This window comes from Lichenostomus cassidix, chromosome 23 (genome assembly GCF_008360975.1).
Source record: "Lichenostomus cassidix isolate B80296 chromosome 23, HeHo_3.0, whole genome shotgun sequence".
Classification (NCBI taxonomy): Eukaryota; Metazoa; Chordata; class Aves; order Passeriformes; family Meliphagidae; genus Lichenostomus; species Lichenostomus cassidix.
The window spans coordinates 2,668,817-2,805,112 of NC_139503.1; the positions used below are offsets into that span (position 1 = coordinate 2,668,817).

Sequence of the window (136,296 nt, forward strand, 5' to 3'; positions counted from 1 at the left end):
AATCATGAGCACTGTTTCTAATCTCTTCACCAATATTTCAAATCAAACAGATTGCACAGGGACCCAGCTTTGTGCTGCCATCCTGAGTGGGGAAAAGGCGAATTCATCCCATCCCTGCAGGATGGTGATGCCTGATGATTTTTTGTCTTTTCTTTTTATACCCTTTTTATACATTTTTATACCCTTTCCCTCTCCTTGCACCCTTCACAAACACTCTTTTTTCCTCAACCCCACGTGTTTATAACTCTTGTAGTGTGATATTTAGCTTAGTTTGGGGGGTTTGCAGGGGGGAAGACCAAATATTCATAATACCTCAAAACTAGAGGCTCCAATCTTGGATGGAGCCTCCTCTCTGGAACATATTTTTGTAAACTAGGCTGTAGTCTCATAGGAGGGGAATAATTAGAACAGGGGGACAATTGCTTCATTCGTTAAGTTTCTTATTGGGAAATCTTAGGTAGATATGCTAATTTGTGAAGTCCATACATTTGCATACACGTTGTACACAGTGAGCTTCTCAGCATGTTTCCCACCTTTGACGAGTTGAGCACCTAGGATCCTATTAAAACCAAGGTAACACCCTTTTTCCCTATACTGCCATGTCTGCCTCATATTTTACCAGCTTTTAAGGCATCAGTGGAAGCTGGGAAGGGCTCTCTGTGTCCCTGCCTGGCCGTGCTGGTAGCAGATGGCTGCCTGAGTGTTCTTGGCCAGCGTCACCAACCATGTCCCACTGTCAGGGACGTGCCTGAGTCGCGTGCCTGTGCTCCTGGGAGCAGAGAGAGGGTGGTGGCCACGCTGGGCACTGCTCCAGGATCGTGCCAGAGATCCTGGTTTAACCCTGGACCCACTCAGTCTCCACCCCTGCCCAGTTTGGGGTGATGACCACAGCCAGGTGAGGGTAAAGGGATGAGGATTTGCAAATGGCTGTTTGGGAGATGATTTGGTGAAAAAGCTGCCTGAGATCCTCCCTTCCCCACCCAGCACAGAGAAATGAATTTCACATTCTCCCTCTCGCCCCAGAGAGGGAAACAATAAAGCTTTCTGGGGCATAGCTTTAGCTGGAGGCCTGGGAATTCGATTTAAACCAGTTGATTTCGTAAATCTTCCCAGTTTGCATGCTTTATTTTCCTCCCATCAGGCTTCTTCCTTTCCCCCATAAAGCCACATCTAATAAACGACTTAAGAAAAGTAACAGATCGGCTTTAAAAAAGGACTAAAATTTACATTTGGGGATTAAGAGATGAGGGTTTTTTGAGCAGATATGGGTGTGATGGATCAGGAGAGGAGCATGCTGGGGAGATGAATCCCTCATGTCCCCATGTCCAGCATGGAGCCACCTCTGCTGGGAAGGGTCTGGGGTCTCCCTGCTGACCCCAAATCCAGCTCTCCCAGCACATGGAGCAGAGCCAGGGTGTCCTCCCAGCCCTTCCCAGCACCGCTGCTCTTGCTGCAGGTTGCACATTTGCTTTGCCACGAGCTGGCAGTGATTTAAAATCATCCTGCGCTAATCCATATAAATTCTTTTAATCGTGGATTTAATCTTCTAAGCGTGCGGTAATTAAATTACACACCAGTCAGAGGCACATCAACCAAAGGTGTGAGTTTACAGGCCTGGGGGCAGAGCTTCAGGACAGCCCCTGGCCAGGACAAATAGGTATTTGATTCCTCCACTCTTCCCTTGTCATTGGTTTTTCCCTTTCTGTCTCTTTTTCCCAGCAGAGTGATTCCGGTTGGAAAAGCTCTCCAAGACCATTGAGTCCAAGCTGTGCCCTGTGGTGTTTTTTAAGAGCACACAGGGATTCTACCATGGTGTGGCAAACACACTTTATTGTAAAAATCCAGGGTTCTTAAACTGTTAGTTTGTTCTGAGTTTCCATCCTTGTGAGGCACAACAAATGTGTTTAACCAACACCACAGAGCAGACAGGAACAGCATCAGGTGTGACCAACCACAGCCCCACTGTGAGCACTGATTGGTTCTAATCATTGTTTTACAATTATATAATTTTGTTTTTCACCTCTGGTTTAGCTGAGTCATTCCCAGAATGCTTTTCTAGTTAGCCAAAGTCCCAGAAGTGAGCAAGGATTTCACAAGGGCAGCAAGACCCTGACTCTGCAAGGCCTTTCTGCTCCCCAGCATACTCATCTTGTCCCCAGCCCAGAACACTGAGAGCCACATCCAGGAATTCCTTGGACACCTCCAGGGATGGGGATTCCAAACCTCCCTGGGCACTTCCAGTGCCTGACCAGCCTTTCCATGGAGAAATTCCTGCTGATGTCCAACCTGAACCTCCCCTGGTGCAGCTTGAGGATGTTTTCCCTTGTCCTGTGTGACAAGGAGAAACAGGAGAGGACAAGATCCAGCCCCAGAAGGAGCTGATGGCCAGGACAGAGCCTGGAGCAACCCTGGAGGAATATTCCTGGAGAGCAGGAGGAGACCTGGAGGACAGCACTCCCGAGCTCCCTGAGCAGAACACTTTGATGGGTTGGTGTTAATGGAGGGAAACACCGTGACACCGGCAGCACATTAACAAATTAAACTTTGGTGCTGGGAAGGGGAAAATTCTCGGTGAACTGCGAGGTAGAGCGATGACTGACTTCGGGAATGTGACAATTACTGTACTTAACATTTTTTTTTAACATTAAGAGCCAAATAGGAGCATATATTTAATTCATTAAACCGGTCTGAAGTGGCTCCCTCCATCCCAGAGCAGTTAATCGGTGCTCAGTGTCTCCTAATGAAGGGGTCCCTGTAAGGTCAGCCCGACGCTCGTTAGCTAATCGGAGAGACTTATTTGTTTTGCAAATTGCTCTCCCATTTTGAACCACCGCGCAGTAATTTCCATGGCGGGGAAGCAGGAGAGAGTTCACGGCGCTGGGTTTTGAAGCCCTCGATCTGTCACTGGGAGCAGGATAAAAATAGCCTGGGAAAGAAGAGCAGGATGCTGGGTTTGTTCCCAGCTCCATCTTCCAAATCGGGACTGAGAGGTGGCTGGAGGGCTGTGTGGGCAGTGGCACCATCCTGTGCATGCCAGGGGCTTGGGGACATCGTGTGACCCTGGAAACTCCTCACCATGCCTGGCTGGGCGCTGCTGTCCTGCCCTGTCCTGCCCTTTCCATCCTCCTCTGAAGCCCATGGTGGTCCTGCTGCCCTGCCCATGTCCTCTGCCCCAACATCTGTGTCCTTAGATGCCCAGAAATAAGGGGGATGTGCACAGAAAGTGTTTTCCAGGGATAGCAGTGTCCCTGGTTGGTCTGGCAGAGGTGGCTCCGTGGGAATGGGGCTGTTCCAGGCAGGGACAGAGCAGTGTGGGAATTTCTGGACGGAGGGTGAGCAGTGAGGACATCCCTTTCTCCTCAGAGAGCTTGAGGGGAACACAAAGCCTGAATTAGCTGTTTAAACCCTTTTCCTTCTCTCCCTGGGGCAGCTGGAGGTCTGGCTGCTGTCCTGGAGCATAACAGATCCACTTTGATGGGTGTTTTTGTTAATCTCCAACAGAGGAAGCATCTCCCATCCTTTCCATGGATGAAGACCTTCCTCCCTTGTCCACTCAGCTGTTTGTTTCACAGATGTGCCCATGGGAATGAAGGTGTCCCTTTGCATCCCAATCCAGCTCCATTCCTGCAGCACTCAGGGCACAACTCCTCATCCCCACCTCACCCTCCAGGGCCAGAGGGGGCGAGGAGGGACTGGGCTTTGCTTTCAGAAAACAGAGAAGCAGAAGAAGGCCTGCATTTTGTGTTTTAAGTCCAAAAAGCAGAGCGATGTGTAAACTGGGGCTGTCAGCCTTTCCTTCCCAATCCATCAGCCGGCAGCAGGGGTTGGGATCCCCTGTCCTGTGGCAGGAGATTGAGAGCCCGCTGGCCACAGCTCCAAATTTCCCTCTTATCCTGAGAAATCAGCTGCAAGAGCAGGAGGCAGGAGCTCCCTGTGCTCGTGCTGGGGTTGCTGCCCTGGCTCTCCGGTGTTCAACCTTTGGCCATGAACTCTGAGCAGGGATTTTCCCCCTGGTTTCTGAGCAGGAGCTCTGGGAGCTCTGGGAGCACACCCTGGCTGTCCTGGCTGCTCTGCTCGTTCCGCTTGGCTGTCGCTTGAACTTACAGCAGTGCAGGGGGAGAAAGAACCTTTATTTTCCAATATCACAGCTGAAAAAAAGGAAAAAAACCCACCACCTTTACTTTAATTTCCCCTTAAAGTAATAATGTCTATAGTGTAAAGAAAGCATTCCACTGAGGCACAATTTTTTCCCAAATGTCATGGAAATGGAGGAATTTCAGCAACTGTATTTGTGTGCAAAAGAGGAGAGAAAGTAGATTAATTTTAAAAGGTTACATTGATTGCAGTCAGGCATGGTCCTGCGGCAAGCAGCCCGGTGCAAGGAGGTGTGGGAATGAGCTGCTCTCCTCGCCGTGGGGCTGTTCCACCTCAACATCTGCCCAGGATGCTGAGGCACCCCAGTGCCACACTCCAAAAATCCTTAACTCCAAGAAGATTGAGGACATGTGACCCTGGAGCCTGGGAGAGAGCAGCCCTGGCTCCTGGAACACGAGGCTTCATCCATCAGCACGAGTCCTCATCAGGCTTGGGGGTGGTGGTGAGTTCCTCAAAAAGGGTGAATTTTCACAGGACTTTTATTTCTCTGCAGGATCCCTGCCATCTGGGAAGAGCTCCTGATCCTTCAAGGTAATGGAGCTGATTTCCTGCAGCTCTGTTGACACAGAGAACGTGCTCAGAGGCCTCTGTTTCCAGACAGGCTGGGGGAGAGGTGGGAGCTTGACATGGTGGAGGAGAAGGTTGAGTTTGGGGAGTCTCTCCAGCCCAGCCTGGAGATTCTGGGGGCTGCAGTCCTGGCTTGGCTCTGCTCTGAGGTCTCTGCCTTTTGGAGACCTGCCTGGTGCTCCCTGGTGTATTCTTCCAGCACCTCCAGGAACTTTGAATTTGGTTAATTCCTGGAGCAGCTTTAAGAACCAGGGAGAGGCAAAGGCAGCCTGGAAGCATCAGCAACACCCATCTGCTGCACAAGGGAAGTTTTCCTGTAGCAGAGGAGAGCTGTGAGCATCACCAGGGCAGTGTGATTGTCCTGTTCAAGAGACTCCTGGTACCTGGGATAGCTCTGCTGATTTGGCTTCAGTTTAGCAGAGATGGGTCTGGTTAACCTCTTCAAGCACTGGCTGAACTCATGTTACACCATCTGGCCTCAGCCATGGAGACACAGGCTCTTGGAGAGGTGTTTTTCCTTGCCACTGAGAAAGTAGTAGTCAAATAGAAAACCCAAATCTATTTGCACTTCAACCATTCTTGTTTCTTTGAGCTTTTAGCCCTTCCACCAGCATGGCACCCATCACTTCTGGCCTTGTGGATTCCCTTACTCTTATCAAGATAAAAGGGGGCAAAAGGAATCCTTTTGCCATTGAGCACAAAAAATCGCTAATAATATTAATAACTTATGAGAAGTAATTTGTATAACCACTCCTATCCTGAAGAATGTAATGAATATTCATGATTTTACCTATAACTCTGTGTCTTTGGGGGTACTGAGGTATGTGTGTTTGGTGGAAACAATTCCCACACATCCACTGCACCGAATAAAGCAAATAGCCACTTCTCTGACTTGGTCTCTGAAGTGTCTCTGAGCTCGATTGGGGCAAATCACCACCAAGGAAATGCCACCATGGCTGGTGCTAGAAGCAACTCCCATCCTCTTCCAGGGCAGCAGGGCATAACCCTGAGCGGCTGTTTGGCATCATAACTCATGGATCTTCTCTTCCTCACAAGAACTAGAGCTGGGGGCAAAGTTACCCAAGCAGAAAACAAGAGCCCGAGAATCAAAGCACGAGGGAATTTTTAAACCCCAATGGCCAGATTTCCCTCGCAGAGGAAGGGGAGGGAAATTTCCTCCTCTTCCCTGAGGAACAACCTCCACGTGGCACCAACAGGAGCACAAACCATCCCTCCACGGCCGCCTGAGCTCCGGCATTCCCCACATCAAGCGCAAACCAAGGCTGACCTTCCTCGGCGGGCGGGAATCGCCGGAGCTGCACCTGCATCCCACATCAATCCCCAAACCCCACCAGGCGCTCTCTGAGCTCCAAAGCCATCCCGGCGGGGTCGTGCCCCGCAGCGTGGGGTTCCCCGCGCTGCCCCAGCCATGTCGGGGCTCCGGGCTTCAATGGCAGGAGGAGGAAACGCTTCGCCTTGATCAGGAGGGATAAGAATAGCGAGCGGCAGGCGGCGGCCGGTGGGGTGCGGATGAAAGGCTCTCGTTCTTCCCCCGCCCGGGGCGATCTGCCCCTTTCCTTTCCCGAGCCATAATTGCGTGGCACGCCGCAGATGAGTGTCGCACTCCACCAAAGCCCGAGGCCAGGGCTCCGGGCTCGCCGGCAATGAGCGGGGAGGAGGCGAGGAGGCTTTTGATGCCGCTCTTCTTCTTCCTCTGACGTGCTGAAGAATTATCAGGCTCTGCGGAAGGGATTGCTGTAGCGTGGAGATTTGCCGAGCTCTGTAAAGATCAACGCTGCTCTGCCATGCCGAGAGGGCAGCGGGACAGCACTGGGTGATGCCCCAGGAGGTGCTCAATGGGTCTCCAGCCAAGGCCAGACCCAAATCCAACACCCTGAGCCCTCCACAGCACCCAGCCATGGCCATGGTGGACACAGCTGTGACCCTTCCTGCCGTGGTCGCTGGGTTTTGGTGGCTTCTGCTCTTTGGAGACAGCCTGGTGTGGAGAGCAGAGCCTTTTGAGGTGTTGTGATACCTCAGCACCACAATTTCCAAGCCCAGCAGCTGCCGTGGGTTATCGTGGCCTCCCACTTCCCTGTGTTTTTTCAGGTGTTTCCTCTGGCTTTGCTTTCATTAATTTATCACAGGTGCACAGGGCACAAGTGGGCTCGAACCTCCACATCCAGCAGCTGAAATGGAATAATTACCCAGCATATCCCAAAAGGAGAACCATTCCCAGGTGGTCAGCAAATGGTGAAGAAGTTCACTGTATCCTTTAGAGCAAGAAATTATCCTGGACTGTAAGTTGTGGCTCCAGCAGCTACACAGGTACAAAAAAATAAAATGAAAAGGGTGGGTGAGATGGAGATTTCACTGATGATGTAGAAAACACTGACCAGGAAACACCCTGATTGGAAAAAACTGGGGAGTTCCCTTTGGAAGAAGGGGGCCTGGCAGCAGTGTCTGAAGGAGATAAAAGGGAAAAACCTGACACAAGAACCTGGGAACATCCCCTGAGCTCTCCCAGGACAGGCATCTTGCAGCTGAAGTCCTTTTCCCTGCATTGGCATGATGCTGCACAACATCATCCCTACAGCTGGCTGGTATTTTTGGGGGGCTATTTTGTCCTATTTTTAGGAAATGCCAGCGTGGATTGGGAACTTTTTTTGGGTCTGGGAGGGAAAAGGTCAGCCTGGGCAAATTTCTCAACCTGAACTGAAAGCAGAGAGGGGTGACAAACCCACTCCAGCTTCAGATGGAGCTAATTAAACTGCTGACATTTTAAGACATGATGATGTGAAATCTCTTGCTTTAAGCCAAGTCTGGGCCCTTTTCAGAGTTCAGTTCTGCTGCCTAGAGTTTCCAGGAGAGGTGCAAGCCAGCTGAGAGCGGTGATGGGTTGTTTTTAATGGAGTGTTCTCCCTACAGTGAGAGCAAGTTTTCAGCCTTTGGAAGAATTCTGTAATGTCAGGCTGCCTGGGCAGAGATCCCAAAAAAGGCTGAGCTCTCCAGCTCAGGTGCCTGAGAGAGGGTTTGAGTTTTGGCCCTGTTGTGTTTTATCCTGCAGGGAGAACAGGGAAGGGCAGTCCCAGCCCCATGGGATGGAGGTAGGGTGGGAAAAAACCCTGCAGCATCACCCCGACATCTCTGCCCTGCACAAACAGGGACAGAAAGCCCAGCTGTGCTGTTTTCCAGAGGATTCAGGGTTTTGGGGTCCCCCTGGGAGGGTGGCTGTGGCAGTGCCCTGTGCCATGTGCTGCCAGCAGGTCCGACAAGCAATTCCGGGGCTCACAGGGAGGGAGGGAGCAGCAATCAGGAGCTCTATTGTGGCTCTCGGGCTGCCGGCACAATGCAGCATTAAGAGACAAAGTCAGCTCGGCTCCGTGGGGTGCAGGAGGTGATTTGGGGCAAGGAGAGACAGGCTCTGACAGGTGGAATGAGACTGGAGTGATGGAGGAAGGGAAAATGATCCCAGCACCTGCAAACTGCTTCTGGCTCCAAGCCGGGTTGCAGGTCTGGGAGGGTGAATGAGCTGTGCTGCTCCACGGAGAATATTCCTGGGGTTGTTCCCAGCAGGGACCTGTCTGCACCAGCCCTGGGGACAGGGATGCACCCAGGCATGAGTGAGACACAGAGGGATGGATGGACAGACAGACAAACGGGCTGATCTGCAGGGAGAGATTGATCAGGGCCAGGGAAGCACAAGCCCAGGCTGCAGGAGGAAAACATTCCCATGTGAAGGGAGCTGGCAGGATGCTGGGGTCAGCAGGGAATGGACAGCAGTATTTGGGGCTTGGGACTCACTTCAAAGCCCCACTCCTCATCACCATCCCTTGCCCAGGTGCCCAGGTGCCCCTACCCCAGCCAGGTAGTGACCCACCCAGCCACCCATCTCCCCCCAGGCCCCAGCAACTTGCTGAGAACAAAATAATAATTTGGGGACAAAATATTTTATTAGCTCAGAGAAGGGGTGAAGCGCCCTGAACTTTGCCCCAGCACTTTGGTCTCAAGGCAGGTGAGATGCTGGAGGTGATCTGGAGGGTTGAGGATGGAGGTGATCTGGAGGGTTGAGGATGGAGGTGAGCTGGTGGGTGTGAGGATGGAGGTGAACTGGTGGGTGTGAGGATGGAGGTGAGCTGGTGGGTGTGAGGATGGAGGTGAGCTGGTGGCCTCTCCCCGGCTGAGACATTTTCTGCTCCGTCATCCTGAGTTTTCTGCTCTGTTTTGCCAGACTCTTCCGGGGAAGGCGGCAGTGTGTTCTCCCAATGCCATCTAGTGTCAGCTCCGGCCGCCCCGGACAGTTATTTTAAGGCATCAGGGCTGATTTATTGCAGAAGGATCTTTGAGGGCCAACAGGCTGCCCGGGCTGGTTATTAACAGCAGCACGGATAACTAACGGGTGGGTGCGCAGGCTGCGCTGGATTATTTTTATTATCGCTCCCGTTAAAACCCACCCTGGCAGGATGGAGCGCGAGGATGCAATGCCATGTCCGAGGTGATTAAAGTCTTTCATCCTTCAGCCACTTGTCTTGTAGCCCCGACATCACCTGAGGCTTAATCACTCAGAAAAGTGCTGTCATGTCCTATTGTCGCCGTATTGGGAGCGCGACCTCTTTCGCGTTTAGCTGCCATCAGAAAAGAATGTAACTTGCCAGGAGACAGGCGTGACTCAGGAGAGTGGTAATGGGATATAAAGACTTTGACCTGCGGGTCGCCCATTTGGAGGCTGCCAAGGTCAGTGGCAAGGGCGACGATGTCCCCTGCACTGTGATTATTTGGCCAAACAGCCCAAAACAGGCAGTGATGTGTCCATCCGTGACTGTCAGCAGGGCTGAGGGCTGGGCTGGGCTCTGATCCTGTGAGAGCATCAAGGCCCCCAACTCCTCCCCGTCAGGGTTTTGGGGCTGTGACTGCCCACGGTCCCCTCCTGCTTCGAGGTTTGTCCTCCACATCCTTCCCCTGCCACCATCGCAGGGACACGGTCTGCACAGGCTGAGAAAACTCTCATCTCTGCCTTTTTAGGGGCAAAGAGCCACAGCAGCATCTCCCCTGCGTCCCACTCATCTGCCTCCCGGTGCAGAGAAAGGTTTCACAGGACGGGTGTGCGCTGTCCCCAGCTCGCCCTGTCCCCTGCTCGCCCTGTCCCCTGCTCGCCCTGTCCCCAGCTCGCCCTGTCCCCTGCTCGCCCTGTCCCCTGCTCGCCCTGTCCCCAGCTCTGCTCGCCCTGTCCCCAGCTCTGCTCGCCCTGTCCCCTGCTCTCCCTGTCCCCTGCTCGCCCTGTCCCCTCCTCTCCCTGTCCCCAGCTCTGCTCTCCACCATCAGCTGCCGTGATTTAAGTCCCTGCTAACCCCATCCTCATCCTCAGCCACTGCTGACCATGTGAATTTATCCCCTCGGCTGCAAACCACCTCATCGAGGCAGTTTGAGTCGGTGATTAATTAAGGTCTCCCTAGCAATGAGGTTACTCCCTGCAAACTCACGTATAAATATAAGATTAATGGGTGCTGGCCGCTCTAGATGGCCACGGCCAGGCTGGGATGGGGAGGGTTTGCCTCTCATCCAGACAGTCCTTGGACACGGATTTTCCACGGGAGAGCTTCTGAACATTCCCGTGGGATGGGGAAAGCAGCTGGAAGTGCAGTGGGGAGCCACAGGGCTGGGGAAAGGGGGTCTCGGTGCTGAGCCAGGACAGAGCAGTGGGTTTGGTTTGGAAGCAACAGCCAGCGACGCTCTCACGACTCTCCTGCTGGCTGAGCCAACATCCAGCCTGCTCCGTGTGTTTAATTTTCACTAATCTGTTTGGGGTTTTTTAATTATCTGCAAACAAGGTGCCTCCTTCACGGAATAACAATGGTGCTGGGGACGGCGAGCGGTGGGCGGCCGGGCTGTGCCCACACCTCTTCCCTGCCGCTCAGCACCCTCCGGAACTTTGCCCAGGACCTGTCTGCCTGTCCTTATCCAGCATCAATCTTGGGATTCCGCCCTGCTAACCAACATCTGCATGCAGCATCTCCGGCAGCAGGAGCGAGTCCTGCTGAGCTGGTGTGTAAAAGCATTCGCAATCGCGGAGCTGGAGGAGGGTTTAAATACCAGGCTCTTTAATGCGATGAAAAGAGCCCTCGCTTTCCCCATTGGTTTTCTGCTTGCTCTTTCATGCTGCCGGAGCCCTCGGGTTGTGTCAGGGCCTGGCTCTCCGTGGGCTGACAGGTTTCCTAACTCCCCTCCCTGCACTGTCAGCACAGTATCAGGAACAGCAAAATACCAGTCGCGGCAGCTGGAGGAGCAGGAAGCCCAGGTCGGAGCAGCCCCTGGCCACTTGTGTTTGGGTTTTGTCCTCCAAAACATCCTCAGTGGCATCGGCGACCTGGAGAAAACCCTGTGCCTCAGTGTGCACAGCGGGAAAATGGGTCTAAACCCATTTACCTGTCTCCTCCAGAGCTGGCTGAGGTGTTTGATTCATGTCAGCGGCTTGGCTGGTGACTGCGGGATGAATGACGCTATATAAATGCAAAGTGTTATTAATATTTCATGTTGTAGTGAAAATGTACTAATGGGGCTTGTTCCTGGAAGATAAAGTGCTGCCATTAATACACCTTTGTGTCCCCAGCGCTGGGGACTCACCTGTGGAGGGGTGGAAGGGCTCTACCCAGAGCAGAAGCTGCCCATCACACCTGGCAGCTCCCCAAAAGAGGGGATTTTAACCCAGAAAGACACAAAGAGACACTTTTTAAACCAGAAAGACACAGGGAGCCACTTCTGGCACCCACAAAATTAGGGGTACCCGGGGTAGAAAATCCCCCCACCCACCGTTGGGTGCTGGTGGATGGGTGCTGCTCTGAGCCCTCCCTGCCTGCCCATGGGGACACACAGCCCCCGGGAACCCCATTGCCAGCACTGCCACTACACAGGCGTGTTGAAAAAAATAAAAATGGGCTTGTTTGATTTCAAACTGCAGAACTCTTCCCTGGAGCCATCCGCAAACACTGGTAATTTACTTTACAGCTGTTTAGATTTGTTTCTCTACATTTTTTTTTTTAACCCCAGCAGAATTGCAAATGAAACAAGTGTTTGCTCCTCAAATGACTCCAGCCATACCTGAACTCCTGCACCCCACACCTTCTCCCTGGACCCACTCTCCTCTGCCCCCCATCCCGGCACCCCAGAGCTGGGAGATGGGGGTCAGACCTCCAAGAGGGAGTTCTCCGAGCTGGGGGCTCATCTCGGGTGGGCTCCAGGTTCTGGTATCAAGGAGAGGTGCTGGGGAAGAGACCTGTGCCAGCTTGCAGGCCAGGGGAGCACAGGCAAGCAGTTAATTCTAATGAAATCATCAACTGCCGCCCACTCATCAGAGGGTGGGGAGGGATAAGGGCTCTGCTAAATTATTGCCACGGTGTAAAGTTTGAATAAAAAAGGATTATAAAGGGCGGTGTTTGGCTGAGACTCTCCCATTGCCGTGGGCGGGGGGGTCCCAGGGCTTCGGCCACACGGAGCAAAGGGAGATGGGTGCAGGAAGGCATGGAGAGACCCCAGGTAGTGCTGGGCATCCCTGAGAGCAGCCAGCCCCGAGCTCCCACCCTTCCCCACGGCGGAGCAGCCGCCTCAGCCCTTCCCCGCACGGCCGCGCTGCGGGGCCGCCCTGCGCCTCGGGAAATCTGGCATTCCATGGGACACGTGGGGATCTGCCTGGAGCCTCATCCCTTCCCCCGGGAATCTCCTCCTCGCTCCCAGGAGCCCGGCGATGACTCATGTGCTGTCTCTCGCAGCGGGCGATGCTTGCCTGCCCTGGGCTGGCGCCGACCCGCAGCAGCGCCGCGCAGGGACACCCGCAGGTGAGCGGCTTGGGGACATCGCTCTGCCGCGACCCCCAGCCCTGGGGAGGTGGGGATGGCGATGGGGAAGGGTGGGAGCTCAACCCTAACCCCCAGCCTGACACCAGGGCGATGGGCAAGCCGTGGGAACCGTGCACAGGGAAGGGGGAATCTGGGGTTTGCAGGTCCCTGCAGGGATCCACCCGTGAGAACGGAGCTCCCACGGGAGGGACGAGAACCGGGAGCTCCGTGGTCACTCCTGCGAGCAGAGCGTGGGTCGGGCTGTGCAGGGCAGGGGTTGTGTTCACCCCTGAGAGCTCCTCGCCGAGGGGGAATCTTGTTATTTCACTGATAAGTAAAATATTTAAGACGAGCCAGTGCCAAGCGCAGCCCTGGGAGCTCTGCTCGGCTGCAGCTCCACGGTGCGTGGGGTGTGTTTATCTGGCACGATGCGAGCCGGGGTCAAATCGGCCACGCAGGGGCCTCGGGCTGGTGAAATTTGGTTGTTTTGGCTGCTCGGAGCCACAGCAGCTCCTCGGCATTGCAGGGGCTGTGCAGCCCCCCAGCCCAGCCGCTGTCCCTGCCCTGCCGTGGGCTCCCCGCGGAGAGGGGACAGCGTGGGGACACGGAGCAGTGGCACAGGGCTCTTCCTGCGCTGCTCGGGGGGAGCACGGAGGCGACGGCAGATTCCAGCGCTGGGAGAGGAGCCTGGTGAGTCACGCCCCGGCTGCTGCTATTTGTTGTCTGCCCGGGCTGGGCCTGGCAACCTAAGTGAAATGAATAACAAATACCTGGGCAACGAGGCGGGAGCTGGGCGGGATGGGGGCTGAGCCCTGCGCCGGAGGTGGCGGTGGCTGGAGGATGCTGTGGCAGAAGCCCCAAGCTTTGCTGGGTCCCCGTGTTCCCAGAGTGGGGGGACAGTGCGTGGAGGAGATGTGTCACCTGGACCAGGTATGCACGGGGGCACGTGTCTGTGGTGTCCCCGCACAGGTGAAAGATGGTCCCAGGAGCATGGCTCTGTGTTTCGGGGACATCTTCCCACTTCTTCAGTGTCACAGTGTCCTCTCTCTTCCCAGGCTGGCTAACAGGATCAGGGAGCCATGAACTGGGGGGTGTTCGAGGGGCTCCTCAGCGGCGTCAACAAATACTCCACAGCCTTCGGCCGCATCTGGCTCTCCCTCGTCTTCATCTTCCGCCTGCTGGTCTACGTGGTGGCAGCCGAGCGGGTCTGGAGCGACGACCACAAGGACTTTGATTGCAACACACGGCAGCCAGGCTGCACCAATGTCTGCTTTGACCACTTCTTCCCCGTCTCCCACATCCGCCTGTGGGCCCTGCAGCTCATCCTGGTGACATGTCCGTCCCTCCTGGTCATCATGCACGTGGCCTACCGGGAGGCCAAGGAGCAGAGGCGCCGTGAGGCCGGTGGGGACAATTATCGCTGCCTCTACCCCAATCCTGGCAAGAAGCGGGGTGGGCTGTGGTGGACATACCTGCTCAGCCTCATCTTCAAGGCCGGCGTGGATGTGGTCTTCCTCTACATCTTCTACCGCTTCTACAGGAACTACACCCTGCCGCGGGTGGTGAAGTGCGAGCTGCCGCCCTGCCCCAACGTGGTGGACTGCTTCATCTCCCGGCCCACCGAGAAGAACATCTTCACCCTCTTCATGGTGGTCACTGCCTGTGTCTGCGTGGTGCTGAGCCTCGTCGAGGCTGCCTACCTGATCGGGAAGAGGTGCCGCGAGTGCCTGAAGGGTGGTGGGAGGGACAGCCGGCGGCACAGCCACGACTGCCCCGTGTCCTGCGCTGACCCCACAGCCACGGGTGGGCAGGTTTTCAATGGGCCAGACTTCAAACCCCCCACGGCCACCATCCCAGCCACGGATTCCTGCCCCAGCACGCTGTCTGAGGATGAGGCTCTTTCCTAGAGCTGCCTGGGACAGAGCAGGAGCTGCTCACTTGCCCTGCGACTTCATCCTGCTCTTTCTCCCAGTGCAGGAGTGCTGGGAGCACCCTGGAATTGGGCTGTACCCGGGGAATCTCTGCCCCTCCTGCCACAGGAAAGGCACTTTACATCATCCTGCTGAATTTGGGGTAAAGCAGGTGCTGTAGGACATTGGTGACTGTGAACTGACAGTGTTGCCCAGACTTTGAGCCTGTACCAGCCAGGATGGACATCCTGAACCCCCAGGAAACCCCTATCCTTATCTCTCACCCTACATCAGCCACCCAGTGGGTGTCAGGGCCATCTCAGACTGATGCAATCATCATTAATAACACTCATTAGCTGAGTGGGGACAAGAGCAGGTCCCTGGTGCCACAGCCACTGTGGCAAAGTGCAGGTGTGAAGATCTGGCCGGGCAGGCAGCGCCCGCCGTGGGCTGCTGGATCATCCTGCTGGGCCAGGGGACAACACCTGAGCAAAACAGCTGAATAAGGAAGAGGAAAAACACCCCAACCATTGATTAAACAATGACATTAAATGGCAGAATCTGATCTCGTTTATTGTTGTAACATATCGCGTTCGGCCGTGACACGGGCAGCACTGCCATTTCCGAGGCCATCAGAGGCAGCCGAGCATTAGCTGGCATGAATAATTAACAATAATTTCATGGCAAATGCACTCACAAGTAACATTAACACTGAACATGCAGCTCGATCTGTTACTGGTTTTGCTTTACTTAGAGGGTGTGATAATTATTTTTTCCATGAGCAGCGGCAGTGCTGACGCTCCCTGGCTCTGTCCCAGAGGAAGTGGCACAGGGAGTGAGGGAACACCATCCCTGTGTCCTTTAGGACCGAGGCCATTCTCGGTGACAGATCACTGCAGGGATCCAGCTGAGACCCTCCAAGGGCAAAACTGAGCTCTTTCCCACAGCCCATCCTGGGGAAAGGACCAGCTGGATGTGCTGGCTGTGGCCAGGGGGTGCTGAGGACAGGCAGGGCTGAAGGGAAGCTAAGAGCAGGCAGGGCTGCAGCTCTGCTGGATGGGAGGGCAGGGACTGAACCAGCTACTGAGGAGGGTGAGAATGGTGGAGAAGCCCTGGGGGGATCCCAGCCCCCAGCACAGAGCTCTCTGAGCACACAGCAGCTCCTTGTGCTGACACCAGCGAGTTTGGGGACCTTTGGGATCAGAGAGGCAGATGGTGAAATACACGTAGATTTTTTTTTCCACTTCTTGGGTGAAGCTGTGCTGGCACTGCCTTCCTTCCATCCACTCCTGTTGCTGGATTATCCACCTGAAAGTTTTCTTTAAGAACCCTGTCACGTCAGAGGACACAAGTTGTTCTTTGTGTGCGAGCCATTGCCCCGATTTAAAGAGCATGGGCTGGGCTGTTTGTTTTCCAGCAAGGTTGGCCGCTCCTGCTGCAGGCTGGTGAGTGAAACCCCGAGGTGTTCCCCTCTGCAGGCGTTAATGGGGCAGCGATGAGCCCTAGAAAAACCACCCCGTCCCACTTCCGCACTTCAAAGCACAGCTGGAGCTGCTGCCCGTTGCGAGAGACCTGAAGATCCAGTTGCTGGATGTTGTTGTGCTGTTTTGTTGGCTCAGAGGAAACACTGCAGAGCTCTGGGTGTCTTGCACCATCCAGGCTTGGGATAACCAGCAGTCGGCCAGGAAAACGGGAGCATTCAGCTGCTCCTTTCTGATGTGTTTCCCACCAAGCTGACCCCGTTGGTGCTGCAAAAATAGAGGTCTGGATGCTGGGACACCTCCTGGGACACAGAGACAGGAGCAGTGTCAGCCAGCCAAGGGCTGTGTCACTATAAAAGCTGAATATTTCCCAGATTTTGCGTCATCACACAGGAAATCCCCTGTATAGCTTGTGGGGTGCCAGAAGACCTCCTAAATTTTGAGGAGGATTTTAAAGAAACCCACCACAACTCCAGCCCAGGCAGGGATGTGGAGGAGTTTGCATGCACAGGTCAGGGGTAGCTTGGCCTTCCCAGCTTAGGCTTGTTTCTTCTCTGGCCAAAAGCTGCCTGTTGGCTGGGAATTGAGGAGAAACTCTCTGATTTATGGCCAGCCCTGGCTGCTGGCTCCCAGGATCCCATGACTCCTGCTCCCCAGCCCTTGCGGGGGAGTCTCATCCCTGGGGATGTGGCCCTGGAAGGGGGACAGCTGTTGGCAGGCAGGACCTTGCCATGCCTCATTTAAAACCCTTTTAAAGAGTCTTTGAGGTTTTCCTGCTGGTTTGGCATCGACCTGCTCCACTGTTTGGGTTTTTCCTTCACAGAGGATCCAAGGTTGGGCCTCCCTAAGTCACTGGGTGTTTCAGTGTTCACATCTGGCACTGAGACCTTTCACCTGTCACCCCGCCGTGTCAGAGCAGGGTGGCAGGAGGTGACATCCCCTGGGCATGTCCCCAAAGCTCCCAGCTGCTGAGAGCTGCTGAACCATGCTGTCACCTTGTCCCCATGCCCACAGGGGCAGAGGGGGCGCAGAGATGTGCCCTTTGATGGGATTGGTGATACCCAAACACCCAGCTCAACGCTGCAAAGCACGGGGTGTTTCCGCTCCCCACCCAGCTGCCTGAGGGAATTCTGTCCGTGCCAAAAGCACCTGAACTTTCTCACCGTGGCCGCACGGCCGCTCCTGAAATTCCAAAACTTCAGGCAAGAGGCTGCCCAGGGGTGATCTGGCCCCGCTCTTCACCTGGCCCTTGCAGGGTTTGGCCGTGGGGCAGGGAGCTGCCGCCTCTGCAAGGAATCAGAGCGGCCGCTGCTTCTCGACAACTTCCCTCTCTCCAGGGTTTTTCATCCCAAAGGCCGCAGCCCCCACATTCCTGCCGAGCTCCTGCCACACCGGCTCTCTGCAACAACATAGCTCAAATTCCTGATGCGGGCAGCTCCGGGGAGAGGGAAGGCTCCGGAGCCCCTGCTTGGCTCTCATCCGGGATGGGGTTGCCCTTGTCTGCCCTCTCCTCCAGACTCACCCTGCCCTGCACCCCAGGTCTTTGCTTTGGGTCTCCTGGGCTCCCATTCCTATGTGTTCCCAGCCTCACTTGCTTTATTTGACCTCCTGGAGCCAAAAAGCCTCGGGGCAAGTGGCTCCTTGTCTGCCAGGAGAGTAAGGAGCAACTCTCCCCTGGCACCAAGCACCCCGGCATTCTTCAAGTGTCCCCAAGGGAGGGGTGGCCCTGGCGAGGTGCCCTGTGAGGCTCCAAGCACGGCTGATCGGCCCCAGGGTGTGCCGGAGGATTCCAGGGAAGCCTCGAGGCATTCAAGAGACCAGGTGAGCCGCAGGTGAGGGGAAGTGCATTCCTGCCCAGCTACGTCGGCAGAGGAATCTATGGGGCTGATCTATGGAGCATCCGGTGGGATGGGGCTGGGTCAGCCTCCTGGGAGCCACCGGAGCTCTGGGGAGGGGGACACCCCGTTAGGGACACCTCCCAGGTCCCACGGGGTGCAGCAGCAAAGCAGGGTCCTGCTGCAGGGGGACCCTGCTGCCATCCTGTCCATGGCAAAGGTCCCATGTGGCCACACCGGCCCTGCCAGGGCGGTGCCTGCAAGTTCCTGTAGGTTGGAGATACCGATGAGCTGTTGCAAAACTATTACTAAGGCAAAATCATTTAAAAAGTGGGTTACAGTTGCGTAATTTGGGATTCTCGGCCATGGTTGCTGGTGGCCCCAGAGCTGGGGGACAGTGTGAGGTCTCTGCTGAGTCTGCAGTGCCCAGACCATCCCTGCAGGGGTTGGGACATCACCTGGAAGGAGCTGCTGGTGTCGCCTGGGGAGGAATCAGTCTGAGCTGATCTCCCTGCGGGATTTGACTTGCCTTTGTTGTTCCAGCCGAGCGTGTGTGTGCATGTGCACAGACAAGAACCTCTCTGGGAGCTGCTTGCCAGACTCACCCAGTTCCTGGGAACCGAACCAACCACCCTTCCCCTCCCCTCACACACTCAGACAAACCCTGGGTGTGCAGGAGCGCTGCGGCTGGGAAGGAGCTTCCCTGCTCCGAGAGGCGCCTGGATCTGGACACCTTCCTCCAGCCCTTTCCCACCTGGACAGGTACCTTTGGGGGCACAGAGTGCCACGGGGCTGCTGGGGACCTGCCAGTTGAGGGGGGACAGCCCTGCGGTGTAACGGGGTGCAGGTGGGAGCTGTTTTCAGGTGTAACATGGGCTGGGGTCAAAGCTGGGGATCCCAACATCACACAGTGTCACGCTGGGATCCCACAGGCCATGCCAGGCTCCCTGTCCCATGGGGTGATGCAGGGGCATGGCACAGTGTGGCACCCCAAAGACCAGCAATGGCCACCCCAGGCCTTGCTCCTTTGTTCCACCGCCCTCCCCAGGGACCAAAAGAGGCTGAGACCTCCCAAAAAGTGTCTCTGCTGAGTTTGCAGCCCAGTTGGGAGCCAGGCACTTTTGGGTCCAACGCCCTGCGCCCACACAGGGCAGGACCCAGCGGTGACACAGCGGGTTGGCATCCCGGGGGCTGGCAAGGGTTCTGGGCTCTGCGGGAGGCAAACCAGGACTGCCAGCACTACCGAGCACACCTGAGCGCTGCCCCTGCTCTGTCTGGCTGCCAGCCAGCACTGGGGGGCCTGTGGAGCTCACACCCCCTGGCACAGAGATTGGCATGGAGATCACGTTCCCTTCCTGCCCCACTGAGGGTTCATGACTGGAGCCAGCGCTGGGCTGAACTGGGCACATGGGTGCTGGCCAGGTGGGTTATGGGCAGAGGGGTGCTGGGTGGTCTCACTGGCACCAGGGATGGGGGCATGGGTGAATTATCAGGCTGGCCAGGGAGGCGGCATGCAGAGGCTCTGGATTCCAGACATCACACCAGTTTTTTGGGGGGGAAAAAGCAACTCTGGCAATTTTAAATCCAAAGGTTGGGTGAGAACACGGATTTCTCCCCACCCTGACTCGCAGCCAAGAGTTTGCCGGGGAGAAAGATCTGGTTTCAGGTGGGACAATGAGTGAAGGTGTGTGGGAATGGGCAGAGGCACAGCCCTGGCACTTGGCACACGCTGGCAGGGACCCCAGCCTGGGGCCACTCAGCTCAGCCACACTTCCCTGGGCCAGAAGTGTGGGAGCACAGCCACAGGTTGGGGCTTGCATTGGGGTGGCCCTGGCTCCCAGACAGCTCCATGGGATCCGGGCAGTGCTTCAGATTCTGCTCTGTCCCCACAGCCCTGGGACACCGCAGCGCACCGGATGAGAGGACCCTGATCACCAGTGTGCTATCACACCCCAGCCATGCCCTGTGCAGGACACTTCCCACCCCACAGCCCTCGGTGAGTGGGGAAGGAGCCTGAGCCTCCTCCAGGTATGTCTTGGAAGGTGCTGGGTGGGCAACGGGGCTGTGGCAATTCCTTAAAAGTGAGAGTGACCCAGCGTCCTGTGAATCCCTCTGTCAGGGCAGACACTTTCACAGCCCAGAGGGTTGTAAAAACTACCTGTGTTTGTAAATCCAGGTGCAGTAAACCTCTGAGTTGGGCTTAGCGTGTCACTGTCCTCACACGGGGCAGCCCCAGGCTGAGCTGCGGAGCCGGTTTGGCCATCGGGGCTTCAGCATTGCTGCTGGGAGCGGGAGGGGAGCACTGGCCAGGGTGACTTCCCCGTGATACATGGACTGTGACACACACAGACTGTGACACACACAGACTGTGACACACACGGACTCTCCCTTTCTGCAGCCCCGCTCTCACCTGTGCTTGGGCTGCCTCAGGCATCACCCGTGAGACAGCAGACCAGTCCCTGGCATGTCCCAGCACCCCAGCACTGCAGGAGCAGCCATTTCCCCTTTGGCTGTTGAACCTGGCCTGCTCCAGCAGATCGCACTGCCAGTTTGCACCAACACCCACAATCAGGCTGGCAGCTGGTGGCAGAGACTTGGCTGGGTGTCTCACCCTTTACAGCAAAGGCTCATCAGAAGGAAGTGCAGAGAGATTGGGTCACCTCTGTCACCAGGAGAGTGTGGGGACAAGATTTACTGTCTGCAAGGGTGGTGGTCCCTCCACCCCAGATGAGTGTAATGGGGTGGCAGAGAGGGTTCAGAGGTCAGTGAGATTTAGTGCAGTGAGAGATGTGCGACCTCATTGGTGTCTCCCAGTGCTCCTCACCCACCGCTCCTTCTGCCTCTCCAGGTCGGGTGATTCTGCTCTCCCTCGGCTGCCATGGATTGGAAAACACTGCAGGCACTGCTCAGTGGGGTCAACAAGTACTCCACAGCCTTCAGCCGCATCTGGCTCTCCGTGGTGTTTGTGTTCCGCGTGCTGGTCTATGTGGTGGCAGCCGAGCGGGTCTGGGGTGACGAGCAGAAGGACTTTGATTGCAACACACGGCAGCCAGGCTGCACCAATGTGTGCTATGACCACTTCTTCCCCATCTCCCACATCCGCCTGTGGGCCCTGCAGCTCATCTTTGTCACTTGTCCTTCCCTCCTGGTCATCATGCACGTGGCCTACCGGGAGGACCGTGAGAAGAAGAACCGGGAGAAGAACGGGGAGAATTGCCCCAAGCTCTACAGCAACACAGGCAAGAAGCATGGCGGGCTGTGGTGGACATACCTGCTCAGCCTCTTCTTCAAGCTTATCATAGAGATCCTGTTCCTCTACCTCCTCCACAAGATGTGGGACAGCTTCGATTTGCCACGGCTGGTCAAGTGCTCCAACGTGGATCCCTGTCCCAACACCGTGGACTGCTACATCGCTCGGCCAACCGAGAAAAGGGTCTTCACCTATTTCATGGTTGGAGCTTCCTCCATCTGCATCGTCCTCACCGTCTGTGAGATCTTCTACCTCATCTTCAAGCGAGTTGTCCGGAGGGCAAAGAAGTGGAAGAAATCCACCAAGCGCTCCGTCAGCTACAGCAAGGCCTCCACCTGCCACTGCCACCTCAAGTCAGAGGAGAAGGACAACAAGTCCCAGACTAGGTGTGTAGCAGCCCTGACTGCTGTCTGAGGGGTGCTGGGAAGGGTGGTGGGGGAAAGAAGCGTCCTGGCATGTGCCAGGGATGGTTGGCACCAGAGGTGACCACCAGTGATGCCACCAGCAGATTCTTCAGCCAGGACCTCAATGGCCATAAGGGGAGGGGGACACATCCATGGGAACTCTCCTGCTCATGACCATGGGCACATCCCTAGGTGTCCTACTGGTGTGGACATGCTTGGTGGCAGGTGGGTGCTGGCTGCCCATGGCCATGCCTGAGGGTGTCTGTTCTTCCCACAGAGGAGAAGAGCCGTGAGCTCACCCATCCCAGCTGGTTTATATTCCCCTCGACTCAGCGGCTTTTCCAGCCCCTGCCAAGACCCTGAACCCTCAAGAGTCAACCCATGTGAACAATTACTAAACCCAACCAAGTAATGTCCCCAGAGAGAGACCCAAAGTAATGTCCCTGGGTACCTGAGCAGACACAGGTAAGGCGAGGGCAGCCCTGGAGCTCTGCAGGCAGCACAGATATCACAGCAACACACAAATCCTCCATGTCCAGCAGCTTCTCTTGGATCCTCCAGCTCTGCTGCTCCCCTGTTGGGTGTTGGTGCCCAGCCAGGGCCGGTGTCACCTAGTGCAGTGACAGTCCTCCTGGCTCACTGTGCCTCACACATGCACAGTCCCAAGCACCAAGAAACCAAAGGAATTCTGTGCTCAGCACCGTGACCAGAGCTCTCTTCATGGACACAAAGTTATGACAGAGGAGCAGGGCTCCTCCTCCTGTTCTGCTTGCTGTTCTGCTTGCTCACTTTGCCCAGTTTGCCATTACTGGGTCAGGGCAGATTTCCTCCTTGGCTCACATGAGCACCTTGCCATGTCTTGCCTAAACTCCCTCACTGGCTCTGCTGCTTCCCTCAGTGCCTCTGTGTCCCCTGTCACCTCGGACTCATGTCACACATGGCACGAGCTACAGATCAAAAGGCCAATAAATGTCATGTTTTGAGACATCAGGATCTGCTCTGTACACTGGAAATCAGGGGAACTGCTGAGGGCAGAAGACATGGACTTGCAGAGGTCCCCCAGGAGCCCACAGCCAGGTCATTCTCATCTGCCTGAGCTGGACATCAGTCGAGCCCACGGCCGAGCTCATGGTCGAGCTCACGTCCGCCCGTTCCGCCTCTCCTGGCTTGTCACGCGTCGTTAAACTTTAATTCAGCAGAACCGCACGCTGGCCCCCGAGGAAATCAAGGAGGGATCAGCATCAATTATTTACTAAACCTTGATAAATATTACAATAAATAGAAATGATTTCCATTTAATCTTTCCTTAAGCAGCACCAGCAGAGGGTCCGCTGTTCCCAGCTCCGCTCAGCCCGCCCGTATTTCATAGCCCCAGGAGCGTGTTGGGCTGTGCTGAGACCCCCGACAGCAAAGCTCCGTCTGAAACCCGCGGGAGGATTCCCGGCCGGGCTCCGGTGGGGTTCATCCCGGGAACGTACGGGATGCGGGATTTCGGCCGGGCTCCGGTGGGGTTCATCCCGGGAGCCGGCGGGATGCGGGGTAGCAGCCGGGCTCCGATGGGGCTCCAGCACCACCCAGCGCCCGCCGCGCCGCACGGACCCTCGGGGGCAAACCACGAGCGCCGCAGCCGTGGTCCAGCCGGGGTGGGCAGGGACGGAACATCCCCGGGACACCGGTCAGAGGACGGAGCCTCCCGGGATCTCTGGCTCAGCGGGTTTGTCCGCTGGCGGAGCCGCAGCCGGAGAGGAGAGTGCGGGAGCACCCGAGCTTCCCACCGTCCCCCACCGGCTACACTCCCGACGGGTTCGGCACTCCCCCACCCCACCCGACGGGGCCGCCCCCTGGTGCGGGGGCCGCGGGAGGGGGCGGCCCCGCACACCTGCGGCTCGGCCCGGCCCCCGGTTTCCTGCCCGCGCTCCTCCCCCGGGCAGGCTTCCCCGGGCCCCGCACGACTAGAGCCACCCGGTCCGACCCCTCGCACTCGGCACGGCCCGAGCCCGGCGGGACGTGCCCGGCGCGGCAGAGGTGAGTGCGAGCACCGGGCACCGCCGAGGCACCGCGACCGCTCGGGGCACCGCGACCGCTCGGGACACCGCGCTGGGGACGGGGCGCCACCGCCGCGGGCACCCCCTCGCCCCACCGCCTCCGGGGGTTTCTTTAACGGCACAGCCGGCATTTCTGTGCCTAATTAGCAGCGGTTAATGAGGAGCCGGGGCTGCGGCCGCCCTGACCCTCCCTCACAGCCGAGCTGAGCGCCCGCGGGGTGCAGACTTGGCTCCCCGGGAGTCCCGGAGTGGCAGCAGGGTGGTGAGCGGTGCCGAGGGTCCCCTGGGCGAGGGGAGGGTGCCGGGGCTGGGCGTCCCTCGCCCCGCAGCAAGGGAGCTGCTGGGAGGCTGTCCGTTCAGTTTGGGATGAGCCCTGAATAGTCATCGGGGTGGCAGTTGTACCCCAAGGGGTTGTGCTTCCCCTCTGGACCATCCTGCTCGCTGCTTTTTGGAAAAGCCAGGGCAGCGGCAAATTTGTGAGCCTCTGCCGTGCCCTCACTTCAGGTGCTGTGGCCCTGCCCTCCCTGGGCAACCCCAAAACAGCCCCTGGCTGCGGGCTGTCCCTGGAGCGGTCAGGACAGCCACTGTGGAGCTGTGGGTGCTGCTGGGAGGGGAGAATGCCTGTGCTGCCTCTTCTCTCCCAGCCCCATGTTCCTGCACTGGGCAAGGCCGTGTTGGAGGAGTCCTCTGAGGCTCCTAAATGCTGCCTGGAATCCTCCCTCCCTCAGAAGTGGGATGTTCCTCAGTGGGTTTGCTGGGACACCCTGCAGAGCAGCTATATTCTGAAAAAGCACTGAGTTTAAGTGGTTGAGGTTTAGGTTTTCCCATCTGCCCTGCACTCCCCAGCACGGGGAATTGACGTGGCCACTCTCTTCTCTCTGCTGGCAGAGGCAAAAGGTTCCTAGAAGATGGGTGACTGGGATTTCCTGGAGAAACTGCTGGACCAAGTCCAGGAGCACTCGACCGTGATCGGGAAGATCTGGCTCACCGTGCTCTTCATCTTCCGCATCCTCATCCTGGGCTTGGCCGGGGAGTCTGTGTGGGGGGACGAGCAGTCGGATTTCGTGTGTAACACCAAGCAGCCAGGCTGCACCAACGTCTGCTATGACAAAGCCTTCCCCATCTCCCACATCCGCTACTGGGTGCTCCAGTTCCTCTTTGTCAGCACTCCGACCCTGATTTACCTGGGCCACGTTGTCTATCTCTCCCGGAAGGAGGAGAAGCTGAAGCAGAGGGAGAGTGAGCTTCGGGCTATCCACAGCAAGGACCCAAAGATCGAGCAGGCCCTGGCAGCTGTGGAGAAGAAAATGTCCAAGATCTACGTGGCAGAGGATGGGCGGCTCAAGATCCGAGGGGCACTGATGTGGACATACATCACCAGTGTTATCTGCAAGAGCATCTTCGAGGCCGGTTTCCTCGTGGGCCAGTGGTACCTGTATGGCTTCTCCATGGTGCCCCGCTATGTGTGCAAGAGGGATCCCTGCCCCCATCAGGTGGACTGCTTCATCTCCCGCCCCACCGAGAAGAGCATCTTCATCATCTTCATGCTGGTGATGGGCCTGATCTCCTTAATCCTGAACCTCCTGGAGCTCTTCCACCTCTGCTGCAAGAACCTGCTTAGCAACATCAAGAAGGCGTCGGGGCCAGCCGGACCGAGCCGGGACGCCCTTGTGGACGACATGGTCTCAAGTCCCTATGCACCTAAGCACTATCCCTTCCTGCCCATGGCCGAGAGCCACGTGCCCTCCTACCAGAGCTACAACAAGCTCTCCAGCGAGCAGAACTGGGCCAACTTCCACAACGAGGAGAGCCTGGCGCTGGGCAGCGGCAGCAGACCCCTGTCGGACCCCTACGCCCACCAGGCTGCTGAAGCCTCTGCCCCGGAGGAGAAGCTGGGCAACCGGCCCGGGAGCTCAGCCTCCAAAAAGCAATACGTGTAGTGCCGGGCTGGCCCCGGCTGGCAGGGGGACTTTCCTCTGTCCCTCGTGCCTGCAAAGGTGCTGGCTGTGGGCAGGCAGCTGCCTCCTGCCTGGTGCTGTGCTGTACACATTCCCCTCCGGAGGCTCCAGAGACCTGCCTGCCCTGGGATGGGATGGGATGGGATGGGATGGGATGGGATGCTCAGGAGCACAGCCATGGAGTGCAGCCTCTGCTCTCTCCGGTTTTCCCCACAGACCCTGCAAGGAAGGAAACTGCACTAAAGTTCCCCGGGACGCCGTGTCCTGTGTGCCTTGCCGTGGGAAAGGGAGAAAGCCCTGGAGCCACACCGTGGAACAGGCTGTCCCCAAGGCCATGGCTGGAGGCTGCTGGCCATCGGGAGCTGCGGCTCAGTCAGACCCCAGAGCCTCGGCCAGCATCAGAGCTGGGGCAGTGGCTGTGGGAAGCTGCTCGTCTCCAGCCTCTGCACAGAGCAGGCTGAGCCAGGGACTGCTGGGAAAAGCTGGGCTGGGGCAGTGCTGACAGATCCTGGCCACCAGCCTCATCCCGTTCCAGTGGCCCTGGCACCTGCCCAGGGTTTGCTACAGGATCTGCCCTCTCCCCATGGGACACAGAAGGGTTAAGCCAGCTCTGTTGTGACCAGCAGATCCCAAAGGCTGCAGGGTCACTGTGGGTGACCCAGGAGTGTGAGCTCCCCGCCCCGCCTCCCGGCCCTGGGCCCTTTCCCATGGGATGTGTGCCTTTAAGTTATTTTTAACCTGCTGGCCTGAGCACAGAGCTTTCTGCCTTAAAGGTGCAGTTTGCAGGGGATTTGGGGAGCTGTGTCCAGTCTGGTCATGTGCCTTGGAGCCCTGTGGGGTTTGGGGAGGAATCCCAGCCCAGCATCTGTTGGTTTGGGGGTTATTGGGTTTTTATTACTTTGCACTAGTCATCTCCTGCTGTGGGCTGAGGGGCCAGGGGGGATGGAAGAACCAACTGCTGTCACAGGAGCTGTCACCCTGACTTCCCCAGCCCACTGATGAGAAAGGATTGTCTGGCTGTGACCAAAGGGCTGCAGGTCCTGTGTGACCCAGGTGTGAGCGTGGGATGTGGGCATTGCCCTCAGCACTGTTTCCCTTCCCCTGGCAGACTCTGTGTTGCATCCTGTTGAATAAAGTTGGATGACTGAGAAAAGGTGAAGGTGGTGTGACTGTGCTTCCTGCAGCCTCCAGCTGACTCTGGGAGGGCAGGTGAGGGTTTGGGGCTGAGGGAGGGGGAAATGCTATCTTGTGGGGGTGATGATGCTGGGGTGAAGGGGGAAGTGTGAAGGGGAAACCCCCATTGTGCTGTGGGTGCCACTCACCCACTGAGAGCACAACTCTCCCTGCTGTGGTCTCCTGTCCCCTTGAGCCCAGCCTCAGCTCAGGGTTTTAACAGGGTTGTCACATCCCAGGCTCATGGTGGCCCAAAGCAGAGCTCAGCCCCTCTCCCTCCACTGCAGATAAACCCAGCAGAGGCTGTGGAGCTGCTCGTGGCTGCATAATAGGTGGAAATGAGCCACAGATAAAGGCACACAATGTGGCTGGGGCTGTTTAATATCCCCAGCCAAGCCAAGCCAGGCCAGAGCAGAGCCTGCTCTCTGTCGAGGGCCTCTCCACTGAGGGTGGGACAGGCTAAAAATACCCTGGAGAGAATGAAAAATGGGTGATACGGGGCAGTATCGCTGCCATCGGCCACTGGAGGAAATGAGGAGGGAGGCACCCGGCTGCTCTGCCCTTGGGCTGGCGGCCGAGCCCACCCTTGGCTTCCTCTCTGCTGGGGATGAGGGGGGTGAAACCCCCTAGGAGAGGGGTCTGGGGTGCACAGCACCAGCTCCCAGCTCTTCCCTGTGCTATCCTTGGGGGTGCTGGGGTGGATCCACTGTGGAAGGACCCTGCCCTGCTCCCACTGTCTCCAGAGAGACCCTGTGCTGCTCCCACTGTTGCCCACTTGGGACCTCCCAGGACACCCCAACACAATGGGGGCCACATCCCAGTGCTCCCCAGTATCAGCAGAGCCCTGCAGCTCTGGGGGGAGCAGCCCAGTGTGCTGGGTCAGGAGGAAAAGCCCAAGTGAAAGGGAACAGAGCAGCCCTGCCATGTTTACCCACCAGTGTCCCCAGGTCACCTCCCCTCTCCAGGACTCCTATTTTTGTTGGCACCAGGGGATCATCACGCTTTTCCGAGCGACCCTGCAAGGTGGAAAACAAGACGGCCGAGACCCCCCTTGCCTGGACACGGTGCCCAGGCGCTGCACAAACACAGCTCCGTGTCCCTCTATTGTTCCCATGTTGTGACAAAGTGGCTCGGGGCAGCCGCAGTGACCCCACGCCGCCGGGACTCACTGCCAACAACAACAGCGAGGGGCTCACCTGTGGGCCAGGCTGGGGAGGGGGCAGCAGCAGGGCTGGGGTTGGCAGCAGCCCCCCAGAAGGTGGGCGGGCAGCCCTTAGGCAAATAAAAGTTTGGAGCTGATAAGAGCCCTGGCTGGCCCGGCGGAGCCCTTTGGCACAGCTCGGGGACAGATAGTGGCTGCACAGACACGCATGGCCTTTCTCACACCTCTGCACTCCTCCTGAGTAAACAGGCCCCACCGGTCCCTTTCTGGGAATGACACTCACTCCCCCAACACCCAGCCCTGGATGCTGATGCTGAGCCCTGTGCTAGCACAGCAGGCTGGGAGCTGCAGTGAAGGGCTCCCCATGGGCACCTTCTGAGTTAGGAAACACTTTGAGCAGTTCTGCCAGTCCTGGGGGGAACACACACTTCCCAGAACCCCAATTCCTGCTAGGGATGCTGGTCTAACACCAGTCACAGTCCCTGGAAGCCCTGGGGCTCCCCTGGGGGGAGCTTTCCACCCTCCTCCCAGTTAGGGCCAGTCTGTGCCAGGCTATCCCTGCTCAGCTCTGCCATGGCCAGGGACAGAGGGCTGTCCTGCCTGAAACACTCTGCCTGAGATGCTGGCCAAGCACCAAGGAGTTTATTTTTAAGCTTTCCCAGCATACAGCAAGCAGCAAGTATCTAAATCTGACCCACTCAGGAAGAGCAGAGGTGGGAGCAGAAGCAGAGCTGAGGGGGAGGAAGGGCAGAGAGCTGGACAGGAGGATGCCAGGCAGGGCCACAGTGTGGCCACACTTCCCCACAGGGCCTTGTCCATGCTCAGCTGTGTCCTCAGGGGTGTGGGAGCAGTCAGAGCATCCTCCTGGGCCAAGCACAGAGCCCTGAGCCCAGCACCCTGTGCCTGCAGCATCCACCACTGGGGCAACCCCAAACCAGGAATAATCCTGCCCTTTCCAGTCACTGCCAACAATGCACAGTGAAGGAAAAGCAAACCCCACGGAGCTCCCTTCCTCCCCGGGGTTATATTTAGCCCTCCACGCGCGAGAATGGCAGACAATGGAAGGTCCCCCAGCCCTGTGTGAGAACTGCAGGAGGGAGGAAACACACTCAATAGCCTCACCAGCTTCCCATATCCTGATATTGTCACTCTCCCCCGGCCGTTTCCTCGAGTGGAGGCACCAAGACTGCAGTGCCCAGCACCCTGTGCCACCCTGGGTTGGGTTCTACCCCTGCCAGAAGCTGAGGATATCAGCCTGATGCAACACTGAGCAAGCAGAGGCTGCTGCCTGCACAGCCAAGGGATTTTTGTGGTATGGGAAGGTTGATGGTCTGAAAACAAGGAGCCACAATGGTCCTGGGGTGCTGGGGATGGGGAATCAGCCCTGAGCTGCGCCTGCAGGAAGAGCCAGTGCTGAGTGGGACGGGAACATGTTCCACTGTAGCTGTCCCCAGCCATGGCTTGAGGGACGTGACTTGGTGTGGAGCTGAGCTGCTCCTCTCCCACGGCACTTCAGGGCTTTTGCTGGCCACAGAAGGAGCCACGAGGCGCAGCATGGAGGGAGCCATAGCAGGAGGAAGCAAGATGTGGAGGCTGGGAAAGACTTGGCTGCCCTCAGGAAAAGGGCAAAACCAGAGCCTGGGAAAAGCCTCGGCTGGGAGGGAGCAGAAGTCCCCAGGGGCTGCAGGGGACACGCTGAGGGGACATGCTCTGTTTGCTCTCCAGTGCAGATGGGGTGAGCACCCGCCGAGTCCCGGGGCTGTGGGGACACCGTGCTGTGGGAAGGTCTGGGGTGACCTGGGGTCAACACACTGTGGGCAGGTCCAGGGTGTCCCAGGGTCACTGTACTGCTCCAGGATGGGACACAGGAGTGTGAGTCCCTGCATGGCCCTGCTCTCCCCACCAGCTCCCACCCTGCTCCTCTCCTCCCAAAGCATCATCCCTCCAGGCCTTGCAGGAAGGGCCCAGATGGCTTTGGGCCATCCCCGTGCCAGCACAGGCTCACCTCATCCCGAGCCCTGCACAGCTGGAGCATCCCCGCTCTGATCTAACCAGACATCCACTGCAGCCATCCAGGTGTGCCAGATGGCCAGGGGGGTCTCACTGTCCCCCACACACAGCAGCTGTCCCAGTCCCCTGAGCCACCCCAGTGAGCTGGGGCACAGCTCGCTCTCTGCATCCTGTCTCAGGAAACTGCCACCTGCTCTTCTCACTAGCTGTTCGCAATGGATCCTAGCAGCAAAGCAAGACCTGGGCAGGGCAGAGAGTCCATCGGGAAGCTGCAGCTGCCCTCGGGCCATGCCAATAGCACTGCAGTCAGCCTGACCCCCCACGAGCCTGGGGCACAACCACCACGGGCTAGGCTGGGACAGGGAGTGCTTGTGGCTGCTGGATTCAATCCCTGCTCCGTGGCACCCTGGCCTGGATGCAGGGACATCCCTGAAGCTGGACAAGCCTTCAGGATGCTTTCACACCCAACACTGGCCTCCTGGCCAGGCGTGGGACTCCCTGCCCAGGGACAGGCTTGCTGCAGGCAGGGCTCCCAAGCAGGGCCCAGCTGTGCCATGCTGGGAACAGCTGGATTACAAACCCACTGGACCAGACCGAGGATTTGCACGTGAGTGGCTGAGTGCAGGCTCGGGGGGGCAGGGTTTTACTATAATGGTTTATTCAGCAAAGCTTCCTCTCACTCTTCGTGAGCCGCCGTGGCTGCTCGCCCCAGCCCTGAGAGCTGCCCGCTCCTATTCTTGTCCCGCCGGCGCTTCCCAAGCGGCACATTGTTGGGATTCAATGGGAGGAAGGGTGGGTTTACAGCACTGAGGGCTTAAGAGAAAGGAGAAAGGTCTGGGAAGCAGCTTCACCCCTGTCCCAGCGCCTGCGGGAATCCACAGACCTGCAGCAATGCTGGCGGATGGATGGGAACCCCCAGACACAGGGAAAACAGCTGGAAGTGCGACAGGCAGGGGATGGGAGCAGGGCAGGGGCTGCCAGCCAGGTGCCACCAATGCCCAAGCTGTCACCATCAGGGCTCAGTGCTTCCCGAGGGATCACTGGCTCTGTGCTGGAGCAGCCCCCCTGACCGACACTGCGTGGGCCTGGGGCAGGAAATGGGGCAGTGAGGCCTCCCCAGAGCCCAATTGTGCCCAGTCAGCTCTGGGAACAGGAGGATCAATGGGCTATAAACAGCCGGGGGAGCCACTCCGGCGCGGGGTGAACAAAGAAGGCATTTTGGAGAGTTTCCGACCTGGTCCCAGCTGGGAGAAGGAACTAGGACTATTCCCACCCCAGCACACAATAGGGAATAGCCATCACCCCACAGCCAGGCTGGGAAAGCAGGAGACAAAGGGGAAGGGGCTACTTCAGGGGACAGTGCCAGCCTGCCAGGGGGACAAGGTGGGGGCACTGTGAGTCCCAGTGCAGGAGGTGGCGGTGGGACAGGACTGGGACAGGCTCTAAATCACACCCAGGCTCCTCCCGCACCTTTTCCCCCAGGCTCAGCTCCTCACGCAGCAGAGGTCGGAGCATTCCCGGTGGTGCCGGGCCATGAGCCTGGCCGAGGGCAGCAATCCAGCCCAGGACAGCAGCTCAGGAGCCAAACAGAGCCAGGAGCACGGCAGTAAAGCTGTCAGCAGGGCAGGAATAGCCCTGGCCAGGGTCGCAGGACGGCGCGGTGTGAATGCTGACTGGATGCTGACCTCAGCTCTCGCACCGCGCACGGCAGATTTATCGGCCCCGGGAGGGGAAGGCCAGGCCGGGGCCTTGCTCAGGCACCACGGGAAAAAACAAGCCGGGAGGCAGCGATAACCCCAGCCCTGGCCCTGCTCAGGCAGCTCTGGCTGGGGTTTGTCCCTGCTGTGCCAGCACTGCCTGACCTGGAGGGGACACCAGCCACTGGCCCCAGCGCTTGCTGCCAGCCTCTCTCTGCTCAGCACCCCAGTGGGACCCCTGTCCCCTGGGACCCCGCCCTGTGTGCTCACAGCCCTTCTCCTCGAGTTGAAGAGGTCCAAGGGAAGCAGATGACGCAGCTGGGGGAGCTGGCAGGGAGGCACAACCACGGCTCTGGCTGGGAATTCAGTGCCTCCCCCTCCTTCCTGTCCACCACCCTACTGCCAGGCCTGGAGGTCAGTGCCCAGCCAGGGACAGCAATGGCATTTGTCCCACCACAGGAGTTGCTTCATCAACACACAGGGAGCAGAAACATGCTCTGAGACAGGGCTGGGGCTGTGCTGATGCAGAACACACAGAGGCCCGAGAACTGACAGAAGTTTATTGTGCAGAGGGCAGAGATCTCCCCATTCCCCACACATCAGCACGCTCAGAGCACCACAACGGAGCAGGACCAAGACTTTCAGCTCCTCCTGTCACTGATGCAGGGAGGGGGTTCCCAGAGAGCTCCATGGCTGCTGGAGTAACACTGTGGTGTGGGCTGTGTTGGGGTTCATCAACAGCCACAGGGGATGTGGAAGCAGGGCAGCAGTTCTTCCTGTCACTGACAGTCAGCCTGACCCCATCCTATGGCACTCAGGTCCAAATTTCTTCTACCTTCACACCATGGAAGAAACCAAACCTGAGGAAACACAGGTGGAACCAGGCCGAGAGTGTTTCGTTGCTCCAGGAGCCTGGCCAGGCTGGAGAGCTGAGGAGTTTCAGACTCGTTCCATCTCCAGGCACAGCTCCCTGCCCGCTCTGCCACCGAGCTGTGGGTACCTTGAGTAAATCCATGGAGTGGGCAAACCTGACCCTCCGGAGGGCCCGGGAGGGTGAGGAGCAGCAGGTGCAGGAGGAAGGCTGGTGGAAGCAGTGCAGATGTCAGAGGAGTCCCCAGCAGCCGCTCCAGGGCACCGCCTTTGCCCAAATCCCCCTTTATTAACTCTTTTCGGGGCGGTTCCTGTTGAGCACGGCCCGCGGGGCGAACTCCAGCTTGTCCTTCAGGCTCACCACCTTGGTCAGGTCCTCGCCCACGATCTCCTGCAGCTTGCGGTCCTCCCGCTGCTCCGAGATGCTCTTCTCCTCCTGGGCCGTGGGCGGGGGGTCTCCGCGCAATAACCACTCCAGCTGCGAGCCCACCAGCCCCACCACGAAGGCCACCGGGAAGGTGACGTAGGGGGCCTTGGAGCGCACGGCCGCCCACAGCACGGACCACATGCCGGCCGGGTCACCGGCCGGGCCCGCCCGCACCGGGGCCTCAGCGCTGACCGCACGGAATGCGGACCCGCGTGGGCCGCGCCGGGACCCCCGCCCGGGTCCGCAGGGACCCCCAGCCCTGCTCGGCCCGGCTCGGCCCGGCTCTGGCCCGGCTCCGGCCCGGCTCCGGCCCCGCTCACCGGCCCAGCCCCGCCCGTTCCGGTCACGGCGGCCGTGAGGGCGCGGCGGGGCGGTGCTGCCCTCTGGCGGGGAGTGCGGGGAGCGCAGCGCTGGAGGAGCGACACCGGCGGGGGACACGGGGGGACATGGGGGGACACGGGGGTGACACTGGCAGGGGACACGGGGACGAGGGGGACGACACGGGACACACACAGGCATGGGACACAGGGGAGACATGGGGGGACACTGGAGGGGAAAATAATTGAGGGACACGGAGGGGCACTTGGGGGACATGGGGAGGGGAAGACACGGGGGCGACACGGAGGGGGACACTATGGGGGACATGGGGAGACACGAGGTGGGGGCCATGGGGGGACACAAGCCGGGACCCGATGGGGAGTCATGTGGGGACATTGCGGGGAAAAACGATTGGGGGACACGGGGGGACACGAGGGGTGACATGGGGGAGACACGGGAGGTACACGAGGGGGAGTCAGCACGGAAGAAGGGGGGATCACGGGGGAGGACACAGAGGGAACAGGGAGGGGAATCGTGGGGGGACAAGGGGGTGTCACAGAGGGCTGTCACAGGGGGAGTCACGCGGGAGAAGCCGGGGGAAGTCACAGAGACACCCACAGGGGACTCTGTGACATGGAGAGACATCCACACGGGAATTATGGAGAGCTGTCACGGGGGGAGCCACGGGGAGACACCCGGGAAGGAGAGTCACGGGGTGTCACCCACCAGGGGACACACAGGGAGAGTCACAGGGGAGAACCCAGGGGGGATTCACAAAGAGACACGCACGGGAGAGTGACAGGAGGTGCCTCGGAGGGGACAGCCGTGGGGAGACATCCATGCGGGAGTCACGAGGAGTGTCACAGAGAGACACCCACGGCGGTGTCACAGGGAGTGTCATGATGGGAGACTCACGTGGGGAGTCACAGGGGGAGTCACGGGGGAAGCCATGGGGAGAGATCCACAGAGAGAAACCCACAGGAGGAGATCCGTGGGGAGAGATTCAGAGCCAGAGAGACCCCACTGCAAGAGAACCGTGGGGAGATCCACGAGGAGACCTGAAAAAGCCCCTCTCCCACCCCATGGCCACCAATTTCCCACCCCACGGACACCCATTTCCCACCCCACGGACATAAAAGGATGGGAGACAGGTGAAAGGCGAGCCCGGTGCCGGCCATGTCCCCGCAGGGAAGTGGCCGCTGGCCCGGAGTAACCAAAGTCATCTTTATTAATTGCGGCGGTTCGTTACAATAAAAAGGGAGCCACGTGTCACGGTCACTGCACGGCGCTGGCCGGGGTGGGGGCCGGGAGACCCTTCCCAGGCACATCCCTAAATCCGGGGTGCAGGGGGAGTGGGGTGGGGAAGGGCTTTGGGTGGCTGGGTGGGCGCTGCCGTCACGGAGGTGTTTAGCACCGACGGACCCCCCGGGAGCGAGGGACCCCAGCGAGGCGTCCCCCAGCTGCCTCTGATCCCACCGCCCTGCCTGAGGGCCTGGGCAAAGTTTGGCCCCAGATTTCGGGAGCTCCCTGGCACCCACTGGCCCTGCCCTGGGGGGTGGCTGGTGATGCTGCGTGAGGCTGCTGGCGTGGCGGGGTGAGGGATGGGGGAGGTCCTCCCCCCTCTGGCGCCAAAAGGGACGCTGAGGGGAACAGGATGCTTGGAGAGGGACTGGGAATGAGGATAAGGACAGGGATGAGGCAGATGCAGCCTCCTGCCCCGCCACACTGCTCTGCCCTGGAGGGGACCGCTGGGGACTCTCCACCCTGTTCCTGGCTCTGTGCACAGTGATGGGGGAGCTGGGAACAGCCACATCCCAGGATGTCCCTTGGCCCTGAGAGGCATCAGGTACATGACAGCCCTATCCTGGGGTGTCCCATCCCACTCCAGGCTCCGGGAGCTCGGGGGGAAGGGGTGACCCCCTGAGGGGGTCTCTAGCAGCCCCACAGTCAAGGGGCAGCTGCTGGCCATGTCCACGCTCCCGTCCCACCCGCTGGAGTGGTCCTTGTCACCGCAGGTGGGAACGGGCTCACCGGGGAAGCATCTCCCACCTGCAGCAAGGCAAGGGGGGACTTTCCCTGTCCCTGGCTAGTGCCACATTGCAGCGGTGCTCCCGGACTCCAGGCTGGCAGGAGGGAAGGACGGACAGATGAGGGATGGACTGAGGGGAAGGAGGGCTGAGCGGGAAGGGGAGAAGCGCGTGGCGATGCTCCGTGCGAGGGAAGCGGGGCGGCTCGCCGTGACCGGGGGTCTCTGCTGCTCTGGCCCGTCCCACCAGGCAGGACACAGCGCTGGTCACGTGTAGTTTCTGGTTTATTCCTTGGGTTATATTTATATATGTATATAGGGGAAGGAGCCCTGGGTCCCCACGGCACCTGAGCCGCGGGCGGGGGGAGCAGCGAGGGGACCCTTTTGTCCCCACCGCGCCCCAAAGCCTGGTGGCGGCAGGGCAGGGCTGGGGGGCTGTGGCTGGGCAGGGCTGTCCCCGCCACACACCGGGGGATTGCACTGAGTACAGAGAGGCGGGGGGGCCTGCCTGCAGCCCCCTCCCCTCCAGCCCGGCAGGGCCGCGTGCTGAAGGTCACCTCTCTTTGGGTTGGGATGCAGGGGCGGGTGTGCAGAAGGGCTGGGGAGCGGGAAGGGGACAGAAAGCTGGGACACAGCCCCAGAGAGGGCAGAGGGAAGGAGAGCCCCGGACCCCAGGAGAGGCTGGCAGGGGCATGCGGGCGGCGGGGCAAGGGGACGGGGCAGAACCGGGCTTTGCGTTCGCCCGCCGTCGGATCCACGAAAGGGCTAAGATAGAAAAGAGAGAAGCTGTGAATGGGGCCAAGAGCTGCCCCAGGGTGTCCCCGCGGCCCCCCATCACAGTGAGCTACGGCCGCGCCGTCCAGTCCGGGTAGAAAAGCGGAGGCTGCGGTCACAGCCGGGTCTGTGCCTCGGGGATGTAGATCTCGATGCTGTCCGCGCTCTCGGTGGCCGAGCTCTGGCGGAAGGACGCCGCTCGTTTGGCCGCCAGGAGCCGCTTGCGGGCCTCCTGCCGCTGCCGGTCCACCGAGTCCAGGGAGCGCTCCTTCACCGGGTGCACCTTGGAGCGCGGCGGCTTCTTTGGTATCGGGGGAGGCACCTTCTTCTCCTCCTACAAGGACAACAGGAGCTTCAGGTTGGGACCTCCCGGGAATGGGTATCCCAGTGGCTCGCCACAGCTGCTGCTGGGTGTCAAAGCTGAAGCCATGGTGAGAGACTCCACAAACCCTCCCACATGTGCCCAGTTGCAAGGCAGGACTGCACATCCCTTCATCCATCCCGTGCCAGGACCCTGCCCAGCCCTTAGCAGGCAGCTGGGATACGTCAGTGGGAGAACAGCCCTTCTCTAGCCTCATTTCTTCCCAGCTCTGTTTCCCAAGGGTTTGCTAAAAGCAGTTACCGGTGAGAGCCCAGAGGTGGTTTGGGTGCAGATGTGCTCGGGGAAGAGGAGGGAGGGAGAGATGACAGGGACAAGTGCTGGTGGCAGTGCCCTGCCCTTACCTTGGGCTCCATGATCTTCCACCCATTGGCCTTGAGCTGCTGGAGCTCCCCAAACTTCATGCTGACGTCCTCAATGGAGAGCTGCAGGAGGTCCCAGAAGCCAGCCAGGTCTTGGAAGGTGGGCACAGGGAATGCATTGGGATCCTGTGGGGACAGATGGACAGAGTGTCATCCTTGTCCACCCGTGGGACACCAACTCCCAGTGCTGTGTGGGTCTCCATGTCCAGCTCTCCTCCATGGTGGTACACAGTCACTGGCTGAGGGTATGAGACTCCCCTCCCCACCCCAGCTGACCCCTGGCACCGCTACCCACACTCACCATGTTCTGCTGGCAGAGGCGGTAGAACTGCTGCACTTTCTGGGACATGAGGAGCTGGGCACTGCCCACAGCGCTCCGGATCTTCTCCAGGACTGGGGAGGAGAGCAGACAGTCATGAGGAACTCAGACCCCTCCAACGTATCTTGTCCCTTCCCTCTTTCAGATCCCTCTAGCCGCAGAGGGTTTCCCGGTGTTTCTTGCCCTCACCCAACCTCTTTAACCTTGGCAGGGATGCTCCAAAGTGGGCGCACTGCAGGACCATGACTGTGCCCCCCCAGCTCTCCAGGATCCCCAGCCCCTCTGTTCGCTGCAACATCCCACCCGACTCACTCTCCTCGGGCAGGTCATAATCCTCCGCCTCCCTCTCCATCTGCTGGCACCAGCCCTCCATCTTCTCCACCTCTGCCTGCAGCAGTTTGATGAACCACTCCCCGTCGCGGTGGCACGGGGAGGCGCGGCCGGAGTCGGGGAGGCTGCGGGAGCCCCGCTCTATCCAGGCGTCCCGCCGGGGCACCTCCACCGTGTCGTACTGCAGCTGGTAATCCTCGCGGTACGCCCACTGCCCCTGCGTGTGCACCGTCTTGTACACGGCGTACTGCCGGCCCGACTCGGGCTCCGAGGAGTGCCGCTGGAAGGGCCGCCCGAACTGCAGGGCTTTGTCCTCGGTGGCCACGGCCAGGCCAGTGAAGCCCTCGAGTTCCAGGTCCGCCTGCACGCCCGCAGTTACGCTGTTGGAGCGCTTGAAGCGCGCTCGCCTGCGGAGAGGGACAGCGTGGGGACACTTGTGGCCAGCGGGGATTGCCCTGTCCCCCACCACCCCGTCAGGTACCGCATTGGGAAGGAGCAGGGTGAGGGATGCCCGCAGGCAGGATGGGGCTGGGGATGCCGGGGAGGATCCTGGAGCATTCAGGGCCACAGGGACAACCCTGAGCAGCTGCAATCTGCCAGTCCCTCATCTCCTGTGCTCTTAGCCTGTTTCCATGGCTACCAGCACTGGACCGAGGATGGAGAGGAGCGTGCACCGGGCTGCACGGGCACAATGCCGGAGCTCCCCTCCTGCGGGCCATGCAGGTTCTGGCACACCTGGCATTCCCATCCCAGCCAATATGTCATGCTTAGCTGCAGAAATGCCCAAAGGTTCATCTGCACCTGGCCCAGGATCAACGCTAAGGGCTGAGCACAGCGGAGGAGATCAGCACAGGGCAGGAATAGGGTAGCCCTTTTTCTGGGCAGCAGCGAGGGCAAAGGAAAGGCCACATCCTGCCCCAGGTGGGGGCAGCTGGCCTGGGATGGGGGGGTGCTGAGCTCTGGGGTTTCAGATGGAGAGGAGAGGGAAAAGATGCTGTGGGATGGTGGTGGTGTGTGGAGGTCAGGAAGCCCCTGGAACCCCAAAGCCTCAGTGCAGCAAGTGTGGCAGGTCTCAGCCCTGTCCAGCCATGTGATACCTTTTATCCTCCTCCACCTGCACCCCGATGGAGTGGAACTCCCTCTGGCTCCGGCTCTCCGTATCCGAGTCAGAAACGGCCTCCACCTGCCAAGGGGCAGAGGGAGAGCGCTGGAGGGCAGCCCCGAGACACAGCATGGTGCCTCAGCATCGCCCACACCACTCGGGCAGCCTTGCAGGGACAAGCAGAGCCCACCTGGACACCGATGGAGGGACGCCACTTCCGCTGCCGAGCCAAGCTCCGCAGCTCCTCCCTGCCAGGGATGGCCTTGATGATGAGTGTGGAGGGCTTGGGAGCAGAGCGGGGCTGGACCGGGGGCAGGTCGAGGGCCACAGCCGTCACCTTGGAGCTCTCCAGGCTCTCGGCCGAGTTGCAGCGGGCCGCAGCATCTTTGGACCAGGCGGGGCTGCGGGTGACCTCGCTGGGCAGGTAGCTCTCGTGGGTGGACTCGGTGCTGCTCTGCGCCGTGACGGAGATGAGGGGTTTGGCTTTGGTTCCTGGAGGGATGGGAGGTGGAGCTTTTCTGTAACTGAAGGCTGTTGTGGGAGAGGCGCAGGATGAAAAGGCACGTGAAAACACAGAAACTTGCTCATTTCCCGCCACGAACAGGGGCCCCTGGGAATGGTGCCCATCTCCTCCCACAGGATTTACCCCTCAGCTGGCTGAGATCTGGGCTGGAGCTCAGAGGGGCTGTTTGGCCAGTTTTTGGGATTGGAAGACTCCCCAGACCCACATTGGCCGCATTGCTGCAGCACCCAGCAAGGGGCAGAGATGGGGACAGAAGTAGAGGGAAGGAGGGGATGGCAAATGGGCACTGGGGACACCGAACAGCCCCTTGGCTGGGGCTGAGGCACGAGCAGGATGCTCACACCCTCTGCTGGGGGCTGTAGGGGTCGAGGAACAGGAGGAGGGGCAGCAGCAGCCCTTGGCAGGTGCCCAGGTGAGCAGGCAGGGAGATGTGGGGGTCCCTCACGCGGCTGAGCCCTCGCCACCCCCCGGGACTCACAAGTGCTGGGCTTCAGGATGCTGCTGGTGATGGGCGGCCCGGGAGGGGCCGACATGGAGAAGAGCGAGAGGCAGTCGTCGTCCTGGGAGCAGCCCGCCTGGATGGCCCTCAGGTAGCTGTGGCTCCGCATGCGGAAGCAGCCGGGCAGGTCCAGCGCCTCCACGGCCTGAGACTCCACCTCGCCAAAAACCGACTCACAGACGGCCTCAAACTGGTGGTTGAGCTCGTCGTTGATCTGGGGAGAGCGGTGGGTGAGGCTGAGCCAGGGCAAGGGATGCTCAGAGCGATATCCACCACACCCAACCTGGCCCGTGGCACCTGTGCCGTGGAACGTACCTGGCCGGTGGTGAAGGAACGCCCGTAGCTCTGTCCCCGCGGGAGCATTCGCGGTGGCGTGCAGCAGCTGGGACAGTTACAGATATATGAATCAGAATAGTGCCTACTTGCAAACCTAATGAGAGACAGTGGGAATAGAAGGGATAGCACCAAAAGCAACACATTCCAGCAGAGCATTTGGAAATGCAGCCGCAGCGATGCTCCCGCCGGCCACCACTGCTGTCCCCACTCCTCACTGCCCCCAAAACTGCCACCCGCTGGGACTGAGGCACATCCCAGTCATCTCTTGTTGAACATGCCTCTTCTCCCCATGCCCTGCATGTGGCTGCAGCAGCAGGTCCCCCCCAGTGCCCAGCACAGCCATGTCCCCCCAGTGTCCTGACACAGGACAGGGACAGGGCTCAGTGCTGCTGGACTGGTGAGTGCAGCTGTGAGCAGGGGTGAGTGAGTGGGAACAATGCCATGAGAAGGGACAATGCTGTGAGCAGGGACAGTGCCGTGAGCAGGGACATGCCACTTGTCCTCCCAGGGAGCCCCGCTGCTGCGTGCAGTGCTGGGACAGGGCCAGGAGGCAACTGCCCTTACTTGGTCCTGGCCTGGTCGGCGCTGGAGGAGCGGCGGTAGCTGTCTCGTCGCGTGGCTGCCCTGGGCAGCACTTTGGAGCTGATGTCCGAGTCGGCGCTGTCCTCATCGCCCATGGCCTTGATGTAGCTGCCGCTGCGCATCCGCCGGCACGGGATCTCCCCGTCCTTGCCCGCCGGGTAGCCACTCCACTCGTCCTGTGGCACCTGGAGCAGGAGGCAAGCGTGGGAGGACGCGGTGGCCGTGGTCCCACAGGTGGGATGTGGAGCCATGTGCCAAGCCCAGCCCAAATCCAGCACATGTGCCTGGGTCCCCTGCCCTCCCCACACACCCCAGAGCTGCAGGGACAGACCCTGAGGGCTCTGACCCCTTTGGAAAGCCCAGGAGAGCCAATCCCTCCTAGCAGCCACAGCGCCCCATTCCCACAACGCGGGGCGGCGCAGCAGCTCCCACCTCACAGCCCCCCCGGCAGGAGCGTCTGGGCCAAATCCCACCCATGCCAGCACAGCACCCGCCTGACGTATCAGGCACCAGTCCCACCACGTGCCGCTGACGCCAGCACCACGGGGTCCTTACAGGGCAGTGGCAGGGGGACAGTGTCCCCTGGGGCCCACGGCGAGGGCAGTGGGGCCAGCACCCTGCCCCGGTGTCCCCGCTGCCGGCAGAGATCAGCCCCGGCCACCCCCACCCCTGACCAGCATGGCATTGCTGCTCCCTGTCTCCTTCCCCCGGGAAAGGGAGAGAAGAGTTAATTAGCTTCTAATTGGAAGGGGGGTGACCTAGAAGGGAGCCCTGTGATGAGGCAGGCGGTGGCACCCAGCCAGGCACACAGGCTGGATAAAAGCAGTGAGGAGGGAGCAGGGGCAGGGCTGCTGGTGGCCCTGAGCTGACAGAGCTGGTCTGACCCCAAATCCAGCACAGGGCAGGAGGCAGCAGATGGGCTTCGAGGGGACAGCAGGGACTGGCAGAGGACCATGGAAATGGGGCACAGGCACTGGGGACACAGAGCTGGATCATCCGCACAGCACCCCAGGCTGCCGGATGGAGGGTCCCAGCTCTGGCTCACCCCATGGCACGGTCAGCCTGTCCTCTCACCCTGACCAGCCCCTCACCTGCAGGTACTGATACGCTCGGTCTTTGGCCTTTGCATCCTGAAGCATCAAGGTCTTCTCGGTGCCGCCGGCGCTGGGATAGGCTTCACGGGCCTGGCTGACGGTCATGGTGTGCCAGGCACTCCTCTTGAGCGTCTGGCCATCCAGAGACATGGACATGCCGGCACAGGCCAGGCATTTTCCTTCCCCGCCGCCCTTTAGACTCTTCAAGGTCAAGTCTCTGAAGGCACTTTCGGGAGCGTCCACGCAGTACTGGGTGCCCTGGTCAGCGGCATGCCGGCCGGACACCATGTAACTGCTGTCGCTGTCCAGGTTGTCGTCGGAGCTCCACCAGCCCAACATCTTGGACCGGTGCCGGGAGTCCACCTTACGGTCCTTGCTCTTGCTGCGCTTGCCGTGGCGGGACTGGTGGTGGTGGTGGTGATGGTGGTGGTGGTGGTGGTGGTGGTAGCCGTCCCCGCGGCCGTCCATCTTGGCGCCGTTGTAGTCCCGCTTGGCCGGCGCCTCCAGGGAGTGGGACTTGGCGAAGAGCTTCTGGACGGAGTGGACGAGGTGGCGGATGCGGCTGGGGCTCTCGCTGCGGGGCTCGGCGCCGCCGGCCCGGGGGTACTGCAGCGTGTGGAAGCCGTCGTGGTGCAGCGGCAGCTGCTTCTCGAACTGGTCCAGCAGCGTGGGGGGCAGGCGGTTGATCTTGCTGGAGGGGTGGGCGGTCGCCATGCATTCGTCGCAGGAGTCGTAAGGCTGCTGCGCGTGATGCATCCTCGGGAAGGTGCTGCTGGCGCTGGCGGAGGGCGGCTCGCTCAAGGGCCCGCCCGGGCACTCGCTGGCCGCGCCGGGGCTCCTCGCCGGGCAGTAGGGATGCTCCAGGGAACACGGCTCGCTGGGGCTGAGCAGGTACGGCGGCCGGCCCTCGGGGCCGTGCGGGATGTAGTCGGCGGGATGCTCGCAGTCCTCTGGGATGCAGCGGCAGCGGTGGCCGGAGGAGGGCTGTGTTTGGCTACGCTCCCCATGGTAGCCCTTCATCATTTCAGCACCCACCCCATAGCGTCGGCATCTTGCAGGGATGTCCCTGCAGGCTCATCTGTGGGGACACAGAAAGGCAGTGTGAAGCTCCCCTCTGCACCCCAGCACCAGCAGAATATTGGGGCTACCCCACAGGAACCAGCTGAGGAGGCCGGGAAGCTTCCAGGGCAGGATTCGGCCCTGGGTGAGACCCTGTGAAGCACCAGAATCCTGTTTTTCCATGTGGCGACAGGAGAACAGTGCCTGGGCCAGGCACGAGGGGTCGGAAGGGGCAGTGGGAAGGAGAAGGTGCTGCCAGCAGCGATGCAGGCAGCAGGGCCTGCAGACGGCGAGGGAGGACACGCTGCCATCAGCAGATCCTTGTTTTCTTCTCCAACACCAAATATTGTGAAGTGTTTCTCCGTTAGAAAGCGGCTCTGGCTGAGTTTTTCAGCCGTTGCGATTCACAGCGCCGCTAATGAGCTGCCGCGGGGCGCGGGGGGGCCACGCTCTGATGTCTCCATCCAGCCCCGCGTGGAGCTGTGAATGGAGACCCACTATCCAGGGTTCTCCTGCCCTGCCAGCCCTCTGGATGGGGAGCCAGGAGCAGAGCTGGCTGTGCTGTGCGAGGAGCAGCCCCAGGCCGAAGCGGGAGGACGGACGGCATTGAGCCAGGCTGAGCCCGCGCCAGCCGCCGGAGCCGCCTGCACCCATGGAGGTTTGCATGCCTTACGGTCCCTCAAAGGCTCTGCCTTTGGTTTGACTGTAAATGAGGAAATTACTTATTCTCCAGAGTGTCTCGGCTAATTAACAGGCATAGTTAACGCTCTTGTCATCATATTTGGGCAGGGTGCTGTGGGCAGCACGTCTCCGAGACTGGCTTCAGGGAAAGGTGACCGTGGGATGTTCCCTGCGGCACGTGGGGATTGGACCACGGCGACTGGAAACCAGGGACACTGGGAGGGCCAGGGCTGTGTGGGAGGGGGTTGTGTCCCCGAGCAGCCCTGGAGGGGAGAGCGGCTGGGGGTCCCCAAAGGGTGTGGGGGCGAGCAGCAGTGCCGTTTTGGCCCTGAGCAGCAGACGGGGCTCTGGGAACGCGTCTGCCCCAAGCCACCATCACGTTTATTCCCAGCTTCGAGGCTGGATGGCTCCGTCCTGCTCCACTCCCCACCCTCACATCCCGCTCCTGCTCTAACAAGGCTCTCTAATTGCTGCGTCTTAATCCGAACGGAAGGATGCTGCAGCTGGTTCAGAAGATGCCTCTCCCCTCCCGGGAGAGCTGCTGCGAGGTGCAGGAGCAGCAGCGTGGGATGGAGCTGCCTCCCTGCCCTGGGATCGAGCAGCAGGATGGAAGGACGGACAGACAGACAGGCTCCCAGCCCAGCTCTGCCTCCGCGGGCTGAGCTATCATCTCCTGCTCGGGGAGGGAAGCTCCCAGCTGATCCAAATATTGCTGCCGCGGCGGCAAGAAGGAGTCAAAATATCTGCGGAGCCCGTCAGCACGAGCCCGCCGGGCTTTTGTGCTCGGCAGGTGCAGGAATTCAACAAAGCCGGAACCGCCGGCGAGGCAGCGCCGCAGCTCCCCCGCACCTGCGGAGCGCTGGCAGCGGCTGGGGACGTGCCGTGGTGAGGGATCTCTGTCCCAGCTCACCGAGGCGACTGTGCCCTGCCCAGGGACCAGCCGGGCCCCCTGAGGGCAATCTGGGGATGGAGAAGAGGTTGGGAGTGATCCCGTGGGGCTCAGCACAGGCAGCGCAGCTCAGGGTCCCCATTCCCATGTGCCAGCGGGGTGTAGAGGATGGGAGAAGCCACTGAGCCCACCCCTCTCCCCTGTCCCAGGAGGGCAGTGTGGGCAGGAGGATGGCACATGGTGCTGGGGCAGCCAGCCAGAGCGTGGCTCACGGGCAGATGGCCGAGAGCTGGAGCTCTGTCCTGCCGAAGACCAATCCACTGCGCAGCCCCCGGGATGGAGGGATTTGTGCCACCGAAGCGCAGATTTAAGTCAGGGGGGAAAACCCAGCCCAGCTGAATTTTGTGCCATTTAACACCAGGGTAATTACCACCAGTGGGAACCTACCGCCCACACAATTATGTGCTAGGATAAACTGGAAGAGCATAATTACCATTACAAATAACTCACTCCTTGCCTTTATTGCACCCGGAGCCTGGAGAAACTCCCACCAGCGACTCCCCACCACCCCCTCTGTCTGGCATCTCTCCCCACGATGAGGGTCAGCACAGGGAGGAGAGGGGCTTGTAGTCCCTGTTGCTCCAGGCCATCCTGGAATTCAGCCTCCTGCTTAATTTCCCATAGGAGCATTTGGCAGAGGCAGTTCCACCTCCCCGCAGCTGCCCCATGAGATCCCTGCCTTGGAGACAGCGCCGTGCCAAGGCCCAGGGCTACAGGGATTCAGGGCAAATCCACCAGGAGCCTGAGCTTCCCTGGGACCCCAGAATGTTCCCATCTTTCCTCCAGCTCCAGGAACACCAGCGGGGAGGTGAGAGGACATCGAAATCTCAACACAGTGTCTGGGTCTGGCAAACTGCCCTGGCGCAGGGCAAGACTGGGTTTTCCAACACTTCCAGGTCTAAACCAAACCTGCACTTGGGGTGTCCTGGCCCCTTGCCCTTCCCCAGCAGCCTCACCACGGGCAGCCCACGCCGGGGTCCCAGTGAAGCCTGTTGGTGGCACTCACCGCCCGGCGCTCAGGGGGATGCTGTCCTCATGGCCCCACCAGCAGCAGCTCCTCCACGCTGGGAATTCCGGGGGCAGCAGGCTCTGGGGGAGGAACAGGAGGGGGATGAAGCCAGAGCAAGGGTGTTCCTCCCCAAAACCAGCCTGACCCACCTCCCTGTGTATTTTTTATCAGCCCAGCCTTCCCTCCTGCCCCGAGGCCACCCCACACCAGCGCAGCAACGGGGACATCTCCGCACGGCCACTGCCACGTGTTTCACTCAGTTTAGCCCCAAAACCATCCCCAGTCCCATCCTGTTATGCAATTCCCTGCCAGCGGGTGCCAGAGCCGGCCCAGCGGCCACCTCGCCATCGACTTTCATTTGCTCCGGATCCGGCCGCTCGCTCCACAAAGCCTCCTCCCGCCACCCCGGCTTTCCAGCGTCACCAAAGGGACTTTTTTCCAGCTTCCAGCCCGGGAGAGGCGCGAGCTCGGCCCGTTCTGCTCTGCAAATTAATGCGAGGTTCTGCCAGCTTGGGTCCTGCTGGGGACCTTTATGGCTTGGGATGAAAGCGGGAGAGAACAAACACGCAGCATGAGCGCCCGGCACTGAGAGAGAGCTGGAGCCGGGGAAAAAAATAAAATAAAGTGGTTTTCCCACTTAGGGGCTGAGCAAATTTGATCTACGGTCGTTGGAAGAAAATAAATATGGGATACCGCCAGGTCGTTTCCGCCGCGCTTTTAATCTATTTACTCTTTCCCAACTCATTGTAAGCGAGGAGGATTGTGGAAAGCAAACATTTTATTTTATTACTAATTGCTCTGTTATTTTATGAGGCTGAATTAGTAAAATTTACTCAGGCTGGAGGGAAAAAAATGAGGGGCTTAGTAAGCGATCACCTAATTTAGCACAGAAAGGGGAAAGGGAAAGGGGAAAGGTGAAGAAAGGGAAAGGGAAAGGGAATGGGAAAGGAAAGGGGAAAAAAAGAGGAAAGGGAAAGAGAAAAGGGGGAAGGGGGAAAAGGAAAAAGGAAACAGGAAAGCGGAAAGAGGAAAACAGTGTAAGCAGGATGCAAAGATCACAGAGAATGCACTGGCTGCAACCAGGAAATCAAACCCAATTACTGTTAATAAAAGAAAACAGAGCAGCTGCAGGCAGGCACTGCCTGCAGAGGGCTGCGAGGGGCAGGATCCAACCGGGCACCGCTGGAAAAAAGGGATGAGGCAGGATTTTTAAAAAGTCATGAAAGATGAACACGAGCCCAGGAACTGCAAATATGAGTGGAGCAGGAAGTGTTTGCTGAGGCCACTGAGAATGGTGGGCAGCACCATGCAGCCCAGTAGGACTGGCTGGGACCAGACAGAGCTGGGGGGCTCTGGCACCCCAACGTAACTGGGGTACTCTGGCACCCTCACATAACTGGGGGGCTCAGGGACCCCGAGGCTGGTCGCATCTCCCCTGGCTCAGCCTTGCCATGGCACATCCCTTCTCACCAAGCACTGGCGCTTCCCAGGCACCAAACCCAAATCCGTGGTGCCTCGGGGCTCCAACCCAGCGCAGCAGCCCCGCTCCACACCCCGGCAGGCTGAGGACAGGCCGTTCGACGGGCTGGGCACGTTATTAAGCACATGATTAATTTTGGCACCAGCCCCAGCTGCCTGACAGCTCCTTCTCCAGGGCTGGGAGAGCGAGCGCGAGAGGTGCTGCCTCTGCTGATGCAGCGGTTGGTGGGATGAAAAATCCTGCAATGCAGCACTGCTTCTTAATGAGCCATTTGTCTTTGAGTCTTCTTCACTCATTACCATGCCGGGAGAGGGATGGGAGTTGCCCCACGTCCCCATCTGAGCAATTACTCCTGGAGCAGAGCGAGGAAATACGGCCACGACGCGCCCAGCTGCCAGGGATCCCGGCACGGCCGCCAGCGCTGGGACTCCCCACCACAGCACTGGTGACTCTGGCTGCTGCCACCACGGGGGGACTGGAACCCCCTTCCTGCACAACACACACCGCCCAGGACCACCCACGCTGGTCCCAGACCTGATTCTCTAGGGACAAGAGCCACGCTGCTGTGCCAGGTGTGCAAGAGAGCTGGAGCATCCTGGAGCTGCCAAGGCAAAGCCAGTGGGGAAAGGAGATTGGCTTTTCTTCTCTGCAAAGCCCAAACCCAGATCTTGGTGGAAGAGCCACATCTTCAAAAGCCCTTTAGGATGGGGAGCATCTGGGCCTGGCAGCAAGATCCCAAGAGGTTGGCTGAGAAGGAAAGAGGTGGCATGGGGAATGGGCCATGGCAGCATCCCTGTGTAGGAACAGGCAGAGGAAGGGCTGGCAGGGGTGAGCAGCCCCGCAGCACAGCCACATCCAGCCCCCTCAGCCCCACAGCAATGCTCATCCTGCCCACAGGAGCCAGGACATGACATCAGCTGCCAGAGGTGTGACCTCCCAGCCAGAGCATCAGGAGCTCAGCTGAGAGTTGGGAGATGACCCTGGAGGCACCCCCAGGCAGGCAGGCAGGGCTCTGGGGACCCCAGCCCACGCCAGCTGGCACAGGGTTCAGGGCGCTGCGCCGCACGGATGAGCACCCATCAGAGGTGATGCCCACGGACAGCTCCCCTCCCACGGACACACTCGACATCTGCCAGCACTGCCTGGGGCCAGCGGCAGCCGGCAAACTCCTCTGGTGTCCCCCAGGGCTTGGTGGGAAAGAGGGTCGTGCAGGTGACTCCGGAGAGCCCAGCAGAGGCAGAAACCACAGGCTGATGTTCACCTGCTGCAAAGGGAAGGGACGAGCAGGGACATCCCCCTGTGCCGCACTCACCCTGGGGGCTCTGCCCACATTACCAGTGGGCACCTCACTCTGGCACCCAGCGGAGCCCCGGGTGGGCAGTGAGCTCCAGCATCCCCAAGAGTTACACCTACCTGTGCCAGAGGCACTGGGGGCCATGGCAGCCCCCTCAGGCCCTGCAGCTGTGCCAGGAGCCCCAGCTGGCAGCAGTGCTGGAGGAACCCCATTTCCCCATCACCCCCATTTTCCCCTCCCTCCCGCACGGAACCACCAGACGGGCTGTGCTGCCGAGGCTTAAAGAGCCACTTACCCCCCCTGCCATGCCGTGTAATGACTTAAGCCAGGGATCACTGCAAAGCCTCTTTGGGGCAGCACAGCCTTCGCACTTAGCGTGGCAGCAGCGACAATATCTGGCCATCTCCTGCCCATTCCCTCCCAGTCCTCGGGCAGGCTGGTCCTTCCCTCCCCAGCTTCACTCGCACTGAGCCCCGGCAGGCTTGGCACTGCCATCCCTGCTCTGCTCTGCTAGCTGCTTGGCTGAGCCAGGGCTCTCACCTCTCACCAGCGCTGCTCCTCGTGCTGTTTTCCCCAGCACGAGGCACTTCCCACTCCAACCCCAAATAACACCTATCCCAACCGGTTCCCTTCACAGCATCATCCTCTCCCACGGCTCTTCCCGCAGCAGGGCTGCAGGGCCCGGAGTTTCCAGGAACGGCGAGGAAGCAGAGCCCTCTGTCCCCGTGCCAGCAGGGATGCTCCGGGCCATCACGTCCCATTCCCAGGCTGCATCCCTTGGGGCCAGGGCTGGGATGAGCACAGCGAGCCCGAGGCATGGCACAGCCCAGCTCGCCAGCAGAGGACCCAAACTGCCGCTTTAATGGATGGGCTTAATTTGCAAAGCTGATGAAAACCTAAATATTTAAATACATAATTCTGCACAATGCTCTTAGCGCGGGGACAGAGCGAGGGGAGGAGGGGCACGGCTGGTGAGTGAGGACACGGCAGGCTTGGGGGATTCTCTGGTGGGACCACCTGGATCACCTGGGCAATGACATCACAATGTGGGGACCACGCACACCCTTGCCCCTGTAGCCAGCAGCACCCCCAGCGTGGGTACCATGGGGAGCTCTGCTGTTGGCACTGGAGGTCTGCTCCACCACCAGAAGCATCCCAGAGAGAAATGTGGGGAAAAGGGAGTGTGGTCCAAGCTGGGGGGCTGTGAAGGGCAGTGGGACGAGCCCCCATGGAGATTACACCACCGATATTCCTGCTACAACAGCTTAGAGATAAAAGAGATTTGCAGGATTTACCAGCAATACAAATTGAATATTTAATTTTAGCTGCAGGGGAGGAGCGGGGGCTCATCCTGGGGGTGCACGGAGGTGTGCAGGTGATAGGCCCAGAGAAGTGTTTCCAGCTCTTGGGGGAAAAGTGATGTCAGGGCTGTCCCCACAATCTAAAGGGGCTGGGCAGTGTCAGGACTGTCCCCAAGAACCAGTGGGACCAGACACCCTCTGGCCAACCTGTCCCTAATCCCTAACTCCACTTGACGGCTGGCAACTGTGTGGAACAGCCTCTGCCAGCACGTGGGATCTGCTGTGGGATCATCCTTGGATGAACCATGTGTGTTCATCCCCAGGGATGCTCTGGGGGTGCTGAGGAGGGGCTCTCACCCCACATGCTGCCCCTGGGCCAGCCCTGAGCCAATCCATGGCTGTTTTGCTGAGCTCCCCTCTGCCCTGACCAGGATGTACCCAACAAGGCTGTGCCTGGGCAAGGATATCCCTGGATGAGGCCATTTGCCAGGCAGGGCATGGAATTTGCAGGGAATGGGGCTGGAGGCAGCAGGAAGGGAGACAGAGCTGAGTATCCTCTGGGATGGGGTGGAGAAACCCCCCAGGGAACCCAGCCATCCCCTTCAAAGCCAAAGCAGGAGCAGAGGACAGGCAGCAACATCCCCCAGCCAGCTGTGGGAATGGGGCTGCTGGCTGTCCCCAAGCCCAGCACGGGGTCCCCATGGGGCCACCGAGCCAGGTGCCCGTCCTGGCTCACCACTCCGTGGCCAGTGTGCCATGCCAGAGCAGGTGCCAGTGTGGGGCGGGCTGGGGGAGGACAGCAGAAGATGAATGAGGGAGTCGGGAGGCTAATGGCATTGTCTGGAAAGTAGGTCGTGTGCTGAGCAAAAAGATATTTATATCAAAGCTCGTTCCCCCGCAGAAGCTCCCGAGCCGGGTGCAGGCAGAACCACGAGCCCGTGGCCACCGCTCCGCACCCCCGTGGCACCCGCGTGGCACCCTCGTGGCACTCCACACCCCCACGGCACCCCCTGCCCGGCCCCACGGCCAGCTCTGCCACCCTGGGCACCCCCCAGCCCCGCTCAGGGTGGAAATGCCGGAGGTGAAGCCATCCCGATGGAATGGGAGCCACGGCAGCTCTTTGCCTTTTGCTGACCTGGCTGCAGGCGCCGGGCGCTGAATGGCACCGGGTTATTTTTATTTTAACGCAACATTTGCCAAGGTGTGACAGTGCCCTGGACACTCCCCAGATGGGCACAGTCAGCCCAGGATGGCAAAGCAGGTCCTGCCCAGCCAGCCTTGTGCCAGCTGCACCTTCCTGGGCCCTCTCACGGCACCCAGCTCTCACATCCTGCATCACCCCTGACCTGAGCTTGGGCCAGCTCTCAGCGTTGTTGCAAAGCTCAGCCACCTCTTCTCCTGCTGGGAGGAGACCTGTGCTCCAGGATCTCTCCCTCACCCCTCCAGCCTTCTGAAGAAAGCCAAAAAATCATCCCAGTGAGTCCAGACAGAACCAATGCCAGCCAAAAGGTTTTGCCCCCGCTGGCCATGCTGCCCCAGTGGCTGTGAACACAACCCAGCCAGCAGCCATGGGGCCACCCAGCCCTGCTCTCCTGTCCCCATCCCCATCCCACACCTGGCAGCCTGCGATCCAGCACGGGAGCAGGTTCATTTCCCTTAATAGCTGTGTCGGCTGAATTTACAGCCTCGCTTCGAGTTATTAATAATAATGGCCTCACTCTTAAGTAGGGCTTTTCATCTGCCTCAGAGCCCTTTCCAGAGGACGTCTGCAGCATTATCACCATTTTATTCTCGTTTCAGTGGGCACAAGAGTGAGATGGAGAAGGGGCAGCTGATCCGTGGTGTGGAGCGCAGGGTCCCGAGGGGAGCCCGGCTGTGGAACCCCCAGGGAGGCTGGAATGCCGAGGGCCTGTCGGGATGCAGCCACGGCTCCTGCCAGCCCTGCCGTGGTGATTTACACCGGCAGCGAGCCCGGGCCCTGCCGCATGGATAAATCCACTTCAGGCAGCAATAAACCAGCGTCACCACATCGGTAATCCGCAGCACTCCCACCGCCGTGAGAAATCCAGGGCCACATGTGCCGATAAATCCCAGACTCGTCTCAGCAGGGAGGTCCCTGGGGTGGAAATTCCCAGTGCAGCCGTGGCCGGAGGGGTGGGAGCAACCAGGCTCTCGGGGAGATGGCAGCAAGGGAGACCCTGGGGATGGATCCTGCACATGGGACTCGCAGCAGCCACGTGGGACCGGGAATATCCCCGAAACGCCCCCCTCGTGTCCCCCCGTGATGCCCACCCACCCCGGGCGGCTCCGGTGTCTCCCTGCCGTGCGCCACAGCGGGGCCCGATGGGCAGATTTATTCCCCTGTAAGAGAGCTTTGATCTGAAGTTATTTTTTGTTTACTAGCAACAAGGTATTGTAAATACATCTTTGCCGATAATTATAGAGTCTGGGCGCGCACCTTAATCTCCATAAAATATCAGATGCTACAATTTGCCTGATTTAATGAGATTGGAGGCTGATAAGCCGCTGAGGTAAGCTGTAAACTTGGGGGGGAGGAGGGAAATGATTGCAAATGTGCTAAACCGCCTTCGTCCTCCTCCTCCTCCTGCCGCTGCCACGTGCCCAGCCCGGCAGCGTGTGCCCAGCCCCGTAGCCCCCTGCCCAGCTCCCGGGGTGTGCCCGGGCTGCGCCGCAGCAGCTTCACGCAGGGATGGGCATTTAGGGCAAACAGAGCTTTTTATACAATTTACCTCATTAAAACTCCAAGAGCTGAGCGCGGCACCGGGCTGAGGCCGGGGGCTGTGCCTCGGCACACTCTGTTCCCCGTGGGCTCCGTGCCATGCCGGGGGGCAGGCAGCACAGCCCCAGTGCCAGGCCGGGTCCATGTGCCAGCCGAGGTGCGAGGACAGTGTCCCCAGGGGGCACAGGGGCACGGCTGGGCTGCACATGTGTCCATGCATGTCCATGTGGGTCCAGGCATGTCCAGGTGTGTCCAAGCATGCACAGCCCTACCTGGCACCACCAGCCATGCCAAGGGCAAGCTGGGGTGAGGGGTCCGTGCTGGAGGGGGACCCACAGCCAAGGCCACCCGCCTGCCTGTGTGCAGCCCTCACACGGGGGTCTGTGGGGTCCCAGGTGCCCGGGGGGGTTCCCCTCCTGCAGGGTTGGGGGGGCCCTGCCTGGAAAGCAGGAGGCTCCTCCCGGTAACGAGCAGCACCGTTTCCACAGCAACCTTAAAGGCCCACGGCTGCTGCCTCACTAACGGCCAGGCTGTGGCATTTCTGGGGGACACCCAGCCCGCCCCCCCTGCACAGCACCCTGGCCTCAAACAACAGCACCCCGTTCCCCCCACACGCAGCAGCCCCCAGTCCATGTCCCCCAGGTGGCACCTGGGCTCACCCACTGCCCCCTCCCTGCACTGAGACCCCAAAAGGATGCAGACCCCTTGCAGCAAGAGAGACAGGACCCCCCAAACCAGCCCTGCTCCCACAAGGACGTCATGAGGAGCCAGTGGTGACCTACAAATGTCAGGCTGACGGGTTAATTAATTTCCCTCTTCCTCGGGCCGTTATCAGATGGAATCAGACGTCACCTGAGACTGTTAATTGGGCTAATTATTCCAGTTTCAGATTTTAAATAATTAGTTACTGTTGACTACAGCCTGACTTCCGCAGTTTTCTAAAAAAGGTCAGATGGTTCCTGGATCCCAAAAGCCGAGAGATGGGGTGGAGGGGCTGCAGCAGGGGCCAAGCACACCGAGACCCCTGTGCCGGCTGGGGACACTGGGGACAGTGTGGTTCCCACCAGTGCCTTGTGCTCACTCTGGAGCTGGCAGGAGAGGGACATCCTCCACCTCAGTGGCAATGGAGGGAAGCCAGGAGAGGGAAGGGGATGTGGAAGAACAGGGTGAAGGGTGGGGCGGTGGGAGGGAACCCCTTCCTCCCTCCCTACCCCAACATGGTGACAGCTGCCTCAGGCTGAGCTCCCTGACCAGGCCAAGCCACAGTCACCCCCCAGCAGTGCCCAGGTCCCAGCAGGCACCTCATCCCTCCTGGTCTGAGTCCCCAGGGATGAAATCTCAGTCCAGGGTTTTCAGCAACTGATTTTCCCACAGGGTTTCCCAGCTGTTCAGCACCAAGACACACTCCGGACACTGGACAGTGGGCAAACGGGCAGCACCTGCCCTGCAAAGGGTGATGGTGGCCAAAGTCATACCTGGCGCCCAAGGGCTCCCCACAGGGACTGGCTGTCACCTGCCCAGGACATTGCAGAGAGGGACACGCTAGGCAGAGGGACAAGCAGAACCAGCTCATCCCCAGGCTCATTCCCTCAGGAACACCATGCTTTCTCCCAGCCTCATCCCCGCTATTAATAGCCCTCACTAGCCTCCTCGGGAGCCATTTGCATATTTGATTGCAACTCCGGGGCGGGGCAGGGCCCTTCAATCAGCCGCTCCCGCAGCCTCATTTGCATGGGTTGACATTTTGTTCTGGGAGCAGTGACACCGGCACTGCGGTTGGGGACACGGTTCTGGGGGGCCGAGGTGAGCACAGTATCCCCAGCCAGCAGCGCTGCCCCAGGCACTTCACATCAGCCAGCCTGTGCCTACCCCGGAGCACCAAGCAGGGCCGGGAGCCCCTCCCTGGCTGTCCCAAACCTGGCAGGGACTGGTGGAGCCCTGGTGGCCCATGTCCCCACGTGCCCTGCCCTGCCCTGCCCCGCTCTCCAGCCCGACTCGCGACACCCCGTCCCTGTCCGACCTGCCCGGCGGGACGATCAGCAGCGCCCGGTGGAGGGAAGGCTGTGCCCAGCCCGGCGGGCAGGGCGTGGGGTGACGGGCACACCTGGGGGTGGCAGGGCGTGGGGGTGACAGGCACAGCCCTGGGTGGTTTCAAGTCCCACCAGCCCTGTCTGGAGCTGCCGCACATCAAAGGTCAGGGGCAGGGCGGGATGTCCCCAGGGAAGCGGGGGGACCCCGAGCCCCAGCGCGCCCGTGGGCACCCCGAGGGGAGCGAGGGTCGCCATGCCGGTTCTGCGGCTCAGACTCGCGGCGTGGGGCAGGGGACGCGTCGGGGATCAGCACCGCGGACAGCGCCCGCCTCCAGAGCCACCATGGCCAGCGCCACCATCGCCACCGAGGTCAACACTGCCACCACCATGGCCACCACTGCCTCTATGGCCACCACTGCCTCTGCCATGGCCAAGGCACCGCCGCCACCATGGCCACCACGATGAACTCCCACCACAACGAACTCTCACCATGATTAACTCCCACCACGACCACCCCTGCCACAGCCACTACAGTCACCACTACCACCATGGCCACCACTGCCACCATGGCCGCCGCTACCACCACTGCCACCACGGCCACCACTACCACGGTGCCACCACACCCCCCGACAACCTGTGCCACAGGCAGCAGTCCTGCGGCCTCGCCAGCAGCCCCTCTCGCAGCCCCAGGTCAGGGATGTGCCAGACAGCGGCAGGAGGAGCCGGGCGGCTCCAGGGCCCCGGGCAGACACCGCCGGGAGCTGTGTCCCAGGACGCCCTCGCTTCCCCCAGGCTCTTGGCATCACTTGGCAGGAAAAAACAAGCCAGGGTGAGGCGTGGGATCAAGCCTTATGATGACAGGGATCTGGAGAGGGCTTTGCTGCTTCCCTCCCTCCTGCCTCAGTTTCTCCTCCAAGAAAACGCACCAGAGATACAGGTTTGTGTCACGGAGAGGCAGGGTGGTAGGGGAAACCACGGAGAGGTACAGAGGGACCCAACTGCCACTGTGACTGTGCCAAGGAGCGAACTGAAGACAGGCAGGGCTCGAAGCACAGATGTCGGCACCGGCTGTGCCGCTCCCCGGCAGCGGGGCCGTCTGGCAGGCAGAGCTGGGGCTCCCCGGCTCCATCCGCGGACCAACACACAGACCCGCTGAGGGGACCCTGTCCCTCGCATACACGGAGGTGCAGCCCTGCCCTGCTCCCCACACCCCCAGTGAACAGCCCCCCCACCTCGGCACACCTCCTCTCCCAGCGCACACGGCTCCCAGCCCCCAGCTCAGCACACACCCCCCGGTGCACACAGCCCCCAGCCCAGCACATTCCCCCAGCACGCACAGCTCCGGGCCCAGCTCCGCAGGGAACGGGAGCAGAGACCTCGGGGCTGGGATCTCCCCATCCCGGTTAGGCGAGCTTCCCGACTGTGCCGAGGCTCGTCTGAGCGAGGGCTGGCCGGGAGTCACAGGCTGCACACCGAGATGAGAACGTGGCTGCCAGGGAGGAGGACTCGGCCATGAAAGGGTTAGGGCTGTGGGCTGCCTGGGGGCTCCCTCTCTGCCTGGGCCGGGGGGGCTCGCTGAAGTGGCACCGCTGGGCACAAAGCAGGGCTCTCCCAGGACTGGGGCTCTGCAAGGCACGGAGCCCCCTGCACGGAGCCAGGCCCTCTCCTCTCCTCTCCCCTCCCACCCACCACCCCACTCACCCGCCGCCGCTGCTAAGCCATGAAGTTGCCGGCCTGGGCTCGGCGGGAGCCGGAGGATGGCCGCTGCACGGCGGCTGGATTCCCACTGATCCTGCAGATTCCCTGCGGGCTGCCCATGCCGCGGCCAGGCCGCGCAGCGAGGCCGGAGGCGTCCCCGGGGTCACGGCCACCCACGGCAGCGCGGCGGCGGCGGCCACGCTCCGGGTGCCGACACCGGCAGCGGCACCTTGCAGCCGGCGAGAGGCGGTGGCGGAGCCGTCGCCCCCGCGCGCTGGGGACACACCCACGCGCGCTCCCCGGCGCGCTCGGCCACCCCCGCGCACCGACACGCACCCCCGGGAAGGGGCTACCCACGCCGGCAGCGCCGCACGCCCACGCACCGCCCCGCACGCCCAGACGGACACGCAGCCCTGCACGCCGACCGAGGGACGGACACCCGGCCCTGCATGGCCAGATGGACACGCGGCCCCACACGCTGATGGACGGACGGACGGACACCCGGCCCTGCACGTCCGGACAGACACGCGGCTGCTCCACAGCGCTGTATCCCCGTGCACCTGGATGACCACTCGGCCGTGTGCACCTGGCTGCCCCCACAGACACCCCCACAATGCTCCCACCCACAGGGTCCCACACACCCCCCACCCACACGCTCCTCTGCACCCCACAGCACCTGAGTGCAGCCCTCGCCCCACCAGCTCCCTGCATTCACACCTGCTGGCACCCACTGTGGTTCTCCTACTGTGGGGTGTCCCCAGTGTCCCCCCACCCAGAGAGGGCCCAGGCAGATGGGTGTCATGACACAAAATGTGAAACATGAGGCCACCCCTCAGCTCAGCTGCACCGATGGCACAGACCTGGGGTGCATCAACCACTATGGGGTCTCCCCCAACCCCATGGCTGGGGATGCCAACCACAGCTGGGACAGCCACCTCCAAGACACACAGTGTTTCCGCAGTAACAACCAGTTCACCATTCCCAAAGAAGTGTCCCAGGACCTCTTGTGCCACCACAGCACCTGCATCCCTTTGGAAAGGTGAGAGGTTCACCAGGAATGGGAACTCATCAGGTCCTGTCACACTGGGACTCAATACCTTCAGCTTTTGTAGTCCTCTCGCTCCAACACAGCACCCCCACACGCCCACAGACAGGCTGTTCTCCCCCTTCCCTGTTCCCACCAAAAACTTCAGCTAATTCCCAGCCCAAACAGCTCCTGATCCTCCAGCAGGAGAGGGCCAGGCAGGCAGCGAGGCCCCATCACCACCCGCTGCCCAGAGCTGCCAATTTAAGGCCAACCAGACTCCTGGTGAAACACTGAGTGCTGGCAACCACGCCGCAAACATCTGCTCTTCCAACGGCATCATGATTCACAGGCTATTAATTGGGGCTTGGCAGCGCTGGGAACTGTTTGCATCCCCTGGCTTTGCTCAGAGCCACAACTCGCTGCCGACAAGGTCTAGGTGCTGGAGACAGAGCCAAACCCAGCAGCGCACTGGCCACAGTGGAGCCGCACTGGGATCGGCCATGGGGCACAGTGCCCAGCTCCCAGCTGCACAGACACCCGGGAGCCATGCAGAATGAACCCCAGGAAGGCAGCAGCCGTGGTGCCTGGTGCTTGGCAGGAGCCACCCGAGTCACAGTGCCCGCCGGAGCTGGGTGGCAGCAGGCAGGCAGCCTGCTCTGACTCGGAGGGTTGGTGGGTGCTGGAGGTGCTCTTCATGTCTCCAAACATCGCTGTGTTTCCATAGGGACTCCCAGCTGCCTCTGCACAAGGTGCTGAGCCACTCTGCCCCAGGGGTGCTGACATCAAGGGGAGCCACAGAGCAGACCCTGCTCGGGCAGCACCGAACAAAGGCTGTGGGGAGCCTCCAACGACAGCCAAGAGGAATCTGAATTCAGAAGCTGATTAGAAACCATGTCATGGCTCCTTCCTGCTCCAGCATTTGGGGAGGAGTGAGCTGGGGGGCGACGTGGAAAATCTAATTAGGATTGAGGGCAGGTTGCAGAGGCGCTGACACGGGCGCTGCGGGAGCACAGCTGCTTGTGGGAGGGGGACACCGGGTGCCACAGCACCCCTGGCCCCGCAGAAATGGGGAAAGTACAAATTAATTCTCCTTAATCCGATGGGCACTTGCTCCTCTGCCACGTGCTGTGGCGGCTGACAGAGAGCAGCCTGGCCTCCCCGGGGCTCAGCTCGTGGGCCCGTGGTGGCCAGGCCCTCTCTGTCCCCCTGCCAGTGACACTGTACAGCCCTGGGAATGAGCTGCTGGGCAGGCCAGGGCGAGCAGAGGGGGCTCAATCCTGTCTGGTTTGGAACAGGTGAGCATGCAGTGCTGAGCTGTCCACAGCTCTCCAGGTGGCCCCCCCGTGCTGCTGCTCATAAAGGGAGCAGGCATCACAAGGCCATTGAGATGGCCATGGTCTGGAGGCCACTTTGTCAGCTCAGGCTTTACACCTGGTTCTTGGGGATGGCAAAGCTCAGAGGCCAGGCTGAAGGGGCACTACTCAGGGTCTGCAGCGCCAAGCACCGCTCATCACATCCCACCCCGCTCCCCTCGCCCTCCCCAGCCATGCCCTGTGCCACCAGCATCGCGGGGACGTCACCCCAGCTGCGAGGAGCTGCCACCTCCATCCACCCCATCACCGGGGTGTCCCCCGGGACACGTCCAGCCGCAGCCCCCGGCCCCCCGCCCGCCCCGCGAGTCCCCCGCTGCTGGCACGTCTCGCCTGCTATTCTTAGCTCTCCAGCGCTGCGCTCTCCCGGCAATGGCACCGTATATTACTATTATTGCTGGCTGCCAACGTCTTGAAGCAGGCAGCCAGGATCGTGATGGGGCTTCCACACCCCTGGTGACCTGTCATTCGGTCCCTGCTGGGCTCTGGTCTTCAACAGGCTATTTCAGGAAATCCAATTTGATGGGCAGAAGGAGCACAAGCCACACATTCAGCCCCTGCGCTGGATCCAGGCTCCTCCTCAGTTTCTGCTCAGATCCAGATTTTAGCTTAGCCCGTGATGGCAGTAAGGGCCAAGAGTCACCTTTGGCTCCAGATCCAAATTTCTGGCTGGGTGGGATCCAGGGTTTTGGCTCAGCTTGTTGGAGAGATGCGAGCGTCTGCAAAACCTGGATCTGGAGCCCCAGCCCCCACCGCAGCAGCACCACCTGGGCACGAGACCCCAGCACGGGGTCTGATCCTGCCCTTGAGAGTGGGCAGAGCTGGGGAAACACACACCAACGCAGCCACCAGCCACCCACACTGGCTTTGTGTCCCACAGGTCCTGGCATGGGTCTGCATCTGAGCTACTGATGGGGAGGCTGAAGGAAGAGCCCCCCAGGGACCCCCAGCCTGGGGTCTCCAACACCCTCCACTCCTCCTATGCTTTGCCCAAGCTGCTGGGAGCCAGGCCCAACAGGAGGGCTGAGAGGGCTGGGGGCTGCTCTTCCAAGCCCACGTGGCACAAGCCTTGGCACTCAGGAGGGAGATTTGGGCACCAAGCTCCTTGGAGGGAGAACACCACGGTTTTGTCACCCTGTTCCCTGCAGCAGGGATGCCTGGAGCTGGTCCTGATGCCCAGGCTCAGTGAGCTAACCATACCCAGAGCAGCCCCAAATTCGGCTCACACCAACACCTTCCCACATCAGTGCTCCCATCACCGTCACAGCCAAGAGGAGCCCCTCCAGGCTCGGATGCTCCACAGCCACTTTGATGGCTATTTTTGCATTCCCAGCCCTGCCGGTGCTGTAATAATGCTTTAAAGGGCTGACATGCTCCTTCCAGCCATGCCCATTTCCCAGTGGCTTTCCCCCCTCTCCATCCCTGCACAGACAGAGTCCTCAGGGGCTGGGAGCCAATGGATGCATGCGGGGGGACAGTGGGAGCACGGGGGTGAGAAACTGAGAAAGACAAAAAATTACATCCATTTCCTAATGGAGAATCTGCGCTGCTGACCGGATCCTTCTCCAATTTACACCAAGGGAGGCTGCCTGCTCCCAGCCCGGATTCCCTCGGGGACAGCCAGCACTTCCCGGCCAAGGGGACAGGCAGGGATCGACCATGTTCAGCTCAGCCCTGGACCCCGCGAGGGAGGTGACATGCAGGGCTGGATGTCACAGGATGAAGGGAGACCAGCGGTCCCAGCGCCAAGTAGCTCTGCAGGTTTGGCACAGGATGAAGGGAGCAGACCGACTCCTCCAACAAAACCCAACCGTCCGGGGGAAGGAAGGCGGCGGGAGGAGGGAGCACCCAGAGCCGGACCCCCGAAGCTCTGCTTGCCTGCCAGGCTGGTGTGGACCATGGCGCCTGGATGCACGGTGATGGGCACAGCTCTATCCGTGCCCCGCCAGCTCCCGGCACCTGACCGGGCATGGCCCCCCACCCAGCGCCCACCCCCCGGCAGGATGGGGAGGGGGAGCCCACCGGGCTGGGGAAGGGTCCTGGGCCTCCCGAGCCCTCTGCAGCGGGAGAACGCAGGATGGCTGGCGTCGCCATCCGGCAGAGGCTGGAGGGGCTACAGGCTGTGCCTCCCTCCCGAAAGCCTCGGGCAGCAGGAGATGGGGATGCCCGCCCGCACCCCTTCTCCCGCACCCACCGGGGAATCCTGGCAGAGCTGAGCACCACGGTACCGATGAGACGCCCCCGGCCATCCTCCGGCTCCCTCCTCCACCATCGCCCCGGTTCACCCCCGCACACCCGCTCGGCGGGGCTGGATGGGTCCGTAGGTGACACGTCCCGTTCCCGCGGGGCAGGTTCCGCACGGCTCCGGCGCCCCGCTGGGGACAGCCCCCCTCCCGCACTGAGCACCGCGGACCCGCGGGACCGCTTCCCCCCACCCCCACGCCGGGCACCGGGATCAGACCGGCCCCCCGCTCTGCGCTGGGCACCGCGGTACCCCCGGGACCGGGGCCGCCCCCGCCGCTCTTACCCCACTCCCGCCTCCTACATCCTCCGGCGGCTCCCGGGCGGTTCCCCGACGGCCCGCCGCGGCCGCCCCCGGCCCGGCTGCTCCCGGCCCGGCTCGGTTGGGCTCGGCTGGTCCCGGCTCGGCCCGGGCCGGCGCCCCGCGCGTGGGAGCGCGGCGGGCGGCAGCATGCGAGTGGCGGCGGCCCCGCAGTGCAGCGCGGGCGGGCGCGGAGCGGCGGGAGCGGAGCGGGGCCGCCGCGGCGCCGCCAAGACACGGCGGTGGATTTTCCCCGGGAGCCAGAGCGGGCGGCGGCGGCGCAAAATGGCTCCGGTGCGGCTCTGCCGCCGCCTCCCGGCGCCCCGGGACCCCCGGGGGGGGAGCGGGGGCAGCCGCACGTGGGACCGGGGAGATGCCGCCGGCGGGGCGCAAGGCGTGGGCTCTGTCCCGCGGAGCGGGACTGGCACCGCGATGGGTGGTACCCACCCCTGGGCATCCCCTGAGGCACCCTGTGGAGCCGGACTGGCATGGAGACAATGGGGACTCACCCGTGGGCACCCCCCTGGGTCACCCCGGGGAGCCGAGGGCACCCCGGGACCTTCACCCAGCCCTGTCCACGGGCACACTGCCTGCCAGTGAGGGGACAGAGTGCAGAGACAGTCACGGGGTACTGGGGTAGCCCTGCTGTGCCAGGACAGCCCTGGGGTGCCGGGATAGATCCTGAGTGCCAGAACAGCCACAAGGTGCTGAGATAGCCCCAGGCAGGGCGCAGCCCCAGAGGGCCAGCAGACCCAGGGCCACCCGCTGCTGCCTGCCCGCTGAGCCACTCACACCACACCCTGTAATTTGATAATAATTATAATAATAATAATTACAGCGTGCGCGGGCTGGAAGTGCAGGAACAATAACCTGGGAAACGCCCTGCACGGTGGCAGGAGCAGCGAGGTGGCACATGCCCCATCCCGGTGCCAAGCTGAGCCCAGAACACCTCCCCACGCCACGTGGGACGCCCTGCCCAATGCGTGGGAACATGGCCCAGGCAAGTGCCCTGCACGTTTTTTTAGCAGTCGTGTCCATGTCTCAATGCTGTGGTCCTCAGCCAGGACAAGTCCCCAGGCTTACCCACTGGGCAGGACACTCTGGCAGAGCCAGAGCTGGGGCTGTCCCCACTGTTGGTATGCAGAGAGCCCCCTGAAAGTCCTGGTGCCCCCAGGAAGGGATCCCCAGTCCCAGACTCCACCAGGCCCTGCAGCATCCTGCACTGCCAACACGGCTGCTCCTGCTGCATGCAGGGAGCAGAGCTCTGCCCCCTCCTTCAGCAGTTATATAAAAGGATTAAAATTTAATATGAACTTCAAAAGGGGAAGAACTGGGTGGTCGAAGGCAGCTGGCCTGGGGCCGGGTGCAGAGCAAAGGCACCTTGGGACATGTCCCAGCTCTGCTGAGCAGCAGCACTGCGGCACATGGAGACAACATCCAGCCCCTTCCATGGGGCCAGAGCAAAGTGTCCAGGCACCATGGGCAGCACGGGTATCCCACCAACCCACACCAGCTTTATTGAGCCATGGTGTCCCTGGGTCACAGTGGTGCACAGCTTCCATGGCACATGGAGACCATATTCCCCAGGGTCAGGCCTTGGCCCACACCTTCACCTCTCTGCTGACAACCAGGCAGCCCTCATTAATCCACCACCCACAGGCACAGCAACACCCACCCATCCTGATGCCCAGTGCCACCCTGCCAGTCCCATGCCAGCCACTCCCCAGGCAGCACATCTTCTGCCCAGTGCCTCATATTTCCTACCATGCACACGGCTTGGAGCATGCAGGAGAGCAACCCTGTGCTGGCGGAGCAAGACCCCCGGTTGGGGGGCAGCTGATGCACCCCTGCTCCCCACCATCCCCAAAACCCGCTTGGCTGCAGAGCATCCTCTCTCCCGGTGGTGCAGCACGGGGAGCAGGGCTGTGCTGGCAGCAGGAATGAGCCAGTGCTGGGAAAACACCATCTTCCGCCCACACAGCCGCCCACGGCCCGAGCCTGCTCCGCCGCCCCCGCCGCGCCGGGGCTCACGGGGAGGGCGCAGCAGGCGTGGGGTGGGGGCTGCGCTCAGCACGGCTGCCCACCCACGGGCAGGGCAGGGGATGGGGCGGGGGGTGAGGGACTCAGCAGCCCCCGGTGCAAGAGCTGCTCCAGGGCAGGGTCCTGCCGCAGGAACCGAGCTGGACTGGGGTGCCAGGGCTGCCCCACATTCAGCCCTCCCCGGGGCACAGGAGCTGCTCGGTGAGGGGCACAGGCACTCGCCAGCGAAGAGACTGGGGAAGCCTTTGGCTTATTCATTTTTAATCCTGGCCGAGAGCAGGAGGGATGCAGGCATGATGCTTGGGGACACTGCAGGACAGGACTGGGCCATGGGGCCTCAAACAGCCCCCTGGGCAGCCCAGTTCATGCCATGAGGGTCTTTGGTCATGCATGTCCTTGCAGGATGGAGACCCCCTGGAGATTACAGCAACCATCGAGCATCCCTCTGCATCCTGCCTTCCCACACCCCACTATGGCTCAGCTCCCATTGCTGGGCGAGTCCGTCTCCCAGTGCCAGTGCCACTCTCCCAGTGCCAGTGACGCTCTCCCAGTGCCAGTGACGCTCTCCCAGTGCCAGTGACGCCCTCCCAGTGCCTGCAATGCGGGGGGGGCAGGATCTGTGCTCGAGCAGGAGCTGTGGGCGCGTGGCAATGCACAGAGAGCACAGCGGGGTGGGAGGAGCGGGGTGCACAAAGCCAGAGCTCCCCCCACGCTGCTCCCCATCCCTCACCTGGCAACAGGGAACCACATCCCACCAGAGCTATGACACCGGGACAGCCGGGGGCAGAACCCTGGTGCCCACCCCGCTATGAGGAGGTGAAGGAGGATGCTCGGGCGCCAGGCACTGGCCCAGGGGAGGGCGGTGGGGGCAGCGGGAAGCACCGGCCGATCTTGCGCAGGGTCCGTCCCAGGTCAGCGCGGAAGCGCCGGATGGAGAAGCAGTAGACGAGGGGGTCCAGGCAGCTGTTGAGGCTGAGCAGGGCCACGCTCAGCGTGTGCAGCACGTCCAGAGTGTCGGGGGGCCCGCAGAGCGGTGCGGGGGGCCGGCTGCCCACCCAGGGGGCCAGCGTCAGGTGGTAGGGGGCCACGCAGACCACGAAGACCAGCAGCATCCCCAGCACCATGGCACGGGCCTGCTGGCGGTGGGAGCCCGGCGAGGCCGCGGCGGGCACCGAGAGCGCCCGGGCGATGGAGGCGTAGGTGCCCAGCACCACCAGGAAGGCGGCGGAAAAGAAACCCACCATGGCGTAGGCGTAGCCCCGCTGCCGCCCGTGCTGCTCGAAGCAGGCGGTGGTCCCGGCGAGGGTGGGGAAGGTCTGGTGGGTGGCCAGGGTGGGCACGGCGCAGCCCAGCCCCAGCAGCCAGGCCAGGGCGCAGGCCAGCGCGGCACCGCGGGGTCCCGTCAGCGGCAGCGCCCGCCGTGCCGCCCGCACCGCGCAGAACCGGTTGAAGCTGATGAGAGCCATGAAGGTGATGGCACTGTAGGTCGCCAGGTAGTAGGCGGCCCCGGCCAGGCGACAGGCAACCTCTGAGAGTTGCCAGTCGCCCCCGGACAGGTAGTAGTGGATCCAGAGGGGCAGGGTGAGGTTGAAGAGGATGTCGGCCAGCGTGAGGTTGATGAGGTAGATGCGGATGGCTTTCCTCACTTTGCCGCTCTGCAGAAAGACCAGCAATGCCACCAGGTTGCCCGGCAGCCCCACGCACAGCACCAGGCAGTAGACGATGGGCACCAGCACAAACTGCACTGGGTTGCTGGGCACACAGTCGCCAGGGTGTCCCACCGGCAGCTGTCCCGGCGCCGAGCCGTTCATCCCGGGCTCCTGCAAAGATGGGGAACAGTCAGTGGCACAGCCCTCGGGGACAGGGGAGGGACGTTGACCTGGACAGGACAACCTCTCTGGCTGGCACCTGCAGTAGTGGCTGGGCGCTGGAGGCAGAGCCCCTGCAGGGATGCCATCATCTGCTGGAAGAGCTCAGCTCTCACAGATGAGGAGACCACAACTATGTCCCCCCACGCCACAAGGGAGCCCAGAGGCCACTGTCAACTTCCCAGCCAGAGCTCCCAGGGAGCGGCAGGGGCAGCTGCAGCACAGCCGAGGGACAGAGCTGTGGCTGGAGGAACCCTGGGGTGCCACACTGGCTCCAGTCAGCAGCTGCGGGGCTTAACACCTCCCACGCAGCGCGTGCCTGTGGGGCCACCCACCCCAACCCTCTCCCAGCACCCCAAATTCCCCATGGAGCTAGGCATGGGGAAGTCATCCACTGGCTCAGCAAGCTCCAGAATGGAGAGACCCAGGTATGGATGGGGGGTACAAGCACAGGGCCAGCATCCCCCTATACCCCCAGTCCTGCACGGGCAGGTTTGCCTCTGGTCCTGGCCATGGAAAAACACGTTGTGCTGCAGTGGCTGTATCCAGGGCTGCAGATATTTCACCTCCCATCACTGCCTGCCCACACCTCGCCAACGAAGGCATTGAGTCACCAGCCGGTGTTTTCCAGCACAGCAGGGCTGGATTCGGCACAGGCAGCACCCAACCCCAGGAGAAAGCACGGAGAGCATGAGCTGCTGAGCCTGGGAGACCTCAGTTGGACCCCAAAGGAGCCTCTGGATCCCTCAATGGTCCTCTTTTCCTCCTCCTTCCCCATCGTTAGCACAGTGAGTGCTCCATCTCACCCACACCGCGATTGTTTCTTACCTTGCCGGGTCGGGCTGGAGCGGCTGCGTCCCCTCCGGCTGCTCCTCACTCTGATCCAGCCAGGCTGGGGATGGCTTTAAGTGCTGGGGGAGGCATGGGCTGCCTGACCGCCCCCACCACCCCAAGCCCCCCTGTGTGTTCGTGCCTGTGGGACAGCAGCTGGAGTGGGGAGAGCACCTGTGTGTGTATGTAATGGGGGATTCCCTGCTGGAGCCACCCTAAGATCCCCAGCGCCGGCTGACGGGGCTGGGAGCATGTGGGGGTGGCCAGCACTGGCCTGGCCGACCCCCTGCGTGCCCCCAGCCACATCTAAAACCATTTCCCAGGGCCTTTCTCCCACCCACGCCTGGATGAAAGCAGCAGAGGGTCAAGTTTCTGCACCCGGCAGCTGGGGAAAAGAGGGATGCCCCAAAGGCATCAAAGCAGGAATCTGCCTCCTCCTGGCTCTTTGTGCTTTTGTTGGCTTCAAAGCTGGTTTTAGGGGGAGCAGCCCTACAGGCTTCCCCAAGCTCTGTGAGCATCTGACTTGCTGCTTTGTGTGGCCCTGCAATTTGTGGGTGTTCATTTGGGACAAGGTAGTTCAGGTCTCTCCGGAAGTATGGGGTGCCACCCCAGATGGATTCTTCCCACTGTCCCTCTGCCCCTACACCAGCTCCCTTGCCAGCTCCCACATGTCCCCAGGCCTTGTTTCCAGGCACTGTCCCCAGAAACTGAGGCCCCCAGCCCCAGGACATCCCCTTTGCCCCTGAGGCTCAGCATGGTGGGGGAGACAAAAATAAACAGGGAGGCAAAACATGAAAAACAAGAGGTTTTATTCCAAAATTTGAAAGCCCCCAAGAGAGCAGAGCCAGCCCCTGCTCAGTGTGGCCAATTGCTGGGAAGAGCCGGACACCTTGTGCAAGTTTAGCAACAGAGTTGCCGGCGCAGTGCCACGGCAGTGTCACAGTGGTGCCAACGGCCACCATCCCTCAGCACCAGCCCAGGTCCCGCAGCGTGGGGACAACCAGCACCAGAGTCACTGGCAGAGGCAGGAGAGGACACACTGTCTCAGCACCAAGTTACCCTGCCGGATGCAATGCCGTCCCTGAAAACACCATAAAGGCATTGCTTCCCATCAGCCGAGCCATCCTTCCTTCCCACCTCTGGTCACTCGAATTTGGGCCGGGGGGTGGCTGGGTACCCACGGATGTTGAGCAGCAGGAGGAGGCCAAGGCAGAGGGTGGCTGGGGCACACATGGCCAGCGGCTCCCGCAGCGCCAGCAGCGTGTAGATGGCACCTGGGAGAGGAGCAGAGCATGGGAATGGGAGTCCCCGGCCAAGGGTGTCCCAAGACCCCACAAAGGGCAGGGGGTACCTGTTGGTTCTCACCAATCATGACGACGCTGAGGATGAAGTTGCTGATCTCTTGCAGCAGCTGGGGCCCAAATGCCAGCAGTAGCCCGGCCACCACCTCCAGCCAGCCCACGGCCACCAGGTAGCTGCCTGGCTCCGGCACGAACCCCAGCTCCTTCAGGGGAAACACCTTGGCGAAGCGCACGAACTCCGATGCCTGGGAAGGGTGGGAGGGGAGCGAGGGGCTGGGGGATATAGCTCCTCCAGTGGGTCTGCTCTGCTCTGCGCCCCAAGGGGATCAGCTCTGGACCCCAAAGTGCTTGGCCCCACAGCCCAGCACCCCAATCTGCTCATTCTCCCCAGGGGGATCAGCCCTGCACCCCAAAGTGCTTGGCCCCACAGCCCAGCAGCCCAGTCTGCCCATTCTCCCCAGGGGGATCAGTCCTGCACCCCAAGTGACTCAACCCTGCACCCCGGAGGGATCAGCCCTGCATTCCAAGGGACTCTGGCTGACTCACAGCAAAGTGCTCCACCCTGAACCCTTGTACCCCCAGCTTGCTCAGTCTCACCCAAGGCTCAGTCCTACACCCCAACAGGGTCAGCCCTGCACATTCCCCCTGGAGCTCAGCCCTGCAGCCCAACCTGCACTTTGCCCCCGGAGCGCAGCCCTGCACGCCCAAGTGCTCTTTGCACCGCTGCCCGCAGTTTGCTCCTTCCCCCCGGGCTCGGCCCTGCTCCCCTCGAGGCCGCGCTCACCATGTGCCGGTGCAGGTCGGCAGAGAGCCAGTCCGACACCTTCAGGACGCCCGTGAGGGAGAAGAAGAGCCCAAGCAGGACACGGAGGGCGGTGAAGGCCGCCGCCATGGCGGGACGGGCGGGCCCGGGGGCGGAGCGGGGCGGAGCGGCCCGGCCCCGTTCCCAACCCGGCCCAGCCCAGCTCCCAGCCTGGCCCAGCCCAGCTCCCAGCCCGGCCCGGCCCCGTTCCCAGCCCGGCCCCGTTCCGTTCCCTGCCCAGTTCAGCCCGGCCCAGCTCCGGCCCCGCACGGACACGGACCCCCCAGCCTTTGGGTGCTGCCGGGGCACCGAGTGCTCTCATGCGCAGCGTCACCCCCAAGCTGTGACACCCCCCCGCCAGCAGCACCATCCTCCCACCAAAACAGAGCTGGAGGAGAAAGGGGAAACCCCCTCCAAACACAGCCCTTTGTGGGCTCTATGAACAGGTGCGATCTACGGGCAACACCTGCTGGCTTGGGCTGCAAGGGGCTGCGGGGAGCGCAGATCAGGCAGGGCGCAGGCAGTGCTAGCCACAGGTCCAGCGAGCAGGCAGGAGCTGGTTGAGGAGGCAGCAGCGAGGATGCTCTGGCCCCAGGGAGGCTGCTTTGGGGTGACGGAGGCGGCCACGCTCCCCAGGCCTGTGCGTCACCGCCTGCGCTGCTCAGCCGCCGCACTGGCCGAGCCTCTCAGCAAAGGCAGCCCGGGATTGGCGAGAGCAGGGCCCAGGGGAGCCGCAGGCGCTGACGTTTGTGTAACTCAAGTGGAAATATTTTTTTAATGCCAATAAAGCATGAGAGCCCGAAGTGTTTTCCAGACACGAGGAAGCACTCTGGGGCACGGAGAGCACAGCCAGCCTGGACCTGCACCAACCCCAGCTCAGCCACCACCTCGCAGGGGCTGCCACAGGCAGTGCTTGGACAGGGCCCAGGGCAGTGACACTATTTTTACTCCTGGCAGCACATGATGCTTCAGCTGCTCACCATGATTTGGAGCTCGGGTTGGCACTCCATGGAATGACAGACAGCAACAGGCCAAGCAGGCTCAGAGCCTTCATAGCTTGGAAAGCTCCGTGGTAGAAAAGGAATTAAAAATCAAGACCAAACCCTGAAAAAGGGAGAGAAGCAGGGCTGTGGCATCAGGGCAGCCATCACTGCTCCCAGGCTATTGTTCAAGCTTACCTGCTCTCTCAGGTGATTAATAATTTTATTAATTACAGAAGCTACTTAATGAGCTGTTTGGTAGAACGAGGTGTTGTTCTCTCAGCAGCCAGAGGACACCCCAGATAATAACAGCCGACAGCAGCAGCACAGAAACCCCTCCCCTCCCTACAGGATACAGGCTGTGGTTTGCTCATAGCAGGGAGTTGAGGAGGTGAAGTGCAGCACATGGAATGCTGGAACAGTTTCACATAGGAAGCAGCTAGTGCTGCAATAGTGGAAATGAGGACAAGTCAATGGAAAATAACAGAATCTCAAGAAAAAAGGCTGCACAAGCTGCAGCTGCTGTAAAGACAAAGACACTGAACCCCAGCCCCTGCAGGGCAGCTACTGAAGAGCCACAAACCTCACTGAAGCCTTTTCAGGATCCAGACAATAGCACAAAGTCATCAAATCAGAGTGAAACACCTCAGACTGCCCTCACCCAGCGCCCCATTGCCTGAGAGTGAGAACAGCAGCAGCTCCTTGTACAGCACCAACACTCCCTGCCACGAGCAGTCCCAGGCATTCAGACCCCTCTCAAGCATTTCATACCACTTTGCCACATGAAATTAATTTTTCATGTTTCTAATCTGGCAAAGAAGGTCCCAGCCATATGTTCATGACTCTTTGTGCCGCTGCAGGAGGAAACCCTGCTACAATGAGCAGAGCCACCACTGGTGTATTTCAACATATTAAACAGCTTGGTATTTAAACAAAGGATTATATTTAATGAATGACAGCATGAACCACGTATGTGCACAGTACAGCTGCCAAAGCATCAAGTGAAGCAACATGAACCATGGCAATTCGTGCTGCAAGAGCTCAACCCAGCACTGTTCTAGCTTCTACAGAACTCTTAACTTTAGTATCTCAGGCTTAATTACTACAGTTACCACCAAGAAAGCTCTTAAAAACCAACCAGGCACAGGTAAACATTTGGAATTCTACAACACAAAACTATGCAACACTCGAAATGTGTGTAAGGAATGAGTGAAATTTCCAGAAATTCATGTTGCTCAGACCCAGCCATAACACTCAACACTGACAGACTGCTTACTCACTGAATAGCCTCTGGAATAAAACACAAGTCATTTATAAAAATATTTAAATATTTTATTTTTAAGAGCTGTATGTTCCTGGTTCCTCTTCACTGCACTCAGACTTCTTTTTCTGCAAGTGCAAAGCACACAATTAGATTAAGAAAGAAAACAGTAGAAACTATATAACATGGAATCACCATTCAGAATCCAGGCCATGGGCCAGCCAAATATACTCAAGTACTCACATCAGATTTGAGATTAAATGAACAGAATTCATGTATTTCTAAGACCAGAAATGGCTTTGCGTGTTTTCCTACCCCAGAGCAAGGAGCAGCAGTGACAAACCACACAGGATTCAATAGGAGTTCACTGACTGAATCCCACTGGCTTCACACCTTACAGGTCTACTGTTACTCACCTGGGACTCCCACGTTAAGGTAATCAGCATGTTGCTCCTCAAACAAGATTTTAAATATCTGAAGTTTCCCCTTGTAGTTTAGTGGCAAATTAGAGGGAAAATGTCATTAATTCCAGCTCTGCAAGTTGGTTTATTCCCCTAAACTGCTATGTGCTGTGCCCCTGCACATGCTGCTTTATCTACCAGGTTATTTTTTTAATTCAATGTTAAAAGTATTTCAGCAAAATAGCTTTTTAACAAGGTTTAGTTGAATTAACATCTGAGAAGCAGCTGCTCTATTCTCTTTTTCCCAGACTGACAATCACCAACTGCAGCCTGAGTGCAGGAACAGTCGTTTCTTGTTTGACCACCTGCAGCATGTAAAGGACAGAATTTATTTGCCGCTGCAGGGCTGAAAAGCTTCAAACAACGGTTAGGTTTTGGCTCTACAAAAGCACAATTCAGAAAGTTTATATAAAATTGAGATTAATCACGTTTCAGGCAGGAATTACATAAATCAGTACATGGTGATGGGCTACCAAGCCCTCATAGCAGTGTAAAGACACAAACTACTTACTTGTCCACCTGTTCTCTTGGTCCCTCCACACACACCACTGGGCACCGTGCTGGATGTGCTCATGCTCGACTCCTCAACTGGAAAAATATTCCCAAGCTATTATACCTGCAGTGATTTTGAAATCTTTTGTACAATCCCACGTCTAGAAAGGTATTTTTAGCCGCTGCTGTCAAGATATCAAGCCCAGATGGAGTCAGGGTGCTCAAGCCCACAGTGTGACAGAAGGGACTAAGTTCTACCCTACACATTTAATGTAGTCACTCATTCCAACATCTGAGTGTTTCCCAATTCAAAGGTGCTCTGTGACAGAACACACCAAATGTCCAGAAACCTTTATTATTTCACCCATGCAAGACAAAAAAGTGATACTTACTTCCCATGGATGAGCACTCCGGTGTCACTCAGCTTTCATCTTCACCTAAAGGATAACAACTGAAGTTATTAGAGTCATATACAGCAAATCGTGACCATTTCAAAACTAACTTAAAAACAAGGTTTTAACATACATGGACTGATTAGTTATGAGGGGGATCTTATCAATTATTCCAAACTATTACGTGGAAGAGTAAGGGGCAGAAATAGGCTAGCCTAAAGACTCATCAAGAGCTGAAGGAATATGCAGGCAGATGCCTGAAGAACTGCACCCTGAGCACAAACCATAACCCCAGTCTGAGCACAGTGAGGTTTGATTGCAGCCAGAGGTATACTATCCCTTATGTGAAGGCATTAATTTTGTCAGCTACTTCAACTCTATGACCCTGTTTGTCCCCTGCAGCAGTGCTCTATTCCCCTTCCTGAGGGAGTGCACCGTCCCTGGCCTCTTGGAGCCCTCGGGTTCTCTAGCCCTAAAAGTGCTTCAGAAGCCAAAGGCAGACACTAGAGGTTGGCACTGTCACTGCTTTTATCCTCAGCAAGGTTCCTCCCCCTCCTCAAGATCCCCCCTTTACTATAGCTGAGGCCAGCCTGCAGTGGTGAGAGCTGGGGATGTGGTCCAAGACTCTGGAGAGCTCCAGCTGGGAGACAGATCCCACCATGGGCACAGCATGATCTGACCAGGCAGGGACAACTTCAGGCTTAGTCTCCAACCCACCACCCGGGTTTCCTCACAGCCCTTGGGAGCAGGAGTTATGCACGTTTTGTTTTCTCTGCCATAGCAACAAACACCATGCATAAGGGATACTATATCTTTGTGCATCCTTTGAAAACTGCAGATTCCCTGCTAGCCACACTCCTCCCAGCCCTCCCCAGTTAGCTCTTCAGTACTGGTGTTCAGAAGCAACATTTATAGAGATGGGGTGTTCACAGACCACTGCGGGATTGCACAGCCAAGTCCTAACGTGTCAATCATTACCTAGCAGCAATGACACAGGTGGGAGAAGGCCAATCCTCCCTTTTTTCCTTTTCCAGGCAGCAGCTATTTAACAGCCCCACTAGCTGGTATGAAGAGTGAAAAAAATCTGAAGCTAATTAGCTGATTCCAAACTTGCTAGTAGTGGAAGAAGCCAAGTGATTCCCCAGAGCAGCATACTTGGATGCATCCTTCCCAACATGCTCAGCCTCATTGAACATAATGGAACAGAACACTGGCCTTCCTGATCATGTCACTGCAGCTGGCAATGATTAACAGAGACATGCAACCCCATTACTGCTCCAGTCCTAAAACTACTCACAGGCCTCAGTGTTTAGCTATGGGGAGAACTGCAAGCAAATCAACACTTTGTATGCTTAATGTTACAATAAAGCCCCATCCACGCTGTGCTGTGCTCTCCTGCCAGCACCAGGCTCTGCTCGGAGGGCCTAGCAGTACGCAGATGTATTCTGACACCACACTTCTGAGCTTCAGGTAAGCTTTTGAGAAAACGTGTATTTCACACACAGATAAAACCAAGATGAAACACAATGCAAGCACTTGAATGTCACTTCTTGTACCCACTTGTTACAGACTGACTTAGAGCAGACATGACTAAGTTTGCTACCACACCAAGTTTCATTACTGCAGCCAGAGATGGTCTGAGCCCCATGGTTCAATCACAGATTGCTTGCTCCAAGAGTGTCAAAACCCTGCTTAGTTCAAGTACATAGAATGAGCCAGATGTGCCAATAACCCCATCGTAACATTCCTGCAGGTCAAGTATCCAAAGCACACTGGAAAAACTTAAGTCAGATCTGAGCAATGGTTTAAGATCACTAATTCAGTTCTGCTACCTGAGAGCACACTGGCTGCCAGCAGGTTTGCTACTGGATCCCAGTCCCAGGCAAAGATAAGCCACCACAAAACGGATTCTAGTCACAGGTAAAGGTGAACCATCATGAAAAGCCAAACTGACTTTGTGACAAGGTATCACTGTGTGACCAGCTGGGGTCACAGGCTACACTTGCTGGGGTGTAACCAAAGACCTGTTGTCGTTATCTTATGCTGCAGCTGCTACTTCAGGAGCTCAGTGGAACTTGAAAAGGTGGCTTCAGTGGAGGGCAAGGTTGTCGAGCAGATCCCTGTTCACCAGCAGGAGTCCTGCCTGCAAGGTAACAAAGAAGGGTCCAGAAGTGATAATAGAAGTGACCAGAAACAAGTATGCAAAGCAGAACTTTGCAGAACAAGGGAAAACACATTACAACACCTGTGAAATAAACTGAGTATCAGACAAGAGCCAGATCATTTGATGGAACAAGAGACCTTGAAATTCAGGTTCAAGAGCTAATGCAAAAGAGCTGGAGATCAGCATGTCTGGATGTCTGGCAACGTAAGCATGTTAATCCTGGAACACCATAGTCAGAAGTTCTAGTAGTGAAGAGTTTAGAATTACATCCCAAGACTGATGAAAAATTAAATTATACATTACACTACCAAGATGAATCTACGAAGCAGAAGTACAGAATCTCATCACTGTCAATTAAAGCGAAGGAATGCATCAGGCTTGTCAATCAAAGGTTAAAATTAAGACAACTGCAATGTCCAATAAGCTCTACGAAACTCACAGGGATATTCAATCAAGCACTCATTTATGTCCTCAAAAATATTTCAGATCAGTCTCAGAGCTGCTTGTACACGTAGTCTGAGGTGACTCTCACGTAGCACACACGAGGCAAGAGCAGTGATTACTAACACATTCCCACCAAGCCAAGACTCTACACAGGGATGAGCTGCAGATGGGCCACTTCATCACTACAGAAAATTTAAACACGTTCTTTTCTAGGCACTGAGAGCACCTCATCAACTAGTCAAGTAAGTTAAAGATCACATTCCCTCTTCCCCACCATGCTCATATAAGAATATCTTCGTTACATCGGAACTAAGAAAAATCCACCCAAGCCAAGTCGTATGTACAGAGGAATCGGGTCTGGAAATCCTCATCTAAGAACCACAGTAAGTTACTTCTTGTCTCTGAATGAGACAAAAGCTTAAAACCGAAAACCACACAGCTTTGATGCAAGCTCAGCGTACAGGTATGGAGTGCTGCACTGTAATTCCACAGTCAGAAGTGTGATGTCAGAATACCCACAGTGTAAGATTACATAGAAAGTCACCAAGTTATATTATATTGCTTGTTACCTACCTGTACGCAGTCGGCAATGAGAATCTTGGAGCAAGCAGGAATACTACATCCGGGTCCTAATGTCCATTGCCATTTGTGGTACTACGTTCCTCACAGTTATGAACTGCAGAAATGCTGGCTAAGTGCAGTTATGTAGCAGGCCACTAGTTTTAAGTGTAAATTGCAGTCTCAAACTCCAGCAAGAACTTGCTGCCACAGTAAATGGTTGCCAAGGAGAAGCCAAGAATTTGTCTACCACAAAAATACCACAAAATCTCAAAAGCAGTTTCAGTTTCTCATCAGCTGTATAAATGATTAGTGTAATGTATCTACACCAGAAGGTAAGATTATTCTGTATTCATTTCTGAGAAAGTTTGAAGACATATGTATAACGATACCAGTTTCTACTTGCTGCAGTTTTTAGAGCTCCAAGTGTCAAAATGGGCTTAATTTTGATAAAACAAGCTAAATTGCAACAGCCAATGTCCTCCAAGTCCAGTACAAAAATGTTATCGGATCCAGACCATCCAAAAACAGGTCTGACCAGAAAAGCACTTTTCTGAATGGTTTTAAAGATTCAATTATATAAATCTGAGTTAATGAAAAGTCCAAAACCTCATAGGAACAGATCAAAGGAACGTCACTTTCTCGCCTCCCACATTTAGTAACTTTTATCAGATTTTAAAGTTGACGTTTGCCAGCTTTTAAGACACCATCTTTAAAAGGTCTTGAAAAGAAGTTGGCTAGTTCATCATATGCCTGTTTAGTACATGCAACTCAAAGCAGAATTTGTTTTAGAAATTCTGCTTATGCAGCTACAACAAAGCCAGATTTAACCAAACTTTCAGATGTTTTGAAAACTGCCAAATCTTTCAATATATTTACTGATCATGGTTTTGCAACTCAGCTATTTTAACACCTAGCAACGGTAGCTTACATACAAAACAGGGGTACCCAAAGACAAGCTCTGTAAAGGTACAAGGACAGCAGCATCCTTCACTCTTCCAAGTTACAGAACTACAAAAGAACATACTTTAGGATATGCACCAGCATCTCTTTTAATAAAGAATGACATGTAATCTGAAAAATAAACTGAAAAAATTAATTTAATGTTCACGTTCAGAATTCCCCACCTCGGACACCTTCACCTTTTGTGGGTGTCCCATGAACACCCTCCAGAAAAGATATTGTTTAAAACCGCTTCAATAATGCAAATTGCATTGATACTGCTCATTTGTGAACTATCCAATACAAGTAACTCCCAAATACTTGGTCTGCAGTTTAGGAACTGCTAATTTGGAATTTCCTCAAGAGCAATTCATTGTTGTAGCATGTTATCAACCCCCAAACTTTTCTGGGTAAACAAAAAGCATTCACCAAACAAGCTGAATCACTCTTTAGTGAGCTTCATGTTCCAAGTCAGTATCAGCATTTCCCAACTTGCTATTTTGTCATTTAAGGGGTAACAGTACTTCAAGAGGGATCAGACATCTGCGCCCTAAAATACTGCAATCTGACACGTTTTAACCACAGGGAAAATTTAGCAGGAAATTTAGAATTAGCCAATGCTTAGCACAAGGAATGGAAAGATGTTGGGAAGATTAAAGCTATTCACAGAACTCTGGTAGTTGGGGATCATGTGAAGGTACAGCCAAGCTACATTTACCTACTCTGTGCCAAGCAGGTTGATGTATCCTGCATTAACACTGAGGTATTTGACGCTGGGAAGTCAAGTTCCCAGCTCACCTGGTACAGTGTAAAAACAAGCAAAGCAACTACCTTACCAATGAGTCCAGAATGCTTTGAAATTCTTCTGGGGCTTAATAAAATGAACAGCAAACTAACGAATTCATCAGATCTTCTACAAAAAGAACCTTAAAGGGAGTTTATTTGCACTGTGTAGTATTAACTCTTAGAACTCCAGATTCAGATACTACTTTTGAAGCATTATCTCCAAACATCAATAATAAAAGAGCGATAACCATCATGCAAGCAAGCTGATTGCTGTATTTTACATACAGGATTTTAGGATTTGCCCACCAGCTACACGATTTAAGAATAGTTCCTGCAGTCCCCATAATACAAATGATTGTATTCTGAACTAGGCAAATTAGTCCACTGTTAGCATGAGGACATAAGCAAGTTAACCTTAATCACTCGAGTAACACTTCTGGTCTTTTTGCCAAGCAATTTCAGGCAGGTGTACAATATGGAGCAAGGCCAGATCCTGTAATCTCAAAACAGCTTAAGAGCATATAAATATCACATTAACAATCCTTTAGTTAGGAAGTCAGCCAATACAAGGCATTCTATGAATTTATTTTAAAATAACCATTGCTAGGTCTTCTGCTTAAAGTCTTTGCAAGATTCCAAGCAGTTAACTGCCAGGGTGGTAAGTGCTACCATCCCACCATCCATAGCTAAAATATGGAATTAATTACTGCACTGCTTGCAGTGAAGCTTTAAATAATGTATCTTACAGCACTTCTAAGATTTCCGTTTGCTTCCTTATTGCAGCACAATTACTGCTCAAAAAAATCTGCACCTACTGCAAAGTTTGGCTACAATTTAACCCAATCTTTGGCTAGAGAGGCACTGTGGGAAGAGATTTCACTCTTCATTGCAGTTCCACACCCTGGTCTCTAGTCCGACCTCAGCTTGAGGCTCTCGGGTTACTGTGGCAGGTGTGGTATTAGGCCTCCTTTGTTTAACCACGACTGGCAAGAAGAGTTACTACATTTAGTTTTCTATTTATTTGAAGCACAGTAAAAAAAAGGTTGGTACACTTTGGGAATTCAGTGGCACAAGGTACACTGCCATCAAGTTAGGGACGTTATACATCAAAAAAACAGCTAAATTTGATTTTGAAACACTGCATTACATAATTAAATTGTACTCGCCCAAACAGACCACTTACAAATATTAGGTCAGTAAGTTTCTAACATCCATAAAAACGTAGCTTTCTTACTAAAATGCAAGAATTAAGAAGTTGGTGTCTAAACAAGACAGACAAAAACAAACTGGAATGAAACTACAGGTCACATCTAAAATCGGGGCTTTTTGTTTGGGGCTTCATATTCTTCTCTCCCTCTACCATATCCTGCTGGTGTTCCAGGCCCCATTCCTCTAGGACCCTGGCCACCCACGGGCCCCGCACCTCCCTGCCCAAAGCGTTCAGGACGCTATTGGAACAGAATTAACAGTTCATTATAAGTAGTTGATGTCCATGTGTGTTAAGTATATATTTTTAGAAGGTTCCGTAGTCAAGGTTCGTCGATACAATCACCATTGAGCCGATCCACAGGTACCGGGAACATAGAAAGGAAAAAAGGGTAATTTAAAAATTAGTTTATTGTAACACATGCCTTGAGGTATGTTCCCACTTGATGCATTCTCATACATCTGTTACAAAGAACAGATCCTCCCTGCAGTGCTAGAAATGTAAGCATTAGTGCAGATGTGAATTAACAACTTTTCCAAATGAGCTCTAGCAAAATTTTCAACCAAGTTAATGCAAGTAGCTTGCAAACTTCTCACCTTTAGTGCAGTAAAAGCTCAGATTACATCACTGTCATTTCCAAATAAGCCTAATGAGAGACTGCAGCTCCAGTTGGCTGAAGCAGGAGCTGACATTCATCACATGTAACAGAATGCCTACTCACCAGGACTGGCATGTGCTGTCTAGAGACCATGTGCTTTTCAAGATGGGGTTAAGACTACGGTCTGCTGACTAAACTGCAGAGGCCTTTGGCAGTACCAAAACTCATTGTGAGCACTACTGCATTGCAAGAAGAAAAAAAAAAAGTGAAAAAAGCTACTGACCAGTGCTTTACCTAACCAACGCAACTGCTCGAGCAAAGACTGGCACTCGTTCAAACCCCACGTACTCCGGAGCTGCTGGTGCTGCATCAGATGCAAAACGTGTTCCAAGCACTCAGTGTTTCCAGTTAGAGCTATGCACAGAGGGTTGTGTGCATCCAGGCAGTATCTCCCTTCCCGCCCCACCTTCACCACAAACTCTTGGAAAATTCACAACTTCACAGCATTGAAAGGTTTCACACCAAGATGTAACATCTAAGTTACTCTGCAATAAAGCAGACTTCAGGTCTATTTACTAGTACCTCTAGTTGCATGTACTTCATTTAGTTACTGTATTAGTAGGTGTGATCAGCATTCAACCTACAGAACTGACACATTATGAGGTCAAAGAGAGCTTTAAATTTTCATTTCAACCAAGATTCCCACTACCGAGTCACAGAACAATGGTAGGTGGTTTGTTACAAAAAATATCTGTAACTGAGAATGCACACTTCGGAGCTCCTGACTTCTGAAAGTCAGTATCAATCCTTCCAAGAAAGGAGTTTCACAAATATTATTTAGGTTATTACTGCCTAATTCATGGCAGCTTCAGCTCATCTCCAGTTCTGTTTAAAGGTATCAGCCCAGGAACTGTGACAGCATTGTGTGGCAGAGATCCCCAGCCTAAGAAACTCCAGGCACTTAATCCACCTCACTGTCACACCCTTTGTTTGACCAGATCACATTTCAGGTATTGCACAAGTTCAACATGCACCTGTACCATGATTTTCAGGAGAAAAATGTACATAGTATCCACCACACACTGCCTAACTGCTCACAGGAAGCTCAGGAACTGCTTAGATATCAGTAGGTTATTGAGATACCTTAAGGCCAACAGCACTGTCTGCTGAATCAATGATGCTCTGTGAAGTTACCATTCCAAAGATACGGTTCCCCAAAAAGATAAAACAGAAGATATCTGACAAGCTACTATGGTAGCTCTGCACATTAAGCCAGAGGCCGAAACCCACCCAAAAATCATTTCGTTCAGCTTGTGCTACATGTGTACACCCCTTTGGGAGGGTGAAAGCACACTGGTATCGCCACATAAACCAACAGATTTCCATCCTGCCCATTAAGCACTTCTGTCGTATGCATCCGTGGTGCCTCAGTGTAGGAACACCAAGCAGGCTCCAAGCCCAGTCACACATGTAGTGTGCCAAAAATAGGATGGTTTGGAAACATACCTCAGAACAGGAGATATGCTGTAGCTTTAACAGGCTCTACCTTTGTGTCATGCCCAACACAGGGAAACAGACCAGGCTATCATTCCTTTGGGAGACAGGAACCACAAATGGCTACAGTCCAGGATAGCTGGAACATGCCTGAAGCTAAAAACCAGCATTTCTGCTCTTCTACAGCAACATCAGCACAGACTAAGGGCTATGCTGTTTACCAATGATTACTTAAATTAATCTGCTGCTGAAACAGACCTGAGCGCAGATTTTGGACTGAACAGCATACCCAGACCAACATGCATCCAGCCTACCTAGGCTTGGAAGGGCCAAAACAAACAGTGTTACATATTGGGAAGGAGAACAAAAAAATCTCTCTTGTCCATCAGTACAGAACATCAAATTACTTAAAAGCTACCAAATTACGTATTTTGATGATATTTGTCAGATTCTCTAGAATTCATAAAAAATCCTTCCAAGCCTAACAGTGACGCAGAATTTCCAAAGTCCAATGAGGTCAGTTAATTGCAAATATGCTTAAGAGCACATTTGAATTCACTTACAAACAATTTCTGAGTGTGTAAGCTACCATAAAGGTTACAAACTACTCTAGTGCTACACACTGCCACGCTGTCCTGTGTTAAACACCTGACAAGAGAGTCAGCAGTTAACAGTGACATTTCCACAACCATCCGAACACTGGAGAACTCATTCCCAACCACAACAATTCCCTTGTGCTAAGCTAAAGCCACCACAGGATACGTTACCATGTCACTTCCCATCATAGAACCACTCATGGCTGCTTGGCCAACTCCTGGATTAGCTTCATAACCTATGCCGCCACCACCTCCCAGAGGTGGGAATTTCTGGGCTGCTGAAGCATAAGGATCTAAGGAAGAGAAATATATAATCATATTCTGACAATTTCCAAGCTACCCACATGAAGTAATTATTTAAAGATTCTTTACCTCCCATGTTCATTGTAGCAGCACCACCCATTCTCATGTCTCGCTCCCTCTGCATAGAAGAAACAACTCTTAATTTGGATAATTAACCACCAAAATCCAGACTTTGCTGGAGACAAAACACATTTACGGCCAACTACTGCCACTGCCCCTACACAAACACAGTGCAGTAGCCAACCCAAAGGAAGCAAAACACAGCGACCTTGAAAATACATCAACACAACTCCTGAACGTGGTAACACATCCCAAACCCGCCGTGATGTCACTTACTGGATCCATGTAACCCATTCTACTATAATTCTCTTCCCTCTGTCTTCTCATTTGTTCTTCCATCTCCCGCTGACGGATCATCATCTCCTCCTCCCGCCGGCGACGCTCCTCCTCCTGCCTGGTCACCCCAAAGCAGACTGTTAAATCCCAGGAGTGGAGCACATTGAACACACACCAACATCACTTGCTCCAGCAATTATCAAGGCACTGAATGATTACACTTAAGCAAAAAAACCCATACTCCATGATGCTAAAATATTTGAGAAAAAACTTACACAGCAGTTCAATTTCGCAAACACAAACTGAAGCAGCAATGATGTTTCTTGAAAAATAAAAACTTTCATATATAAGTAATTGAAAAAAAAAAGCATAAACGTAACTTTTAATAAAATCCCATGAAAGCCGAACTAACCTCAGCTGAATTTCCTTGCGTTTCTGCATTTCCTGATTATGGAGTTCTTCCATACGTCTCAGCTCCTCCTGGCGCCTCATGAGGTCTGCAGGAATAAAGCCTGTGAGCAGCTTTTTCACAAAATGTCACATTTTAATATCTGAATTAGATCCACCTCAGGTGACAGAGAAGTACCTGCCAGTGTCACTGTTCTTACCAATATCCCACCAATATCATCTTACCAATATCATGAAACTACCAGTTCCTCTTTTTCTAACTCTGAAATTCTCAAATTCATAATCAGAAGTATAAATTTACTCACTAAACCATCAACAGCCATATATTTAAAACAGCATTTAAAGCAAGAAAATACTAAGAATTCAGAACCAATTACCTTGACGCAAGAGATTTGCCTGATGCTCATGATAAGCATCTTCCATCTCACTTTCAAGTTTGTCTTTGGCATCTTTCATATTTTTTGCCACTTGCTCTCTCTGCTGTTTTTCCATTTCATCTAAAGATTTCCATCTCTGGGAATATTCAAATTCAAAACTGCCAGGCTGAGCAAAACGGGGAGGAGTCTCTCTTTCCCTGCAGAAAGGAAGACGCTCAGAGTAGGCAAACCTGGAAACCCAATGTCAATACAAGATCACAAGCAAAATAACTGAATTATCAGGGAACATCAAGGGCACTCTGAGAATACCTGACAACCATGGGATACAGAATTGGCTGTGATGACGTGCTGCATCTTCCACACTTATGACAACAGCACTTGATAAAAATAAATATCACAGCAAAGATGGAGACTCCTGCACTATCCCATCCAAGCAAATCTTCAGAATTTTACTGCTCATTTATCTCGTTTTTAACTGTCTTTAGACACTTCACTGCTGAGAATTCCAGGTGCAAAATCCTCACACAAGACAGGTCTTTGCCCAAGCAGGCCCAACCGAGGTGAATTTTTCCAGTGCAAAAGCACTCTGTCAAAGGCAAGTAACAGCCTTAGCTTTCACTAAAACAGTTCTCAAAATGCCTGAGGGCCAACAGTTTGTTCTGTCATATAAACACCTGGTGTTTAAAATTCCGTAATTAATGGAACAAAACTACCAAGTTCAAAAGCTTTCCATTAGCAATATGAAGTATTTAAACATTTTGGAGAACTGTACTAATCCACATTCTTCTCAAAGCCGCCTCTAAACCACTTACAATTTTTCATCAAAGCAAGGAATTCTGAACACTTTCTGAGCCAAACCAGACTGACTGGATCTCCCCTCCTGCACTCCCTTTTGTGAGCTGGGAAAATATAAAACCCCTACAAATATAGAGGTTTAATACAGAGATTTTAACACAAAACTGCTGTCTTGGGAAAGATTATTCTTGACTCTTTAATACTTGTCTAGACTTCCTTTACGCCAGTAGCCAGCTCATAAGGCAAATCCACATGCAACAAATTTATACTAATCATGGAATGAGTTAAAATTTTTCTTTCTCATTTCAACCCATGAATGTAAATCTTCACGTTCCCCATGGGATCATCAACCCAAGACATGCCTTAAGGGCAATGACAGCTTTTAACAATAGCATGAAACAGTTCAAGTCCGATTTCTCAAGTTTCTACACACACCAAAACCATCTGTTGAGCTGCAATTTCTTTGTAATACAATGTAGAAAACTACTTGTGTAACAATTGGTGAATACACTAAACAAATCATGTTACTTTAAACTACGAAGAAAAAACCCCCCAAGAACTAGAAATACAACTGAAAGCCTAAAGCCTGTTTCTCAAAATTTTTCCATCTTCCTTAATGCCAGGGACAATACTGCTTAAAGCTTCATTGATACCCTCTTTATATCAAAACACAGTGCCTACTTTTGATACATCGGATTCTTCTGAGCAAGCTTTTCTGGAAGACCATCTTCATCATCCAGTTGTTCCAACGGTTCCACAATAACTGGCCTGGGAGTGCTGAACAGAAAATACTCATTTTACTCCCCTGTAAGAACCGCCATTCTCAAATACTAGAATCCTAGAATCTGTATTCAGCTTAAAACTAAAAAATCCTAGCAAAATACTTACGTTGTCAACAAAAACACCCCCTCAGTACACCGTTCAAATGCTTTCCTTGCAGCTGGCTTTGATGCAAACTCAACAATGCCTTTTCCTGTTGATCTACCTCGATCATCTACAATCACAACAGCTCTTTCCACCGGACCGAACTGGGAAAAAGCTTCCTCGAGCAACTCGTTGGACACGTAGGGTGAGAGGTTCCGCACCGACAGGGCAGCGGCGTGTGTGGCAAAGCGAACGCGGAGCTGTCGGCCCCTCATGGGGGTATCGTCCAACTCTGCCTTTGCGATTTCTGCAAGAGCTCTAGATTCCTGGGGGAAGTTTAAAACCCAGTTTTAGAAAACTAAGCTGTACATCACCACATCGCGAGAATGAAACGGATGAACATACAACACGAATGCCTACCAATTTAATGAATCCAAAGCCTTTGCCCTTGTTGATAAAAACCTCTCCCGGCTCCCCGTATTTGGCAAACAGTCTTTTAAAGTCTTCATCTGTGATATCTGCAGGCAAATTCCCAACAAACAACCGGCAGCGCTGTGTGTACGTCTTCTCCCCGGGCCGCCTCAGGAGAGAGAGGTTCGCTTTAAACCCCTACAAAGAATCAGACCAGTTCGAGCCGTCACTGTGTGCTGCACACCGAGCTGCAGGAAGCCCTGAGGATCCCCGTGGGACCTAAACCGCAGCGCCGGGACCGCCAGGGGCACCACGAGGGGACCCAAACCACAGTCCCGTGGCACAGCAAAGAGACCCAAGCCGCAGCCCGGCAACCGCCGGGGGCACCGCGAGGGGACCCAAACCATCAACGCATGGCATCGCGAAGAGACCCAAACCGCAGCTCCGGGACCGCCGGGGGCACCGCGAGGGGATGCAAATCGTAGCCCCGTGCCACCGCGAGAGGCACTTCGAGGGAACCCAAACCGCAGCCCCAGACAACGCGACGGACCCACAGCGCAGCCCCGGGACCGCCCGGACAGCGGGGACCGCTCGATCCCGCCGAGCCGCCGCCACCTCCCTCCCGCTCCTCCCCTCAAGATGGCGGCGCGGGCGCGCGGAGCCGCCGCCATCTTGTGCCTGAGGGAGGTGTGGGGGGGGCCGTGACTCACCTCGTCCGACAGCTTCTCGCTCCTTTCTCCCGAGCCCTGCTGAGCCCCGAGGCTCTGCTGACCCTGGTGCTGCTGCCCACGGCCCCGCGGCTCCCCGCCCGGCCCGCCGCGGTGCCCCGGGCCGCCCTTGTGCGGCCCCTGCTGCGGGCCGCCCGGCCCCTTGGGGCCGCCGCCGGGAGATTGTCCTTGTCCTTTCTTAGGGCCGCCGGCCGGCGTCGGGCTGGGGCTGGGCTTGGATTGCGGCTGTGGGCCGGAGGGAGACGAGGAGGGAGCCGACACCGGCGGCTGCTGCTGTGGCTGCTGCCCCGCGGGCAGCGCAGAGGATGGAGGCGCTCCCGCCTGGCTGCCGGTGGGTCCCGCTGTGGTGGCGGAGGCTGAGGAGGATGAAGAAGGCGGAGCAGAGGTGGACGTGGGCGGCTTCGGCGGTTCGGGCTTCGGGCCTCCTCCCGGCGGGCCCCCCGGGCCTTGCGGGCCGCCCGGCATCGGGCCGCGGTTCTGTCCCATGCCCATGCCGGGCGGCGGCGAGCGGAAATCATGGTTGGGGCCGCCGCGACCGCCACCGCCGCCGCGCCGGTGAAAGCCGCCACCACCGCCGCCACGGCTACGGAAGCGATCCCGCGACATGGTGAAGCGGAGGGAAGAGGCGGAGAGGAGGTGAGAGCTCCGGCCGCGACGGCTACTGCTGCTCAGCGCCCGCTGCGCAAAATGGCGGCGAGCTGGACGGCCTCGCCGCCGCCTTTGTCCGCCCCTAATATAGTGTCCCCGCCCCCGGAAAGCCCCCTCCGCCCCACCAGCCAACTCCTGGAGCCGACGCCGGTGACTGACAAAAGAAATTACCAATAGTGTGACGAAATTCCTGTAACTCTTTGATCTCATTGGTAACCAGCCTGCCCTCTGTCCATTGGCGCGTTTGACCGCCGACGTTGGCACGGGCCGGTCCGTTAACCCCCCGTGTGCTGATTGGGCAGTTTGAGCGGCGGGAGGCGAAGTCACGGCGGGAGCGCGGGTGGTGATTGGCTGGCTGGGCTGTCAGTCATGCGGAGGCACGGCCCGCCCTCGGCTGCGCGGCGCCTCAGGGCACCCTCAGCTCCGGTTGCGGTTAGAAAAATGTCAAATAAACGTATTTTCACTTCGAGTGCGCTGCTTCAGTGCAGCCGGAGCCATCGCTTCTGCTTTGAAACCCAATCTGAGATAAAAAATGTTCGATTTAGGCATTCAAGGGTGGTCGTGGAACCCCGCGCCAACATGGGGGTCACGTTCACTCTGTTCTGTGTGAAAAGTCGGGCAAGGAAGCACCAAAAATAAAACCCTGAAATAAAAATAAAACAGCGATCCACGTTTCCAGACGCCCTAAGAATGCAGGACACGTCTTGGTGCCGAAAAAAAGCGATTCTCCAATTCCCCAAAATGTACACAGCGCATTCTGAGGTAAAAAAATAAAGCAGCTGTACAAAGTCCATAGCGGTTACAGTCCCGATATTCCATGTTCCATTACAGCAAACAGGCTAAAAGCACATTCCATCTCTGTAGCGTCCCCTAGAGCAGGGCCACGAGGAAGTCACAACGTGATACCAGCAGGACGTTTTTATACCTTACCTTCACCACTATTTCAGTCCATCCCCCTCTCAAGTTCCCAGCGATGTCTAACATTCAGTTTCATGTAAAAAAAAAAAAAAAAACCCCGCATGAAACTCAAGGGGAAGTCCCGTGTTAATTGCACAGACCTGGAACTGTGGCAATGCTGTGATAAAACATCACTCTCATAAATATTTCTGATACCCTGGGGAAGTCAAAGGCCAGTTTCACTCTTCACTGAATCACAGAATAGTTTGGGATGAGAGGGACATTAAAGCCCATTCCATTTCACGCCCTGCCATGAGCAGGAACACCTTTCATTATCTCAGGTTCCTCCAAGTCCTGTCCAGCCTGGCCTTGGACACTTCCAGGGATCTAGGGGCAGCCACAGCTTCTCTAGGCAACCTGTGCCAGGACCTCCTCACCTCCACAGGGAAGGATTTCTTCCCAATATCCATCTCACCCTGCCCTCTGGCAGTTAGGAATCCATTTGTCTTTGTCCTGTCGCTCCAGGCTCTTGTAAATTGTCTCTGTCTTTTCTGTCAGCTCCTTCAGATACTGAAAAGAATTTGTTCTTCCCAAACCCTTCTTTTCTCCAGGCTGAACAATCCAAATTCTCCCAGCCTTTCCTCACAGGAGAGCAACAAAACAAATTTCCCTGCGGCTTTATATATTTTAAATGAAAAGGAGCCACAGATTGATCCTGGCCCCGAATCACTGTTGTACTGCCTGTGGGACTTCAGCCACTTCCAAGCGCTGCAGGATGTAAACTCCAAGTTGTTTTAAAATGGATTCTGGCCGTGGCCCTGCTACCGGCAGTGAGTGTTTCCACCACGAGGTGTCTCAGAGGTTAAATCACTGCAAGAACAAATTTGGGACTGGCTCTTATCACACACAAACAACTGGCACCGCCTCACTGTCACATCTGGTTCTGTCTCTTCTGGAAAGAAATAATATCAAGTGGAAAAGGGTTGGTTTTGCCTCTGTTGCGTCCTAAGTATAAGTGAACTGTGTTTTGGGGAGCTACTAATGTTTTATCATTTTTCAAAAGAAATAAAGAGTATAATTCTCCTCTATGTGATTCTATGACTCTACAAAAAATCTGTACAACAAAAATCTGTAGAACTTACCTGAAGTCCATAAAATAGCTTTGAATTTCTGCAGATCTAGAAGAGGCCAGGGTAAGAGTCCATGTTTTGCAGCTGCAATATGAGTGTTTATCCTGGTCTTCAAATCAAAGAAAAGACTGATGTCTGAGCAGGACTTGAAGTAAAAACAACCTCTGTTAACAATCACCTGTTTTGTAAGTGTTCATGCTGGGCAGCTTGCTGGTTTCATACAAAAACAAACACGGAATAAGAAAGCTTGGGATGTTCTCCCCAGTATGTTCCACTGTAAACAAACATATCTGAGACTGGAAATTCTCTATGACGACTGGGGTAAGTATTTCTCCATCCTTCACATTGATCTGTTTATTGGAATGTTCAGTGCACACATAAATTAACTCAGTTTAATATGGGCCATTGAGAGAAGCAGAAAAGGAAGAACTCCAGACCTTTTTCACCCTTAGAATATTAATCTATTTAAAAATAACACCAGTGTTATTACTTCTGAAGATTTTTCATACTGTACAACTGATCTAGAAATTGAATCAAACTATGGTAAGAAATTGTATTAAGCTATAGTCTGTGGCTAATGAGGAAAAGACCTGTAGCAGCCTTAGAGGAATATGACAGAGGGAATCAGGCTGACACAGAGGTGCCCAAAGTTCTGAATGTCTCAGCTGCCATGAGCAAAGGATAATCCTCAGGTAATCCCTGTATGGAGCTCAGCAGGGGATTGATTTAGATAATTTTTTTTCCTAAACTGTTTCCTCCTCCTATGAAAATAAACACAAGGCTGGCAAGGAGAAATCTGAATTATCTCTGTATTATTAATTGCAGATTGTAGGAGGAAAGAGCAGCGTGTGTCCAAGCTGCTAATTAGGAATAATTACCCCATGAGGTTCTATAAGTGTCCCAAGTACAAACAAACATGAATCCCACTAACCTCCCTTCCCACTGAAGAAGCAATTAAATGTTGTGAGGAGATGCCATGTCTGCACTCCCTGGGCATTCCCTGGGCATTTTTGACCAAGAAGAAAACAGTTTAAGGGCTGTTTGCACAAATTCCAGTACGTCCCAGAACTAGAGATGCTCAGGAATTTTAAGAATCAGGAAGCAAAGGAAGGCGTGGGAAGGGAGAGCAGAGCAGGGAGGCACCCAGAAGGTGCAGGGGAGAGTCCTTGCCCTGCTGCAGGCTCTTCTAAACCAAGTCTGGGATAAACCTGCCTGGAAGAACAGGTATTCTTGCAGAACATTTCATCATTCTGGGACTCACCACAGTGTCATGAACAAGTGTCACCTTTGGTAGAATAAAGGAGGAACCAAAATGCCAAGAGCATCACCTGGTATCCGAAGCTGAGGTAGGATGGCAGGAGTGGCCAAGAGCTCCTGCAATGGCTCTTCAGCTCACAGCAGCTTTCCTTGGCACCCAGTGATGAGAGTTCTCCTCACCCTCTGGCACTGTTTTCATCCCTCTTTGCATATGGATTAAATCTGCTTTCCAAGAGATTTTTCTTCTATACCATGACAAATATGCTTATAGGCTTAAAAACAGAGAGCCCTGAGATTGGGAAGTTCTGTGACTTGACAAGATCACACAATCTGGACAAACTGGTCTTCCCCTCCTCTTGCTGTCTGTGTCTCCTCTCTCAGCAGTAGCTGCTGTGCCAGTGGGCAGAGTGATCCTTGGACAGTTGAGCATGTCAAGACTGTGCTCCAAGAGGTTCCGAGAGCCCTCCGTTCCCAGTGATGTTAATTGGAGTTAAGGATGCTCACTGCCTTGCAGGAACACTCAGCACAGTTGTACGACAAAGCCATCAATCCAGACATGTCCTTGAGCTGCGGAGAGAAATGAGATAGACTTAACTAGAATTTATCCCACTGCCCTACAATTAACAGCATCCATGTCATCTGTTAAGAGAATTGGATTTTCTATGGTTTTCTACTACAAAGAATTTAATTTTGTATTTCTTCAATTAAGAGAATTTAAGACTCTGTCACATTTTGTCACCTGCTGGTCTCACTCCTTTAGATGCCTAGAAAGCCAAGAAAGCCAACTGTGTCCTGGGCTGCATCCAAAGGAGGTTGAGGGAGGGGATTCTCTCCCTCTACTCCTCTTCGGTGAGACCACCCTGGAATACTGCATCCAGTTCTGGTGCCCCCAACATAAGAGGAACATGGAACTTTCAGAGCAAGTCTAGAGGAGGGACATGAGGTTGATAAGGGGACTGGAGCACCTCCCCTATGGAAACAGCCTGGGAGAGCTGGGGATGTCCAGCCTGGAGAAGAGAAGGTTGTTTGGAGACTTCAAAGCACCTTCCAGTATCTGTAGGGGCCTCCAGGAAAGCTGGAGAGGGACTCTGCATCAGGAACTGGAATGACAGAGAAAGGGAATGTCTTCATACTCAAGAGGGGAAATTTAGGCTTGACATATGGAAGAAATTCTCCCTTGCGAGGGTGGGAAGGTCCTGGCACAGGTTGCCCAGAGAAGCTGTGGCTGCCCCTGGATCCCTGGCAGTGTCCAAGGCCAGGTTGGATCACCCTGGGATAGTGGAAGGTGTCCCTGCCCATGGCAGAGGGTGGAACTGAATGGGCTTTAAGGTCCCTCCCAACCCAAACCATTCTGTGATTCTGTGACAATAATTATGTGACAAGAATGGGATGTAGCTGTTACAGAGAATCCCATTCTTGCATCTCACAGAGACACAAGCAGGGAAACAGATACATCAGCTCTGCACAATCCCAGCAGTTCTGAGCTGAGCTCTGGCTAATGTTTGGCTATGCATGGAATGTCAGTGGGGCAGAAGGGAGAAGACTCACAATGCTGTATTTCATCAAGCTGCCATGACTTTCCCAAAAATTTAAAGACTGGCAATGTCTTCTCTGTATATGTATTTTTCTAATCCACTGCTATTTCTAAGAGATAAACTCACACAAAAGGGGGAACAGAAAATCAAAAGCATTTTTTTCATAACACAAAAATGGTGGAAGTATTAAAATAAATAGTTTTATTCTGCCTTTGGAAAAAGTGATGTAGTTACAGCACAAATTCAAGATGATATTAAAAAGCAGCAACCAGAGTTTTTGAGTGGGCAGTAATTTCCAATAAAGATTCAAGAGGACATCTCCAAACAACATAAACGGCCAAAGAACTCCAGAGGTTACTCATGTAATGCTCCAGTGGCTCTCAGAAAACAAAGATAAAATTAATCCTGCTGTAGCGTCAGGCACTTGAAGAGACTTCCCAGCAGATTACTATGACACCTATCCTAGACCCTGAACACACTCAGATTTTGCAAGTCTAACAGTTCCCTTTTTGAAAATTAGTTTTGACACCTTATTATGACAAATAATACTCTCTAAACATCATGGAATCACGATGTCTAGCAGAGCCTGCAGTCTGAAAAGTCTCATGCAGGTTTTACTGATCTCAGCCCGTTTTCCTCCAGGGGCTCAGAGGGCACAGCTTGGTGCCAGCATGAACTCTCCCACTGCCAAAGGACCACCAAAGGCTGTCACAGCAAGGAGGTTTACTTGGAGTGGGAGTTTGGATTTTCTGCAGGGAGACAAGAGCAGATGAGAAAACAAAAGGAAAGACCCAAAAGCAAAAAGAAAACGCACATTTCCTCTCTTGTGCCTCAACAAAAGAATCTGCCATGAACCTGTGACAAAACGTCTGTTACTATAAACTGGATTTCTGTTAGAAAAAGTTTCCAATAAATCTATCCTTGTAGCACAAGCAAGGCATGAATATAGTTGGGAAATAGATAATGAGTGTATAAGAAAACAAAATGCAACAAAGAGAAGTTTTCTGCTTGCTCTTAATGGCAACCTCCAACCCACCAACCTGCTGTGGATGAGATGCAGCTATGTCCTGAGGGGACATCCAGCTGATGGCTTACAGTTAAATAAGAAACTCAGTTCTCCCTCTGGGTTTCGAGCTTCTGCCATAGAATTTTTCCCAACAGATCACCCAGTACAAAAAGTAAGCTTCAAAATGGTGCACTGACAATTTTTAAGGCCCCAGAGTAAGAAAGATGCAGAGCAGCATCAGCTGTTTGTAACACAGAATTAGCTATAAAAGTCTGCATCCCACATCTGCACATTGGTCACTGTCTGTTTAAATATTTCATGATGTGTGCAATTAGGTTCCTTCCTCCCTGTTGACTCTGTGACTTTAGAAATCCAAAGTACTTATCTTGACCTGTGTTCTGGGGTTATTTTCACATTTGCACAGTGACAATGAATGAAAACAACTTCTTTTATATTTATAACCAGATTCACTTTGGGGAGCTGAGAGCTGCCATATTTGATGCGCAAAAAATGCTGTCTGGCATGTTTGGAAACAAAAGCCTGTGTTATTGAGACTTAAAAAGAGGATGCAAAATAGATTTATAATTATTGTAATTAGAATAAAAGCATGATTGCGCTGAACTTAAATCCTGGTCCAAATTTCATACACATGCACAAACCATCCAAACAGAAATTAACTTCATAATTAATATTGGATCATTCCTACTACAAAAAAGGCACTATTAATTATTGATGATGCTTGTGCTTTTCCCGAGCTGTTTCCATCCTTTCCCCTCCAGTTCATGGAGTGCTGGGGGTAATGCAGCATGCACAAATAAATCCCTCAGAGGTGTGTAAGTTACTGCACGCTCCTGCATGCAGGAGGACCTGCTCCTGGATGTTCTTATCAAGCAGAATACAGAGGGGCATTTGTTTGCACGAGCAGAGCTAGAATATTCTCTTTAGAGTTCAGCTTCCTCCTTTCATCCCACCCACCACCAGACACTTCCTGACATTTCTCCTGCAGGCAGAGCAAGGCAACTGCTTTTTTTTTTTTTCCTTTTTCAACGGCTGCTCCTTCAGTTATCTGTGGGTGGTGGGGGAAGGGGATGTTATCTCAACAGCAAACACAGCCAGAGCAAGTCTGGGAATGAGGGGGAGTTTCAGGATGGAAATAGGCCCCTGCCAGCCCTCCCTCATCTGTGTCTCTATGACTAAGCGTTCGTTTTTAAAACTTGGCTTTTCTCTTTCCTTGATCCTTGTTGTTTCCATGCCTCCTGTTCCTCTTTGTCCTGCCAGCCCCTGAGATCACCAGGCCCAGGGAAATGCAAATCCCACCCAGCATGTGGAGGACAAAGCCAGAGCAGCCCCCAAGCCAGGACACAAACCCATGTCCTCACTGCCCCCGGGTCTCCCTCATCTGCTCAGGGCCTGAGAGGAGACACCACTGTAATTGTTTTTCCACTGAAACATTCCCTGTATTTTCTTACAGCACTACAGCCCCACCTTCGAAGAGTCTGCAGCACAAGAACATTAAGAGGTCTCCACAGTTTTGCCCATCTGTGAGACAGAAAAGGCCACTGGCTGCTCATCTCCACATCCAGTCTTGCTCCCCTACAACAAGGACAAAGAAGTGCCCAAAGCACTACATGGTTTAGTAGTGACTGTGGTGGTGGTGGTGGGTTGATGGTTGGATTTGGTGATCTCAGAGGTCTTTTCCAACCTTAAAAATTTCATTATTCTTTGTGGGTACAACATCTGCAACAGCCGTGTTTCCCTCCGCCTGCCTCCCAAAGCTGTCCTATTTGGATGCTCACTGGAAAGGAAACAAGATTATTTGTTGCTATTAATTTGTGTTTGGCCCAAAACAAACAGCAAGGCTGTTCCACCTGCAGCTGGAATTCTCTGCAGAGACCCCACGCTGGAGCAGAGGCAGGAGTGCTCAGCCCAAACCCACAGGGCTGGCAGGTTTTCAGGAGAGCCCAGCCCCACTCCGTACGGCTGGCAGGTTTTCTGGGTGATCTATATTCAGCTGTGCATGCCCGTGGGGATGTGCAAAGATCATTCATCCAGTTCACTGAACTGCAGCCTGCATGTGGAGGGGGTTTCGTGGTTCCTTTTTAAATGTCACTGCTTTAAAGAGGAATAGTCTCACGCAGAATTGTGCAGCAGATTGTAATATCGGCACTCCAGGGGTGAATTAAAAAGCAATTCAAAAACAATAGTGTGGAACAATCTTATCTTTTCCCTGCCTTATCCAGGCATTTATCATGGTCTGCTCTGCACGAGTCATCACCACATTATCTACGTATTCTGCAGTGTCTTTTTTAGCCACATGAGTACATAGACAGTTCACGTAGAATCACAGAGTCATGGAATGGTTTGGGTTGGAAGGGACATCAAAGCCGACCCAGTGCCACCCCCTGCCATGGGCAGAGACTCCTTCCACTGTCCCAGGCTGCTCCAAGCCCTGTCCAACCTGGCTTTGGACACTTCTAGGGATTCGGAGGCAGCCACAGCTTCTCTGGGCAACCTTTGCCAGGGCCTTCCGACCCTCACAGGGAACAATTCCTTCCAAATATCCCATCTAACCCTGCCCTCTTGAGTGTGAAGCCATTCCCCTTTTCCCTGTCATTCCAGGCCCTTGTAAATTGTCTCTCTCCATCTTTCCTGTTGTCCCCTTCAGGCACTGGAAGGGCACAATTAGGTCTCCCCAAAGCTGAGCCAACAACACCACCTATTATTCAAGAGTAAGCCAGGACTGAACAAACTGGAGAAGGTCCTGCTCTGGTTCCAACACCCTACAGAGAACAGGCTGAGATGTCTCAGACCACACCAGAGTCAATCTGGTTTTAGATCGTGGATCTCACTGTCACCCCCTCGTCTGTCCATCATCCATCAGTCTCAGCAAACCTGCAGCAGGCAAAGATTTCAACAGCACACAGCTGATTTATGACCTACCCTAGTGGATAGTGGTTGTGGTCTGAAAGCATTTTCTGTTGGATGTTGAAAGTTCAGGTACTTCCATCACTCCCTGATTTACTTAGGAGAACCATGCAATGGCATAAAGAAGTCTGTTCCCATTAGAATGTTTGAACGATTTCATTTTATATGATACTATGGAAATTTACAATGTAGCCCCAAGTACTTACAGTAGTTTTGGCGAGTCTTGTGATGCCACTGGAGCTCTCCTGGTGTTTGAGGTTATTCTGAGTGGCTGAGCATTTGGCACTGGGATTACATGAAAACAGAGGTTTAGTCAACACAAAAGCACATACACTTTCTAAACTTCAGCTTGAAAACATGCACACGGCTTTTGCAATGCCTCCGAAACCAGAAGGCAAAAAGAAAAAGCAAGTTTATTTTGCTTTATATCTTAATTCCTAAGCCAAACTCATCTTTTAAGATCTTCTTTATACCTGCATTTCTTGACATTTTCATTAAATTAATAAATATTTATTCGTTATTATATCTATTACATTTATTTCTCTATTTTCTGTATTCCTGGAAAATCCCATTCAGAAATCTGTGCATTTTCAGCTGGTCCACACACGAACAGCACATTTGTGCTGTGACCCACATGCCTTTGGGACACCTGTGTGCTCACAGTGGCCTTTTGTGCACAACACCTGGGGATCCCTGACATGTACAGCCCCATATTGAGACTATTTTAGAATTCCTAACTCCTAAAACAATTAAATATAAATCCCTATTACATTTTTTATTGTTACTGTATTTTGTCCCCACTAAAAAGAGATTAAAATATTAATTCTTTTCATTCATAGCTATCTAATGATAAAATTATTTTTTAAATTACTATAAAATTTCACGCCAGCCTCACAGTTCACATATAACATCTTTTGCCATTAAAAACCCACCGAATTCTTTGAGAAATTTCACAAAATCGACTCATCAACTAGAATTTAGACTTTGGGATAAGCATTATCCTTATTTAGATTTGAGGATGAGGATTATTGCATAAGTGAAAAGCATTATTAAATTATCACATGAATTATCTCTGTCCTTGGAATGCCATGATTTCTAAGGAGACCTGACAGGATTTCCTAAATGAATCCCAACATTCTGTATCCAGCATTTCAGAGAAGCTGAAGGACAGTGTTTCTATAAGGATCCCTTCAGTCACCACTGAAATGCAGCTGCTGCTCAGCACCTGCATTTAAGTGTGCAAATTAGATAAACTGGGAAATGGAGATTTCCTTTAAGACCAAGTTTTAATTAGCAGATGAATTATTTAATTATTAAAGAGACAGGAACACATCGTCCTTATCAACTTGTGGGTGCTGGGTATGTCCGACATTGCTCACAATACTCGATAATTTGTATCTCACACTTAGCTTCAAATGTTTTCTTAACCAGCCATCAGTTTTCATTGGCTACAAGTTACATAGCTCTCTTTTAATTAGTATTCTATCTCCTATTGGTTAAGGATTCTCTTCTCGTGCTAGTTAGTACCATGTTCAGTGATTCTCTTCTTTTGGGTCGGTGGTTTCTTGAGTCAGTGGTCCAGGAGTTGGTGGTTGTGATCTCCCCCTGCCAGAATTACCCTTTACCCAGTTGGAGCCGATCCAGCAGAGTTGCCAGGCTGCATTTATTAGTTTCTTCCTTATCTAGGCAGCTCTGCCAGATGTCTTTGTGGCCCATCAATTCAGCATTCCCCATGTCCACCATCAGTGGTAAAACCTTCTCCCCAAGCTTAGGTAAACTCCCTCTACATCTGAGATCATGAAGTAGATCCAGCCCTAAACCTTAACAAGGCAACTCTAGCAACAGTTTGTTTTTCTAACACTTGGACATCACTTAGAGCTTGTAAACTGCTATTTGTCCCACGGATTAAATCTCCCTTCTTGTTGATGAGCCTTGAAAGCACACACATCACAGAACATCCTTCAGAAAATTTTTACATATTCCACATTTTGCAACGGCACCAACCACTGTTAAAGCCAGTAAAAAACTACTTAATTCCAACTGAATTAATTCCCGAGTGCCGCAGCGGAGGCTCCAGCGGCAGAGCAGGTGAGGTGGGCGCCATGCGGGCCGTGAGGGCGGTGCTGTGGCCTGGCCGTGCTGCGCGGGCCCCAACCGGGCTGCGGGAGACGAGCCGCGAGACCACCGACCACCTGCCGCCAGCGCCACAGCCCCGGCAGCCGCGGCACGAGGTCACCGCCCCCGTGGCGCCACTGGGAACCTCGGGCCGGTGGCGGAGTCGCCGTGCCTCTCCCGCCGCGGGATCCCGGCGCGTCCCCCCCGCCCCGCGGGCACCCCCGACCCCGCCGCCCCGCCGAGCCCCCGCCGCGCCTGCGCGGGCGCGCGCAGGCGCGCGACGCATGCGCGGAGCGGCCCCGCGCTGGGCTGGTCGGGGCAGCTCCGGGAGCAGCGGCCGCGGCCTGGCGGGTTCGACTCCCCCCACCCCCCCCGCCGCCCTCGGGGAGCCGCCGGGCCCCCCCTCAGCCCCGCCCGCCGTGCCCCGGAGAGCCCCGGAGCCGCAGCCCCCCGGAGCGCGGGGGAGGCTGAGAGGGAGTGACCCCCGGCCCCTCGCCCCGGGCTGGGACAGCTGAGGGGGGGCGCAACATGGCGGAGGCCAAGGAGGAGGGGCCCGGCCCCCGCGGCAGGGTGAGTGGGGAGCGCGGGGGGCGCGGGCGGGGGCGGGATGCGGCGGCCGAGGCGCGGTCCCGCCGGGGGTCCCGGGGGCACCGTGCCGCTCGAGCTGCCCGGCCCCAGGCGGCCAGCGCTGCCCCTCCGGCCTCGGGGCCCTTCAGCTTCCTTTCCCCTAGGCCAGTGGCCGGGCATCATCGCCATGAGCGTCTTGGCATCACTTAAATAATAAACTTGCGGCTAACCGGGAGCTGTCGTCACCGTCCGTCTCCTTGTTTAAAGCACGATGTCCTTGCTGCTCCTCTTTCTTTCAGTTGTCCATGTCGGGCCAGAGTGAGTCAAGATGGCAGCACCATCCAGTTCTTGGGTGCTCAGGATGTAACCGTTGGGTGTCTTCCGTTAGCCATGGCCATCCCAAGGCTTGGCTGTAGCCCTTGTGTGACTTCCATTAGCCATGCCCCTTCCAGGATTTGGCTGTAACCCTTGTGTGACTTCCATCAGCTGTGCCCCTTCCAGGATTTGGCTGTAACCCTTGTGTGACTTCCATTAGCCATGCCCCTTCCAGGACTTGTCTGTAACCCTTGTGCCAGTACCTTTAACCGTGCACATGCCAGCTCTTGGGCCTTCGTTGTCACAGCTTGGGCCATCATTGCCACCTCTTGGTCTGTAAGCACGCTGTCCATACTCATCTGCTTAGAATCATAGAATCATTAGGGTTGGAAAAGACCTCCAAGATGATAAAGTCCAACTTTACTTGAAGAAGTACTTCTCTTAAATCAGTGGAAGGTTCTTTGTGGACAGCACTTCGTAGCTGTGAAGGAACTGCAGGTGAATGTTTTAAGCAGTGCTGAAAATAATCTTGTCATGAGTCTGGTCCTCTTTCCTGCACACATGGAGTGTTTGGTTAAAAGCTTTCTGCCAGGAATTAGGTTAAGTTACATTGGTGCTTGTGTGGAAGTCCATACCCCACTACAAGACTGAGCTGCCCAATTCCCTTTTCCCAAAGATGAAGTTTTCCCATTCTCCAGCATTGGGAAAGGCAGGAGTAGAGGCTCAAGTTTTCCATTGGTGTATGGGAGAGAAGTATTATTGCTAATTTTGTATCAAGGAACTTGAAACTTGTGATTACAGTGAAACTAATTCTTGGTGAACGTTGAAACTCTTAGTTACCAAACAGATCATGACCTCTCAGGGTCTCACCCAGTGAGTTGTGTAGATGTCTGACTACTCTGCTGTTAGGGAATGAACATCATCTGTGAATTTCAAACGTTCTATTTACAGGCAAACTCCAGGAATTTTGTGGAACTGCTCACAGATAGTACATAAACACGCAGGTCTTTGCGGGAACCAAATATTGGCTACCTGCAAGAAGTTTAAAGGGAAGTGACTGCATGTAGGACAGTAACCTAAGAAATCTTGAATTAAACTTCATTGCCAGTGATTGAAGTGTTAGTGGACATAAGGAAACACTTTTACACCGTGAGGACAGTCAAGTGTTGGAGCAGGTTGCTCAGAGGTTGTGCAGCTCTGTCCTGGTGTCTGTGGTGTCTTCATGCTTTTTGCCTTGACAAGCTCCATTTTTCTGTAGAGTTGCTTAGTGTCACCTGCAGAAAAATAGAACATTGCCTTTTTTTCTTCTCAAGCTTGTCAGTTATCCACTGAGGAATAACAAATATCATCCAGTCAATATCATCTTCACTGGTCTCAGGAAAAAATAATTTCTCTATCCGTTAGCTAATTATTCCCTGGGTGCCAAGTCTGGAAGTCTCCATCAGTTATGGAAAGCTTCTTGTACTGTTGGCATTGACAATATTCTCTGCTCCTGCTGAAGCAGAGAACTTCTTCAGTAAAATTTAGGAATGATCCAGGAAAGTGGTGTTGCCCTGGGCAAGTAAGTTAGGAAAGAGGTAGCACAACTTGCCAATGAGGCGTCATCCCAAAGCCAGTTTTGCGCTAAGATGTTCTCGAGCAACATGGGGAAAAGTGAATCCTGGGCTGCTCCAAAGGCTGGTGGAGCCTGTGAAGAGTGAGATTAGCAAACTCTAAATCCAGCACACAGAGATCTCCTAATAATTAACGAGGTCATGGAAGACCTGCATAGCCCAGTTCTCTTCCCCACAGTGGCCCATTTCCCATTCTGCAGGAGGTCATGATGTTGGATTCTTCCAAGTCTTGTGCCTAAGGCATAACAAGCATTTCTTATAAAAATTACTTTCCTTTGTGTGGAGAAAAGAAAGACTAATTTAATGATTTATTCAGACAGGAGCTTCGCAATTGGTGGTGTTTTCAGAATTGTTCTTTTCACTATTAAAATCTTTTGCAATTATTCCAGAAACACTTACTCTGAAACTGGCATGTTGCAAATCCCAAAGATAAGCAGTCACCATCTTTTAACTCAGTCCATGAATAACTGAAGAATAAATTTTTTGCCAGTCTAAGACTGACAGAAGTTTGTCTGATTTTGATTTTTGATAGTTTTGGATAAGTTTTTATGGCTAAATTGTTGTAGAGCAGGTTAATTTCTGCCCCAAATGGAAACTGTTGTATATGCTAAGAAAAGCATTTAGCATATTAAACTTTGAAATTTACTAAATAATATCAATGTTAATTTGAAAGGGTGTCTGCTAGTATGTTTTTTATGTAGTTTATAAACATTTTTTTGGCAATTCAACTTTAAATTGTGTGTAATATCATTGTCTCGAACAGTTTATTGTTTTGACTGGAATGTTCATTTATTTACAACAGTTCTCTATAACCCCTTGGACTAGACAAGACAACTTGGGCTGTACTGAAATTTGATACTGAGGCTCTTGCAAATTAATTTGGTGTGAACAGGTGAACACTTGGGTGTCCACATCAATAAAACAGGTGTTTGCAAAAGATTTTTAATTTTTCATGACTGTAATTAAAAATTGAAGGAGACCATCTCATTTAGGAAGTTTTGTTGCTGAATTACTCCAGAATAGTTACAAAGATGATGAAAATGTTTCTCTGACAAGGCTTGTGCACCTCTCAAAGGATGTTTTGATGTCATAATCTTTGAATTCTCTTTCCAAAAATGAGTATAATGGATCTCAGGCATTTACTTTAAGACTTCACATTGTGCAAAATACAGAATGTTGTCAGCTCTTTGTGCCTGCTTCAAGGCCTTTTGCATGATTAGGATTGTGGAATTTAATTCTGAAATCACTCACAATGTTCTTGAAGTGGTTATCTCAACTTTTCTCTCATTTGGGGTTGGAACTGCATGATCTTTAAGGTCCCTTCCAACCCAAACCATCCTGTGATTCTATGATTAATGACTGTTACATCCCATCATTCCTTCCAGACATTCCAAGTCGTATTGGCCTTTCCCTGAATAAGTCTTATAGGAAGTTTTATCTCATGAACTTCAAGGTTTTCTGTCAACGACCTACTCGGTTCAGATGATTTCCATCATCCATTCCATGAGTGTGGTAAAGGCCTAGGAACCCTTGGACCTCACTTGTGCTGTTGCTTGTAACTCTTGTTCTCTGGGATCATCTAACTCTTCCAAAGAATGTTTCTGCAGCAGGGAATATTTAATTGAGGATATGGCAATTAAATATTGAGGATATGGCAGCACAATTGGGTGTGTTCTCACTGTCCATCCTCTTAGCCTGTGTTCTGCCTCTAGCACCATTCTCTTTTCCTCTGGAAATGCTCCTCAAAAATTTCAAGGGAAATAAAAAGTTCAGGAGACTCTAACTTGCTTTACAAAACTGGTATTGATACAAACGTGATGTGGTGTATCTGTTCTTTCTGTAAATACTGATTGAAGAGTGATGGTAATGTATTTCATTTTGGTTACCATGTTTCCTATCTGCTTTAGATAAATTTGTTTAAAAGTAGCTTGAAGTATTATAGGGGTTACCTCTACTTTAGATAGTTTTAAAGTGTTTTGTGTCTAACACCTTTAAATTTTTTAGTAAAAATGCATGATAACCAATTTTTGTCATAACCGTAGTTTATTATATCAGATTTTTGGTAACAAAAACTTTTCCCTTCTAAAAGCTGGTCCACAGTCTCAGGGCACGATAAATTGCTGCTGCCAGAATTTCTTAATTTCCTTTATGAAGAGAGGAAATCTGAATCATTAGCCTAATAAACTAATGTTTAGTTGTCTAAATTTAGGTGAGAAGAACTTGAAACAGAATTAGCACAACTATACAGAGTTATTCCCACAGGAGACATTTTGGAGTACTTCCTTTTTTATTATTATTTTTTTAATAACTTCTTTGTGTAGTTTTGTGAATCTTGGTATTTCTTAAAGCAGCAAAAGTATTTGGAGAGATTTCATCTGTATTGAAATTCATCTTTAAATGGTGCTGTTTGCTCAAGAAAGCTTTATGAAGTACAGTTAATGCAGCCTATAAACAGGTTTCTATTATGTATAATTGTGGAATAGGCAAAAAGGAAGCCAGAGTTAGGAAGGTGCTTTGTAGAATGAAGTAGGTATTTTGTTTCTTTAAGGACAGAGATACTGCAATAGAGAGAATTGGATGTACATCCAGGCTCTCCCTTTTTCGCCATCAATTGCTGTTGGCAGTGAACTTTTAGGAGAAGGGAAAGGACTTGCAGGACCTGATGGAGCTGAGCCAAGTCACCAGTGTGGGGCTGGGAACACAAACCAGGCTGGGCAGCAGGTGGTCCCACTGTGTTTGTCAACAAACAAAATGTGCTGCACTTGTAAATTTTCCCAATTTGTGCACAAAACCACCTTGTAGTTTTCTTAATTGAGGACAGATTCTAATGACAAGCAGAGAGCTTCAGGTTCAGACAGTTCACTCTCCTTAAAAATTAATTTACAGTGGGTTGAAGGTTTTTTTTCCTCCTATTAGTAATATAGCTAGTAGCAACTAATTACTAACATAGTTAATAATCTTACTGGAAGAGACATTGAATAGAGTGATCTTCCTGAAGTTTTAGTGCTGCTGCTCTACCCTGGATTGTCACCCTTGGTACTTCTTAGTTGTGTTCCATGGACTGGCTTTCCCTAAAAGACACGGTGATGGTTCTCTGTTATTGAGCTGTTCAGCTTCTGAGCTAAGTGGAATTAAGGGGATTCCATGACTTGCAGAATGTAATCTTCTCACTAGCCATACTTTTGAAAGCTTTGGCCAAAAGGACATACTCGTGATCTGGGCAGTGCTGGCCTGTTTGTGGAATAAGCTAAAATATGTAACCTGGTTTGGAGTAAGTAGCTGCAGAGCATCACAGCAGAAACATACATATTGTGACACAGACCCTGCTCTGATATTGGGGATTTTTACGTCCTTGTAGTCTCAGTTTAGTTTTCCTGCCTTATGCTGTGAGGAACAGGAATTATTTTTCTTTCAGCTCATTTATAGCCTTAGTGTAACCAAAATCCCAGCCTTTGTGGTTGTTTGTGTCTTACCAGCAGCAGAGAAGTTCAGCATGGAGCCGGGGTGAGGTTTTGAGGGAAGAAGTTCTTTGTTTGAAAAGAAAGTCTTTCTTGTGGATGTCTTGGTTTGTTTGCTTGCTGTGTGGTTTGTGTCTGTGTGTGTTTCTTAATTTGCAAAGCCCAAAGATCAGCACATGAAAATCTGGAGTCTTTGCAAAGACCATTGCAAGGAAATTGGTTGTTAATAACAATTATTAGGGAGAAATTCTTCCCTGTGGGAGTGGGGAGGTCCTGGCACAGGTTGCCCAGAGAAGCTGTGGCTGCCCCTGGATCTCTGAAAGTGTCCAAGGCCAGGTTGGATGGAGCTTGGAGCAACCTGGGATAGTGGAAGGTGTTCCTGCCCATGACAGGGTTTGGAACAAGATGAGCTTTAAGGTTCTTTATAACCCAAACCAGTCTGGAATTCTGTGACTGCAAGGTGAAACCTTCACATGTGGAGCTTCTTCCTTCTCAAATCCATGATTTTGTGGGTGAATGGGAGAAGGGCTTGGATACCCCTATGGATTTTGTGGGTACAGACTAAACCCACCAATATTTCAGAAAAGATAAGACTCGCTGTGACTTCCTGTGTCTTTGACAGATTAATCTTGGCCCTGTGTATGTTGGTAACAATGTGCAGATGCTGTGTGCATGCTGGGTGGGTGTGGGAACTATAAGCTTTGTTTGGAATTGGCCTGTGAATATTCCAAAAGCTCAGGAATATCAGAAAAACCTGGTAACAGAAAGGGATGATAAACTTCCATGCTGAACTGCTCCCTGTGATTTCTGGTGAATCATCCAGAATTCTTACAACACAGAAATGAAAGGGAAGCAGCACAAAATCTTCTGTCCTGACACTTAAAAATCAAAGATGTGTAAGTGAAATGCGAGGTAAACTGTTTCTTGAACAGAATACAGGGAGCCACAAGCAGCTGGGAAATGCCTGCTTTTTTACATATACTGGAGCTTGTTTGGGATTTGCCTTTAAAAACTCCCATCAGCATCTCCACTGCATTACCCTTAGATTAAAAATAATCTTTTCAAGTGTTCAACACGGCTCAGGGAAGCCTCAGAGACACCCAAGCTGCCGAGCTCAGGCTCTCCCTCTCTCCAGAGGGACTCTGAGCCCGTTCCCAGGCGGGAAGATGTCCTGTCCCTGTCCCCGGTGGTGGCAGGGGTCCCGGAGCCGGCTAGGGGGGGCTCTGCCGGCCCGGCCGCGCTCGGCTCTATGGCTGTGACCCCGCCGGGTTCTCTTCCTGCCGCAGCCCTTCTTTTCCTGTGGCAGGTATCTGCAGCAGCCTGGCTCTTTGTTACCCTCTCTCTTCCCTCTCCAGGTGCTCCGAAGGTATGAATCCGTAGGGCTGGCTGTGTTTCAGTGGGAAGCAGCTCCGGCAGGACCCGCTGCGTAATTCTGCGCGTACCGCGGAGTTTTCCGGTGGCAGAGGTGCAGCGCGGTTGGCTGCCTGCCTGGCATCCCTGCCAGGGTATGTCATGTGGGAAAGGTCAGGGGATGCTTCCTGAGCTCACCCCACCTGCCTCGAGAGTAGCAATTGAAATTTCAATTCTTTTTTTATTATTTTTTTTTGTTTCAAACGTTGTCTTATCAGTTGAATGAATTCTGGAGTGGGGGTTATGCTGTGCATAGAGGGACAAGGAAACTATAGGCAAACTGAGAATCATCTCTGACCATTTTTTAATTGCAGTTTTCTTAACATCTGCTTCCTTTCCACAGTTTACTTCTGGATGCATTAAATTCTAGGATCAAACTTCAGAAGGCTTACTAGAAAGACATGTGTCTGTATGTGTAAAGTAGTTACGCTGTTCTGTTTATTTTTTAATGGAATTGTCTGTTTTGCATACAAAGCAAGAATATAGCCATAGGCAGCTTCTCTGTTTATACTGCACAAAAATAATCTATGAATTGTTTGATTTATGGATGCCATGGCAATGTTGAACACCATTAAGGTATGAATCAGCTTTTTAGTTATTTCAAATTAGCACATTGTGTTGAAGTGTAAACAGCGTCCTTCTGTCCCCCACTCCCAGCAAAGGCGGGTTGGTGCTGAGGCTGTGACACTGCTCCCTTAGAATCTCATGTACATCTATAAAAAAACAGTGACATATCTGGTGGAATTTTAATTTTTTTTATAAAAGCAATGCTGTCTTCATTTATAGAGTAGTTAATTTTAAGTAAGTCACATTGCTTTCAGAAATACCTCATTATTTTGTCACCATTTCTGTATTCTTGCTTCATTTCATTCATTCATTTATTTGTTTTTTATAGCCTGAGTAGGCAGAGCACTGCTTTGTGTGCAGTGCTAGCTAATGAGGCAGTCACTAAGAAAGATACAGCCTAAAACATTGAATTTCACTAATACCAAATTCAAACTGTTCTGTATTAAACTCTTATAGAGTTAAATTATTAAAAACAATAAAGATTATTATTCTCTGGCAAATATTGGACAAGGTGATTGAATGAAGTTGTTTTAGAGTATTATATTATTGAGTTTCGTTTTACAACTGCACATGTGTTTTGAGGATTGAGTTGAAGAGTTGAAGCCTCAGTATTTGAACAGAAAACTTTCTGTTCCTTATCCTTCCCTTCTGTAGTTATCAGGGACTTAATGCAGGATATTGAGGTACCTCTCCTGAGATCTGGGAGAAGTGACCCAGGGGAAACGCCATCAGTTCCATGTTTGTCCCTCAAGTACTTTTGCCCCACTCCTCACCAAATCTTAAAAAATCTGAGCAGAAGAAATAAAGGGAATTAAGGGGGATGATGGCTAATGAAAGGAGGAAGCACAAGGACTGGAGAGAGGGAATTGCCTTGCAGAACTGTAATAGAATAATATAGAAATAGTAAATTGGGCATTGTTGCTCACATTTCTTGTGTAATGCAAGGCCATAATCCAGTTAAAAGCTAATGTACATGACTGATTAAAGTGATACACCTTTATGTAACGGGTGATATACAAAATTTCTTCCTGAGATGGCATCAAATAAGACTGTAATAGCATTGGGGAAGAGACTTGAAGTGTATAATCAAAATATACCCCCCACTAATGAAGAAAAAAACTATGCAAGCTCTAATTTCAGGGACAGTCCAGTTATAGATTTATGGAATGAGTAATTTGTTGGGGATATATATATATATATATATTTATGTGTGTGTGGATACATATGTGTACACACACACAGCCATCATCCAAACACTTTCCCTGCTTTTCTCCCTTTGAATTTACACTACGTGGGAGTTCTGATGCTGTTTGCAGTCAGAAACTAGATGGTGGCTTAGATAAGGCTGCTGGTATTGTCAGATACTGGAGTTCCTGGTTTATAAATATTTCCAGGGAAAGCTTTTGACCACAGACACAGATCTTCCTCAGTACTTGAAAACCTTTTGAAAGAAAAAGATATACAAGATGATCTCTTCTTTCGATAGCCTCACAAAATCATGAGTAAAGAAACCAAATAGGGTTGTTTTTTCCTAGGATGACCTTGTGTTTGGGAAGTGTCTTGAATTCCTTCCAGGTAGATTGTAACTGTTTCCCAGGTTCTCCATAATATTTATGGGAGTCCCCGAGGCTCTTGCAGGTGGCCCCTAATGCTGACTTGCCTGTTAGTGTTTCTTTGAATGAAACAGAGAGATCCATGCTACAAAATGTATCCTCTGCTAATAAATGCATTCCTGGGGTTGTCACCTGTTGGCAAAAGATTTGTTACCACAGGAAAAGCAGGAGGAATACCTAGAGTTTGGATGTATAAGGTGACCAGGATTGTATAGGATGTGGAACACTTTCCCGCAGGTACTCTGGGTCTCAAAAGAGTTAAAGATTAACTTTGATACAAATCTGCTCTGAGAAAAGGATGAGCTCATGCTTCATCTCAACTGGAAACTTCCTTCATCCTATCACCAAATTCTGTTGTGACATTTTTGGAGAGGATAGGGAATTACTGACAGGAAGCAAAAAAGGATTGAAAAAGTCAGTGTAGAGTCAAGGACCTAGTCTATTGTTTTTACGTCCCAAAAGTTCGTGCTCTGATATTATTATCAAATGGCAACAAGTTCCTTTCCATTTTCTTCTCTCAAAGCAGCCCACCCCTGCAGTCCTTGTTCTCAGCAGCTTGTCTGAGCACTTAGTAAATCCAATATTTATGGGGATTAATTTTACACCTGTGTAAACTCAGTTGACTATGAATGGGCTTCTAGATCAACATTAAACCTCCATCTCCCAGACACTCCTGAGATCATTACAGCAGGAACAGAGCTCAGACAATTGCAAACCTTCTGGGGAGATATTTCTGTACTCTTTTTTCCCCTGTAGATAATGACGAGGAGGTGACTTGCATCAGCCTTCTGGTAGTGTGACTTTTTGTTTGTTTGTTTGTTTTGGTTCTGCGTTTCACTTTTCCAGCCTCAAGTGTCTGCTCAGAAAAACTAGAAAGTTCTGGTGCAGTATCCAGCTAACTTGATACCATGCTGGGCAGGTCCTCACTGTTCCATGTGTGTCTTTGTCGACCTGCAAGTGGTATTGGAAAGGGACTGATGGACTTTTTGCCATCAAATGAGCTTTGAGACAGTCTGTTGTCATCCTTTTCCAGAGCTGGCTGCTACCAAACTGATAGTTCTCATCACAGTCTGAGGAATACCGGATTTATCAACTAAATGACTTGAGTTAAATGAAATTAGGGCTCATCCCTTTGCTATCAAATCCCATTACTTTCCCTAAGATGGCTTAAGAATTGCAGTGTGAGCAGGATCTACCAGGAAAGAAAGTGTAGAGCTGGCAATGCAGAGAAAGGAGAGGGCTTAAATGAATTACTGTTATCTCTTGGGCAGAAAGGAAGTCTGCTAATGAGTTGGACATTCTAAAGGAAACTTTGATTACCCTTCTTCAGGCAGCATCCAAGCATGCCATCAACTTCAACATCTGTCAGAGGATGTTTAATGCAGACAGATGTTTGTGCAGCACTCAGTCATCATCTGGTTCTGTGCTTATGCTCACACTGACACTCATCATCTGTGTTGGGAAGTTAAGCATTACATTTCCCTGTTCCTGGAAAGAGAACATTCCCTGTAGGAGAGGTGAAATCCTTGAATCTGTGCAGCCCATGGCAGTGGGAGTTACAATGTTCAGAGGGAATGAAAGCTTGTAGAGCATCAGGGCAGAATCTGTGGCCTTGACCTGGTACCAGTATCCCAGGTAGAAGAGAAAATTGATATTCCCTTCCCTCTCTCCTCTGGGAAGCAACACTATTTCTAAATTCTCCTTGTGTGCCTTTTCTATGTATTCTGAGCTCATTAGGGTAAGTGTGGCTTCTTAGTGATGTAACAGTCTTAGTTCATAAAAGTTTGCTTGGGGCAAGGAAGGAAGGAGGAGGAGGAATTGTGATCCCTCTGCTTGGTTTTGGTTTTGATCAGATACTTTTTAGCGAAGTATGTGGCAGCTGATCAAGACAATGACACAGTGCTTTCCTTTTTTACAGTTTGAAGATAAATCTGATGCGGTATTTGATATTACAGAAAAATGTAAGTATTTCCATTTATTCTCTAATGTCATAGTTTCACAAAGCGCTTCTTGGAAGTGTCATTGCTGCTGAACAAGACTGTCTTGCCCTCATCCCAGCCCTTCCTGCTCATTCCCTCCTGCTTTGCCTTCTCCACAAGTGCTACAAGTGAGGTGAATGGAAATTAATGTCTTTTCTTTCTTTGGTTGATTGGTTTTACTCAGTTCAGCTTCTGCTTTGGAGTGGTGAGGGCGACTGAACTGTTTCTGTGTCAGCAGTGTTTTTACAGTAATGTTGGCCCAAGAAGGCTGAGAGAGTATTCAAGGAATTGCAGCATCAGCCAGATTAGGACACTCAGCTTTCTCCTTTGTTACACATAAAATTGGTCAATTTTCTGACTGTTCACTGGGGTTTTTTTCTGCCTAGGTGGTGAAATTCTGGATGCTGAGATGTCTGAGGACGCTGACCACAGCTTAACGCCTGCCCTCGACAGCTTGTCTTACGGAGTACCGAACCGAGCAGGACCTGAAAATTCACTGCAGGGTGATGATCATGATTATTTTCTGAACTCTGGGGATCTTGCAGGCATACCTGTTGTTGGGAGTGACAATGAAGATGATCAGAATTTCACTCCAAAGGACGCTCTTTCTTCAGCAATTCATGATGAAGATCATCTGGAAGAGGGCAAGAGAGTTACAGATCACGAACTGGACAGTGAAAAAGAAATTCAGGTTGAGAATGCAAACCAGAAGGATATCATTTCCCCCTTTGAGCAGGGCCCTGTATTTAAATCACTTGGAAAAGATTTTAGCATAACACGAGATAATGACAAAGAGACTTTTTCAGCCAATGACAAGAATAGAGAAGGACATTTTCAAGAATGTGAAAAACGGTTGGAAAAAAACCCTAAAGATATGGATTCTAGATTGAAAAGCAGTTTTCTTGACAAAGCAGGTAACTGTTGACATCATAGACCTGGCTGCCCAGCAAAGAAGAAGAAAGAACTAGAGAGAAATCAGCAATAGGGCTAATTATTAAAAACATCACCTTGTTGAAGAGAACAGGCAGAGCTGTGTGTAGGGGAGCACTTTGTGAAGAACCCTGAAATCCAATGAACTCTGTGTTAGGAGGATTTGCAAAGGGCTTGACAGTGTTAGGGAGGTCTCATCCTCCACAGCTTGTTACAGAGCCTCAACAAATCCGTTGTTGTGGTTTCCTAAACCAAGCTGGGTGACAATTCAAGCTTCCTTTTGGTTTTTCTCATTGTTTTTTTATAACCCATGGTGTTCCTTGAAAGAAAAGGTGATGAAGTTCAGGTTCAGTTGATGGCCAGTAAAGATTTTTTTGAGCAAAGTACCTAGGCATTTAAAGCAGTGTGGATTTGATAGTAGCATCAGGGAAAGGCTTACTAGAAATGAATTAGTGTCTGCAGGAACTAAGCCAGAGCATAGCTTGAAATCTGCTTTTCCTGGGAGACTGCTCTCCTTCTTCCTCAAATACTTGTATCTTGGACTTCATCCAGCCAACATGGAGAGAACCAAAGATGCCTAAAATCCCTTTCTCATTTGACAGTCACCATAATCTTGCTGCCCACACACTTATTTTTGACTTCCCAAGTTACAGCAGAGCAGTGAATGAAGGAGTTAAGAATAACCAGGCAGGAACACATGATTTAATCTTGTTCAGCAGAGGGAGGTTGAGCCAACACGTGAGGGACTCCTGGCTGCTTGTTCACATTCACAGCTTGCAGTTCTGAGATTTAAACTTTTTGTGTTCAGCAACAGCATCTTAAAATCAGTGCTTCCAGGTGGCACCAATGATAGAGAAACTATAGAGTTTGTTTTTTTTAAATAAAGTTACAGATGTCTCTTTACTTTTACCTTCAGTTAGAAATCAAGGGAAGAATGTTTCTGTACATAAGACATATTTCAGAAAATTGTAAATACCTACAGTTAAAAGATCAGGTAAAATAGTAGTTGAAACAGGAATGATAAGTATTCATGGTAGCATCCAATATCTAGGCAAATCCAGAGTTTTTAAATTATATGTTCTGAAAAAGCAGAAGATGCTATTTCCTGAGAAGAGGGGAAAAGGCAAAAGATCAGAACAGCAAAGAAAAAAGCTGGAAGATGTTGCTCTGAAAAGTATTTTCTGATTTAAATGTCAAAATGGGAGAGTTCAGAACCTGCTCGGGTGTGGAAAATTCTGAATGAACAGTTTGCATCGGAATTTTACAACTATTTTGCTGAAATGGGAAAATAATGATCCAATAAAATAATAAAAAAAAGTCAGTTCTCTTTAGGGATTACCACCTTACTTGCAGGTAGGAGAAAGGGAGTAGTTTAATAGTGGTGAGGTGCTGTCAGACACTGGGGTTGGGGAGTAGGATGAGACTGATAGTTTTAAAGGAAATGCATTGGAATCTGTATTCATTTCTATTTAATGTATATGTTTTCCTCAGTTCATAATCAAGTAGAAGAAACATTACGGACGCAGTTAGTGCCACAAACTCCAGAAACTAACTTCAGGGTAAGCTATAGATCTTTCAACCACTTTTCCAAGTGCAGCAATATGCTGGAATAATTCAAAATACGTATTTTGTATTTGAGTGTAAATCTGAGTGTTAAGGAAACTGATCTTCTGACTCTTAGACATCATTGCTACTTAAACAGTACATATAATTTTGTAAAATTTTCCTGACCCTTTCTTTGGATTGAGGATTCTTTTGGTAGCCACTTTCCTGTTCAGCATGGTTGCAGTGACCAGTGAGCCGAACCTACAGCTGGATGCATCCACTTGACCTGCTGCCTTTTTTCCACATGAGCCAGGGAACAGCTGTATCCTCAGGAGACACTCCCAAACAACCAACTTGCAGAGCTGGGTGGCTTCTGCTTTGGCCAGAGGAGTGGAAAGCATCGGGGGTGGGATGAGAAAGGGGGCTGCAGGGAGGTTGAGGCAGCAGCTGCTGCCCAGCATTTCTCCCACCTTGGCAGGACCCAAATCTCCTGGTCTGCACCACAAACTCCCCTTGGCAGCAGCCCAACTCCTCATGGCAGATGCAGGAGGGTGAATTCTTTTTCATATTATTGTTTCAGGAGTCTAGCTACCTATTTTCTAGTAAGGAATCTATTGGACAAGAGCTGGGGAATTCCTTTGCACCAAATATTAGAATTAAGAAGGAGCCTTTGGATGACGAATATGCTAAAGCTATGGCCCCACAGCAGGGACTATTAGACAAAATAAAAGATGAACCTGGTAATTCTGAGGTAAGTTTCCCATTGCATTTCTCATTTTGGTCTCACAGCTGACCGCTTAAGCTGAACATAAATTCAGCAATTTATTTGTTGACCGAAACTTAACTTGAAGAACGTAGTTTAGTAAAAGGATTTTTCCCTCTTACACTACTGTGAAACTCACCCCCCCAAACTTTTTGATGTCTTGTTACCTTGTCTCTGCAAATGTTTTGCTTTTCAGTTAGAAACAAAGCCAAGTGCTCTAAAACTTCTGTTACTAAATCTGTGGCAACATAGACACTTTATCTAACTAGGAAATAAACTGTAAATTACTTTTTGTTAAATACTTTATGAATAGTCACAATTAGAGATATGAATTAAAGCAATACTACTGCTGCTACTCCCTTCTTAAAAGCTGCCTTTGCAAGCACAGTGGTTTGTTCCTGTTTTAAATTAACACTTAGAGGTCTTAGCAAAAGATTTAAGTACATACACATCAGTGAAGTCAATTTAACTATGTGTTTAAGTGACTTTCTCATTCAAGACTGACATTTTTTGTGATGATACAGGTAAAAGCTCAATAATTGCAACCTGGGGAAGGTCTGACCTATGGATTGAGCAGTGCTGGGGCCAGGGTTGCTGAGCTCCAGCCAGCCTCTATGCCACTGGTTAGCTGTGTGACACCATGGAAATGAGCTGTGCTGCAGTTCCTGTCTCCCCACTGCTTATATTTGGGTTACATGTCAGATTTTGCATGTTAAAGGTGTGCAAAACTTCCCAAAGTGATCCATCCTCTCGCACTGACACAAGTGTTGGTGTTCCTGTGCAGGTGTTAGTTTTTAGCATCAGTCTTTGTCCTTCTGCTAAACCTCCTCTGCTCTCTGGGCCTGTCTTCCCAGCACTTTTTCTTCTTTTCCCATAATACTCTCAACAAGATAAAGAAGTAAAGTATTTGCATCTTCAGCTTTTACTGTCCTTCTGATTTGTTCCGTCTCTGTGGGATTGTTTGGGTTTATTTTTCCTTGAACCTATAGAATGTCAAACCACGTGTAGATTAGTTAAATCTGTCTCTTCTTTTGTCCTCCCAAGATGGCATCTGCTGTGTGGATTTGTGTGGAATGCAAGGCGAGATGTCTGTGGTTATCAAAGATCATATTAATAAGTAAAAATGAAGACTTGAAGAATTTAAATGTCAAATATCGTATGGTTCAAAATATTCCTTCCTGGAGTAAAATCCTGTGATTATCAACTCTGCCTGATACTGGAAAAGTAGGAGAACTGAGTTCATTTTGTTTTGCTTTAGATTGGAATTAATATGGGGGGATTTTATGGGGGTTTTTTTTAATACTTCCTGAAAGATAAGAGCATTTCTTGCTGTAACCAATAGTTTGAGCTGAAGGTTTTTGGCTTTCAGCTCTGTTATGCTGCTGTGAAACTGCTTGATCATGCACAGTTGATGTCAGGATTTGCCTCCATTTCTTTTCCTACTCTTGGCTAAGGATACAATTGCAGTTAAAGTGCTTAAAAAATTGTATGTTTGCAAATGATTCATTTTAAAATAATAATAATAATAATTAAAATGGTTCTTGAGGATCTCATCACAGCATGCCCATACCCAGCTTAGAGCTTCTCTTACCTGAGATTTGATTGTTTCAGTCTGATGGTTCACATGATCAAGGAACACCATTGTCTGTTCTCCTGGGAAACCTGCTGAGAAATAGTTTGGTTGTCTATTATAGAAACTTACAACTTTCCCACAGCAGTAAGAAGAGTGTTCAGTTTGAGTGGAGGTTGTTGTGGGATTGTGGGAGCTGATGCAAGCTGGGGAAGCATCTCACTGCCACTGGGAAGGGAGAGCTTCCTTTTGCTTAGTGATTCTGAATTGGCTTCCCTGGCAGCCAGGCAGCAACTGTGAATTTAGCTCAGTCATAACATGACATCATGCCTCACTACTCCCAAACGACTGTAAGTAGGCTAAATCTTATCATCTCTGTAGTTCCAAGAGATTATGCTTTTCAGCCTATTAAGATTTACATGTGGAGTGTTCCAAGCTGCTTTCTGGCTCAGATTTCTAGGGAGAGCACAGGCAGGAAGCATAGTGTCAGTGTGAATAGCTGCTGGGGACTAAGCCAGTCATTTATAGCATGTCAGCTATTCCACCAGCAGCTGTCCAGGGATTTTCTCATCCTGTACCAAATGTGAGGTGATTCCCCTCTCGCTGGAGCTGGGACTGGGGTGGTCTGGCCCTGGTGGTGCCAGCCTTGTTCTGCTGCAAAGCATCACCTTAGGCTGCTCCAAGGTCCTAACTCCTGGGTAATACACAATGCTTCCCATCAAGGTCCCAGCTCTATTTCATTGTTACCCTCCATGAATATGAAGCTTCTTTCCCAGAGATGGGCAAGGGCTGCAAAAACACTTCCAGATGAGTTTGAGTGGAAAGCAGAGATTTTCTTAAGCTTTGGCTGAATTCTGAGGTGTCTTGGAGTGCGGCAGGAGAGGGTGACAAGCAACACTTGTCACCAGGCCTTCGGAGCAGGCTTAGGACACTCACTCTTCCCTAAGGTTCAATGCAGCATTGTGAGAGAATGGAAATCATGTAACCTGTTATCACATGTGTGTATTTGTTCTCCTTTTCCTTTCCCTCTGTTTTAGGAGTACGGCCAACAGCCAAAATCTCAGGAAGGGGAGCTGAAAATCAGTGCTGTATTTTCAGTCAGTGGCAATCCTCTTGGTAAGAAATGGGCAAAACTAACTTGATTTAAATCTGTAAAATGTGTCACCTTTGCAAATAGTCTTGCAGGTCATTCTGCACTTCATTCGCTGTGTCTGATCCCAGTAGGAATGAAGAACTAGTTTGGCTTAGAGAGAATGAAATTGAGATTATAAAATAATTGTGGTTTTGAGGCATAGGAAAATTGAATGTGAAATGCATTGGAGAACTGAATGTGTTAAACAGTTTTAAGCTGAAGGAGAGCAGGTTTAGATTAGGGTTTAGAAAAAAATTGTTCCCTGTGAGGGTGGTGAGGGGCTGGGATGGAATTCCCAGAGAAGCTGTGGCTGCCCTATGCCTGGAAGTGTTCAAGGCCAGGTTGGACAGGGCTTGGAGCAGCCTGGGATAGTGAAAGGTGTTCCTACACATGGCAGGGGGTGGAATGGGATGGGCTGTAAATTCCCTTTGAACCCAAACCATTCTGTGATTCCATGTGCACATTAATAGTGCTTTCTCCATCTTCAGAGTAGTTATAAAAATCTGCTATGCAGAAAACCAGCACAGGGCAAATATTTGTGGAGAGTTCATCTGCTATTTGATTCTCCTCTAGACCCTGACAACCCAAATAAAGCCATGAGCTTTGTGCTTGCCCCTGCACCCCAGTGAGTTCTGTGTAATAGAGCCATAACACTTACTCTGTGTTTTCTCTGTGTGGTTTTTTTTTAGTTCCACAGCTGTCATCAGGTTTCCAGCCTGCTGTGGCATCCTCTGGCATGAGTAAAATGCTTCCCTCAGTTCCAAGCACAGCTGTTCGGGTTTCCTGTTCTGGCTGTAAAAAATTCCTGCAGAAGGGGCAAACTGCCTACCAGAGGAAAGGCTCAACCCAGCTCTTCTGCTCCACACTGTGCCTCACTGGATACACCATTCCAGCTTCTCGCGTACCAGCTTCTACCAAGAAAACCTGCTCAAGCTGCTCAAAGTAGGACAGTGCTTTAATTTGTTCTACTAATAATTGATATTCAAGCAGATAATGGAAGGCTTCAGTTCTGTTCTTGTGCTCCTTGCTGTGTTGGTAGCGCTGCTCCTGTTATGCTTCTCTTCAAAAATCGGTGGTTGATGCTCTTCCTTGTTAATTGGTCTGTCTGCTTGCAGTTCCATTTCCTTAATTGGGTTTTATGTACACATAGATTTAAAAGCCTCTGTGGTGCAGAGTGCATCTTCTCTTTTTTTTAACTTAAGTGAGCCAAATACAAAAAACTGTATTTCAAAAGGTCCTGCATTTTCCTTCCTGACATTCAAAATGTCATTGCACTCTCAAAACTACTGAGTACATTTTCAAAAAGTATTTTATGCATTATTTCTTCTAGAGGAAAATAGATCTATTAATCCATAAAATGAAGTAAAACATGGGTGAGTTAATGTATTCAAGGCAGAATATTTCCTTAGATTCTTTAAAAAAAAAAACAAAAAACCAAAACTTTTCATTCAGGCTTCGTTGTGTGATTTTAGATTTCTGTAGGTCTTGAATTTTCAAACCACATCTACTTTCATGCTACTTTGATAACATGTAGAGAGATTAAATTTATTAAGAATTGAGGTTTTTAGGAAGTGGCAGTTTCAGCACCCAAGTTAGTTACTTTCTACCTAGGCCCAGAGTGGAAAGGTGAGTCTACTTGGGCAAAATCCTTTAGAAAATACCTACATTTTCCACAGTCCTGTCAGATACACAGTCTTGAATCTTCAGCTCTAAAAACCATTTGAATTACTAAAATTTTTTGTTCATTTTTATTATGTCCAAATGAGCAAAAGAGGACCTTTGTGGCTGGCTTTGTAAGATGTCATTACTATACATTCACTCAAGGCAAATAATTTCCAGGCTGGTCATGCTACAGTCTGTTTATGGAGAATTATTCGTACGTATTATTTTTAGTTATGAAAGTTACTTTGCCAGAAGATTGCTGCTTTGTTCATCATTTCTTCAACAACAAATTTATTACTTTAAGTTTTACAAGGGCAACCAAACTTGAACTTGAGGCTTCAGTTGATTATTCTTTTCACTTTCTGCCTTAATATGAAAAGGCCTTGTGACAAAGTTTAGAAGGCTTGGCTGTAATTTGTATTTATTCTGTTGAAAAATGGGTTACCTCTGACAGGACAAGTGAGGAGGCATCCTTCCAAGCAAGGAAGTTATATAAGTATTTTCTCCTAGTTTTCTGACTTCAGCGCTTCGAAACTTTTCTGTGAAGGACTGTTTCGAAAGAGAGAAGAAATAAGGAGAAAGTTCAGTGTGTTAAATCCAGTAACAAATAAACAAAATTCTGGATGGGAGATGGGAAAGTTAAAATTCTCGTCAGACCATGGTGGACGGAGCTAATGGTGATTGGAAATTGTGGCTTTTCATTTTTCCCTTTTTTCCCGACCCCCTTATTTGTTAAAAATAATTATTCCACATATGCTGCTTTCTACGTTTTTTGTAATAAAGACTGTGCTAAACAGTTACTTTCTCCAAGTTCCTTTAGAAAAGATTTAATGATAAAGCTTGTTCTTTTTATAGGCCACTCCTAAGTCCAGGTACAAAATGTTTCAACAAAATGCCTACTTAAGAATTGTACTTCTTACCTGTTTTTCTAATAGGAAAGCAAAAATTAAGTCAGATACTTAGACAGCAAACAAGAAAGGTTTCAATTAAATGGAACCACCCTTTCCTGGAGAATGTTTATTCTCTAGAGGAAGCAAGAACACCAAGTTGACATGAAACCGACATTAATCCTTTATCTCTGTGTTTGTTTCTCTTTTTCCATAGAGACATTCTAAATCCAAAGGATGTAATCACTGCCCAGTTTGACAACACAGGCTCCAGTAAGGATTTCTGCAGCCAGTCTTGTCTGTCCACATATGAACTGAAAAGGAAACCCATTGTCACTATCCACACCAACAGCATTTCCAGCAAGTGCAGCATGTGCCAGAAGAATGCAGTGGTAATTGCAGAATTCCCCATTTGAATTTCTTCAGCTCAGCACAATTTGCTGTCTCAGAGATGAGCACACATATTTTTTCTGTCCTTGCTGTATATTCCTTCTTTTCTTCAGATCAGGCACGAGGTGAATTACCAGAACGTGGTGCACAAGCTCTGCAGCGACGCCTGTTTCTCCCAGTTCCGCTCAGCCAACAACCTGACCATGAACTGCTGTGAATATTGTGGAGGATACTGCTACACTGGCTCTGGCCAGTGTCATCTCCTGCAGATAGAGGGACAGTCCAAAAAGTTCTGCAGTTCCATGTGTGTGACAGCTTACAAGCAGGTACATGTGATAGGACAAGAGGGAATGGCTTCACACTGCCAGAGGGCAGGGTTAGATGGGATATTGGCACATTGGCATATTTTATAAATGTTTTATATGTGAGCGATAATTTCCAGGTTAATAAAAATGCCAAGTTTCAAACAATCAATTTCCCTGTTTCCACAGAAATCAGCTAAAATTACACCCTGCACACTGTGTAAATCTCTGAGATCTTCAGCCGAGATGGTGGAGGGCACAAGTAACGTGGGGAAGACGGAACTGTTTTGTTCTGTTAACTGTTTGTCAGCATACAGAGTAAAAATGGTCACTGCAGCAGGTAAGCTTTTCCTTTTACTTCTATAGAAGCTTCATTTCATGTGGCTCATATCCAAACTTTATTTGTCTTGAAATTTCGGGCTGGTATTATTTTTCTGTGAGGGTGGGAAGTGGCTTTTTATTTAAAGGGAAGTGCTGAGATGGTAACATGAGGACATTCTACCACAGATAAACATAGCAGTGACAGTACAGCCATTTCAATTTTGATTTAACCAATCTTAAATCTATTTTCTTGCTCTTGCAAGTGCAGGTGATGGGTTTCCCAGCTAGACAAACCTCTTGTGTGGACATTTGCCACTGCTGGGACTCTGCTGCCCCTTGTTCACTGGGGTGGTCAGCTTTGTTACCTCTGCCCAATGTTGCATGGAACTAGGCAAACATATTCTTAGCTATTTTTCTTGTGGAAATAGAAAAATGCTTACTGACATCCTAGGGATACTGGGAGATTAATTAAATTTCTGGCAAGCAACAGGCACAGCAGCTGCAGTGTCTGCTTCTGAATCTGTGGAAACGTCGTCTCGGGCTTCTGTCTGTGCCTTGGCTCATCATTCAGACTCTGGTTTTGTATGCACGGTGCAAAATTAGCTGCAATACAACTTGATGTTGCATAAATCACTTTTTCTTCTCTGTTTCACCCTCAGGTGTTCAAGTTCAGTGCAACAGCTGTAAAACCTCAGCAAACCCTCAGTATCACTTGGCTATGTCAGATGGGAGCATACGCAATTTTTGCAGCTACAATTGTGTAGTAGCTTTTCAGGTGTGACATCTAGGATTTCTTCTTAGCTGAATTAACGGAATGCTAAATTGATGGTGGAAATACCTGGGTGCAAGGTGTGACCCTGTAAAATAAAGTCTGTCCATTTGCTTTCCCACAGAATCTGTTCAACAAGCCTGCAGGACTGAACTCCTCGGTGGTGCCCCTCTCACAAGGGCAGGTCATTGTGAGCATCCCCTCAGCAACAGTGGTCTCGGCCACTGGTACCACCTCAACTGTGTCCCCCAGCTCCACGAGCACCTCAGCTGCAGCAGGGCTCCAGAGATTGGCTGCCCAGTGCCAGCAGGTCACCTTTACCCGCTCTGTTGTCAAAATCAAGTGTCAGCAGTGTAACAGATCGTTTGCAACCAAACCAGAGCTGCTTGAATACAAGGTAATAAAGATTAGGGCTTTCTGAACTCTTTTTTTGCAACAGAAACTCAAGAAATTGTAGTTTATGTGCGCTGGTCTGTCAGTATTGCTTACTATGACTTGCTGAGGAGGGATTTGAAACTGATTTTGTTGTCATTTAACCAGTATCAAATTAATACTGATACTAGCTCTATGATCTTTAAACCAGAAAAAAAAGAAGTCAAGCCCCCCCCCTCCAAACCAAATGATTGTCTGTCTAAATAAACACATTCCTGTCTCTTGGACCCAAGGATGTTCCTTTTAATCCAAGGACAAAGCACATTGGTGAGGGCTTTCTGCAGGAAATGTTGCTTTATTATAAAGCTAAATGGGGAGACTCATTTGCTGGTGCTGTCTGTTGCTGATTTCTAAGCATATAAATACACTTCTGCCTTTCTATTAACAATTTAAATGTATTATCTGGGATGTGACTCATTCAAACATTGAAACCAAAACATTCTGGCTGTGTTGCAGGGTAAAATGCTCCAGTTCTGTGGGAAGACCTGCTGTGATGACTATAAGAAGAAGAGCAATATGACGGCTGTGTGTGAATACTGCAGGCTTGAGAAAATTATCAAGGAGACAGTGAGATTCTCAGGCGTAGATAGATCATTCTGTAGTGAAGGTAAGAAAGGGCAAAACCCTGTCTCAGAGAAATCAAGTCACAAGTGTTTTGCCTTAAAATTATTGGTGATACTAAAAGAAATCTAATGTTTTTAAGTAAGGAATCTGTTTTTTAGCTTTAGGAACACAGAACCATGTCCACACTTTACATTTTAATGGTATGTTTCAATGAATTATTACAGACATCACTAAATACAGGAATTAGAAGTGCCGAGTGATTGTCCTTTTGGTATTAAAGGATGTTTTTGCTGTTTTCTTTCAGTTTGTAAGCTGCTCTATAAACACGACTTGGCTAAGCGCTGGGGAACCCACTGTAAAATGTGCAGTTACTGTTTACAGACTTCCCCCAAACTGGTCCAGAATCACTTTGGGGGGAAAATTGAGGAATTCTGTTCAGAGGATTGCATGTCTAAATTCACGGTTTTGTTTTATCAGGTAAGCAATATTCTCACATCCTCTAGAAGAGGATACATACCCCTTGTTGGTGTTTCCAAGTGTGTTCAATTTGTCCCTCACTCTGTTTTCCTAGATGGCAAAGTGTGATGGTTGTAAGAGGCAAGGTAAACTCAACGAGTCCATAAAATGGCAAGGGGAGATGAAGCATTTTTGCAATCTGCTTTGTATTCTGTTGTTCTGTAAACAGCAAGGTGCTTCTGACCCTCCACTCCCAAACAACACAGGTAAACCAGGCTGGGGATGGAATTGCCTTTTGATGTGTGGGGTAGTGGTGTGGATGTTTGTCTGCAAACTCACTTCAGTGATCTCTTTAAGATCTGTCTTCTGCTGGGGAGCTTGTCTGTTGCTATTGAGTGGGCTCAGGTTTAGGTCACTCTTACTTGAGACAATTTCAAACTTCTGTAGGTGTGAAATGCAATTGCTTCATGTACCAAACAAATTAAAAGAAGATGAAGCAAAAGTCACTTTCAGTGACTCTCATGAAACAAAGGCCTGTTTCATTGGGGTAAAATGTACTGATACCCAGTGAAGACATGTTAAATATCTAGCTTGTCTTCATCACACTTGGAAGATATGGTAGAACATTAATATTCATTTAACAAAAACAATCAAGTGGTGAAATTAGTAGACATAATGGTTTTAACACTCCCATATATGCACTTAAACCAGCCACTTCTGTGCAGTCTGTAGGCACATGAAGACACATTTCTGTGTCATTAAGAGTTGATTCTTGGGAATTATCAATCCCAAGGATAACAAGTGCAGTAGCTGTTTCCTTGAGCAGGTGTAATGGGAATGAAGCCCACAGGAATAGGAACTGTGAGTTTCTGTATAAAATGAGACAAAAAGGGATGAAAGGCCCACAAAGACGGGAATAGAAAGGGAAACAAAAGGCAAGAATATCACTGATCCTAGTGGGGCATAATCTCCCACTAAGTGATGGTGGCTACAAGGGTAAGGTACCCAGAACCAGTAAGATATTAATTGAAAGTTTCTAGTATGCACCAGGCCATATTCAGCTTTTCAGCTTGGTATATATCTGCTGCTTACATTGGTGGGAGCTCCTTTCCCCTCTTCCTTGATTTGCTTGTGGAACCAGCTCCTGTTCAAACTGAAATGCTGCAGCTTCACACCTACATCCCCTTCTCACACAGCAGCCTCTTTCATCTGGAGACAGATCTGAAGGGTGGGTGTTGTTTCAGAAATGCTTTTTTTCTAAATTATCTTACTGCTTATTCTCATTTTCTTCTGTCCACTGTGTCCAGCAAACCTTTCCATGGCACCAGCCTCCTCCTCAGGCCCTTCTTCTTTAAGAAAGGACTCAACCCCTGTCATAGCAAACGTGGTGTCCCTTGCAAGCACCCCAGCTGCCCAGCCTACTGTTAACTCCAACAATGTTTTACAGGGTAAGGCAGCTGAATACGATGCCTGTACTTTTACATCTCTATTCCTGAACATTTGTATTTGCTCAGGGATTTTATTTTTTGCTGAGAAAAACGGCCACTTCTTCATTATGCTTCACGTCAGTGCGGATGGTTGCGTTTGTCCTTCCTTTTTCTAGGTATAAATAATGACTTAAATTTATGTACATTCATCGAGGAATGAGTTTTAATTGGAATTTTTTTTCTTGACCTTGGCAAATATGAATTATGATGCTAAGTAGACATGTTAGTGTATGTTTTTTTTTCTTCACAGGTGCAGTCCCTACTGTGACAGCAAAAACAATAGGAGATGTAAGTTTTATGAAAGACTTTTCTCAATTTTGCCCAGATTGTATCAATAACAAGTAAAATATACAAGAATTTGGCACCATCACTTTGCAACTGATTTTTGATTGGAATTTAAAATTCATCCAGCTTGCAGATGATTGTTAAAAAATGGATAGAACTTATGTGGTACAAAAGTCTTATTGTGTCCATTGGATGTTTTAAGGCAAAACTTGTCAGACTGTAGCTCTTGAGGTGGCTGTGGTTCTCCAGTAATTCTGTACTCAAGGCTGCCTTTTGTGCCCAGAAGTGGGATAGGATGGCAAAAGGACCAGCCTGGGAGGAAGGGACCAGCCTGGGCTGCTGGGACTGATGTGACCAAGCCCCTGCAGCTTCATTTTCCTTCCCCACTTCCTGGTAGTGTGGTAACAGAGCTGTGGGGAAAACACTTACCTGGGGATAACTCTTAGAATTCCAGTTCTTGAGCTCTTTGAGGTGTAACATCTTGCAACTCTTTTAAAATACAGAGATGTTATTATGTAGCTTTAGGTCCTGGAAGACTGACAGCTTTGCTTTTAGCTGGAGTGTCACTTATGGATTAGAGTATGAGTTTTCCCTGTTGAAATAGATCCTGTTATTTGAATGCATGACTGAAAATTACAGTTAGCAGGACATGGAATTAGTACAAGCATGAATAGTCAGTCTGTGTGTAATCAGGAAATGATACTGCTGCTGCCAGCATTGGTGTTCATTTTTTACATTTATTTGTTTTCAGTGGTTTCACATTAGTTTACTCAGTTTTATCGATGTCTGTATCAGCCAGACTTTTAGTCATCAAAAGTATCTTAACATAATTTCTCTTTATGTCTCTGCCGTCAGTAAGGTTCCCAGGTCAAAAGTTTATAGCAGTTATTTGACTACAGAAACCAAATATTCTTGCAGATTTGTTCAGTGCACTGTTAATAAAATTAGCTTTATTAGTAAAATTAGCTTTAAACAACATTATTGTTGGATCAAAGTAAATTGAGATGGAGACCAGAAAGCACCAAATACATTAGCAAGCAGTAGTTTTTAAATGATCATTTTTATCAGCAAATAGAGTTTTAAATTGTTCAGCCTCCCATAGCAAAGAACAAACACTTCTCTTATGTTATCCTTCCATCCAATACTGACTCTGCCCTCATTTGTGTTTTCCAAACAGGCAAGTACCCAGACAGATGCCCTAAAGCTCCCATCATCAAAACCACCCAGGCTTCTGAAAAACAAAGCTTTATTGTGCAAACCAATCACCCAGACTAAGGCCACCTCGTGCAAACCTCACACACAACACAAAGAATGCCAGACAGGTGGGTGTCTGATCTCCTACCCCTGTTGGAATTGTCTGTACTGCATTTGGGAGAGTTATACATTATTTATGTAACAGAGAATATTTTTTAATGTGTTGTAAAAGCTTAACTAGTTTCCAGGCTGTTGTATGGTACTTTACAACAATTTTTGATTTGTTCTGTGTTTGGTATAACAGAAGAAGAAGCACCTGTTCCACCCCAGATCATTGTGGTACCTGTTCCTGTACCAGTGTTTGTGCCAGTGCCCCTCCACCTCTACACCCAGTACACACCAGTTCCCCTGGGGATGCCAGTACCTGTAAGTTATGCTGCAGTTCATTACAGAAATCAGTGGTTTACAGGCTTGTTTTGTGTCCAGCACACTCAGCACAGTGTCACTGGTGTTGTGTCTGGTCATGCAAGTGGTATTTGGAGTCCTTGAAGTCATTTCCCTCCTTATTTCATCATACTTGGTTAAACATCATCAAACAAAACTACCAAATTGTAGGGAGAGTACAGAGGTGCCCAGTCTGGCATTATTTTTAACTTCATTTGAGTAGTCCTAAAGTATATTTGAGGTTAAATGGGAGTGGTCTCCCTTGTGTATTTGCTGTTTCCCTTCACCCCTAAATATGTTCTGATATTTTCCTCATGTTCTATAGGTACCGGTTCCCATGTTCATCCCAACTACTCTAGATGATGCTGATAAGACCATTGAAAATATTCAGGAAAACAAGGAAAAGGGTTCCATTAATCCATTTGAAGCTGATCTCCTTCAGATGGCAGAAATGATTGCAGAAGATACAGAGAGAGACAAAACACACTCTCATGGTGGTAGGTGGTGGTTTTAAAAAGGAAATGAAATGCAGTGAGGTGAAGGCTCTCTCACCACAGAAATTTCCCTTTCCCTAATCCTAGATGCTGATTTGACTTGTGTTGACAGGAGCAGGTTATGAGAGTACTGAGATCAGTACATGGTGTGTTAGAAGGGGGAGTCAAAATCAAGAAGAGACAGCAGCTGCTTTAAAAGAATATTTTCATATCAGGCTTTTTATGGGGGATTCTTGAAGGGTGATGCAGGTCAGAGTGTGTTGGATAGTGATCAACCCATGTAATAAAAGTGGAACAAGTTGGAGAGAGATGAACAAAATATCTTGCTTGTCTACAGATGACTCAACTAATGAATAGGGAGGGATGGAAGCCTTTGGAAAAGCAGAGCTACATTAGCTGTGCATTTCTGTTTCCCCTGCAAGAGCATTACCAAGGTAGAAAGCTGTTAGGAGAATTCCACTGGGGGAGAAGGCACAGCATGTGTGTTCATATTATGACTTAATACATAGGTTTTTTCTGTTGGAAGTATTTTATATTAGTTGTGCAAGCTGTCAGTCAAGTGTAGATACAGATTTCCTTCTTTTTCTCAAGGATCTCAAACATCTGAACACGAGCTCTTCCTGGACCCCAAGATATTTGAGAAAGGTCAGTCAGATTTTTGATTTTGCAAATGGGTTTTGATCCTGCTGCATCTTTGCTTGCAAACTCCTGGTTCTGCCTTTGCTGTAGCCCATGGTCCCTGTGATCCCTCTCGTTGCAGACCAGGGCAGCACATACAGCGGAGATCTGGAGTCAGAAGCAGTGTCCACTCCACACAGCTGGGAGGAGGAGTTGAATCACTACGCCTTACGATCCAATGCCCTGCCAGAACCTGATCCAGAGCTCAAGCAGTTCTCCAAAGGTGATGTGGAACAGGACCTGGAGGCAGATTTCCCATCAGGTTGGTGTAATGTGAAGAAAAACTTGCTGTTCTATAAGAGCACACACAATTTTCTGCATGAGCATTGTGCCAGCAGCCTGTGTGTTTTCATGTAGTGACACTGAATGTTTAAAGCTGAAATAGTTGGTCAGCTCTACTAAAATTACTGTTTTAAAAATACTACTGCTGACTTTAAAGACAGCACTGTGCAGAGCCCCTGACAGGAGCAGCAGGGAGCCTTGCTTGACTCCTTTGAATTCATCACTTCTGTGTCCCTGGGTATCATCCATGTGAGTGGGGGGTAGGATCATATTTCCCTGAGTAAATAAACCCACTCTTCTGGAGGCTTTTTTTCTCCTATTGAGAATTTACTTCCTTTATACAGCAAGTGCACAGATTGCTTAATTAGTCGAATGTCAGCATTATTGGAATATACAGGTGTTATTGTCAACTGTAAGGTGTTCCATAGTATCTCAGTGACAGTGACACTTCTACCTGGGCTGCTAAATCATGTAATTAAACTCTTCATGGTGTTGATTTGACTTCAGACTCATTTGACCCTCTCAGCAAAGGACCTGGTTTACACTCACGTTCACGGGCAAGACGGAGACACAGGGATGGCTTCCCACAGCCAAAAAGAAGGGTAAGGAAATACTTCTGGAACAAAAATTCCTTACATTTTGAAATTACAACATTGTCTGCCCTAATCTACCCATCCATGGATGAGGAGCTGATGAAATGCTGCTGTGTTTGGGTGTGTTTGTTTGCCTGTAGGGCCGGAAGAAGTCTGTAGTTGCCGTGGAGCCCCGAAATCTGATGCAGGGCTCCTACCCTGGCTGCTCTGTTTCTGGGATGACCCTAAAGTACATGTATGGGGTAAACGCCTGGAAAAACTGGGTCCAATGGAAAAACGCACAGGAGGAACAAGGGGACCTGAATTTTTCAGGTAAATTTGTCTCCCAGTGGTAACAGAAATACTTCGTTGAAGAGCACTTGTCTTGATTCATTGTTCAAATAAAAATTAAGATTAGATACCTCTGAGTTTTGCAATACCCATGAGTGGAGAACAGATTTTATAGAACTCTGTCTTGCATCTTCCCATGCATTTAAAAATCATAGCTATTGCATTCTTAATTGATCTGTTTCCTTTAAAAACAGTCTCTAAAAGATTAGAAATCTCCACTTGGCCTTCCTTTGCACATAGTAATTCTTCATTTGTGGCGCAGATGCTTTATGCAGCTGCAGAGCTTTTCTGAGCTATTATAGAACCATGAAATTACAGATTCATCAGGCCATAATTTGAAGTTGACAACACCAGCTTGGCCCCATCCATTTTATCTATAGCTGGCACATTCCCAAAGTATTTGTTGGTCAGCAGAACAGTTTGCTGTTAAAAAAAACATGTGATCCAACATGAAAATCTTAACACCTTATTTCTAGGCTTCACAGCTGGAAAGAAACATTTCAGAAGTCTGCCCATTCTGTACTGCAGCCTGCCTGAAACTAACATTATTGCTCCTCATGTCTCCCTGGGGTGATGGATAATAATGACAGTTAAATATAATTTTTGTTTATTTTTCCAATGATGAATTATTTCATTTTTTTTTACAAAAGCCCAGCAGTCCTGGGATTTGGCAGTGTCTAACTCCCCTTTTCCCTGGTCTCAGATCTTACGTCATTGCCCTGAGTTTTGTGGGCAAATTTTCAGAGTCAAGCAGAGAATTTAAGTTAGGAGTAGAATTGAGCTCTCTGGGGATGGTGGAGAAGAGAGCAAACCATAATAAATACTTGTGCAATGTAAAGAACTAAGCATGGCAGGACTTACCCAGCATAAGAAAAACCCCAAAGGGAAAAATTCTGGCTAAGATGAGATCTGCTTTTTCATCTCTTATTTGGAGTTTTTGTTGTCATTCCGTGAGAACAGCTGGGGTTTATTTCCCAGGAGTGGAGTATTCACATGAGTTACTATGTTTTCTTCTTGTGGCTAAGGAAGTAAATATTGCAGTCATTTCCAGGAAACTTTGCCCACTCCCAGAAAGATTCCCTGCTTATTCCCAAGCAGGCACTTCTGAGGTGTGGAGCAGCCAAGCCTGGTAATTTCATTGCAGATCATTTGATTGATCAGTTCCTGGTTTCTCTGCTTCCCTTTCCAAACCCTCTCCATGTCCCATTGAACTCTTCCTGCCTTCTTCCTTTAAGAAGTGTGATATGCTGCACTCAACTCATGTCCAGAAATACTCAGGGTCTTTCTGTCACTTGGGTGAGTCTCTCACTCCCCTGAGTCCAGCTGGAGGGGTAAAACCCATTTATCAGCCTCAGGCTGCCTCGAGCTCATTGTCATCCCACCTTTTGGGTTCAGCAGACTCCCAAACATTTCCATGGCTGAGCTCTAAATTCCTGCAGCCTCAGTACTCGCTGTAACATTTATACTGATTGCACATGCAGCTGGTTTGGTTTTATTGGCCAAATCATTCAATTCTCAGCCAACAGATAGGAAGGAGTTCACCGTTTAGTTCATGTATGAGATGGGAGATTTAGGAGTTCTGCCTAACTGAAATAATAAGGGATGTGTGAAGATTTAATGTGCTGAACTAATTTTTCTAATAATTTTCCCAGTTCACCCTGTGAAGCTCAAGGAGGACATTCTCTCATGCACATTTGCTGAGCTGAGTTTTGGCTTGTGCCAGTTTATTCAAGAGGTGCGGAGACCAAACGGAGAAAAATATGATCCTGACAGCATCTTATACTTGTGCCTTGGAATTCAGCAGGTAACTCAGGGAATTAGGGCACTGCTAAAAACACACAGAACTTGCCCTGGTTACTTATGGGACATCCACAATCCCACATAACAGCTTGGGGTTTATAGAGGAGGCAAGAATGTCTCTTTTTTGTGTTTTATTATTTTCCTTAGTCCTATGTATGACTCTTTTTTTTTTTCTGGATGTTTTTATGATCACAGTGACCCAGTTCTTCTGTCCTTATAGGAATGTAATGTGGGGGCTGAGTGTTTCTGCCTAGACACAAATGCTTGCGTTTGGAACTTTTTTGATCGTTTTTCTTGTGTAAGAAAGATTTGCTCCTCATAAATACTTGTTTTAGGATGGAATGGTTTAGATCTAAAATAATTGCACCATGTTTTTCCAATATATAAATTTACATGGAAGAGGTTGCCCAGGAAAGATTCTCAGTGACAAGACAGATACCTCTTGTGTTGGCAATATTTACAGAAAAAATACATTGGGAATAATTACATTGTAATTAGTGAATACTAAGAGTAATGTAATGAGTCCTTACTACTGCCTTGCAGCAGTAACAGTACAAACCAAGAACGACACTAACTTTTGTTTTAAACTCAATATTCAATATATTTCTATTATGTTTTTTTCAGAACAGCCTGCTCAGTCCTGTTCTGAAACAGTCATTTTGAGATAAAGAGTCAAAACTTTCTTATAACATAAAACCTATTTTATTAGACTATATATATATATATATATATATATAATCACAAACTGTCTTCCTGGTTTTTTCTCTCGTAGTACCTGTTTGAGAATGGTAGAATAGATAACATTTTCACCGAGCCCTATTCCAGGTTTATGATTGAACTTACAAAACTTTTGAAAATCTGGGAGCCTACAATTCTTCCAAATGGTAGGACAATTCTTTTGTTTTGTGTAGCTGCATGACAAAGCTGTATCATAAATTAATGTTTTCTCAGAGCCAGAAAGAGAATGTGATCTGAGACTCTCATGTTATCTCTTCTCTCTACACCATGGATTTTATGTCTGTATCTACCAGTTAGGGTTACACTTATATGTATCTTTGCCTCTGATCAATCCTTGGAAAGAAAGGATCCCAATTCTGGTATTCAACACATCAGTTTTTCTCTTCCCTCAAATTTTAGCTCTTTTTCTTTTTTTTTTTTAGTACAACTAGCCAGAATTGAATATAATATTTGAGATGAGTTACTGCAAATACCATGTACAGTTGCACTGGTATTTCCCTTTTAGTGCTGGAAATACTTCTGGTAAGTTTGAGGATCACATTAGCAAATCATTGGAATTTTGTCTCAACTCCAAATTAAGACTTCCGAAATTTTGCAGATGCTTTTAATTGGTTTTCAAGCCTGATTATGTGGTTTATAGAGCTGGACACCGGCCCTATGGGCACACAAAATCTTTTCCAGATTTTGAAGTATCAGTGAAACTTGAGTAATGTTGGCCAATTCCACAACTGGCTTTTCATTTAGAAAAATGAACTTTCTATTTAATACAGAAATAATCCAATTACATATAGCTTGCTGCGCACAGTGATATTTTTTTACAACAAATTTCTTCTAAGCCCCCATATCTCCCTTTCCTAGCTGACTTACGGTAATCACAATGGGCTATTTATGCATCAAATGGGACATTTTAAACTCATGCTCCCTGTTGTAGGAATTACACTTTTTTGCTGTTGGCTGACTGTGGTTTCATACAGTGAAATTAGAATTTAGTGAGAATCTGCTGCTGTCTGCAGTTCCTTTATATCCTACTCTTCAGGTATTGGAAGATCATGCTTGGTTTTCTGTGCTCCTATATTTGTGCATGCAGTATTTTGGTTTTCTTGGATTACAATTGCTGTTGACAGGTGTGAATTTGACCTGCTATGTGCTTCATTAATGGAGGTTAGCTGAAAGAGCATTTACATGCATAAATAACTATTTTCTTTTTTCTTTGCCCGTTCTTTGTAGGTTATATGTTCTCAAGAATTGAAGAGGAGCACTTGTGGGAATGTAAGCAGCTGGGTGCATATTCCCCCATCGTTTTGTTGAACACCCTTCTATTCTTCAACACCAAATATTTCCAACTAAAGAATGTCAGCGAGCACCTGAAACTGTCCTTTGCCCATGTTATGAGGCGAACCCGAACCCTGAAGTATAATACTAAGATGACATATTTACGTTTTTTCCCACCCTTTCAAAAACAAGAGGTAGAATCAGGTGAGTGCTCCTTGATTATCAGGATTTGGGAAATCACATTTGTGTGGTGTGAATTGCAGAATGAGAGAATTCTGTGATTTTGTGTTGTCTGCTTCTCTTTTAAAAAGGGCTGGGGAGAACAAATATGTTCTGCAGTAAGCAGAGCTATGCAGTTATCCTGAACACATTTGCAGTATTTTTCACTGCTTTAAAGAGAAATTCTGAGTGAGCTGAGGCACCCAGGAAAAACTTACACAGGAGGTGTCACAGATTTGGCTGCAAATTTGTTTCATAGTCTTTCATAACATCGCCTGGTTTGCATAAAACTTTATTAACTGATTCAAAGGCCTTTTCTGAAATCCTTTTCTCAGCACTTCATATTCTTGGAATTTGGAGGTCCAGACCTTTATGGTGCCTTTTTAATTCCCATATTTGTCCTGGGTCTGTGTGGGGAACAGATCAGGCAGCCCCAGTGGAGAACAGCAGTTAAAGGGCTTCCACTCAGAGGCAAAGGCACACAGATTTTTGTTTTCAGTTAATTTTGGCAAATGGGAAAGGGAAGCCTGTGATCCTATTGTCTTACTCAGTTTGTAGTTCCAGTGCATTATGTGAAGTCTTCTTTAATTAGTAAAATTATATCCTCCATATTTTCCTGCTAGTTCTTGTGGATTTTCTAGATAAGGAATGGGCTGTGGACTCCTGTAGGATGTGCAGTCCTTTGCCCACCCAGCAGATCACACCTGGTGACTATGGTTGGATGGTGACATGTGACAAAACCAGTTCAAGGAGTGGGTTTGGGTGATGCAGAGTCATCACTGGGTGCTGGGCTGAGACACCAGGCCTTGTTCCTGAAGGTGCTGCTTTTCACTGAACTTCTGTGATGCCATTTTTGTGTATCCAGATAAATTATCAGTAGGCAAAAGGAAACGCAGTGAAGATGAAGAGGTTCCCACAGCAGTGGAAATGGCTGAGAACACAGATAATCCCCTGCGGTGTCCAGTCCGACTTTATGAATTTTACTTATCAAAATGGTAAGTGACAGAACTTGAGTTTTGTCAAGTGTCTGTGTGTAGACTAGAGCAGGCATGTGGGCAAGGAGCCCACTCAGATCCTCTGTGCCTGTGCTGTGGTTCCTCTCCCAAGTTCCCAATCCCTCAGTGTGAGTGGAACAGGAATTCCAGCAGCAGCACTGCTGTGAGACTCCCAAATAGGATTTTTTTATTACTGGTGTTGAGTCAAGAGCAGAGGTACAGACAGAGATGTATACCTTAAATAAAATTTTTGGTGTAAATGTAAACTGGGAGCATTACCACAGTGCCCATGGCATTCTCATCTCCCTTAATTCCTGTATACCATCCTTCTTGTGAGGAGATTATAACTAATACCCAAGGAACATCATGTTCCTTGTGAAAGAGTGTAGGAGAAGTGTGAATTAGGTAAAACTCCTGATAAATTTTGCCTGCTGTGATGGGAGATTAACTTGTATTTAGGAGTTAGAAAGGAGACTATAGCAAGGACAGAGATAAATCATTTTTCTTCCCTGTTTCTATATAAACTCCGGTTAGATCCTTGAGCAGGTGGAAGCTGATGTTCTTCTCTCTTCAAAGAAAATGCACATGCAAAATGAACCAGTATCTCATTAGTGTCAGCTGAAACTCAGATAAATCACCTTCAGAAATGCACCTATTGAGCTTACTACAAATATCCCATTACTGAGGCAAAGACAGGCCTGCAGCTGTCCAGACTCTATCTCTCCCTCTTCTTACCTTCCTTGTCTTCCCTGGCACATCATTAGAGGCTCTTAGTTGTTCTTGGTCTGGGAAAGCATTTTCATGCTCCTCATCATATATCACAGCTGAGCCTCTGAAGTGGTGCAGGCAGCACTACAAATTCTCTTTGGTGTTTTGATGTGATTATCCCAAAGCCAGGCAGGAGGGATCCTGGCTCTAGAGAACTTTAGAACCTTACCAGAGGCTGGAAGCTGCCCTGGAGTCAGTCAGTCTTTCAAGCAGATGGGCTTAGCATTGCAGCATGGCCAGGCAAGCTGGGATTTAGTTTTACTTGCTCTTGAACATCATCTTAGAATCATTTAGGTTGAAAAATCCCTCTAAGCTCATCAAGTTCAGCTGTTCCCCCAGCACTGCCAAGGGCACCACTAACCCATGTCCCCAAGTGCCACATGACTTCACCACTGTCTCCTGGGCAGCTGTGCCAGGGCTGGATAACAATTTAAGTGAAGAAATTTTCCCTAAAATGCAGTCAAAGCCTTGAGGCCATTTCCACTCATCCACATTCCACATTCTGGAATCCCAGAACCAGTTTCATTCAGAGGTTGGATGTCAAATGCATCTGTCAATCCTGACATTGCTAGTGCCACTAATTGGATGATGCTGGAGAAGCACTGCTGTAAAGAAGTTACTCTGATTTTCTTTGTTTCTTTATACGCAACTAATGCAGAGTGACTTGGAAACAACTTAACTGTTCCCTAAGTGGAAAGGCGAGACAGTGTTGCCATCTCAATGTTACTTTGATTTCTTTGCTGATTCAGTTAAACTTTTGGTAAGATTGTAAATGCAGCCCAATGGTAAGATTGTAAATGCAGCCCAGCGTTCCTAAACTTTGTTTCCTTTCCCTTGGCAGTTCTGAAAGCGTGAAGCAGAGGAGTGATGTGTTCTACCTGCAGCCCGAGCGCTCCTGTGTTCCCAACAGCCCCATGTGGTATTCCACATTGCCAGTAGACCCAGGAACCTTGGACATCATGTTAACACGGATTCTTATGGTGAGGGAGGTACATGAAGAACTTGCCAAAGTCAAAACAGAGGACTCTGATATTGAGTTATCAGACTAACTGCAGTGGGGTATTTTCCTTTGAATACACATCAGAAGCACCAAAATGTGAATACGTCCAGCCTTTGGAAAATGTGTATCAAATAAGCCAAGATAATGTCACCTACAGGCAGATTTTGTACCACAGTGGATGTACAAACTGGAACTGGAAGGAAGCAAGCTGTGTAAACTGCAAATCCCAACGTCCTGTGGCACCGATCAATCCTAGGAACAAATCCAAGTGGAACTCATCTATTGGAGTGGTGCATAAATCCTTTCTCTGTTTAGGATTTTTAAAAGTTGTGAGATATTTTTAAGGAAAATGGTTATGTAAAATCTACCCTCACACTGTTGGGCACGGAGAGCTAGATTGTGGCTCAGGTGACTTCCCAGCCTGCTGGCTGGCAGCCCTTGCTGCCAAGGAACACGTGGAGATCCTCGAGCTCTTCCAGAGGATACGAGAGAAGGGGGTGAGGTTTAGACAAACAGACACCTTCCATTATAAATACACCTACACATACACTTTTATAGGGTTTTTTTTTTTTTTGGAAACTGGGATCAAATGTTAGGAAGGCAGGAGCCACTGGCCATCCCAATGGACAACTCTGGCTGCTGTTAACTGGTCACACGAGGCCAACTCTGCCTCCCGCTCCGGGCTCATGCCAACTCTCACTCTGTTGGAAGAGGTGCTGTAGGTCAAACTTCCAAGTGACTTTTTGGGGGCTGTCCAGGAGGGGATGTCCTGGGCTCTGTGCAGAACCCCTTCCCCAGCCCAGTAGCTCTGCAGTCTGTCCATATAACCCAGCAAATACTGTGGTGCGCGGAAAGTTTATTTCCCTTAAGGCAGCTTTCCTTTCTCCTCTTTCCCTACTCCTATGGTTTTGATTATTTTGTAAGGCAAATGTAGAGAGGGCTTTGTCATTTCAAACAGAAATACACACACACTCTTTCTCTTTCCACCTTTGCAACGCGGGCAGTGTTGTACAAAGGATGCAGTATTACTTCTGACAACAGAACTGTGGTAGAAAACGACCATGTGTGTTTTTATCCCGCCCCACCCAAAGAGATTTAGTCATAGTATTGGAAATTGAAAGAGATTTTTTTTTTAAGGCTTGGCTGTTACTGAGTCTTTTGGAAGAGAAAAGCTCCCACGTGGTGTTTAGAGGACAGGACATTATCAGATACTGTCTGTATCTCTGTTTTCTCAAGCTCTAGGTGTGTGTTTCTGATGACCAGTGGTCACAAATTCATTGGAAACCCAAACTATTTTTAAAGAAGAGAATTGTATGGTTTTTATCTAGCTCTGATCAGTTATCCATCTTGTGTAACAGGGGTCTGATATTTGAGCTTGTCACTAAAATTTCAAGAGATGAAAATCAACAGCCTTGAATAATATTTCTTTTTTTTTGTTTTGTTTTGTTCTGTTTGGTTGGTTTTTTTGTTTTTTAATTATTTTTTTAGCAGTTACAAAAGTAATTTAACAAAAATTAAATCAGAAAGTAGTCTATTGACGTTGTGTACTCGGTAGTCCTGTCCCTGCCTGTAACAGATTTCACTGATGTATTTTTTAATACAGAAAATTATGTGAAAAGTAAAACCTGCCCCTGATTCTGTCTGACCAAAACCCATTTGTGTCTGTCATTTCTGAGCAAAGGTTCTGCTTTCTCCATGGCCTGGCCTGGCATTCCCAGGGAGATGCTTTGAACACCAACCTGCCCCTCCTTGTTGTTAACCTGAATAGTGAAATTGCAGGCACAGTGGATTGGATTGGGAAGGTTCAGGGAAAACAAAACCATTCTGCAAAGGTCAGTTTGTAGGGGATTAGAAAGGTCTGAGGTGTGTCTGCTGCACACAGCTGTGCCCAGAGCTGTTGGTGTCTGCAGCACAGGGAGGCTCCAGGAATTCCTGTGTCTCCTGGGCAGCTGTTGTGGGATGCATGCTGCACTTTCCTGTTCCCTCCTTCCCTGATCCCCTGGGAATGAGCAAGGCAGCAGTGAGGACAGGCTTTCTTTGGGTGGGGATGGTGTGAAAAATAATCCCACTGCTGAGTGTTCCTTGATAGACATTAATGGAAATATTCCCATAGAATAACGTAGGATATTTGTACCTGATAAAAAACATTTTTTCTTTTTCTGGAGATCCTCACTGACTCTTGTCTGGGACCACTTTCATTGAGGTTAATTTTTTGCAGGTACTTAGAATGGAAGATACTTGCCTTTCATATTATCTCATCAAGGAAATCACTTTAAGTTTTATTGGCTGTAAACAGAGTTGTTAAACATTGCATAAACTCCTCTGACTCAGTGGCTGTGACTTGAGAAACATTTCATTGCAGTTCCGTGGTAATAATTAACACAGTAAGTAGTTTCAGTTTCAATTTCACTCCTGCTTGGAGGCCCTTTGGCAATGGTCTGCATTTTCTAGGCTGTTTTTGCCTCTTCAGGAATTTCTTGTCAGCCCCGGCTCAAGTTCACACTGACGCACAAGAAGGATTACCTTGAAGGATTAAAATACATTTGTAGGTAATTCACACAGGCTCAAAGTTCTGAACACAAACTTGTTTGTAGTCAACATTTCTGACTCAGTTCCTGAGCACACAACAAGATTTATTGAGATATTCTTTTAAATTCTTTAAAATCATGCTGTATCATGCTGGACCACAGAATTAACTGGTCTGGAAAAGACCTCTGAGATCATTGAGACCACCCTGAGACCTTACACCAGCTGGTCAACCAGACCATGGCACTGAGTGCCACACCCAGTCTTTTCTTAAACTGTAGTCTCAGTCTGGACAGAGAAGCAATAAAGATGGGTGTGAGAAAGAAAAATAGAAAACTTCCTGCTACCAAGGTGTCAGCAGGTCCCAGTGCAGGAGGTGCTGAGTTCACTAAAAAAGGGAACTGGGGGCACATTGAAAGCCACAGAATTAGGTGTAAAAGGAAGTTAAATTATCTTGGGAATTACTCTGCCAATTATTGTTAAGAAAAACACCAGGTTTTCTCTGGAATAGTTTCCAATTCCTCAGAGGTTTAAAACAGCAGCAAAGTCCCTCGTCACATGTCCCCAGGTGTGTCCCCAGGTGTGCTGCTGGTTCACTGCCAGGGCTCACAGAGGTGACTCAGAGGAATGTGCAATAAAATCATTGGGTTTTTTGCTTACAATCTCAGTAACTCCCCAGTCCCTTGAGCAGTAGTTTCACTGTTGCCTTAACAACAAAAGAACCCAGAACAAATCCTCGTGCATCAAATGCTTACTGTGCTCATCACTGCCTGGTGAGGCTGGAGCTTTGCTCCCCGCAGCACAACAGGTCCCTCCCCATTCTTCCTTGACCTGTCGTCCATTCTTAACATTTCAGAGGCAAAATTAAGATTTTCTGTCTTTATTAAAGAGCTGCTCTCTGGCAGTACTTCCCCTGTAGCATCATCAATCAGCCTTGTAAGATGATAAGTAAGAAAGAAGTTCTGAGCAGTTGAGCTCCCAGGCATTTACTGTTGGTTTCTTTTTGTACCTGTGTACAAGCGCCAAAAATGTGTAAAAATCATGCACAATTGCTGAGGAGAAAGGCTGGAAGGAGTTTTGGGAGCCCTGAAATGGGTGTGTTGTGCCTCTGAGAGCTGCAAGTCTTGTCTCATGTTGCCAGAGCTTCACACCTGCGGCAGGTGAAGTGACAGAGGAGTCCCCACAGGATCCCCTCCTTTGCCTTGCAGGGCTCAGCTGCTCCAGGGAAATCCCTTTGGTCCAGCACCATGGCCAGAGAGTTGGGCAGGTAGGACTGACTCTGCTTTTGCATCTTCCCCAGGAGGAAACAATTGGCTTGGAAACGATGGGGAAGGAGTCAAATGGTTTTGCACAATATTACTGTTTGTTACGAAGTTGACCCCAGCCCTTTTTAGATGGATTTTTTTAAACTGAGGAGGAAATCACTCATTTAGTCTGACTACTGAAGTTTCTTCCAGCAGCAGAGCTGTAAGAACTTGCCTTCTCATCTTCAGTTTCCCCACCACGTTCCCAAGAAGCATTCCAGAAGTTTTCTGTTGTGTTGAGCTTTCTGAGGGAAAAGTTTTGGACATGCCAGGAAGATCAAGTGGCAGAAGAGCTGTTGCAAGGTGCTGGGAAGGTTCTTTGGGCAGGCAGGTAATTGATGGTACATGGCAAAACACTAATATAAATATTAAGTCCCTAAGATTTATGGTTTTACATTTAAGTCATCTTAATGTGGAAGGCCTTGATGCTCAGCCACTGGCACTGGTGCTGGCTCTGCTCCAGGGAGTGTTGCAGAGTTGCAGAATGGTTTTTAAAGTCATAAAGGCTCAAAGGAAAAAATGGGCAGCTTGGATTCTTCTAGCCAAAGAACTCAAACATCCACTGGACATCATATTCCCTAAGCTTGTGGATTTTCAGCACAGATTTGGTTTTTAAAAAGAAACAAGACCTGGGATACCTGACTTTCACCTGCCAGGTGGGAGAGGGGAATTTATGACAACAAAACAGTGAAGTCAGACAGAGCATCACATCCCAAATCTCAAAATGAATCCAGAGGACATAGTTTTAATCTCAAAATATCCATGTGGATGTGGGCAGCACAAGCCATGCACCCTGGCTTGATTGTCTTGGTCCTCAGTCACCCTTTGGATATGTCAGGAAAGGGGTTTGGGCCTGTGAGTCCAGGGATTTTTATTCTCTCTTCTGCCTATTTATGACACAAACAGCCAGAGCAATTTGAAAACATCGTTTTGACCTGCTGTGAGCCAGGCTGCAGTTTGGAGAGAAGGGTGAGAATGATGGCACCTGAGCTTTCTCCCCAGCTAAGCCACCGACTCACCCTCCAGCCCAGGCTTCTCGTCACCCCTGTTGGATCGATGACACCTCATGTCTTGTCCCTTCCCATCTGTACCT

The 136,296-nt window shown here is 52.0% G+C and overlaps 10 protein-coding genes across 30 annotated transcripts; 4 read left to right on the plus strand and 6 right to left on the minus strand.

The window, feature by feature from the left end:
• The first annotated feature begins 12,215 nt into the window (after positions 1-12,215).
• Positions 12,216-15,021, plus strand: LOC146427805 (gap junction beta-5 protein-like). 3 transcript variants are annotated; one of them, XM_085081430.1, is made up of 2 exons: positions 12,216-12,551; positions 13,607-15,021. In XM_085081430.1, exon 2 carries the CDS (start codon positions 13,631-13,633, stop codon positions 14,456-14,458), a length of 828 nt encoding a protein of 275 aa, XP_084937556.1. In that variant the 5' UTR covers positions 12,216-12,551; positions 13,607-13,630; the 3' UTR covers positions 14,459-15,021. The 3 variants fall into 3 exon arrangements, with proteins under 3 accessions (XP_084937556.1, XP_084937559.1, XP_084937558.1); XM_085081433.1 differs by lacking the exon at positions 12,216-12,551 and adding an exon at positions 12,613-13,241; XM_085081432.1 differs by lacking the exon at positions 12,216-12,551 and adding an exon at positions 13,257-13,481.
• Positions 15,022-17,385: 2,364 nt separating this feature from the next.
• LOC146427806 (gap junction beta-3 protein-like) lies at positions 17,386-22,725 on the plus strand. 7 transcript variants are annotated; one of them, XM_085081435.1, is made up of 4 exons: positions 17,386-17,763; positions 18,321-18,539; positions 19,670-19,805; positions 20,626-21,456. In XM_085081435.1, the coding sequence occupies exon 4, from the start codon at positions 20,656-20,658 to the stop codon at positions 21,439-21,441; it is 786 nt and encodes a 261-aa protein (XP_084937561.1). In that variant the 5' UTR covers positions 17,386-17,763; positions 18,321-18,539; positions 19,670-19,805; positions 20,626-20,655; the 3' UTR covers positions 21,442-21,456. The 7 variants fall into 7 exon arrangements, with proteins under 7 accessions (XP_084937561.1, XP_084937562.1, XP_084937564.1 ...); XM_085081436.1 differs by having other exon boundaries at positions 18,435-18,539; XM_085081440.1 differs by lacking the exon at positions 17,386-17,763 and adding an exon at positions 21,714-22,725 and having other exon boundaries at positions 17,933-18,539; positions 20,626-21,415.
• Positions 22,726-22,844: 119 nt separating this feature from the next.
• GJA4 (gap junction protein alpha 4) lies at positions 22,845-26,593 on the plus strand. 2 transcript variants are annotated; one of them, XM_085081428.1, is made up of 2 exons: positions 22,845-23,456; positions 24,365-26,593. In XM_085081428.1, exon 2 carries the CDS (start codon positions 24,385-24,387, stop codon positions 25,414-25,416), a length of 1,032 nt encoding a protein of 343 aa, XP_084937554.1. In that variant the 5' UTR covers positions 22,845-23,456; positions 24,365-24,384; the 3' UTR covers positions 25,417-26,593. The 2 variants fall into 2 exon arrangements, with proteins under 2 accessions (XP_084937554.1, XP_084937555.1); XM_085081429.1 differs by lacking the exon at positions 22,845-23,456 and adding an exon at positions 23,563-23,738.
• Positions 26,594-32,019: 5,426 nt separating this feature from the next.
• On the minus strand, positions 32,020-33,116 carry SMIM12 (small integral membrane protein 12). The gene has a single exon (XM_085081441.1). It carries the CDS (start codon positions 32,912-32,914, stop codon positions 32,636-32,638), a length of 279 nt encoding a protein of 92 aa, XP_084937567.1. The 5' UTR covers positions 32,915-33,116; the 3' UTR covers positions 32,020-32,635.
• A 1,127-nt stretch (positions 33,117-34,243) lies between these two features.
• Positions 34,244-60,749, minus strand: DLGAP3 (DLG associated protein 3). Of its 3 annotated transcripts, none has more exons than XM_085081065.1 (12): positions 60,583-60,749; positions 45,113-45,195; positions 41,415-42,495; positions 40,306-40,508; positions 39,721-39,835; positions 39,385-39,619; positions 38,574-38,914; positions 38,379-38,464; positions 37,264-37,688; positions 36,934-37,025; positions 36,615-36,758; positions 34,244-36,225 (listed from the first exon to the last, which is right to left on the minus strand). In XM_085081065.1, the coding sequence occupies exons 3-12, from the start codon at positions 42,438-42,440 to the stop codon at positions 36,007-36,009; spliced, it is 2,886 nt and encodes a 961-aa protein (XP_084937191.1). In that variant the 5' UTR covers positions 42,441-42,495; positions 45,113-45,195; positions 60,583-60,749; the 3' UTR covers positions 34,244-36,006. The 3 variants fall into 3 exon arrangements, with proteins under 3 accessions (XP_084937191.1, XP_084937193.1, XP_084937192.1); XM_085081067.1 differs by having other exon boundaries at positions 39,721-39,787; positions 60,583-60,748; XM_085081066.1 differs by lacking the exon at positions 60,583-60,749 and adding an exon at positions 55,662-55,897.
• A 2,694-nt stretch (positions 60,750-63,443) lies between these two features.
• LOC146427810 (platelet-activating factor receptor-like) lies at positions 63,444-64,448 on the minus strand. The gene has a single exon (XM_085081361.1). The coding sequence runs from the start codon at positions 64,446-64,448 to the stop codon at positions 63,444-63,446; it is 1,005 nt and encodes a 334-aa protein (XP_084937487.1).
• A 1,680-nt stretch (positions 64,449-66,128) lies between these two features.
• On the minus strand, positions 66,129-67,575 carry TMEM35B (transmembrane protein 35B). The gene is made up of 3 exons (XM_085081553.1): positions 67,422-67,575; positions 66,702-66,882; positions 66,129-66,610 (listed from the first exon to the last, which is right to left on the minus strand). Exons 1-3 carry the CDS (start codon positions 67,527-67,529, stop codon positions 66,480-66,482), a joined length of 420 nt encoding a protein of 139 aa, XP_084937679.1. The 5' UTR covers positions 67,530-67,575; the 3' UTR covers positions 66,129-66,479.
• A 2,154-nt stretch (positions 67,576-69,729) lies between these two features.
• SFPQ (splicing factor proline and glutamine rich) lies at positions 69,730-84,764 on the minus strand. Of its 4 annotated transcripts, XR_014856335.1 has the most exons (13): positions 84,019-84,764; positions 83,318-83,506; positions 82,922-83,223; positions 82,715-82,810; positions 81,239-81,435; positions 80,866-80,950; positions 80,454-80,571; positions 80,187-80,235; positions 79,986-80,107; positions 74,207-77,367; positions 71,026-71,070; positions 70,653-70,729; positions 69,730-69,808 (listed from the first exon to the last, which is right to left on the minus strand). XR_014856335.1 is itself a non-coding variant. In XM_085081551.1 (11 exons), exons 1-10 carry the CDS (start codon positions 84,640-84,642, stop codon positions 71,050-71,052), a joined length of 1,803 nt encoding a protein of 600 aa, XP_084937677.1. In that variant the 5' UTR covers positions 84,643-84,764; the 3' UTR covers positions 69,730-70,729; positions 71,026-71,049. The 4 variants fall into 4 exon arrangements, 1 of the variants encoding a protein (XP_084937677.1); XR_014856336.1 differs by lacking the exon at positions 74,207-77,367; XR_014856334.1 differs by having other exon boundaries at positions 71,026-77,367.
• Positions 84,765-86,774: 2,010 nt separating this feature from the next.
• LOC146427813 (uncharacterized) lies at positions 86,775-95,835 on the minus strand. The gene is made up of 3 exons (XM_085081560.1): positions 95,465-95,835; positions 93,641-93,719; positions 86,775-88,535 (listed from the first exon to the last, which is right to left on the minus strand). The coding sequence occupies exons 1-3, from the start codon at positions 95,833-95,835 to the stop codon at positions 88,449-88,451; spliced, it is 537 nt and encodes a 178-aa protein (XP_084937686.1). The 3' UTR covers positions 86,775-88,448.
• A 2-nt stretch (positions 95,836-95,837) lies between these two features.
• On the plus strand, positions 95,838-133,024 carry ZMYM4 (zinc finger MYM-type containing 4). Of its 7 annotated transcripts, XM_085081544.1 has the most exons (30): positions 95,842-96,119; positions 102,858-103,007; positions 107,011-107,053; positions 107,458-107,985; positions 109,493-109,560; positions 110,127-110,297; positions 112,917-112,995; positions 113,701-113,953; positions 115,778-115,952; positions 116,064-116,276; positions 116,442-116,592; positions 117,233-117,348; positions 117,467-117,739; positions 118,231-118,381; positions 118,643-118,815; positions 118,910-119,060; positions 120,102-120,242; positions 120,532-120,569; positions 121,744-121,888; positions 122,065-122,186; positions 122,530-122,701; positions 123,290-123,343; positions 123,459-123,638; positions 124,166-124,260; positions 124,392-124,563; positions 126,234-126,385; positions 127,154-127,265; positions 128,347-128,595; positions 129,476-129,605; positions 131,215-133,024. In XM_085081544.1, exons 4-30 carry the CDS (start codon positions 107,481-107,483, stop codon positions 131,420-131,422), a joined length of 4,449 nt encoding a protein of 1,482 aa, XP_084937670.1. In that variant the 5' UTR covers positions 95,842-96,119; positions 102,858-103,007; positions 107,011-107,053; positions 107,458-107,480; the 3' UTR covers positions 131,423-133,024. The 7 variants fall into 7 exon arrangements, with proteins under 7 accessions (XP_084937674.1, XP_084937669.1, XP_084937671.1 ...); XM_085081543.1 differs by lacking the exon at positions 102,858-103,007 and having other exon boundaries at positions 95,840-96,119; XM_085081547.1 differs by lacking the exon at positions 102,858-103,007 and having other exon boundaries at positions 107,458-107,574.
• The last annotated feature ends 3,272 nt before the right edge of the window (positions 133,025-136,296 follow it).

Bases quoted from the DNA above. Each gene is read 5' to 3' on its own strand.
- LOC146427805 (XM_085081430.1), top strand. From the start codon at position 13,631: ATGAACTGGGGGGTGTTCGAGGGGCTCCTCAGCGGCGTCAACAAATAC.
- LOC146427806 (XM_085081435.1), top strand. From the start codon at position 20,656: ATGGATTGGAAAACACTGCAGGCACTGCTCAGTGGGGTCAACAAGTAC.
- GJA4 (XM_085081428.1), top strand. From the start codon at position 24,385: ATGGGTGACTGGGATTTCCTGGAGAAACTGCTGGACCAAGTCCAGGAG.
- SMIM12 (XM_085081441.1), bottom strand. From the start codon at position 32,914: ATGTGGTCCGTGCTGTGGGCGGCCGTGCGCTCCAAGGCCCCCTACGTC.
- DLGAP3 (XM_085081065.1), bottom strand. From the start codon at position 42,440: ATGATGAAGGGCTACCATGGGGAGCGTAGCCAAACACAGCCCTCCTCC. The intron at 37,026-37,263 runs GTGAGTCGGGTG...TCTCCTCCCCAG, and splicing joins TTATGACCTGCCCGAGGAGA to TCCTGGAGAAGATCCGGAGC. The intron at 36,226-36,614 runs GTAAGGGCAGGG...TTGTCCTTGTAG, and splicing joins GGAAGATCATGGAGCCCAAG to GAGGAGAAGAAGGTGCCTCC.
- LOC146427810 (XM_085081361.1), bottom strand. From the start codon at position 64,448: ATGAACGGCTCGGCGCCGGGACAGCTGCCGGTGGGACACCCTGGCGAC.
- TMEM35B (XM_085081553.1), bottom strand. From the start codon at position 67,529: ATGGCGGCGGCCTTCACCGCCCTCCGTGTCCTGCTTGGGCTCTTCTTC. The intron at 66,883-67,421 runs GTGAGCGCGGCC...CACCCTTCCCAG, and splicing joins CCGACCTGCACCGGCACATG to GCATCGGAGTTCGTGCGCTT. The intron at 66,611-66,701 runs GTGAGAACCAAC...CTCCTCTCCCAG, and splicing joins CCTCAGCGTCGTCATGATTG to GTGCCATCTACACGCTGCTG.
- SFPQ (XM_085081551.1), bottom strand. From the start codon at position 84,642: ATGTCGCGGGATCGCTTCCGTAGCCGTGGCGGCGGTGGTGGCGGCTTT. The intron at 83,224-83,317 runs GTAGGCATTCGT...AACTTCCCCCAG, and splicing joins GCTTTGGATTCATTAAATTG to GAATCTAGAGCTCTTGCAGA. The intron at 80,572-80,865 runs GTTAGTTCGGCT...TGGGGTGACCAG, and splicing joins CGCAAGGAAATTCAGCTGAG to GCAGGAGGAGGAGCGTCGCC.
- LOC146427813 (XM_085081560.1), bottom strand. From the start codon at position 95,835: ATGCGTCGCGCGCCTGCGCGCGCCCGCGCAGGCGCGGCGGGGGCTCGG. The intron at 93,720-95,464 runs GTAGTTTTTTAC...ATGTAATCCCAG, and splicing joins ATTAATTCAGTTGGAATTAA to TGCCAAATGCTCAGCCACTC. The intron at 88,536-93,640 runs GTAAGTACTTGG...TTCTCTCCGCAG, and splicing joins CAAGACTCGCCAAAACTACT to CTCAAGGACATGTCTGGATT.
- ZMYM4 (XM_085081543.1), top strand. From the start codon at position 96,078: ATGGCGGAGGCCAAGGAGGAGGGGCCCGGCCCCCGCGGCAGG. The intron at 118,382-118,642 runs GTAAGAAAGGGC...GTTTTCTTTCAG, and splicing joins TAGATCATTCTGTAGTGAAG to TTTGTAAGCTGCTCTATAAA. The intron at 120,243-120,531 runs GTAAGGCAGCTG...TTTTCTTCACAG, and splicing joins CTCCAACAATGTTTTACAGG to GTGCAGTCCCTACTGTGACA.